The sequence below is a fragment of the Poromitra crassiceps genome (genome assembly GCF_964638095.1).
Source record: "Poromitra crassiceps genome assembly, chromosome: 30".
In the NCBI taxonomy this organism is placed as follows: domain Eukaryota; kingdom Metazoa; phylum Chordata; class Actinopteri; order Beryciformes; family Melamphaidae; genus Poromitra; species Poromitra crassiceps.
Window position 1 is genome coordinate 16,692,590 of NC_139652.1, and position 117,500 is coordinate 16,810,089.

At 43.5% G+C, this 117,500-nt stretch overlaps 8 protein-coding genes, 1 long non-coding RNA gene and 1 pseudogene across 13 annotated transcripts in view; 6 read left to right on the forward strand and 4 right to left on the reverse strand.

Moving 5' to 3' along the window:
• Positions 1 to 4,101: 4,101 nt before the first annotated feature.
• Positions 4,102 to 24,872, forward strand: hsd17b12a (hydroxysteroid (17-beta) dehydrogenase 12a; the record flags this gene model as incomplete). Its single annotated transcript, XM_083663032.1, has 11 exons — positions 4,102 to 4,129; positions 8,698 to 8,744; positions 11,393 to 11,468; positions 13,280 to 13,387; positions 15,097 to 15,161; positions 15,439 to 15,483; positions 16,928 to 16,962; positions 19,315 to 19,396; positions 20,095 to 20,160; positions 20,817 to 20,966; positions 23,701 to 24,872. 11 exons carry the CDS (start codon positions 4,102 to 4,104, stop codon positions 23,842 to 23,844), a joined length of 846 nt encoding a protein of 281 aa, XP_083519158.1. The 3' UTR covers positions 23,845 to 24,872.
• Positions 24,873 to 30,732: 5,860 nt separating this feature from the next.
• On the forward strand, positions 30,733 to 41,715 carry LOC310800438 (uncharacterized protein; the record flags this gene model as incomplete). The annotated part of the gene is made up of 9 exons (XM_083663033.1): positions 30,733 to 30,996; positions 31,338 to 31,510; positions 38,527 to 38,606; positions 38,843 to 38,899; positions 39,062 to 39,188; positions 39,611 to 39,700; positions 39,802 to 39,995; positions 40,091 to 40,133; positions 41,544 to 41,715. The coding sequence occupies 9 exons, from the start codon at positions 30,733 to 30,735 to the stop codon at positions 41,713 to 41,715; spliced, it is 1,200 nt and encodes a 399-aa protein (XP_083519159.1).
• A 39-nt stretch (positions 41,716 to 41,754) lies between these two features.
• LOC310800720 lies at positions 41,755 to 42,225 on the forward strand. Its single transcript, XR_014553891.1, has 3 exons — positions 41,755 to 41,794; positions 41,887 to 41,914; positions 41,999 to 42,225. It is a non-coding gene; the product is annotated as an uncharacterized lncRNA (long non-coding RNA).
• A 7,205-nt stretch (positions 42,226 to 49,430) lies between these two features.
• LOC310800319 (sorting and assembly machinery component 50 homolog A) lies at positions 49,431 to 62,129 on the reverse strand. The gene is made up of 15 exons (XM_083662909.1): positions 62,008 to 62,129; positions 61,216 to 61,326; positions 60,569 to 60,670; positions 59,798 to 59,885; positions 59,201 to 59,307; positions 56,421 to 56,551; positions 55,783 to 55,870; positions 54,949 to 55,077; positions 53,666 to 53,737; positions 53,473 to 53,559; positions 53,220 to 53,290; positions 52,951 to 53,018; positions 52,458 to 52,604; positions 51,233 to 51,374; positions 49,431 to 50,160 (listed from the first exon to the last, which is right to left on the reverse strand). Exons 1-15 carry the CDS (start codon positions 62,026 to 62,028, stop codon positions 50,115 to 50,117), a joined length of 1,410 nt encoding a protein of 469 aa, XP_083519035.1. The 5' UTR covers positions 62,029 to 62,129; the 3' UTR covers positions 49,431 to 50,114.
• A 1,506-nt stretch (positions 62,130 to 63,635) lies between these two features.
• efcab10 (EF-hand calcium binding domain 10) lies at positions 63,636 to 66,723 on the reverse strand (the record flags this gene model as incomplete). The annotated part of the gene is made up of 4 exons (XM_083663034.1): positions 63,636 to 63,681; positions 63,797 to 63,887; positions 65,484 to 65,648; positions 66,621 to 66,723. The coding sequence occupies 4 exons, from the start codon at positions 66,721 to 66,723 to the stop codon at positions 63,636 to 63,638; spliced, it is 405 nt and encodes a 134-aa protein (XP_083519160.1).
• An 893-nt stretch (positions 66,724 to 67,616) lies between these two features.
• Positions 67,617 to 79,964, reverse strand: LOC310800340 (G/T mismatch-specific thymine DNA glycosylase-like). The gene is made up of 10 exons (XM_083662933.1): positions 79,839 to 79,964; positions 78,492 to 78,790; positions 74,277 to 74,479; positions 74,021 to 74,090; positions 73,020 to 73,155; positions 72,572 to 72,654; positions 72,328 to 72,422; positions 71,635 to 71,806; positions 69,180 to 69,305; positions 67,617 to 67,903 (listed from the first exon to the last, which is right to left on the reverse strand). The coding sequence occupies exons 1-10, from the start codon at positions 79,931 to 79,933 to the stop codon at positions 67,770 to 67,772; spliced, it is 1,413 nt and encodes a 470-aa protein (XP_083519059.1). The 5' UTR covers positions 79,934 to 79,964; the 3' UTR covers positions 67,617 to 67,769.
• Positions 79,965 to 80,878: 914 nt separating this feature from the next.
• LOC310800440 (membrane-associated tyrosine- and threonine-specific cdc2-inhibitory kinase-like) lies at positions 80,879 to 87,924 on the forward strand (the record flags this gene model as incomplete). The annotated part of the gene is made up of 7 exons (XM_083663035.1): positions 80,879 to 81,019; positions 82,526 to 82,763; positions 83,654 to 83,924; positions 84,065 to 84,171; positions 84,281 to 84,456; positions 84,655 to 84,854; positions 87,750 to 87,924. The coding sequence occupies 7 exons, from the start codon at positions 80,879 to 80,881 to the stop codon at positions 87,922 to 87,924; spliced, it is 1,308 nt and encodes a 435-aa protein (XP_083519161.1).
• Positions 87,925 to 91,292: 3,368 nt separating this feature from the next.
• LOC310800289 (ubiquitin-conjugating enzyme E2 A pseudogene) lies at positions 91,293 to 92,490 on the forward strand (annotated as a pseudogene). Its single transcript has one exon. The product of its transcript is annotated as a ubiquitin-conjugating enzyme E2 A pseudogene (transcript).
• Positions 92,491 to 103,371: 10,881 nt separating this feature from the next.
• Positions 103,372 to 113,865, forward strand: tdg.1 (thymine DNA glycosylase, tandem duplicate 1). 4 transcript variants are annotated; one of them, XM_083662862.1, is made up of 11 exons: positions 103,373 to 103,501; positions 104,169 to 104,240; positions 105,875 to 106,056; positions 107,045 to 107,340; positions 107,772 to 107,841; positions 108,309 to 108,444; positions 109,562 to 109,644; positions 109,730 to 109,824; positions 109,906 to 110,077; positions 110,538 to 110,696; positions 113,074 to 113,865. In XM_083662862.1, the coding sequence occupies exons 2-11, from the start codon at positions 104,185 to 104,187 to the stop codon at positions 113,193 to 113,195; spliced, it is 1,371 nt and encodes a 456-aa protein (XP_083518988.1). In that variant the 5' UTR covers positions 103,373 to 103,501; positions 104,169 to 104,184; the 3' UTR covers positions 113,196 to 113,865. The 4 variants fall into 4 exon arrangements, with proteins under 4 accessions (XP_083518991.1, XP_083518988.1, XP_083518990.1 ...); XM_083662864.1 differs by lacking the exon at positions 113,074 to 113,865 and adding an exon at positions 112,525 to 113,038; XM_083662863.1 differs by having other exon boundaries at positions 103,436 to 103,501; positions 104,185 to 104,240.
• Positions 113,866 to 116,810: 2,945 nt separating this feature from the next.
• Positions 116,811 to 117,500, reverse strand: part of LOC310800441 (patatin-like phospholipase domain-containing protein 2) — a gene marked incomplete at both ends in the record, with an annotated part of 6,089 nt that continues 5,399 nt past the window's right edge. The window contains one exon of the mRNA XM_083663036.1: positions 116,811 to 116,956. Coding sequence (XP_083519162.1) covers positions 116,811 to 116,956 — 146 coding nt within the window. The remainder of the gene's footprint in view (positions 116,957 to 117,500) is intronic.

The following is a 117,500-nucleotide window of genomic DNA, read 5'->3' on the forward strand; positions in this document are numbered from 1 at the left end:
ACACATCCTCCACTTAACACACGTTAAACACGTCCCTCCACTTAACACCGTTTAAACACGTCCTCCACTTAACACACGTTAAACACATCCTCCACTTAACACACGTTAAACACATCCTCACTTAACACACGTTAAACACAGTCCTCCACGTTAACACATCTAACTGAGTTAAACACATCCTCCACTTAACACACGTTAAACACAGTCCTCCACTTAACACACTACGTTAAAACACTTCCTCCACTTAACACACGTTAAACACATCCTCCACTTAACACACGTTAAACACATCCTCCACTTAACACACGTTAAACACATCCTCCACTTAACACACGTTAAACACATCCTCCACTTAACACACGTTAAACACATCCTCCACTTAACACACGTTAAACACATTCTCCACTTAACACACGTTAAACACATCCTCCACTTAACACACGTTAAACACATTCTCCACTTAAACAACACGTTAAACACATCCTCCACTTAACACACGTTAAACACATCCTCCACTTAACACACGTTAAACACATCCTCCACTTAACACAACGTTAAACACATCCTCCACTTAACACACGTTAAACACATTCTCCACTTAACACACGTTAAACACATCCTCCACTTAACACACGTTAAACACATCCTCCACTTAACACACGTTAAACACATCCTCCACTTAACACACGTTAAACACATCCTCCACTTAACACACGTTAAACACATCCTCCACTAACACACGTTAAACCACTAATCTCCACTTAACACACGTTAAACACATCCTCCACTTAACACACGTTAAACACATCCTCCACTTAACACACGTTAAACACAGTCCTCCACTTAACACACGTTAAACACAGTCCTCCACTTAACACACGTTAAACACATCTCCACTTAACACACGTTAAACACATCCTCCACTTAACACACGTTAAACACATCCTCCACTTAACACACGTTAAACACATCCTCCACTTAACACACGTTAAACACATCCTCCACTTAACACACGTTAAACACATTCTCCACTTAACACACGTTAAACACATCCTCCACTTAACACACGTTAAACACATCCTCCACTTAACACACGTTAAACACATCCTCCACTTAACACACGTTAAACACATTCTCCACTTAACACACGTTAACACATCCTCACTTAACACACGTTAAACACATCCTCCACTTAACACACGTTAAACACATCCTCCACTTAACACACGTTAAACACATCCTCCACTTAACACACGTTAAACACATCCTCCACTTAACACACGTTAAACACATCCTCCACTTAACACACGTTAAACACATCTCCACTTAAACACACGTTAAACACATCCTCCACTTAACACACGTTAAACACATTCTCCACTTAACACACAGTTAAACACATCCTCCACTTAACACACGTTAAACACATCCTCCACTTAACACACGTTAAACACATCCTCCACTTAACACACGTTAAACACATCCTCCACTTAACAACACGTTAAACACTTCCTCCACTTAAACAACACGTTAAACACAGTCCCTCCACTTAACACACGTTAAACACATCCTCCACTTAACACACGTTAAACACATCCTCCACTTAACACACGTTAAACACATCCTCCACTTAACACACGTTAAACACATCTCCACTAACACACGTTAAACAACACGTTAACACATCCTCCACTTAACACACGTTAAACACATTCTCCACTTAACACACGTTAAACACATCCTCCACTTACACACGTTAAACACATCCTCCACTTAACACACGTTAAACACATCCTCCACTTAACACACGTTAAACACATCCTCCACTTAACACACGTTAAACACATCCTCCCACTTAACACACGTTAAACACATCCTCCACTTACACACGTTAAACACATTCTCCACTTAACACACGTTAAACACATCTCCACTTAACACACGTTAAACACATCCTCCACTTAACACACGTTAAAAACACATCCTCCACTTAACACACGTTAAACACATCCTCCACTTAACACACGTTAAACACATCCTCACTTAACACACGTTTAAACACATCCTCCACTTAACACACGTTAAACACATCTCCACTTAACACACGTTAAACACATCTCCACTTAACACACGTTAAACACATCCTCCACTTAACACACGTTAAACACTTCCTCCACTTAACACACGTTAAACACATCTCACTTAACACACGTAAACACATCCTCCACTTAACACACGGTTAAACACATCCTCCACTTAACACACGTTAAACACATTCTCCACTTAACACACGTTAAACACATCCTCCACTTAACACACGTTACATCTACACACTCCTCCACTTAACACACGTTAAACACATCCTCCACTTAACACACGTTAAACACATTCTCCACTTAACACACGTTAAACACATCCTCCACTTAACACACGTTAAACACATCCTCCACTTAACACACGTTAAACACATCCTCCACTTAACACACGTTAAACACATCCTCCACTTAACACACGTTAAACACATCCTCCACTTAACACACGTTAAACACATCCTCCACTTAACACACGTTAAACACATCCTCCACTTAACACACAACGTTAAACACATCCTCCACTTAACACACGTTAAACACATCCTCCACTTAACACACGTTAAACACATCCTCCACTTAACACACGTTAAACACATTCTCCACTTAACACACGTTAAACACATCCTCCACTTAACACACGTTAAACACATTCTCCACTTAACACACGTTAAACACATCCTCCACTTTAACACACGTTAAACACATTCTCCACTTAACACACGTTAAACACATCCTCCACTTAACACACGTTAAACACATTCTCCACTTAACACACGTTAAACACATCCTCCACTTAACACACGTTAAACACATTCTCCACTTAACACACGTTAAACACATCCTCCACTTAACACACGTTAAACACATCTCCACTTAACACACGTTAAACACATCCTCCACTTAACACACGTTAAACACATTCTCCACTTAACACACGTTAAACACATCCTCCACTTAACACACGTTAAACACATCCTCCACTTAACACACGTTAAACACATCCTCCACTTAACACACGTTAAACACATTCTCCACTTAACACACGTTAAACACATTCTCCACTTAACACACGTTAAACACATCCTCCACTTAACACACGTTAAACACATCCTCCACTTAACACACGTTTAAACACATCCTCCACTTAACACACGTTAAACACATCCTCCACTTAACACACGTTAAACACATCCTCCACTTAAACACACGTTAAACACATTCTCCACTTAACACACGTTAAACACATCCTCCACTTAACACACGTTAAACACATCCTCCACTTAACACACGTTAAACACATCCTCCACTTAACACACGTTAAACACATCCTCCACTTAACACACGTTAAACACATTCTCCACTTAACACACGTTAAACACGTCCTCCACTTAACACACGTTAAACACATCCTCCACTTAACACACGTTAAACACATCCTCCACTTAACACACGTTAAACACATCCTCCACTTAACACACGTTAAACACATCCTCCACTTAACACACGTTAAACACATCCTCCACTTAACACACGTTAAACACGTCCTCCACTTAACACACGTTAAACACGTCCTCCACTTAACACACGTTAAACACATCCTCCACTTAACACACGTTAAACACATCCTCCACTTAACACACGTTAAACACATTCTCCACTTAACACACGTTAAACACATCCTCCACTTAACACACGTTAAACACATCCTCCACTTAACACACGTTAAACACATCCTCCACTTAACACACATTAAACACATCCTCCACTTAACACACATTAAACACATCCTCCACTTAACACACGTTAAACACATCCTCCACTTGTCGGGGTAAAGTTCACGCGGTGATATGTACGTGCATATCTACGTGCAGATGAGCCGGAGAGGATTGAGTGCAAGAATGCGTTCTATAAAGGATTGAGTGCAACAATGCATTCTATAATCACTCAATGCACCTGACGTGCCAGGTGTTCCTCGAAGGATTATGTAGGCCTGCCAATAATTCAGAGAATGCCGTTACTGCACGTACAGAACGCAGGTACAGTAGGCCTCTCGTACTGTACGTGCAGAGACCAGGGTTAGGCTTATGTGGAGGGTGGGGTGAGACGAGCATATGGATCATCACACCTCACACTTTGCCATGACTACAAGGTGTGGTCATACACCTCTTTTTTTTTCAGTTTCTGTTAAAAGATGCGTCCTTTGAAGACTCCACTTTCATATTCAGTCGGGAGGATTTACGTGCCTCTGTGGGTTGAGAAATGACGAGACCGTTTCAAAACCCATTGGATGAACTCAAAATGCCATGCTGGTCAATCTGAAAAGGAAAATTCTGACTATTTCGACCATGCAAGGTTTCACCCGACAGCTGCGATATCCAATATTCTGGGTGTCATTTTTGGCATGTGTGCTTGAATTGATGCTTGAATCATGTTTAAATATGAACCTTTCTTGCTCATGATTCAAATGTATAACACGCCTCGTTCAATTGACTGTAAGCAGATATAGATCATTGGAGTAAAGTGAATTTTATGACGAGGCTGTCCCCCCCCCCCCCCCTCCCCCCCCTCAGCCATTTTACTTTGCAGTGAATGTAGCCTCACCCTGTCCCTCTTTGCCCCCACCTGCATCTGCAGTGAGAGCCTGATTTGGTACGGCCCGCGCCCATTGAGGCTTTTCTGCCACGGAGCGTTTCATTCTTAACACGGGGGGACGTTTTAAAAATAACCAGGGATTCTGATCTCTCTGTTCACTTTTGACTTTGTGCTACTCTCTCACTCTCTCTCTCACTCCCCTCTCTCACTTATCCACCCCCCCCGCCCACACACACACACACACACACACACACACACTCTGTCTCTTCCCCCTTCACTTGTTCGTTTGCTTCGCTCCAGTTCTATTTTTAGCCGCCCCTAGGATCCCTCCTCAACCCCCCTTCTTTCCCCCGCTCCATGTACGTCATCACTCCCTCCTCTCTGCACCCCCCACTCTCTCTCTCTCTCTCTCTCTGTCTCTCTCTCTGTCTCTCTTTCTCTCGTCTGTCTCTCTATCTTGTCTGTCTCTCTGTCTCTCTCTCTCTCTGTGTCTCTTGTCTCTCTCTCTCTGACTCTTTCGTCTGTCTCTCTATCTTGTCTGTCTCTCTCTCTCTCTCTCTCTCTGTGTCTCTTGTCTCTCTCTGTCTCTTGTCTCTCTCTGTCTCTCTCTCTCTCTCTTGTCTGTCTCTCTGTGTCTCTCTTTCTCTCGTCTGTCTCTCTATCTTGTCTGTCTCTCTCTCTGTCTCTCTCTCTCTGTGTCTCTCGTCTCTCTCTGTCTCTCTCTTGTCTCTGTCTCTCTGTGTCTCTCTTTCTCTCATCTGTCTCTCTATCTTGTCTGTCTCTCTGTCTCTCTCTCTCGTCTCTCTCTGTCTCTCTCTTGTCTCTGTCTCTCTGTGTCTCTCTTTCTCTCGTCTGTCTCTCTATCTTGTCTCTCTCTCTCTCTCTCTCTGTCTCTTGTCTCTCTCTGTCTCTCTCTCTCGTCTCTCTCTTGTCTCTGTCTCTCTGTGTCTCTCTTTCTCTCGTCTGTCTCTCTATCTTGTCTGTCTCTCTTTCTCTCATCTGTCTCTCTATCTTGTCTGTCTCTCTCTCTGTCTCTCTCTCTCTGTGTCTCTTGGCTCTCTCTTGTCTCTGTCTCTCTTTCTCTCGTCTGTCTCTCCATCTTGTCTGTCTCTCTCTCTGTCTCTTGTCTCTCTCTGTCTCTCTCTCTCATCTCTCTCTGTCTCTCTCTTGTCTCTGTCTCTCTCTTTTTCTGCTCACCAGCTCTCTGCCAGAGAATGTCCTCTATCTCTATTAATCTTTCATCAAGCCAGGCTGATGATAATATTCGTGTGTGTGTGTGTGTGTGTGTCCACAAATTCTACCCCCCCCCTTTGGTGTTAGTATTGTCTGTTGTCTCTGCCTCCCCATGTTTTTTTCTCTTTCTTTGGCCCCTCCCTCTTCCTGTCTATCCATTGTCCCTCTCCATCAGTCTTTCTGAGCAGTGAAGCTTTAAAAATAGCCCTGCTGGCCTGACAAGGTGAGGATGTCTCTGAACACGAGGAGCGGCCTGGTTACCATGTTCTGCCTGTGTGCCTGCCTCTGTCAAATCTGCTCTGCTCTGCTTTGACTCATCTGCTCTGCTCCTCTTGGACCAGCGCTGGTTGGTCCAAGACCACCAGGGGTCCTTGAGGAGGTTCCAGGGGGGTCCCCAGCAAATCGAATTGTTAAACTCCCCCATTATATAATTTACATAAGATTAGAAGATACAATGTTACACAATGTTAGAAGAATGACTGTTTTAATCATAGTTTAACTGTCTTTGCCGACAACAGATAGTCATACAATAGACTACTTGCACAACTCCACTACTTCCTGAAATGAGTAGGGCATCTTGGTTTCCTGTCCTACACTATTGGATGAACTGATTCATGTCAGGTGTGACTGACTGCTGCAGTCACAACAACAGTGATCAGGTACACCTGACATGAATCAGTTCATCCAATAGTGTAGGACAGGAAACCAAGATGCCCTACTCATTTCAGGAAGTAGTGGAGTTGTGCAAGTAGTCTATTCTGGACACAATCATATCTCACAATAAAATGTTGTGGTTCTGAGAGACAAATAGGGGTCCATAGAGAACGCCCACAAAATGTTAAACGGCTGGTGCGCGAGTGGGGTAAAACCGCCCATATATCTCATGGGCTGACTCACCAAAAGACGGTGCTGCGGCTCTAAACTACAGGTTTGGGGGTTCTAGAGCAGAACACAAGACGTCTGCTCAGATGTGCGTTTACTGCGGTGGTTAAATCCCCGATCGTGTCTGCCTGGGCTGGGCTATCAGCTAAATTCTAACTTTGCTGAATGGATAGAACGGGGGAATTTACCCCACCCTGACCCTGCCCCCAGGCTAACCCAGTGTCTATTGTGGGCGTTCCTAGAGCCTGGGCGTTCCCAGACATGCGGACTGTCTCTATACCCCCAATATGTAATCAATTAGGGGTCCTTGATATGAAAAGGGTTTGAGAATCACAGATCTATAAGCTCCAGATGGCAGACGCTGATGTAGAATCACAGATATATAAGCTACAGACACTGATGTAGAATCACAGATCTATAAGCTACAGACAGTGATGTAGAATCACAGATCTATAAGCTACAGACACTGATGTAGAATCACAGATCTATAAGCTACAGACACTGATGTAGCATCACAGATCTATAAGCTACAGTGATGTAGAATCACAGATCTAAGCTAGATGCTGATGTAGAATCACAGATCTATAAGCTACAGACAGTGATGTAGAATCACAGATCTATAAGCTACAGACAGTGATGTAGAATCACAGATCTAAGCTACAGACACTGATGTAGAATCACAGATCTATAAGCTACAGACAGTGATGTAGAATCACAGATCTATAAGCTACAGACAGTGATGTAGAATCACAGATCTAAGCTACAGACACTGATTTAGAATCACAGCTCTAAGCTAGATGCTGGTGTAAAATCACAGATCTATAAGCTCCAGACACTGATGTAAAATCACAGCTCTAAGCTACAGACACTGATGTAAAATCACAGCTCTATAAGTTACAGACACTGATGTAGAATCACAGCTCTAAAGCTACAGAAGAAAAGACATGAGATTTTTATATTTTTTACGTGTGCAGCATTTACTTTTTTTTCATATGACTACAAACGCACATGTTCTGTAAAATGGTTATTGTTTTACAGTCGTCATCTGGTTTCAGTGGGTGTTTAGGGCTTTGTGAGTCATGTAACTGTCTTGTTCTCTGTTCTACTTTATACCATCTTATCTCTGCATCTATACTGTACAATATATGTCCCATCTATTGTCTTTGTTCTAGCTTAATCGTATTCCTCTCTATGCTATGCTATCCTATGCTATCATTATTTCGTTTCTATACCATCTTGGCTTGTATTATTATATGCATCTCAGGTCCAGTCCAAATTGAAGCATACCCTTGGTAGCCTACAGGCAGAATGGAGCTACAGTTAGTTATTAGACTGATGGAGAGGCTATTGTCATTGACCGCGGTCGAGATTAAATGTTTTCTTATTGTAAACACGTTAAATGTTTTCTTACGGTGGTAAATACAGTAGTGTTGTCAGGTGTGTCCGCTGTTGGGTTTGTCTATTGCCTGTGTGTGTGTGTGTGTGTGTGACAGTCAGACATACTGTACATGGTGCAAAGATAACAGTAACTGTACATTATATAGAGTATGTGCCAGACTTCTGTCAAGCAGTTCAGTCATCTGTCAAATAATCAGTCTGTCTAGCATGACTGGCCGATGACATGATTGCTGACGCAGTGTGACTATTGGCCGTTTTAGCAGGCATAGGGTCAGTTTTCTGTCCATTCAAAATGTATTGTGAACTGCTGTTGGCTGTTAACAGAGTTAATTCTCAGTGAATATAAATGTGCTGCAGATTCTTGTTAGTTCTGGGGAATCCAACATCGCTGAACTGGTTGAAGAGAGGTCGACTTGACCCCAGCGTGGTGTGAGAGTGAACCGAGAGAGAAGAACCTATACTGACCTCTGACCTCTTCTCCTTCTTTTTGTCTCTCCAGTTGTGACGGGAGCCACAGACGGGATCGGGAAGTCCTATGCGGAGGAGGTGAGGCTCCTGGAACTCCTTGTTTATATGTCATTTCCTGTAGGGAAAAGCGGTGGCTCCTCCTACACACACGGTGTCGGCTCATAGGCCACTGTAGGCGAGAGCTCTTACAGGCCCATGAACATGACAAAGGGTGACCTCGCACACACGTGCACGCGCCACGTACACTTCACCACAGGCTTACTGAGGAGAGTTCATACCGAGCTAACGAGCACATGTTGGATAGGGAGCTAACGAGCACATGTTGGATAGGGGGCGGGGCTACCCTGCCACGTGCAGGTTTAGTTGCTTGTCAACATTTCTCACATCCCAAAGCCAAGTTAACCACTATCTAATACAGGGGTGGGCCACTATTTTTCATGGGGGGCCACATGAGAAACCCAGATTGTTGCCGGGGGCCGAACAAATATTGTCATGCCGTAACCCATGGATGGGCAACTTTGATGATAGAGAGGGCCACAAAAAAATCCTCGCTACCAGATTTTGCAGAGGGCTGAACGGCGCCAGTGCGAAAAATTTGGGGCATTTGAAGCCAGGTTTAGAGGAATAACTCATTTTTAATTAACAGTTGTGATGTCATTATTCAGTCTTAACCACCAATATTTGATCCTTTTCTCACTCACTCCTATGTCACCACTTGCTCTCCCTGCAGGGCTTGAAATTAACTTTTTTGACCACCTGCCAATATGGCTGCTAGATTTTAAAGTTACCAGCCAATTAGAATTTCCACTAGCTGAAATGTTTTTCTTGAAATAAACCAGAATATGAGTGGGTTAATTTAAGCATAAGTATCAGTAAGTGGCCCGGGATTCTCAAAGCCTGTGTTGAGGGTCACACAAGAACAAAAATGCACTCTTGAAGCTAAATAAATCCAAAACAACGAGTTAATTATTTAAATGTTTACTTCAATGTGGAACAGTCATTTCGATAAAAAAAAAAAAGCTGAAATACAGCCCTCTTACACATGGCGCCAAAAGCTCAACCAACCAAGTTCAACTTTTCTTCCATGCATTGCGATTAAATCATTGCATGTCCCATAGAAGTGACAAGGGAATTGTGTGTGTGTGTGTGTGTGTGTGTGTGTGTGTGTGTGTGTGCGCACACGCGCGCTTGTGTGTGTGTGCATTGCCATAGATCATGAAGAGTGTCCTGTTGGCACTAACTGAGACTGTATATTTGTTTGGCAAATTTAGCTAAATACAATTCTGATGTCAGGGAAGTAAGCAATCAAAAGTAAGCAATCAAAACTGGAGAGTGAAACACAAACTGTCTCGTAAACACCAGCTCCATCCAGAGCTTTGGCCTCTCTTCTCCCTTTGGTATGAAGTCAAGTTGGGAAACACGAGTGGTGCTGTGACACCATGTCACACCAGGTTTACTGACTTCACTTCTGGGTAATGAAGTCTTTTCCCCCAAAGAGTCGCCTCTTGCTGCCATTTAGGGGCACCAGTGTGTGTGTGTGATGCCTTGCACAGCTTTAGGCGGTGGGGTTAAACTTTGTGTGCGTTTCCCTCCAGCTGACCCGGGGTTAAACTTTGTGTGTTTCTCTCCAGCTGACCCGGGGTTAAACTTTGTGTGCGTTTCCCTCCAGCTGACCCGGAGTTAAACTTTGTGTGTTTCTCTCCAGCTGACCCGGAGTTAAACTTTGTGTGTTTCTCTCCAGCTGACCCGGAGTTAAACTTTGTGTGTTTCTCTCCAGCTGGCCGGGGGTTAAACTTTGTGTGCATTTCCCTCCAGCTGACCCGGGGTTAAACTTTGTGTGTTTCTCTCCAGCTGACCCGGGGTTAAACTTTGTGTGCATTTTCCTCCAGCTGACCCGGAGTTAAACTTTGTGTGTTTCTCTCCAGCTGGCCCGGAGTTAAACTTTGTGTGTTTCTCTCCAGCTGACCCGGAGTTAAACTTTGTGTGTTTCTCTCCAGCTGACCCGGAGTTAAACTTTGTGTGTTTCTCTCCAGCTGGCCTGGGGTTAAAACTTTGTGTGTTTCCCTCCAGCTGACCCGGAGTTAAACTTTGTGTGTTTCTCTCCAGCTGGCCTGGGGTTAAACTTTGTGTGCATTTCCCTCCAGCTGGCCGGGGGTTAAACTTTGTGTGTTTCTCTCTATCTGGCCCGGGGTTAAACTTTGTGTGTGTTTCCCTCCAGCTGACCCGGGGTTAAACTTTGTGTGTGTGTTTCTCTCCAGCTGACCTGGGGTTAAACTTTGTGTGTGTTTCCCTCCAGCTGGCCCGGGGTTAAACTTTGTGTGTGTGTTTCTCTCCAGCTGACCCGGGGTTAAACTTTGTGTGTGTGTTTCCCTCCAGCTGACCTGGGGTTAAACTTTGTGTGTGTGTTTCTCTCCAGCTGACCTGGGGTTAAACTTTGTGTGTGTGTTTCTCTCCAGCTGACCTGGGGTTAAACTTTGTGTGTGTGTTTCTCTCCAGCTGACCCGGGGTTAAACTTTGTGTGTGTTTCTCTCCAGCTGACCCGGGGTTAAACTTTGTGTGTGTGTTTCTCTCCAGCTGACCCGGGGTTAAACTTTGTGTGTTTCTCTCCAGCTGACCCGGGGTTAAACTTTGTGTGTTTCCCTCCAGCTGGCCCGGGGTTAAACTTTGTGTGTGTGTTTCTCTCCAGCTGACCCGGGGTTAAACTTTGTGTGTGTGTTTCCCTCCAGCTGGCCCGGCGAGGATTTGCCATGATGCTGATCAGTCGCTCGCAGGACAAGCTGGATGACGTGGCCAGGTCACTCGGTGAGTGTGTGTGTGTGTGTGTGTGTACGCACATGAGTGTGTGTGTGTGTGTGTGTGTGTGCACCATCATGGAAACCTATTTGGGGTTGAGTGCACAATGAGTGGGCTGATAAGGATGTGTGTATGGGCAGGCAGTGACGTGCGGCCTCCCACCCTCCGCTACAGGGTTTCCCAGGCCACCATGAGAGGGCAGATCCTCAACATAAGGAATTTGAACAGTTTACAAAACTAAGGACTTACTCGCCTTTTGTTAAAGTATACTGTTCTATTTTGAGCATCAGTCATTTTGTGACTGAAATCTCATTTTGAATGAGAACATCATTCATTCATTTCAGTTTTTGCCGATTCAAATTCATCCTCCCAATCCCTTCCTCCACTCTCCATTGTCTCCTGTTGTCTTCAGTGGGTCTGTGTGAATGCTGGCTGTCCTGGTTCACTTCCTCCAATCCAGTATACTTTACTGCCTGTCTGTACCTGGCATGTACGAGGAAACAAACGTGTGGATCTTTTTGTTCTTGTATCTAGTGGAAAAGGACTGGTACATGAACAAAGGATCGGGATTCAAGTTTCAAGTCTGGACAAAAAGTAGTCATCAATGAGACTTCACGTCCTTTCTGGCCCCTCTCCAGGTTTTGAACAGAGACTGAATGGCGAGTCCCTGTTCAAATAATAATGCCCTCTCTCTCTCCCCCCCGTCTGTCTCTGACGTCGTCTCCCGCAGCGCAATTTCCCCTGTCGTGCTTCAGGTCCACAGAGGGGGCTGATGGGTAGTCACGAGCGAGCGGGGTGCGGCGTGCCCAAACCCTGGCACTCCTCCCTCACGATTAGCCCCCCTCCTATTGCTGTTTGACCGGGCAAAGCCACTTAGCCCCCCAGCTATTCCCTTCACTACCACCTGCTTTGAGAGTCCACATTTTGCACCTCTCTCATTATGCAGCCGCCACATTTCAATGTTTCCTGATCGCACCGACCTGGCAACTTTGTTCCTTATTCTTTTGCCGTCATTATCTCTCTCATCGCCTTTTTATATATATTTTTTTTTATTTGAAATTGACTCTTGGGGTCGTGAGGGCTAAAAATAGCCTCACGAATTTGGATGTAGATTTCAGAGAGGTTTCGACACATAACCACCCCCCCCCCCACACACACACACTCACACACACTCAGGTTCCCCCCTTTCTTTTATCTAGCATATACTACACACATACTGACACGCAGCTAAGGCACATTTTCCTCTTATAAACTCCCTCTGCTCTGCCACCCATCAGCTAAACGAGTCTTTGGACAATAAATTCTAATTGCAGCAGGCGCGTCGAACATGACGCGAGCGAGCAGAGGGGCGGGGGGCAGATTTCTCCGCTTGTTTGTTGGTGCACAGCGCCCTCTGCAGCATGAGTTGGACAGTGAACGTGGGTTTCATGCTCCATTCACTCGGAGGTATCCAGTGTGTGGAAACAGGACTGCTCTGTCGTCGGGCCATGTGATGAGCTTTTCTGCACAGTGACACATGAATGCATGGTATGACTGCATGGTATGGCTGCATGGTATGACTGCATGGTATGGCTGCGTGCCGTGCAGGCATGATCGCTCGCTAACACGCCTGATCTTCAACGCACATCCTCCTTTGCCTTGATATTTTTTTGTCACAGTCTCAATGTATATTTTAATTTCTACAATTCAAAATAACACTTTTTGTTTACTGCCCTGTATAGAAATCTCTGTACTAGTACAGAGAAAATATATGAATATTCACTATTTTAGTGTATTCATTAAAGCACTCTCTCTCTCTCTCTCTCTCCCTCCCTCCACAGAGGCGCAGTATAACATCGAGACCAAGACCATTGCAGCGGACTTTGGCCGGGCGGACATCTACCCCAAGATTGAGGCGGGGCTGGCCGGGCTGGAGGTCGGCGTTCTTGGTAAGAGTCGCTTTCCTGTGGCTTACGCCTCCCAATGGCAGGACAGCATATGGGACATGCCAACCTATGGAACTTGTAGTCAGGAAGTAGCTCTCTACCCAGTTCAGTGACAACTCGCAGGCACAGTTTGCACTTGTGACATATTTTCACTTTTTGTCTCATGTGTAATAAACGTACGTGAATCTGTCTTAGTGGCATTGAGGCAGTGAAACGTATATCAACAACTTGCACAGAACATAGCGACACAAATGTCCTGCTATGTAAATGGGCAGTGACATGTGATGCAAGTTATGAGTGTTATAGGACTTAAACTAAATTCCTATTACTGTAGCGTACAAAATGCTTCTACGGACAGAGTAGTTTGTACAGACAGAGTAGTTGTAGAGACAGAGTAGTTTGTACAGACAGAGTAGTTGTAGGGACAGAGTAGTTTGTACAGACAGAGTAGTTGTAGGGACAGAGTAGTTTGTAGAGACAAAGTAGTTTGTGCAGACAGAGTAGTTTGTACAGAGTAGTTTGTAGGGACAGAGTTGTCTGTACAAACTGCTCTGTACAGGCAACTCTGTCCCTACAAACTACTCTGTACAAACTACTCTGTCTCTACAACTACTGTCTGTACAAACTACTCTGTCTCTACAACTACTGTCTGTACAAACTACTCTGTCCCTACAACTACTCTGTACAAACTACTCTGTCTGTACAAACTACTCTGTACAAACTACTCTGTCTCTACAACTACTGTCTGTACAAACTACTCTGTCTCTACAACTACTGTCTGTACAAACTACTCTGTCCCTACAACTACTCTGTCTCTACAAACTACTCTGTCTGTACAAACTACTCTGTCTCTACAAACTACTCTGTCTGTACAAACTACTCTGTCTCTACAAACTACTCTGTCTGTACAAACTACTCTGTCTCTACAAACTACTCTGTCTGTACAAACTACTCTGTCCCTACAACTACTCTGTCTCTACAAACTACTCTGTCTGTACAAACTACTCTGTCTGTACAAACTACTCTGTCCCTACAACTACTCTGTCTGTACAAGGAAAGAAAGTAGGAATGTGAGATGGTGTGAATATTCCCTCCATGAACAGGTCTATGCTTCAGCTGTTAGTGACTGTCCATTGGCCAGTTTTGTTTGTGTTGATCTGGAGGCTGATGCTTTGAGCTGAGTTCGTTTTGAGTTTGCGCTCAAGAACTGAAGTGAAACGTACGTCTCTGTGTTCTGTGTTTTACCTGGCTGCAAGGCAAATTCCCCCTCAGGGACAATAAAGTTGGAAGTTGAAAGGAATGCATTTTTCCTCTTCTTCAGGCTGACATTCTTTCTGGAAGTTTGCCTCCGAGGCTGATATTATCCAGACTGGACCGACTGGCTTTAAAAACGTGTCTGCTGTGTGTTCTTCACGGAGAAGTTAAAACTATCTTGTGTAAAATGTCAGTAGGCCTAACCCTAGAATCTGAGCTGAAGTGTTCTTCTGGTGGAGAGTCCACAGCACACTGTACTTTTTTAGTTGAACATTTCAGGAACTCTTTGTCCTTTTTTTATGATACCAAGATGTGCTTCCCTCGTCATACCGTGTCATAAATGCCTGTTTCTATCTTGCTGGCTTTTGCTGCCACCTAGTGGTAGAAGAAACATCACCCACTTTGACCCCCCAGCATCAGGTAATCTTAAAACAGTGCTTTTTCTTTGTCTTCAACAGTGAACAATGTTGGATGTTCTTACCCCTGGCCAGAGTACTATCTCAATATTCCTGATCTGGACAATGTGAGTTTGTTTTTCCTGTTTGCTGTTTTATCCACACATGGAAATTCTGTCTCAGAGGGAAAAAAATGGCTTTGGAAAAATGATGAGTTTACCATTTAAATGGGTGCTTTTCTCTGTTCAATGCTCTACAGTTAGTAGTCTTTATTGCAATTCTAGCAACCCAAACAACAGTTTGCTTGAATATCTTGGCTGTTAGAACTGCTAAGTATCCATGACCACAGAATCTTATGCATGGTCCATGTGAATGTTTCTCTTACTTACTTTCTATACGTTTCAGTTCATCACAAATATGATCAACGTCAACATGACCTCAGTAGCTCAGGTATGTTTGTCACGCTGAACAACTCTGCACTCTTCTTCTAATCAATATTCGTACAGGAGGAAATATGTACAGTATGTGCGTATATAGAATGTTTTTGTTCCCATCCTCCTCCTCCTCTTCTGCTGTTTCTGCCATGCTACCTGCTCCTCCTCCTCCTCTTCTGCTGTTTCTGCCATGCTACCTGCTCCTCCTCCTCCTCCTCCTTCTGCTGTTTCTGCCATGCTACCTGCTCCTCCTCCCCCTTCTGCTGTTTCTGCCATGCTACCTGCTCCTCCTCCTCCTTCTGCTGTTTCTGCCATGCTACCTGCTCCTCCTCCTCCTCTTCTGCTGTTTCTGCCATGCTACCTGCTCCTCCTCCTCCTCTTCTGCTGTTTCTGCCATGCTACCTGCTCCTCCTCCTCCTCCTCCTTCTGCTGTTTCTGCCATGCTACCTGCTCCTCCTCCTCCTCTTCTGCTGTTTCTGCCATGCTACCTGCTCCTCCTCCTCCTCTTCTGCTGTTTCTGCCATGCTACCTGCTCCTCCTCCTCCTCCTCCTTCTGCTGTTTCTGCCATGCTACCTGCTCCTCCTCCTCCTCCTCCTCTTCTGCTGTTTCTGCCATGCTACCTGCTCCTCCTTCTCCTCCTCTTCTGCTGTTTCTGCCATGCTACCTGCTCCTCCTCCTCCTCCTCCTCCTCCTCTTCTGCTGTTTCTGCCATGCTACCTGCTCCTCCTCCTCCTCCTCCTTCTGCTGTTTCTGCCATGCTACCTGCTCCTCCTCCTCCTCCTCCTCTTCTGCTGTTTCTGCCATGCTACCTGCTCCTCCTTCTCCTCCTCTTCTGCTGTTTCTGCCATGCTACCTGCTCCTCCTCCTCCTCCTCCTCTTCTGCTGTTTCTGCCATGCTACCTGCTCCTCCTCCTCCTCCTCTTCTGCTGTTTCTGCCATGCTACCTGCTCCTCCTCCTCCTCCTTCTGCTGTTTCTGCCATGCTACCTGCTCCTCCTCCTCCTCTTCTGCTGTTTTTGCCATGCTACCTGCTCCTCCTCCTCCTCCTCTTCTGCTGTTTCTGCCATGCTACCTGCTCCTCCTCTTCTGCTGTTTCTGCCATGCTACCTGCTCCTCCTCTTCTGCTGTTTCTGCCATGCTACCTGCTCCTCCTTCTCTTCTTCTGCCATGCTACCTGCTCCTCCTCTTCTGCTGTTTCTGCCATGCTACCTGCAATCTCTCAGTTGTTCCCAAAGCAACGGTGGACTACACCAACGCTGTCTGTATTCGCCACCCACACATCTCTCTCTCTTTCTCTCTCTCTCCTACTTTCAGTCTCTTTAAAAAAAATGTCACAGTCTCTTCTCACCCCGTGCATCCAGCGCCCTCTGTCTTTCATGACAGTGTAGTCTGTAGACTTGTGTCACCTTCCGTGTGACAGTTGTTGCATGTTAACTGAAGTTCTGTTGTTTCTCCTCCAGATGACCCGCCTGGTGCTGCCCAGAATGGTTGATAGGTGAGTTAAATGACTACAGGCAAATATTGGTGTTGTGAATGAGAGATTATGGCACAGCGGTTTGAGGGATACCAAAATGAAAACTGAGAGCCTTTGCTTATCCAAGACCATTATCTGGAAGGTTACACTTTGTAAAGAACATTATCTGGAAGGTTACACTTTGTAAAGGTGACTCTTATCTGGGATGTTACACTTAGTAAAGACCATTATCTGGGAGGTTACACTTTGTAAAGGTGACTCTTATCTGGGATGTTACACTTAGTAAAGAACATTATCTGGGAGGTTACACTTTGTAAAGGTGACTCTTATATGGGATGTTACACTTAGTAAAGAACATTATCTGGGAGGTTACACTTTGTAAAGGTGACTCTTATATGGGATGTTACACTTAGTAAAGGACATTATCTGGGAGGTTACACTTTGTAAAGGTGACTCTTATCTGGGATGTTACACTTTGTAAAGGACATTATCTGGGAGGTTACACTTTGTAAAGGTGACTCTTATCTGGGATGTTACACTTAGTAAAGAACATTATCTGGGAGGTTACACTTTGTAAAGGTGACTCTTATCTGGGATGTTACACTTTGTAAAGGACATTATCTGGGAGGTTACACATTGTAAAGAACATTATCTGGGAGGTTACACTTTGTAAAGAACATTATCTTGGAGGTTACACTTTGTAAAGAACATTATCTGGGAGGTTACACTTTGTAAAGAACATTATCTGGGAGGTTACACTTTGTAAAGGACATTATCTGGGAGGTTACACTTTGTAAAGGACATTATCTGGGAGGTTACACATTGTAAAGAACATTATCTTGGAGGTTACACTTTGTAAAGAACATTATCTGGGAGGTTACACATTGTAAAGAACATTATCTTGGAGGTTACACCTTGTACAGGACATTATCTGGGAGGTTACACTTTGTAAAGAACATTATCTGGGAGGTTACACTTTGTCAAGGTGGCTCTTATTTTGGGGGTAAAAAAAATAAGAAAGAAAACCTCAAGCCTTTTCATCACTGCATCCCTCTCTCCCTCTCCTCCTTTGTTCGCAATGCTGACAAGCTTTCAATTCACACAAAGTGCTCTGCCCTCCCGATTGGCTGCACTGTTCCCATGTGACTCTCGCTGGCCAATAGCAGCGCAGGCACATTTGGTGCCGTGTGAGGCTGGAGCGTCGCTCCACTACATCACTGCAGCAACAGGCTGCCATGGCAACGCACACGGCCAGCACCACTATCACACTGTGTGGGTGTGTGTGTGTGTGTGTGTTAGGGGGGGGGGGGCATTACTCTGTGTGTATTTGTCAGTGTAGTGAATGTGTATACACAGGTTTCACACTGTGTGTGTGTGTGTGTGTGTGTGTGTGTGTGTGTGTGTTAGGGGGGGGGGGGCATTACTCTGTGTGTATTTGTCAGTGTAGTGAATGTGTATACACAGGTTTCACACTGTGTGTGTGTGTGTGTTAGGGGGGGGGGGCATTACTCTGTGTGTATTTGTCAGTGTAGTGAATGTGTATACACAGGTTTCACACTGTGTGGGTGTGTGTGTGTGTGTGTGTGTGTTAGGGGGGGGGGGGGGGGGCATTACTCTGTGTGTATTTGTCAGTGTAGTGAATGTGTATACACAGGTTTGTGTGTGTGTTTGTGTGTGTTGGGGGGGGGGGCATTACTCTGTGTGTATTTGTCAGTGTAGTGAATGTGTATACACAGGTTTGTGTGTGTGTGTGTGTGTGTGTGTGTGTGTGTTGGGGGGGGGGGGGGCATAACTCTGTGTGTATTTGTCAGTGTAGTGAATGTGTATACACAGGTTTGTGTGTGTGTGTGTGTGTGTGTGTGTGTGTGTGTGTGTGTGTGTGTGTGTGTGTGTGTGTGTGTGTGTGTTGGGGGGGGGGTGCATTACTCTGTGTGTATTTGTCAGTGTAGTGAATGGGTATACACAGGTTTGTGTGTGTGTGTGTGTGTGTGTGTGTGTTGGGGGGGGGGGGGCATTACTCTGTGTGTATTTGTCAGTGTAGTGAATGGGTATACACAGGTTTCGTGGGCCTTGAAATTCTTGAAAGTTTGTGGATTTGAGAAAAATTTGGTCGGGACTTAAAAGTGATTGAAGATGTCTCAGTCTGAGCATCAGCACTTCACTGGGATTGCTTGGCTTGGTGTGGTGAAGATCACAATTAAACCACACGTCTAATTATTGTGTCCCAAAGCTTGGCAGTTTAAATTTCACTAACAAGTTGTAACAACACCTTGAATGTAATCAAAATCTTTGAATTTGACGTCCAAGCGAGTGCGGTAGGAATGCCCTCTTCTCCGAGTTCTTCTCCTAATTCTGTCCGTCTTGTGTTTTCAGGTCAAAAGGGATTGTCCTCAACATCTCCTCTGCCAGTGGCATGTACCCTGTCCCTCTGCTCACAATCTACTCTGCATCAAAGGTATGCATTTGTGTGCACCCATCTGTACATTGCAAATCACCGCAGCCATGTGTCAACTGTCAACATCGCAATAAAAGCACCCGCCTACCACTGCAGAGACTCGGGTTCGATTCCCTGTAGCGGTACTTCGGGTCATGGTCAGACATTCCTACAGACCGTGTCTGTGGGTGGGAAGCCGCTGGAGTATGAGTCCTGGTCGCTGCACTAGTGCCTCTCGAATTGCGTGATCCTCCCACGTGCTACATCCTGCCGGTGAAACGCCTCGCTGTCAGCTGAAAAGAAGCAGCTGGCGACTGCACATGTATCTGAGGAAGCATGGCGCTAGTCTACCACTCTCCTCAGATCAGCAGAGGGGGTGGAGCAACGACCGGAAGAATTGGCCAAATACAATTGGGGAGAAAATCTGGGGAGAAAAATAAATGTCAATATTGCAAGAATTCTTTCTAGTCCATAAGAACTCTATCATCTGGCATGATGTATCTTCAATCTTTCAATATTTGTTCTATTCTGTGCTGCTTGGTAAGCTGCACCTGCTTAATGTTTCATGAAGCCAACCCTACCTGTTTGGTTAGATTTTGGGCTGGGGTGACAACAGACGCATGTATTATGTATACATGTATGAACTTTATTATAACAACAGACACGTATTATGTCATGTATACATGTGCACATGTATTAACTGTATTGTTTGTGCGCAGGCCTTTGTGGACTTCTTCTCTCGTGGGCTTCATGAGGAGTACAGGCGTCAGGGTATCATCGTCCAGGTGAGTCTGTCTGGAGGGATGACCTCCTGTCCTTCCAACCTGTATGGGAAGATTACAATTTTTAGAGGAGAACTCACTAAAACATAAATGAAGGATGTGAACAAGCATACAGCTATCCACCACGTACAACTGGTTGGGTGAAAATCTTGAGTTCCTCACAATAAATCCAACTGCCAAAGAGAGTAAGCTTGACTTTTCCCCTAGATACTGATCTGTGTTCAGATCACTATCAGTTTCTAGCCTTTTCTCAGCAGAAGCATTTTTCCAAATATGTTATTCCACACAAGGCCTTTGTTCTGTTTGTGGCTCCCAGTGTAGGTTATAGTCATGTGCCATCTTGTGGCTTGACTGTGTACCACAGTTTCACCTCAGCAAACCTTCAGTACATTTCCACCTGCTGCGCTCAGCTGTCACAAACCAAGAGAAAAATACATTTTAAAATAGATTTTAGTTGAGTTTAATCTTGTCAGGCCATAAAAGGAGACGCATTATACTTACATGAAGTGCCCCAAAGGGATTTAAATACTTATATAGCTTTTATTTGACGGTTGTTACTTGATGGCCATGCGATAAAGCTGGAAGTCAGTTGAGTACACACTGCAGGTTTTATGCGTGCCCCTAAGCGTTTATCCGTTTATCCCCCCCTCTTCCTGCAGAGTGTGCTGCCCTTCTTCGTGGCCACCAAGATGACCCGCATTAGGAAGCCCACCCTAGATAAGCCCACCCCGGAGCGTTATGTGGCAGCTGAGCTGGCCACTGTGGGTCTGCAGAGCCAGACCAACGGCTACTTCCCCCATGCTGTCATGGTAAGGACTGGAAACCCCTTCAATGATTGAAATATGTGTGTGTGTAATTATATGAACATGAAGCGGTGTGGTACAGGAAAAAACACATCCGTTTAGGCTAATTTATTAAGTTACCAATCAGTTACCTTAAGGCTGCATTCAGCTATGTTTTTTGTCTTAAAATAAGTGTTAAATGGCTCTATAGTGTTTGGTCAGTGACTTGAAACCCCCAACCCCCCGCTGTCCTCTATCTCTCTCCTGTAGTCCTGCATGCTCATAGAGACTCACGGATGGTGGCGTTGGATTCAGGGTGAAAAAATACATATAGACTTTTATGGGCATCAAAATATGACCTTCCGTTTCCCAGAAAATGTAAACTTTTCTCTGATTGGATAGTTTGAGATGGCCGCCAATTTTTATCCAATCAGAGAAAAGTTGACATTTTCTGGGAAACGGAAGATCGGATGGCGATGCCTATAAAGGACTGTCTTTTTTCACCCCGAATCCAATGCCGGACTACAGGAGAGAGATAGAGGACAGCGGGGGGTTGGGGGTTTCAACTTAGGCCTTGGCCACATTGATCCGTGGTGTCTGTCCGTGTGCGTTCATTTCTCTGTTCACTTCCATTCATTTTCAATGACAACTGTCCGACTGTCTGTGGAGCACTCAGAAGCGTACGTATCCAGAAAATTTGCATACGTTTTGATGGACAGAAAGTTGAAGAGGAATTAACTTTTTCTGGACGGACGTATCGGATGGTCGGATAGTCACTGTCCGTTTAGCCAATCAGAGTCGAGGTCTCGAGAGGAGGCGTTCCGAGATTTGTTTCAACTTTTCAAAGAAGATGGCCGAGGCGGTGAACGAGGCTATAAGGGATTCCCCAGCAAAATGAGTAAAATTGTGTGATTTCACTAGGATTTCAGTGACTAGAAGTTAGTCCAAGGGGAGAATGTAGTAGGGATGGGCGCGAGTACTCGGGTACTCGAGCACTCGTTCGTAACGTCAATACTCGAGTAACGTTTCTGCTGTTCGGGTACTCGCCCCACTCCCCACCCCTTTAAAAATGGTCTAAGATCTCTACGCACGCATCGTCATGTGGATCTGGCAGCCTGAACTGCACGGGCGTCAAGTCAGCCAGAATGTACAAGTACGTCATCCGCTTTGTTGCTTTCAAAATAAAACGCTTATTGTAACGTAACCTTATTTATTTTGAGTAATGCGTTACAGCCACAGTTTCACGCCATATAACATCACAACGAGTATTTTGATACAAGGTTTGCTGCTTCATTCGTTGAAATACTTTTTCTCCTCCAACGTGCATCAATAAGCTATTTACTTTTGTTTAAGTAACATTATTTTGAAAGTTTTAACCGGAAGTTTTCCAGCTCATACCGAAAATGGTGGCTGGGAATATTCTCCCGAATGAGACGCACGCTTCTTCATAGCGCACGCCCGATAAAACTCATTCAAAACATATTGCACTAGTTTACTGACTACACTGTCGTTTCCCATAACGTTTGTTAGTCACAAGAAATGTGGAGAAAGAATCACTTTTTGGGAGACAATCGCTTCATGGTGATCACTATTCAGCTGCAGCTGTAACGTTAATCACACTGGTCAGTTTCCACTTTTTGGCAGAACACCGGACTGTAATCTGTGGATTTACGTTAATGTAACAGTGATCATAAAGTAAAATGGATGATACTGGACAATAACCTGACATTGCTGGACAATGGACATGGAAATGCCTTCGCTTGTTTCACAACGTGTCTGCTCCAAAGCGCTAATGCCATCCATCCAACCATCGGAGATAGGCTACTGTCTGAGGTAGGCTAGATGTTAGCTTAGCGTCACCCAATATCAGTCAGTTCCTCTCCTGACAAAAAATGCTCCAGGTAGCGCTTTTTCCATGCAAAAATGCAAACGTAATGTGTGAACAGCCCCCCACACAGCAGATTACTCCTGCTCAGTCATTACCATAGTAATCACACAGACCCCCCCCCCCCCCTGCGCGAGTGCTCGAGCACTCGTTCATAATAGAAGGAGAGTACTCGAGTATTTAAATTGCTTAAAATGCCCATCCCTAGAATGTAGTGCATATACTTCTCTCCAGTTATCTGCACATGATCTACATTATATTATACTCGCGCTGTTCATGTCATTTGCATCGAGTCACATTTCCAAGGAGCTGCACGCAGGCTGCGCAGGCAGGCTCGCCGGCCGCGGAGCAGCCCCGGCGCTTTGGGGGAGGGGTTTGACGTAGACTCAGTTCTCATGCATCGGACAGACATCTGTCCGTTCAATAATTCTGTCCATTTTCTGACGGATCAGTGTGGCCAAGGCCTTACTGACCAAACACTCTATTTCAGTGATTGCTGTCGGAATATAGAGCCATTTAACACTTATTTTAACACAAAAACATCGCTGAATGCAGCTTTAAACTAACTAGTTGCATTCTAAGTTTCTAAACTAACCCATTATGCCAGTCAATAATGAAAATAGGGAAAACTTTTGTATGCATGTATATTTTGTTTTTTTGATTAAATAGTTGCATAGTATACCTTTTAACATGCCCAATAGTGCCAGAATCCATTGAAAAAAAACATTTGTATCAATTTGTTCTCTGTTAGGTGTTTCTTCCCCCACAGATTTATTGGCCTAAGATTGAACCGGCGACCTCCAAGCTGGCTTCTCTAACCTTTAGGCCACCGCTGCCATATTGCTACTACTACTAACCCATGCATCTGTTTCCCAGGGTTGGTTGACCACCAAGCTGGTGCCCATCAGCCTGGTCATCTTCTTTGGTGCCAGGATGAACCGTCTGCAGCGCACCGGATACCTGCAGCGGAGGAAACTCCGGGAGCAGAAAAACAACGGAGCCGGCCTGAAGAACGATTAGGAAGCATGGCTAGCGATTGGTTCATGGAGCCTGAAGAGCCAATAGGAAGAACGGCTATAAGTTATAACGATTGTGAGCGGGGACGTTCTGCTCGGGCCCCCGCTGACGCCATCAGTGAAGAGAGAGAGAGAGTTTGTGTTTGTGTGATTGTTCCTCCAGGGTGACCTGGGACTTCAGCTTTGTGCCTTTAGTGAGTGTGCGTGTGCAAGGGAACATTTATGACTTCCTATTTAAAATAGTGACCTGATGACGTTTGCCTGTGATGAAGCTAGAACCCAAATGAATGTCACAGAATGCAGGAGCTGAGGTGATAATAAAATGCTCCTCTCTGCAAAGGACATTCATGTTTTTCCATGTCACTGATATAGATGACGGAAATCTTAAAAAATATGCAACCAAAAAAAGGGTGATTTATGTTAACTGCTGTTGTAAGCAGTGGAAAAATGGTGATGGATTTATCTTTTTGTTTTATATATATACATAGAATTATTTATTTTATATTTGTATTTACACTCAAGCCAAACTTGGACCTTGAAAAAATGAGCATACAACCTATAATGCTGTTTACAAATGAATGAACTGTGCTATAAATATGGCGGTTTCTCCCTTTCTCTGTTTGTTTTTGGTTCTTTATATGTTGTGTGATCTTATTTACTACAATACATGTGGTGGGATATGGTTGCACTGATGTAGAGCTTGTTCTAAACCAAAGTTTTACAAACTCGTTCACTCAGATGAAACACAAGTGCCTTTACACTGTGCCATCATTCATGCCAGTATTGGTCAACTTTAATGAGGATCATTCAATGTATAAGAATTTGATTGAACTGGTGCTGCAGCCACCTCCAGTTTGTCAGTCAGGTGAAAACCTTTCAGGAGCCAGAAGAAAAATAGCCTTGATTTTTAACTTGACAGTGCATTTATGAGTTTATCCAGTGTGTTTTTGAAAGGCAATGCAAAATGTTGTCAGTTTGTTTTGCTGCTGGCAATATATTTCTACTGTTTGTTAATTAAAGTTGTTTATAATACTTGTCCTTGTGTGTATTCTTTCAGGTGCCAAGAAAATGGCCACTTGGAATTGAAATATGAAATCTATACATCAAAACAATCAATCGCAGGGCAAACCCCATGGATCTCTATGCGAAGTGGTTTATTTTATGTTTTTCTTCCTGCTTCCTACAGCTACAGTGAAGATTTCAGCTAGAAACGATGTAAATAACATTTTCAAGTCAAATTGGCATCTTGGGGCTTCTGGAGACTTGCTAGACATGGAGGCTTTTTTTCTAGCTGTTTTTTTACATTAGGAAGTTGGTCGCCATCCACTTTATTCTTGATTTAATGGCAACGTTCTTATCAGATAAATGTGATGTTTGTAATGTTCCTGAAAATGTTGAGCACGTCATGAGGTGTAAGTATGATTCAGAGAGGAACATCTACATGATGAAATATGAGTTAGGACGGGATGGAACTTGGAATGGATTTTAGGGATGAGTGAGAAAAGGAAGGAGGGAATGCTGCAATTCCCTCTTTAGTTTTCTTAAAAATACAGGATTAGATCGTAAGATTATACTTTTTAGCGTTTAGTGTTGGTAACTAATTACAAAAGTAACATTACATGTAATATATTAATTTTAACAGTAACTCAGTAATATAACTTATTACCAATATAATTTCAGTAATATTATACCAGTTACTTTGTTAAGTAACACAAGTTACAAATCAAGTTACTTTTTTTTTTTTTTTTTTATCCAAGTAGGCTACATATTTAAACAAAGATACAATAATTTCCTAATCAAATTGTGTGTGGGTAACATTTACAATTTTGGAATGAAAGTAACTACTAATATGTAGTTAGCCTACATTTTGAAAGTAACTTGCCCAACACTGTAATAAGGAGTCGTAGTAGAATGGGAATTGGGTGGGATTTTATTTTAGTTCAATTCAGTTCAGTTCAGTTTGAATCCAGTAGTTGGCGGTAATGCAACATTTTGGATGCCAACCGCCGAAAATTCAAACAGAAGAAGAAAAATAAGATAAACCCTGATATTACACTCCGGTACAGTAGGTGGCGCTATGCACCTATACACATTGGTTGCGATCCATCATTAAAATTAGAGACGAAGAGCAAGACCACATTACAGACCAATGGATGCACCAGACCAGTCGCCAGAGAGCAAAGTATTCGTCAGAATGGCAGTAAGTAAAAAGTACCTAAACTGAACTGAACTTTGAGACGTGTGTAAAATCTGTTCATAGACATATCTCCCTATATCAACATGCATTCATTATTGATAAACACCATTCATAACTCATTAAATGTCCAGTAGCCTACAGTGTCTGGATGCGCTTACCTCATTGTTGCTACTTGCTAGCTCAGTTGTGATGCTACAGTAGCTAGCTCAGGATGCAACTAACCTTTTCGGTGACAGTCACCTTTTGATCCCAACATAGGGCACTTAAGTGAATTTAAGTGAGATTTTGAGTACCCCGGACCGGTAGTCCTGTACGCTGCCCTGCGGTATCTGTCACATTTTTCCACTCTCCATGAGTTTTGCATTCCTGCTAGCTAATGTAGTTTTTATGTATTTCCCTATCTGACGCCAATCATATCTCAATCGTCATTTTCTTTTTACAATGTATTTTTTTCTCTCAGTCAGATGTTTAAATGGTGTGTTGTGGTTGTGTTGTTGTGTTTGTGTGTGTTTAACCTGCACAGATGCATCAGACAATATTAAAGCGAGGACAGGATCCCCTTCTCTCTATTGGGAGATGCACAGTGTGCTGCGACAAGTACCACTGTGCCTACTGTAAAATGGTGTTTACCCATTTACATGCGGTACAAAATCATGTTAGAAATCACGTCCACATTGCAGTTCAGCACAAAGGTATGTGTGTGTGAATCTTTTCAGTTTCTTTATTCAGTCTGTGTGTGTGTTTACGTTTATGAACTGTGAGTGAAAATTATTGATTGATTGTTTATTGATTGATAGCTGATCATTATTGACTGTGTTCAGTGTCGATGAGAGGCCCTCTGCTGTGGGCCTCAGCATAGTCAGAACAGCACAGAACCCTAATATTTTTTCGGATAGTGCTTGACCACATTAACCTGATTACATTTACACCATGTGTCTCCCGTGTCCACATTGAGATCTGATTGCAATCCCATCAGGCAAGCTCCATAGCGTAGAGCAGCAGTAAAACAGTGGTGACTGCTGTTGTATGTGGATTGAGAGGACGCATTGCATTTACACTCGTGTTCAATGTGGTCACAATGAGTCCCTGACCACCTCGGGGTGGTTTGGCTGATCAGATCACAATCCGTCCTCAATGTGTCTTGGGGGCGTTTACACCTGTACTTTCAATTGGTCAAGCACTAACTGATTGCAATCTGATCACAGAAAACAGTTACCGACTTCCAACATCATTGCATTCACACACACACACACACACACACACACACACACACACACACACACACACACACACACACACACACACACACACACACACACACACATATATATACACACACACACACACACACACACACACACACACAGTTAATATTGCTACTAACTAGATACAGTAGCTAACGTTAGCTAACAAACACTGGCTTGCTAATTTCATTCGTAAAATAGCTAAATTCAACATATTGCTATGATCAGAGCAAAATATAAACACATATTGCATAATTACACATCAAATTAGGTCAGCAAACATTTTTATAATCCATTAATATGGCCGCCATGTTTGATGATGTCAACTTGGACAAACCAGAGCTCTGAAATACTACCAGAATTTCTGACCTGTAATTCCGACCTCGACAACCGTTAAATGAATTCCTTACAAGTCAGAGCTGATTATTTTCGAGTTCCGAGGTGTCTTGAATGCAGATTTACACCGGGGTAGGCAATCACCCTGCAAGGGTGATTAACACCCGACTAGTAACACCTGATTTGACTGATCAGCTAATAGTCTTTGATCAGGGCTTTAATTAGTAGATTTGTGTGTTACTGCTTGGACAAAACAAAACCTTACCCACACTGGTCCTAGTGATCGGTGGGTGTGTGGTAAAAAAAAATCCCACATGGATCTTTATGTTATTGATATGTTATTAATGTTATGAGCAAGGCACTACACACCCCAAAACCTCTACAGGGGCGCAGCACTGCACTGTATACGATACGATATGAAATACTTTATTAATCCCCCAGGGGGGAAACTGAGTGCCACCACACTGCACACACAGGACAGACAACCAACAGCACAACAGTAAATATATATTATATATATATATATATATATATATATATATATATATATATATATATATATATATATATATATATATATATATATATATATATATATATATATAAATAAATACAATGTCTCAAGCAGTACAACAAAGGGGAGAGCACAGCACGATGTGACAGCAATATCAGGCCTAACTAGGCTAATTCCTAGTATAAAACATTATAAAGAAGATAATTGATCAAACTTGTTCTTTCTACATTTTAGATTTTGTCATCATCAAGTGTGGTCTAGACTGCAGAAAAACTCCACATTTTCACTGCTGCTACTGCACGTCAACAATAATCAACAAGGGTGGTCTGATTCATCATTTAACACTTTGTCAAGAAGATATGTCATCCGGACGCCCTCCAGCCCCAGCACCACCACCACCAGCTCAGTGCACCGGTCCACCTCCACCAACCCAGGTGGTAGTGCTCCTGCTGGGGATAGCAGCACCACGTCCACACCTACCCCCAGTGGAAGTACCTCCATCTCTCCACCACCCATCCCTCCGTGTACGTCCGTCTCTCCCTGCTTCCTAACTCCACCTACACCTAGACCTCAACACTATAGATCAGGGGTGGGCAACATTTTTTTTCCAGAGGGTTGACATACATAAAGTAACTGAAAGGCCACACATTGGACTCATAACTGCCAACACTTGGTATCTCCTGTTAATCTCCTGATATCATAGTGATACAAATCAAATGGCTGTAGCGGATGAGATTTATTAACACAATGCTCTTTTATTGACTTTTTGGGGGTTGTTTTGTTTTCGTTTGAGGATGTTGGGGGCTGGATTGAGATGGTCCAGGGGCCACATTTTGGCCATGTCTGCTATAGATCCTCCGTCAAGACATGTCTTAACAGTTGCACACACTGAAATGTTTATCGTGCATTAATGCATCATGCGTTAGATAAATGAAACAATAAACCTGAATATCGATAATTTGTTTGGCAAAGCATATAAAGTTTTGTCTCAGCTAAGGTCATTGGCTATTATAACCAATGCATACTATTGATAACGACCTTTCGTAGCTCATTAAATGCTAGGGGTTGGCAAAAAATGGATTCACTTAAGTATCGCGATTTTTTTATTTGCAGAATATTTTTTAATCGTTTTTCATCCCAGAATCAATAATTGCTTTGTTTATGTGTGTTTTCCTGCACAGATGCATCAGACAATACTGAAGCAAGGACAGGATCCCCTTCTCTCTATTCAGAGATGCAGAGTCTCCCAAAATTACCACTGTGCCTACTGTAAAAGAGCCTTTAACCATCTACATGAGATACAAAATCATGTTGGAAATCATGTTCGCATTGCAGTTCAACACAAAGGTGTGTGTGTGTGTGTGTGTGTGTGTGTGTGTGTGTGTGTGTGTGTGTGTGTGTGTGTTTGTTTCTTTATTCGGTTCAATTAGTGTGTGTGTCACAATTATTTTTGAAAGTTTATGAATCCTGTCATCCCTCCATAGAAATGGAAAGTAATAACATACAATTCACTGATTTCCTCATATCGGGAAACCTTTAGGAAGTATGACTCCCAAAGGTTCACATATTTCTGCACACAAGGATATTTAATGAACAGTTTTAAGTATATAATCCACATATATTCAAACTATTTGTGTTTTCGGTTAATCGTGTCATGATTTATCAGATCAAATGTAGCATAAATGAAGATATTGTTATTAATTATGTCTAAAATATGTAAAACAGACTTCCAAAGGGGTTCACAAACTTTCAATCACTATATGTAATTTGACAATATCAATATGTGGATTGCTCAACGAATGATTAATATTCCCTAGAACCACAGTTGGAGGCTAATTATCTGAAGAACTCTTTTTTTCTTGTTCTCTCTTGTCTTGTTTTATGTCAGTTAGTTTTGATCAGTGTTAAATTGATAAACAAGGAAGACTATATAAATAATCTTTAGATCAGGATAGGCAATGCCCCTGCGAGGGCTGGTGTGGGGTGCGGGCATCTGTTCCAGCCGAGTAGTAACACACCTGATGTGACTGATCAGCTAATAGTTTATTGATCAGGGCTTTGATTAGGAGAAGGTGTATCATTACTGCGTGGACAGAACAAAACCTTCACCCACACTGGCCCTTGTGATTGGTGGGTGTCTGGTAAAAGGCTCAGGTGGATCTTAATGTTGTTGTGCTCTTGAGCAAGGCACTTCACCCCAAAACGTCTATGGGGCTGCTGCATTGCACTGTATAAACATGATTGTAAACAAGAAAATTTGTCAAACTTGTTCTTTCTATATTTTAGATTTTGTCATCATCAAGTGCGGTCTGGGCTGCAGACAAGCACCACATTTTCACTGCTGCTACTGCACGTCAACAATAATCAACAAAGGTGGTCTGATTCATCATTTAGCAATTTGTCAAAATACATCAACTGGGGGGTCCCACCCCACAGCCCCAGCAACAGCACCACCACCTCCATCCCCAGGAGGAACATCTCCACCCCAACCAGCAACAGCAGCACCACCTCCATCCCCAGGAGGAGCATCTCCACCCCCAGGAAGAGCACCTCCACCCCCAGCAGCAACAGCAGCACCACCTCCATCCCCAGGAGGAGTATATGCACCCCCAGGGAGAGCACCTCCAGCAGCAGCACCACCTCCATCCCCAGGAGGAGTATCTCCACCTCCACCCCCAGCAGCAGCACCACCTCCATCCCCAGGAGGAGTATCTCCACCCCCAGCAGCAGCAGCATCACCTCCATCCTCAGGAGGAGCATCTCCACCCCCAGGAAGAGCACCTCCACCCACAGCAGCAGCAGTACCACCTCCATCCTCAGGAGGAGCACCTCTACCCCCAGCAGCACCGTCGGCAGCAGAAAAACGTATCTGCCAGCAAGTCAGGGTGGCTTGCACACAGTGCGGCGTTCAAGTGAATAAAAAGAACCTGCTGGTTCATATGAACAGAAAGCACATGCAAAAAGTCACTGATAATTCAGCAAAACGTGTGCATCCATTCCGCCCGCCAGTCAGGGTGACTTGCACACAGTGCGGCGTTCAAGTGAATAAAAAAAACCTGCTGGTTCATATGAACAGAAAACACATGCAAAAAGTCACTGATAATTCAGCAAAACGGCGCCTATCATGCCAGTGCATTGATGCCAAAAATGGCATCTTTGCTGTTGATAAATCCTTCTTCAAGCCATGCTCTCCTATACATGTTCAGAAAAAGACATGGGGTGCAGCAAGCCACAGCATCATCTGTGAGGTGGACGAATGCAGCAAAATAGCAGGATTTGCGGCGGAGAGTGGACTTCCTTATGAGTGCATGCATGTCAAATCAGTGGTGTTCTGCCCCCGCGCGGACACCACACCCATGGCTTTGCAGGAGAATGTGCTGTCAGAAATGGTTGCTTCCAACATATTTGGGGACGCAAGGAAGCAGAGCTGCTTAAAGCACCAAAAAGCAGCTGCTGATGCAGGTGTTCCGCTCTCTGTTGAGGTGACCGTTGGGGGACCTCCTTCCAAAAAATCCTTTTCAATATATGAGCCAAAGGTCTCAGGAAACAGCAGACTGGGCAGGATCATCGCAGCATATGATTCGAAAAAGAAGTCCTGGCACTGCCCGTGTGTCAAAACAAAACAATCATGTCTCCATAAAACAATTGCAAAATGGCACGTTTTTCAAACTCGACTTTTGATCAGCACCGTGCTTTATGAAGGCGAAATGGAAGACGACGAAATCGAGGCTCGATCCCTTTTGACTTTCGAGGGATTTGAGTACATGGAGTAGGCATCCGTGTGTCACTGCACAACCTCCACCTGTGACATGCAAGGTCAGTTAGGGGGGTTAGATCTGTGTAAATATTAAGTTTGTACTTGAAATTTCTTTGTTTTAAAGCCATTACATTTTTTTGACATTTTCATATTTATCTTAGCTACATATTTTGAAAGAAATTAAATAAACCCAGCAACACTTGGAGGACAAGTCAAGTCAAGTTTATTTATATAGCCCTAATTCACAAGCATGTCTCAGAGGGCTTCACAGAAAGTATGTCTAGCTGATTCTAGCTAACACACAATAACAAGAATATACAGAATAAAGATAACATTTGAACATTTGAAGAAAACAGGAGAGTGGAGGAGGGAGGGAGAGGGAGGAGAGGGGGGAGGTGGGGAGAAAAAAGGAAATGTGGGGAGGTGGGAGGGCGCAGGGGAAGGAGAGCAGTGGGAATGTGAGAGAGGGGAGAGGACAGAGAGGAGGAGAGAACAGAGAAGGAGAGGTGGAAGGGTACAGGGGAGGTAGAGTAGAGGTAGGGTCTAGGGTGGAGGGAGGGAGGGAGGAGAGGGGGGAGGTGGGGAGAAAATAGGAAATGTGGAGGAGGAGAGAACAGGGGAGGAGAGATGAGGATGCAGGGGAGGGAGAACCAGGGTAGGGATAGGGTCTAGGGTTGAGGGAGGGGAGGGAGTAGGATACGGGCCCGGATTAGGGCGAGGGTGGGGAGAAATGGGAAATGTGGAGGAGGAGAGAACAGAGAAGGAGAGGGTGCAGGGGAGGGAGAGCAGGGGGAATGTGAGAGGGAGGAGAGGGCAGAGAGGAGGAGAGAACAGAGAAGGAGAGGTGGGGGGGCGCAGGGGAAGGAGAGCAGTGGGAATGTGAGGGTACAGGGGAGGTAGAGTAGAGGTAGGGTCTAGGGTGGAGGGAGGGAGTAGGATACGGGCCCGGATTAGGGCGAGGGTGGGGAGAAAATGGGAAATGTGGAGGAGGAAAGAACAGAGAAGGAGAGGTGGGAGGGTGCAGGGGAAGGAGAGCAGGGGGAATGTGAGAGAGGGGGGAGGACAGAGAGTAGAGGTGCAGGGGAAGGAGAGCAGGGGAAGAAGAGCAGGGGGAATGTGAGAGAGGGGGGAGGACAGAGAGTAGAGGTAGGGTCTAGGGTGGAGGGAGGGAGTAGGATACGGGCCCGGATTAGGGCGAGGGTGGGGGGAAAATGGGAAATGTGGAGGAGGAGAGGACAGAGAAGGAGAGGTGGGAGGGTGCAGGGGGAGGAGAGCAGGGGGAATGTGAGAGAGGGGGGAGGACAGAGAGGCAGAGAAGGAGGGGTGGGAGGGTGCAGGGGAAGGAGAGCAGGGGGAATGTGAGAGAAGGGAGAGCAGGAAGTGGCAGGGATTCAGGAAAATAGGGGAGAAGAGGAGGAAGAGGAAGGAGCAGAGGGGGGGAGAATGAGGAGAGAGCAGGAGAAGGGAGGGGGGGGCGGTGGGATGTGGGGGAGGAAAGAGCATGGAAAGAGAGGAGAACAAGAAGGGGGAAGAAGGGAAGAAGCGGGGAAAGGGGGAAAGAGAGGGGGGGGGGAGAAGATCAGACAACTGACTACTCTAAGCATTAACCAGAGCTAACTGGGACATAGTATCTAGCTAATCTACAGCCTAATCTGGCCTATCCTACCCTGCTCTAGTCTGATTTTAGCCTGAACACTAACAGGTCAGCCTTAGGCTGTAGCTAATCTATCGCCTACCTAAGCTGTTCTAAACCAACCGGCAGCCCTCGACCAGTGATGAAGAGCACCGATGCCCCCCGACCCGGCCCCCGCCCACATATGGCGTGGGAGGGAAGGCCAGGCCGGGACACAGCGGCACCCCCTCACCCCCAGTGAACGCAAGAAAACCTTTCCACCATATGGATCGCCGCATGGATTGCCCCAGTGACTTGGCTGAGGAGGAACCTTGTGAGGTCGTTGTGCTAGGGGCCAATTGCTGCGGCCCAGGCGGACCCAGCCCCCACGCGACCCGCCCCCCCAGCCCCCAGCCACCAGCATAGTGACTGAGAGCGTGAGAGCAGGCCACGCGGGGGACGGGCCCACCCACCAGGCCACAGCAGCGGACCCCCGTCTGGGGACTCCCCTCCGAGACAGGCCGAGAGATGCCGGGCTAAACCATGCACAGAGTTTCCGATAATGAAACTCTGTGAATGGTTTAATATGGAAATAAAATGTACAAGAGAACAGAAAATTGAAAATGTAAAAAGAGTCCAACAGAAGGGATATAAAAATGTAATTTTTAAATTATCCTAAGATCAGGGAAGGGAGTTGAAAATCTAAAAAGTAGAGTCCAAAAAGAAATAGAAAATGCAGTCTTTAAGTGTTCGTAGGTTTAGAGAATACTAGTTAATTAACTAGGTGACAAAAAGGGTAACAAGATTGGGAGTTCCATGAGGATGATCTGAGGAATCCATGAGTCCGCGTTGGTGACATGGATTAAGAGGAGGGGAGGGGAGGATAGGAGTCGGAGGTGATGATTAAGAGGAGGGGAGGATAGGAGTTGGAGGTGATGATGAGGCGGCGGGGGGGGGGGCTGGGGGGGCGCCCCCCCCTTCCCTTAGGCAGGCAGGTGACCAGGATGATGAGGATAGGGGTCGGTGGTGGTGAAGAGCCCGGGGTGTCAGACAGTAGAAGGAGTAGCGGCAGGTGGCTAGGGCGATGACGGCCGGACCTAGGGCTGCAGCGGCGGGGGTGTACGTCAGGCCAGTGAAGGACACCTGAGGGGGAGAGAGAGAAGAGAGCGGGGGAATCTGCGCAGAGGTGGAACTAACTCTATAGACAACAATAAAATTAGGTCAAAACAAAATTTATTAGGATTTTTATTTTTATTTTTTAGGATGACTAATACTATACTGCTAATTCAGGTCTAAGTACCACCTAACACCACTGTCAATGATTCAGCCCTGTTGATGCGGACCGTAAATCATGACCTACAACAAAATTTATTAGGATTTTTTTTTTATTTATTTTTTTATTTTTTTTAGGATGACTAATACTATACTGCTAATTCAGGTCTAAGTACCACCTAACACCACTGTCAATGATTCAGCCCTGTTGATGCGGACCGTAAATCATGACCTACAACAAAATTTATTAGGAAAAATATTTTATTTTTTTATTTTTTAGGATGACTAATACTATACTGCTAATTCAGGTCTAAGTACCACCTAACACCACTGTCAATGATTCAGCCCTGTTGATGCGGACCGTTAATCATGACCTACAACAAACAAAACTAAATTAGGTCAAGTCTAAGTTTATACTGATACTGCTGGCTTGTGATTGCCCGCTCAGCAATTCAGGACTAGGTTTATTCACCAGCTATTAGATTTTGTATCTAAGCTACTGGGTCGACTGATGCCATATTATTAAATTAGGTCAAGTATAAGTTTATAATGATATTGCTGGCTTGAGACAGCCCGCTCAGCAATTCAGGATTGTATGTACTCAAGAGCTAATAAATATTTCTGGAGAATGACATCATCAAACACAACTATCAAGCACAACCAAATGATTGGGAGAATAAATGGGTTTTGAGTCTAGTTTTGAAGATTTCAATGGAGCCAGCTTCCCTAACTGACAGAGGAAGCTGGTTCCAGAGATGTGGAGCACGGTAAGAAAATGCTCTGCTACCTGCTGATTTTTTCTTAATTTTAGGGACGGTAAGATAATTACCGTCCTGTGAGCGGAGAGTACGCGTGGGAACATAGGGAATAATTAGCTCAGATAAGTACGGAGGTGCGAGCCCATGCAAAGATTTATAGGTTAACAGAAGCACCTTAAAGTCTGATCTGGCCTGAATTGGGAGCCAGTGGAGGGAGATTAAGACCGGAGTTATATGATCAAACTTCTTAGTTCTAGTTAGAAAACACTGGAGGACACTGGAGGACACTGGATAGATTGTCAGTCTGACAATCTATCCAGTGTCCTCCAAGTGTTGCTGGATTTATTTAATTTCTCTCTGAAATGATATTAACATATTCCATCCTAATTATATTCACAACTAGCCTGTTGTGGATGCATTAATTCTTCTTGCTTGAGGTGGAAACATTTAAATTTTACTAAAGCAAAGGTGGAAAACAAATCCTCGAAAGTTTGAATTTGAGGGGGGAAAGGCCTTGAACTTATTTTTTAACTAGACCTGGTTCATTGAAAGTGCTGTTTGATATGTTGGATAATGGTGATATGAGACTAGATATTATGTTCTTAGATGTTGGATATGGTAATAGCTTTGTCTTTTCCTGGTTTTAAAGGCTGTCTTACAGTAAAGTGATGTCATTTTCTGAACTTACCAGACTGTGGAGCTGTTGTATTATTTGCCTTTACCCACTTAGTCATTATATCCACATTACTGATGATTATTTATCAAACATCTCATTGTGTAAATATTTTGTGAAAGCACCAATAGTCATGCCTACAATATTGTCACAATATCAATATCGAGGCATTTGGTCAAAAATATTGTGATATTTGATTTTGTCCATATTGCCCAGCCATACAGTTCACAAGTGGCTTTGACTTACAACTGAACATTTCGCACATTTGTAGAAAATACAGATACATATTGTGTATCACTTGTTCAGCCTAAAAATACAGAGAGTCAGTAATGGGGCACGGTGGCTCAGTGGTAGAGCTGTCGCCTCACAGTCAGAAGGTCCTGAGTTCGATTCTCGCCTGGGACACTGTGGGCGCTGTGGTTGTGTTCCCCCCATATCTTCAGTGCCTACTGCCCAGGTGGGGTATCTCGTCGTAAGGGCCTTTCTGTCTGTGTGGAGTTTGCACGTTCTCCCCCTGCTCCCCCAGGGGGTTCCTCCGTATATAACCCCCCCCCCCCCACTAAAAACATGCAGAAGATCAGATCAGATCGTCATCGTCATCCGACCAGTGACGACAACACCCGAAGTTGGTCCCCGGGCGCTGTACGAGAAAGCGACCACTGCTCCTGGCCTGCCCCTCGGAGGAAAGGACATGCCTGGATGGGTTAAATGCAGAGGACACTTTTCACCGGCCACCGTCAGCATGAGTGTGTTGTTGTGTTCGTGTGACAATAAAAGACGGGCTTGTCCCGTTACGAGAGGTTTTTTTTTACGAGAGAGAGAGATATGATTTTTCGGCCATAATATTGCCCAGCTCTATGCCAGAGTAAGTATGATGTAGCAGCTTACCCAGATAAACATGCAGGTGCAGAAGGTTGTTGGTTCAATTGCTGCATCAGATTCTGGCTTCAGAAATGTTCATGATAAGATGTCAGCAGAGATGCTGACATAAGATGATGAAGGAGACTGCACAGTCCCTGGCTCTAGCTCAGTGAGATAAACAGCTCCCTGGCATGTAGTTCACTGGTTCAAATCCCACCTGTCTCACTTTTTACACTTTCAAATCCGGTCCCAAAGCCCAGCTTAAGCTGGTATTAAATGCAGATACATCAAAGACCATGCTATTTTCAAATGGCAAGCAGCTTCCATCTCACCTTCCTAGGCTGTCAACTTTTCAAGGGGTTGAAATTGAAATGGTTACATCATATGAATACTTAGGCATTTTAATTGATGAGAACTTGTCTTTTAAATCTCATGTTGTTAAACTGGTTAGCCAGGCGACATGGAAGGGATTGTCGAATCAAATCACTGCCCACCCAACATCAAAGTTCCATAACAATTAACGTTATCAGACTTTCTTTGTTGTTTTTCTGTAATAATAAGCAAAGGAGGTGAGCTGCTTCTAGAATATGTTAGCCGTACCTGACACCACGACCAGCCGCGCGCGTGAAGTTTGACCAGTTTGACAGACAAACACACCTGACTGCCTGCCCCCTCCTGACAGACACACCTGACTGCCTGCCTCCTCCTGACTGCCTGCCCCTCCTGACAGACACACCTGCCTGCCTGCCTCCTCCTGACTGCCTGCCCCCTCCTGACAAACACACCTGACTGCCTGCCTGCCCCCTCCTGACAGACACACCTGACTGCCTGCCCCCTCCTGACAGACACACCTGACTGCCTGCCCCCTCCTGACAGACACACCTGACTGCCTGCCCCCTCCTGACAGACACACCTGACTGCCTGCCTCCTCCTGACTGCCTGCCCCCTCCTGACAGACACACCTGACTGCCTGCCTCCTCCTGACTGCCTGCCCCCTCCTGACAGACACACCTGCCTGCCTGCCTCCTCCTGACTGCCTGCCCCCTCCTGACAAACACACCTGACTGCCTGCCCCCTCCTGACTGCCTGCCCCCTCCTGACAGACACACCTGACTGCCTGCCTCCTCCTGACTGCCTGCCCCCTCCTGACAGACACACCTGCCTGCCTGCCTCCTCCTGACTGCCTGCCCCCTCCTGACAAACACACCTGACTGCCTGCCCCCTCCTGACAGACACACCTGACTGCCTGCCTCCTCCTGACTGCCTGCCCCCTCCTGACAGACACACCTGACTGCCTGCCCCCTCCTGACAGACACACCTGACTGCCTGCCCCCTCCTGACAGTGCTAACCTGACACGCCCCCTCCTGACAGTAGTGCTAACCTGACACGCCCCCTCCTGACAGTGCTAACCTGACACGCCCCCTCCTGACAGTGCTAACCTGACACGCCCCCTCCTGACAGTGCTAACCTGACACCTACACCTGACCGTGCTAAAATGAGCGACCAACTCAGTAATCTCGACAACCTCCTTTTTCAATTAGGTGAGTTTATTTGCTTTGTCGTTTTAATTGTTTTGTTACAATCTTTTGTAGCTGTGTAGTCGTTTAGCTTAATGGCGTTTAACGTAGCTAATTAGCTGCTTGGCCAAAGATTCACGTTAAAATAACATTAGCTATGCTGTTAATTTGAGCTAATCCAGGGAATTAACGTGACTTTTTATGAAGACTAGCTAGTTAGTTAATATAACGCTGCTTTTCTTGGTGGGATTACTTTACAGCTCTTCGAACTCGGGGACTTTCCCAAAAGAAGAATGCACTCAACCAGCAAATTAAAGGTAACAGTCCATATTAACGTTATTCTTATACTTCTAGCTAAGATAACGTTAGCTGCATTAACAATTAACCAAGAACACACAGCTGCCCTGCACTGTCAGCCAATAACATACAAATTGTGACTAGTAACTATAGTCTGATCTGATGTTTATTTTTGTCAACAGTTTACAGAGGTGACATTGCCGAGATGAAGTCTTACATTGAAACAACACAGAGAAATGAAAATAAACTTGAGGAAGAAATCACTGTCAATCAGAATACTATGAGACATCACAGAGCAAATGCAAAAAGGTATGGCAGTGTGATAGAAACATGGATTTCTGGCTGGTAGATCGTCAAAAACTATAGTGGCATGCATTTTTTTTTAACATAACATGACATATAACATGGGCAGTGGTGGCCCAACGGTTAGAGAAGTGAGCTTGAGCTCTCTCATTACCACCACTGAGGTGCCCTTGAGCAATCCCCTTAATCCCAACCGCTCCAGTGTTGCTGATCAGTGGCCAACAGATCAGACTGTGGTTGTACTGGTCAGCTTCCAGGTATGAATGTGTGTGTGAATGTGAACAGGGCAATCCTGAAAAAGAGAGCATTGCTCTCAGTGAGACTCCCCCTGTATAAATAAAAGGTTAAAAAATATATAGCCTACTGTAGACTAGAGTGCAATGTGCTAACTCTTGATAAGTCTGTATTCATCATTGCCATCCATCTAGCATGAAGGCGGCTAACAACCGACTTCTTGAGTATGAGAAGACAGTGGAAGCACAACTAGAGAGGAGAAAAGAGAGCTACAACCAAGACATGTAAGTTTAGTCAGCTCAGCTGCCACGTTTAATTTGGACACCAAAGACATTTGAGTGTATGATGTTAAAGCTGACATGCTGGTCATTTGTAACCCAACAAGGGAAGTCTATGAAGAGAGGATTGCATTTGCAAGCTACAGGAAATTGTTCCAGGAGCATAAAGATCACTACTTCACTTATCCTCTTGCTGAAAAGCTCCTCACACTGCAGGCTGAAAAGCAGGAGATGGAGTGTAGGATCAAGGCTTGTGAGGACCTAATAATGATTAAACAGAAAGAGCTGGACACTCTATTTGGTAATAAACGTTTGATATGTTCCAAATAACTTGTTCTTGTGTGGCTGGAAGGTTTGCAGCTATTTACACAGTTCATTTAATTTCTGTCCGACCAGGTGAAACAGACAATCCTTCTTCCATTGAGAAACCACCAGACAGGTATCCTTCACAGAAGGCTTACTGATATGAGGAACAAACAAAGCCTAGCCTCCAGCAGACCTACATTTTTCTCTGATTGTATCCATTACTCCCTTAGTATTTCTGATGAGCCGGCCATAACCGAACCAGAGGAACAGTCAGATCATCAGAGAGAGAAGGACATGAATCCTCCCATAGACATCTCCTCCCTTCACCTCACCCCAACAAAGGTACATAATATCTTCAGTACATTGTTTAATGATATTAATGCAATTGAAAGGTGCTGGAAGTCAGCAAATTGGTAAATGCAGGTGTAAGTCAAACTGTTTTACTGGCTAGTGTAAACATTGCTCATACCATTTATAAACCATGAGGAGACTCTTCATTTGAACTAGCATTGTGTTATACTACCTACATTGATAAACCTATACACATTTTGCAGGATGGTCATAAAACATTTGGAGTCGAGGCAAACACTGAAGAGATTCATGAGAAAAACAAGGCCCAGGATACTGTTTCCTATCCTCCAGCACCAGAAGAAGCAAGGCATGAACTGTGGTCATCTCAACAGTTATATGGTATGTGTAGGAGAGTTTGACATTATATTTCACTGAATGTGCTTATCTTGTCTTTATAGATGTTTTGACGTTTTACAATATTCCCAGACTCCTCATCCATAAAATAGTTCATTTATTCCTCCAGAACAAAGCCAACCATCGGACCAGGACCAGGAAAGTGGACCAGAGGAACAGGTTTTCTTATTTATGATTTTTTAACACGTGAGCGTAATTTCCCCTGAAGAGGGTTTGAGGGTGCAAAGAAATAACGTGATCTATCTAGTCACTTCACTAAATAAGTGACATATTAAACTTTAATAATTGACATGCTATTCTTATGTTTCAACTGGATCTCTTCCCTCCCAAAGGCACAAACCATAGAATAGGGTGGGGACTTGAATATGTGATTGCATCAGCCTGTTACAGTAAATGTTGTCTGACTGTGCTGTAATGGTATTCTATAAATAACGGTTTCGATGAAAGCAGTGTCACTATTCTGGAGGCTTCCATTCTTCCTGGTGGAAACACTCAATATATTTTCTAAACAGGAGGAACAGTCCACCATGTCAGGCATAGAGGACGCAATGGCAGAGGAGCTGGAGGACAAGGAAGATGTGGAGGAGGAGCAGACACCATTCATTACAGACGAGGAGGACAAGGGAGTCACTGCTTTTCCTCAGCTTACTCCTCTGAGGACCAAACCTCAGTCCTCCCCGGCAAAAATGAAAGTGGTGTCTTCCACCCCTACATTCTCAATCACGTAAGATTTTATTTGTGAAGTTGAACACAGCTTTCAATATGCTGTACAAAGAGATCACTGAACCACTGTCATGATAGTCAATAACAAGAACATGTTTGCTGGTATTCTGTTCAGCTGCAGCCCCAGCAAATCCTCATGTGAAGGAACCTCTGATGGCAAAGCTTTCCAGTTCTCCATGACCTCCGACAAAGGCAGCTCACCAAGTTTCTCTGGATTTGGATTTGACATGGGCTCTGCACAGGAGGTGAGGGCTGAAGAAACAAATGGCATCGACAGTCATCACTGATTCGTTGTGTTGGACTAATGTATGCGTTTCCTTGCAGGACTCACCTTTCGGATTCACCAGCTCCTACTTCAGTGACAAGGTACCACATTTTCACTGTGACCCTTACTTCATACTGTATATGAATAACAACAGTACAAAAATATACTAAACTGTGTTCATCCCTCTTTTCAGAAAACGTCTGAATCCAAATCCTCAAGTGGTAAATATCAAATGTCTTGAAATATAATTGAATGCAGTGTTGTGTATATGTTACCCACTTGGAGCTGTGAATATGTTTCTGCAGGCCCGGGGTTCCTGTTTGACCAAACAGAGCAGGGTGAAGAGTTTCACTTTTCCTTTGGCTCCAACAGTCCTCAGCGAGCCACAGCTGACCCAGATAAGACCACCAGGGATGAATGTCCTTTCTCATTCAAGTTTTAAGAAAAACATTTGACTGAAAAATGCTGAATTATTTTGTTTGTAACAGCAGTTCCTTTTGCTGTTGCTCGTCTTCAGTAACAGTCATATTAGTGGGGTAGTGACTAACCCTTAACGTAGGATTGCAGGGTTTAACACTGTTATCTTTAATCGTTTTTGAAGATGTTTAACAGTTTAATGTCAAAGTGAGATTTCTCAGAACCTGCTCACTAAGAATCATATTTATTTCTGGTTATGTTCAAAGCTTTTTCCACATTTTAGCTTGCATTTCCTTAGTATGTCACACAAACCATTTATACTTCTGCATGTTATACAATTAATCGCCAATTTCTAGGTACACCCATTCTTCTAGCCTGGGTAAACCCAGCCCCCACGTGACCTGCTCTCAGACCTGTTCGCAGTCACTACGTAGTGACTGGGAACTCTGAGAGCAGGTCACGTGGCCACGTGACCTGCTCTCAGACCTGTTCGCAGTCACTACGTAGTGACTGGGAACTCTGAGAGCAGGTCACGTGGGGGCTGGGTTTACCCAGGCTACCATTCTTCCTCATTCAATGAACAAACTACTTTTTGTACATTCTTTAAACAATTAAATATAGCTTCTACTACAGTGACTGTGATTTGTGACTGAGGTCAATGCGGAGGTCAAACGCATTTACAATGCTACTTTGACTTCGCATGGAGCTCCATATGTGCCGCGGACCTCGGCGTCACCCCTGGTTTACACTGACGACGTCTGAGCGAGTTCACTGGGCACCTTGCTCTGCAGGGTGCCAGACATGGTGTCCGAGTCAAGCAGCTCCACTATGCTGTCCTCCAGCTGCAGAAGCCCTTCTCCAGGTCCCGCACCTCCTGCCACCACTCACTGAAGGCCCAGGACACCTGCACCACCGCAGAGTACAGAGCCAGCGACAGCACCATGGGGATGATGAGGAAGGGGCATATGGTGATCTTGTGCCAAAATGTCCGCTCCTCATTGTACACCAGGAAGACGTACCAGGTGAGCGTGCCGAAGTAGAAAGAAGTGACGAAGGAGAGGAGGAAGACCACGGAGAGGCGCCACAGGACAACATGGGCCCCCTGTGTCACCATGCCCCCCACAACTTCAGGGACACAGACGAAGCAAAGATGGCCGCAGCGTGAGTGGACGTATCTCAAGCTAAGTCTGCTTGTCTCTGTTAATGTAGCTCTTTAAGCTCTCCTATTCATCTGGACCACATATTTTTGATGTGAATTGACTCTTGATAAGACGAGCATTGTGTATCTGATCTTTGTTATCATCTCTCAAAATGGATGGGGCTGAAATTTCGCTTCAAACTTTGTGGAACGCCATTCAACAAACAAAGACAGACATGGTGTCTCATTTTGACTCAAAAGTGGATCCGATGCAACGTAGTCTCAGCACCATTGAGATCTCCTTGGCTACTTTGGGAGAACAAGTTAATTTGTTGGAGCAACGAGTTGGCGCTAACGAGGATAATGTACAAGAGATGACCGTTAAGATGCAACAGCTTGAGAAGGACAACTCCTACCTGATGGACAAAGTTGATGATCTGGAAAATCGAAGCCGACGCTCTAATCTCCGCTTCGTTGGGATCCGTGAGTCCGTGGAAGGCGATGATATTGCTGGATTCATGTCCCGGCTGATCCCTCAGCTACTGGGCCAAGAAAACTTCCACACCCCGCCGATCATTGAGAGGGCACATCGCTCCCCCACAGTCCGTCAAATCGACAGAACCAACCCCAGGTCTATCATGATCACGCTCCTTAACTTCCAGGACAAGGTGAAAATTCTTCGCTTTGCCAGGGAGAAAAAGCAGCTGGAATTCAACGGATCCCGCATCTCCATTTATCCAGATTTCAGTGTCGAACTGACGAGGAGGCGCCGGTGCTATGATCCCGTGAAACGCAAGCTTCGTGAACTTAAACTGAAGTATTTTCTCCGTTATCCTTGTACGCTGTGTGTGATTGTTGCTGGCAAGCAGCAGAGTTTCACCTCCCACAAGCTCGCTGAAGCTACCTTCATGTCTCCCTCGTCTTCTCCGGGACTTTGATCCTTCTTGATGTGATTGCTGGGGCTAACGTTAGCATGATAACCTCCATCAAACTGGCTCTCTAATTTTGTGACTTTCTGCTCTCGATATACTTTCTTCGATGAATGGCGTTAAGTGTGATTATTTGTTGGCAATTCATGATGGGTTTATTATTACTCTTCTTATGTTATAATGTTGGCCAAATTGTTGTTGATGGATATGAGAAACAACAGGTTGACTTGCAGCCGAGTGTTTACTTTCTACCGTCGCAAAACTGATGACGTCACTTCTTCTTCGTCACGTCAGAGGCTGCCAATTGTATTCGTAATTACTCACTGCTGCCCCTAGCTGGTGGTGTTCTTCTTCTTCTTTGGTGTTTTGTGGCGGTTGGCAACCAACTTGGAGGTGCATTACCGCCACCAACTGGACTGAGCTGGTAGTGTTTAATGCTGCGAGTGATTATATTATTATTGAGCTACAGCTTATCACTACTATTTTTTCTTTAATGCAGACTTTGTTTTGAGTTTAATGAATTGTCTTCTGACCTTTGCCTGCGTGGCTCTGTTTACTCATGGATATGCTCTGGGATGTGCTGTCCTGGGTTGCTGGGTCATTCTTGTGTGTGTGTTTTTTTTTTGTTTTGTTTTTTTGTGTTTTTCGTGTTTATGTGTCTTGTGTGTTTGCTGTATTTAATGAACTTTGCAATCTGTACAACCTCTTTCTATTCTGGATCCAACTATTTCTGAATCTTTGTTTGATCAGGATCTGTACCATTTGTTGGTTTAGATATCGGAATGGATGATGTTAAAGGATTAAAAATTATTCATGTGAATATAAGGAGTCTTGTGCCTAAAATCGACTTACTTCGTGCTTGGGTAGTCCTACACAAGCCGAATATTATTACACTTTCGGAAACATGGCTCAATAATAGCATCACTGATAATGAAATAAATCTGACAAACTATGTTCTTTATAGATCTGATAGGAGTACCAGGGGAGGAGGAGTGGCCATATATATTTCTTCTGATCTGGTATCTGAGTTAAGTATACCCACAGTTGAGCCTCTACACTTTGAAAGCATTTTTGTTAAGGTCATTTTTAATGCAAATAAATGTATAACTATTGGTAGCATCTATAGACCACCCTCCTCACCTGCAGAGTCCTTCAACTGCTTTATTTCCACCATCAACTCAATTTCATCTAGAAATGAAATTATTTTACTGGGTGATTTTAATAAAAACTGGTTGGATAAGTCATCTGACAAAGAAAAAAACTTACTCAGCAGTCTAAATATTACTCAAATTATTAATGAGCCTACTCGTATCACCCCTAGAACCCATTCCTTGCTTGACTGGATACTTGTTTCACATCCAAACCGAATTTTAATTTCTGGTGTTATGTCTGATTGTTTTAGTGATCACTCTATCATTTACTGTGTTTGGAAAATTAAATTGCCTAAATTACCTCCAAAATTTATCAAAATTAGACAATACAAAAAATTGAATTCCGATCTGTTTATAAATGACTTGATTGGTATTAATTGGGAAAGATTCCAGTTAATACCTAATGTACAAGATTCTTGGGATTTTTTTTACACCGAGTTCATGGCTGTTGTGGACAAACATGCTCCTTGGAAATCTGTTAAAGTCAAAGGTAAACATCTCCCTTGGATCAGCTCAGAACTTATTAGTCTTTTCAAGCAGAGGGACAAAGCTTGGTCTAGATTCCGTCTGACTAAGGATAATGCTGATTGGGAGGTATACAGGCAGTTGAGAAATGTAAGCAAGACAAAAACTCGTAATGCAAAATCTAATTATTATAAGGATTCCCTCACTAATGATTTTAAGAACCCTAAACAATTTTGGAATAAAATCAAAACTATTATGAATACCTCTGATAAACAACCTATTAATAAAATAAGAGTCTCCAATAATATATTGCATGACTCATTGTCTATTGCTCAAGCTTTCAATCAACATTTCTCATCTGTCTGTTCTACTCTGCTACCTGACTCCTACCTGAATACTGGCTCTCATAATAGCTCTCCTTGTACTAGTTCTTTTTCTTTTAGCAAAATTTCTCCAACTGATGTTCTGAAGGCCATTAATGAGTTAAATGTTAGCAGTAGTGCTGGGCTTGATGGGTTAGAAAATAGATTTATTAAACTAGCTGTCAATGTCATTATTTATCCACTTGCCGATTTATTTAACCTCTCCTTGTCTACCTGTGAGTTACCATTTATTTGGAAATGTGCACGCATTACTCCACTGCATAAAGGAGGAGATATACTTGATTGTAACAACTACAGACCTATATCCATTATATGTTCTATTGCTAAGATATTCGAAAAATTAATTTATAATCAACTCTCTAAATATCTTAGTAATAATAATTTATTATCACCTTGTCAATCTGGTTTTAGGTCTAATCACTCCACAACCACTGCACTCCTTAAATTTACGAATGATGTGTATTCTGCTGCTGATAATGGTGACCTCACAGGTGCTATATTTATTGATTTAACCAAAGCCTTTGATTTTGTAGATCGCTATTTGCTTTTGGATAAACTCCATGCCCTTGGCCTTTCTGATAATGCAGTTTTGTGGTTCAGTGCATACCTCCATAACAGAAGACAATGTGTAGTCTTAAATGGTAAAAAATCTGATTTGTTGATTCAACAACAAGGTGTGCCCCAGGGTTCAACACTGGGACCACTTCTTTTTTCTATTTTTGTTAATGATCTCCCACTAATATTCAATAATTGTTTTGCCCAACTTTATGCAGATGACACGGTCATATACACTTCTAAACCAGATTTACTTCAAATTCAAACTTATCTTCAGTCTGATTTCATTATTTTACAAAATTGGCTTTCATGTAACAAACTTTTGCTCAATAAAACTAAGTCCTATATTATGGTCTTTGGTACTACACAGAAACTCAATTCCAACCCCGGTTCCTGTGTAGTAAGATGTAATGACGGCACTCTTTTGCATGAAGTTGAAAAAATCAAATATCTTGGTGTATGGCTTGATGCCAAACTCTCATTCAAATCTCACATTGGTCATGTCTGTCAGAAAGTCAACTTTGGGATCAATGTCTTGTATCGTTCTCGCAATTGTTTTTCATTCAGTGTTCGTAAGAAACTTGTTTCTCAACTTTTATTACCACTGCTCGACTATTGTGATGTTGTTTATCAAAACGCATCAAAATCTGACCTTATTCCACTTAACACAGCTTATAATAGAATTTGTAGATTTGTCCTTGGTTGCCCTTTTCTTACTCACCACTGTACAATGTATCAGACACTTAATTTTCCATCCCTAAACACAAGAAGACACATTCACTGGCTTCAACTTATTTTTAAATGTATTCACCTCAGTTATCCTCTTTACTTAAAACAGTATCTTGTACCTTTCTCATCCAGATATCAAATGAGGCACTCTGCTCAGCTATATTTCTCTGTTCCTCATGCAAAGAAAACTATTGGCAAAAGAGCTTTTAGGCATAAAGCACCAACAGACTGGGACAATCTACCTGCTGATATTCGTTCTATCTCATCATTTGGTTTGTTTAAGCATGCTCTGTCCTCTTTGTTTGTGATTCATTGCTCTTGTTATCACTGATGACATTTATATCATGTATATATATATCATTTATATCATATATTATATTATATCATATAACAGATCTGATCGTAGTTGGCGATCCATTTTTGTTTTGATTGTTCATCTACAGGCCTTTGGCCACCTTGTGGTTGTACTGCTTCATTGTTTTCATTGATTTGTGTGTGTGTGTGTGTGTGTGTGTGTGTGTGTGTGTGTGTGTGTGTGTGTGTGTGTGTGTGTGTGTGTGTGTGTGTGTGTGTGTGTGTGTGTGTGTGTGTGTGTGTGTGTGTGTGTGTGTGTGTGTGTGTGTGTGTGTGTGTGTTTTTTCTTTCTTTCTTTGCTGTCTGCATGTTAAATATGTTTTTCTCTGTTTGCTATGTAATGATTGTTCTGCATGTTGGGACCCCCTCGAAAACGAGATGATTCATCTCAAGGGGTTTATCCTAATAAATACAATTTCAAACAAGAGGGGGGGGCATGGTGGCACAGGGCCTTTCCGTGTGGAGTTTGCATGTTCTCCCAAAGCAAACATTCACCATGACGTGTACATAGGGGTTGGCTATAATGTAAGTGATGACAGACCAATGGGCAAATAAAAAAATCCAGTTGGGAATCCACTCTTAAGGTGAGGAGTGACCATTTTTGTTGTTGTGCCGTTTTTCTCCAGGCAGGCTGAGATGCTGAATTTGCCCCTCTAAACAGCTCGATTTAACTTATTATTTCTGTATTTTTTTTTTCATCTTGTAGTAATGGTGCATATTTATCGATACAAGCAGTGTTTTTATTCCAACATGACACAATTGTATGTTTAATACTAGATTGAAATGAGCCCAGAATGCAGAAATCTCCCATTGTGATTACATTAGAGCGTGTTTAGAGCAGTGGGTTCATCCTGCCTTCATATATATACACACGATACAATACACTTTGTCAGTTCACACTGAAATTTGTCTTGCAAGACAGCAGCAGTCCCACACACAAACACATGACAAAGAGAACAAAACCAAAAATACAAAGATACAGATACATACACACATACAGCACACAGAGAGCACTGGTCACTGCTCCACTGACACTCGGCCATGTTCTTGATTAAGCCTCAGGATCGACTGATGTATAAAGGACTTTCTTAGTCTGACCTTGAAAGTTGGAATTAAGTATCTCCTGCCAGAGGGCAGGAGTTCATATTCTTCACATGATTAGTGTTTGAGGCAATATTTCTAGCTAACCTCAATACACTGTTGACATATGTAGACTCATATAGACTATGCAGTGGTTTACCTACAATTTTTGAACAAATATTCATCTGTAAGTAGTTGTGATTTTAAGGTAACAGACAGGCATCCATACCAGGTGGTACTGCAGTACTGTAAAACACTCATAATCACTGAGGTAAAAAATAATAGAAGAATCTGTTTACTAGCACCAAAAGATCTTAATCGGCGAAGAAAGTATAGTCTAGACAGACACACACACAATATACTGTATGTCACTAATGATGTCACAAGATGATTTTGGTCAATAATGTCACAATGTCTACATTGACATTGTGACATGACCAAAATCATCTTATGACATCACTAATGTCATAGGCATTGTGACATCAGTGGGACAAAAATGCAAACAGACAGCAGACAGATATTGCCCACTTTTTTATAAAGGATAGTATATATAAACTTACATTCTGTAGATTGAGAAATCTTCACACATTCAAGCCTCTATTTTTAATTGTCTGAGCTTCTCTAAAGGTCGTTCTCATTCTAAAAACCCTTAGTGTTGTAACAGTAATTAACCTTGTTCCATGTGTCAAACTATGTTGTGATGGGTCCTTGAATTTGAGGGAATTGGGCATTGAAAGTCCTTGAATTTGATGTTTAAGTTTGGGAACCCAGAGAGCTGCAGTTGGACATTTGCTCAGCAGTGAGCAGCCTCTCACTATCATGTGTATGCCATGATAAGAGAGATGTAGGGCAATAAAATGAGCAGACAACATATGCCTGCCATCATCAAAATTTTGGATGGCAATTTTTCGATTCTAAAAATTCACAGAAACTATAGACGGGTACATAATTTATTTGTGTACATTGTAGTCCAGACCACATTTACATTTGACTCATAACGGCACTCGTGGTTTTGTCTCCCCTTCTCGGTGTCCATATATCTCAGTGTCTTGCATTCTTTGTACACGCACACACATCAACAGTAATCTTTTCCACGTAATAGTTTGGTTGGCTGTCCCAATTCGCAGCGGCTTCAATTCTGTACAGGCGATTCATCCAATCAAATGTCCCTTGTGTGAACTCAAGTGCGAAACAAGGATCCAGATCAAAGGAACGTGATCTCACAGGAATCTGATTCCTGCTCCAAACTGGACCCCGTCACATATCCTGTGGGGAGAGTAGTCAAATAGCTCAAATCAAAGTGAGAAGCTGAAAATATTCAATGCATGGGAAAACAGCTTTTTAAAAATAGTAAATACATTTTCTAGAGGACGCTCTGGAAAATGGGGATAACATTAATGGGTGGAACCCACTTTTTTGGTCTCTTTGGAAATCCAAATTCATTAAACTATGTGTCCTTAATATCCTTAATATTGTTGGGTGAGTTTAATGCTTATCCAGGTCTTGATCATGCTTGGACTCAGTCCCCAAAGCTGGAGTGAGCTGTCCGTCAGGGAAGACAGGTGTGTTTCTCCCCATCTTCCATCACAACCTGAAAACTAATTTCTTGAAGAAAAAGGTTTCCTTCCCCTCTAAATCTCCATCCTCTCTAGGTTACATGACCATTGTAGGTTCACGGGAACATTTGCTAGACCTGTTGTCTGGGCACTGATTTAGATCCTTACAGTTATTTACTATGCTGTAAATGCTGTATGTGTTTTCTGTGCTGTCTGGACGCAGGTTTTATCCGTTTTGATTTAGATTCATCTTTGCACCTGCAGGGGGTGTTAAGTTAAGTTCCTTCTATATACAGGGTATATGCATGAATCCTGAAGTTAAATTCAATACCATTGAAGATCTTTTTAAGACCCTTTCAATCAAATTTAAGACTCAACACCACTTTCATCACATCAGCGATAGATGTGTGAATCACAAGTTTCATCACGATACGATATTATATAGATTATTTGGACAACGATACAATATTTGCTGATATCACAAAGTATGCCACGATATGATTCTGATTCAATTCAGGTGTCTGCGATCGATATGAGACAATATCATATGCCCATTTAACACAATCAGCACAATAGCTACCAAATTTAATGCCTCATCAAATGGCAAATAAGACTTTTTATGGGCCTTAATTTTCCCTAAATCGATTTATCAACTTTCAATACTTTTCAAGACCAAGCGGATACCCTGATATAGTATACCTTTAATGCATAAAAAGTGAATGTAACTGATGAGATTTAAAATCACTGTGGCTACTACAACCAGATAACTCAACTGTCTCTACCTGTCTCCACTCTGGACTCCCATGGGAATGCAGTAGTTGAGTTCCAGTCTGGCAATATTTCCCAAACGCAGCACGAGACCCGCACCATACGACCAGCGGAGACACTCCGCCAGTTTCTTCAAGTGTGCTTGTGGACCCTCACCTGAGAAAAAACACAAATGTTGAACCTCAGTCAGACAGACAGACAGACAGACGGCACTAGAAATTTTGCACCAGTCTGTATTAGAACTTGGTTGTCATCAAAGTTTGATCCGAGGCTCACCCAAACAAGGAAAACATTAAATAATAATAAATACAATTAAACAATAAAATAACAGCTCAGTTCCATATACATAGTATTTGTGTACATGGTCCAGGATACTACACACAGCATTCATCGCGTCATCAGATCACAGTAGTATTAAACAATGGTGTTGTACATGAACAGGAAAAATAGATACAGCCTTTTATGAGCCATAAACTTGCTAAAGATGGACTGCTGTATTGGCACTCCTCATATATTCACATATCTAAAGATGGACTGCTAAACTGCATTGGCACTCCTCATAGACTCACATATCTAAAGATGGACTGCTAAACTGTATTGGCACTCCTCATAGATTCACATATCTAAAGATGGACTGCTAAACTGTATTGGCACTACTCATAGATTCACATATCTAAAGATGGACTGCTAAACTGTATTGGCACTCCTCATAGACTCACATACCTAAAGATGGACTGCTAAACTGTATTGGCACTCCTCATAGACTCACATATCTAAAGATGGACTGCTAAACTGTATTGGCACTACTCATATATTCACATACCTAAAGATGGACTGCTAAACTGTATTGGCACTCCTCATAACTGTAATGGCAATTAGCGCGCTATCTTTGATTTTTTATGAACTACTCAGATTCACATACTGTATCTAGCAGGATTGGATCCTAGGCCAATGGGGGCACATGTGGTTCCAGAAGTGGGAGACTCAACTGCAAAACCATCTCTGTGTAAACAGTATTTTTAGACCCGCATTTTTAGAACCACAGTGTTAGACCTGAGCTCAACCTGAACCACAGTGTTAGACCTGAGCTCAACCTGAACCACAGTTAAAAATTCAGCCCATCGGGTGCTACTGGGTCCCATCAAGTTCAAACGAGTGTCAAGCTCATGTCAGGTCAAGCATAAAAGGACCAACAGATTCTCATTGCACTGGTGCTCACTCGGTTTCTAAAATACTCACCATAGTTGAGGTTGCACAGGTTCCCGGCGTTGAGGAAGAAGTGTGTTCTGAAGAGGTCACCAAAGCCACCCTTGCCCGGTCTGAAGGGTAGAGGGGTGTAGAGGTGGAGCCCTCCGGCCCAGTAGGCCTCTCCTCCCAGGTAGTCACCTGCCATGCCAGTAATACAGTACCAGCAAAGAAGGTTTCAATCCACCATCAAACGTTGCATTGTTTCATTCTGACCAGCAGGGGGCCATGGTTTATCAGACCATGGAGGAAAAGGGTTCAAAGTGATTTCACTTTAGTTTGCATAATGCAAAAGAAGTCATGAGCAGTCGACCAACGATTACTGGATATACAGTTCGTTTAACACACAAACTATGACAATGTCACTTAAAATGATCTATTTATCTGTGTTCCATTTCACAATTAATGATTTTCCCTCTTCTGATGATTTTAAATGTTTTTTTTTTTTGGGGGGGGGGGGGGGGGGGGGGCAAGGTTAATGTCTCACCTTCACTCTGTGGGCCCATACTGTACATACTGAATCCTCTGATACTGGTGGGGCCACCAAGATAGAACCTACAAGGTGGACATAAACAAAATACCATTTGACACTGTATGATATAGAGTCATTAGCCTTAGAGGAGTACAGAAAGAAGCCTACGTTTCATCAAGACTATAGTTTGCAAATGGCTCTGGGCAGATTAACAGCACAAGTGAGATCTATTTAATCAGTGTTTAGTATCATAACAGGTAGGTATGCTGATTGTATTTTTGTACCTGTCTGCTATGCATGTTGGCTTGTCACCAAAGGGCAGGAGCAACCCGCCCCACATAGAGGCAGAAAGGACCTGGAAGAGGGAGAAAGACATTTGAGTGTTTTTTTTATTGTTATTATGTGTATGTTTTATTAGCATGCATGTGGCTTTGCTTGTCCTTTGTCCCAGTAAAACAGCATCAAGTTAAACTGTGTTCATTCCCTCTGGATGAGAGCGTCACATAAACGGCTAACATTTAAAATGTGGAATCTCACAGAGTCCCAGAAGAGCGTTCTGTTCAGCTGGATCTCAAAGTCTTCCTTCAGGAAACTGGCGTCTCCTCCGGTGTAACCAGCCAGCTCCTACGCAACATAAACACATCAGCCTGGTGGACGAGATCTGTCATACTGTGTTTGTACACACACACCAGGGTTCAGAAAGGCTGTGGCTTGGTGGTGAACCACAAACCTGATGGATCTTCAACAGCCCGCCTTTCCTGGGAAGGATGGAGGAGTTTCTGGTGTCGATGACCATGGCATGCTGAGAGAAGAGAAGGTCAGTACTGTATGAGACCACAAACACCTACTACTGGACAATATCTCCGGATTACTATGTCTTATTTAAACCAAGTCATGGAATTTCAACTGCAGGTCAAATTCTGAACAAGCTCAGCTGCATGTAGGGATGTGAATCGAGAGCCAGAACCGTTTACGATTCCAAATTGTCCAATTACTCAGAATCATATGCCTCTGAGGTTATCAAATCCTTTTATCGATGCCGGCATTTTTTCTTATTTTAACATCTTCAAATATTATTAGTCTGACATTCTACACTATGAGGCCATTTACACCTGGCATTAACATGTGTTTTCTGCCATCAGATTGCAATAATACTGTGCTTGACCACATTAACCTGATTCCATTTACACCTGGTGTTAACATGCGTTTTTCCTGATCCAGATAACATCCAGATAACTTATTAACACCCAAAATGGTTGTCCTCTCAATCCGCATACTGTTGCTGTATACAGATTGAGAGGACACATTGCATTTACACTTGTGTTAAATGTGTACAAAATGCATCCCTGACCACCTCCGGAGGTGGTTTGGCCGATCATATTCCAATCCGTCTTCAATGTGTCTTGGGGGCGTTTACACCTGGCATTTCAAGTGGTCAAGTACAATCAGATTGCAATCTGATGGCAGAAAACGCATGTTAACACCAGGTGTAAATGACCTCTACGTTCAGACTCAAGAGATGATAAAACAGCTGTGTGGACATGGAAAACGTGTGTAGGCCTACTTTTTCCCCAACCAGAAAATTGATCAGGAATCAATAAGGGAATCGTTAAAGAATCGGACCGATAAGCAAAATCAATAATGGCATTGTGTCAATAAAATCTGATCAATTCCCATCTCTAACTGCAGGTACTGTAGATCGAGTTATGCTTGAAAGAGTAAAAACCTACATACAAACAAACAAAAAGGTTGTGCAAGTGCCAGATGATAACCTAAGTTCTAACCCAGAAGACATGGAATGTTTAAATCCACTATTCAACATGAAAAGGTAACCTATGAATGTAGACTAAAAAATATTTATTTGGGAAATGTCACGATAGCTCATGAATGTTCAGCAAAATATGAAGGAACCCCTACAGCTAATTTAATTAATTAATTAATTAATTAATTAATTAAATTTAATTCAGAGTTTGCAGTCAAATCTCCAGTGTGAAATAGGGGGCAGTTAGATACCGAAAGAGAGGACTTGAGGGAATGTCCGCTCTCCTCCCTGACAGCAAAGGAGGCAGTGCGAGCCAGACAGCCCAGCTCTCTCCACACTCCCTCCCACTTCAGGGTCTGGTTGGTCTTCCACACAGGGAACTGTTGGTGGGCAAGAGAAGCAGATCACTGTTAACAAAGTACAGTTCAATACGTAGAGTCACTTGAAGTATAGTTGTTGGGGATTGAACATTTTAGGGTTTAAGGTTAATGCTCTTTAAAAGTGAAAAACCCTCCCTCAGATACTCGTACACTGCTGCATATGGTAACATCATCACAGATACATTGCAATATACATCGAACACATTCCAAGAGTTATTTTATGAGTGTTGTAATTTTAGGGCCATATGAAATCTGTCCGTTATATATATATATATATATATATATATATATATATCTCAAAACACCCCAATCCAAAACGGAATCATTCCTCTAGGCCTATTTTACAATTATGAAATAATTTACAGTAGCTTACTACAATAATTAAGTCTACTTTTGATTTTGATCATTAGGCCTACTTTGATCAATTTCTGCCAAATTATCGAAAATTCTGCAATATTCCATGTTTTATAGTTAGTACCATTTTTATTACCAAATTCCATGATTCCATCTGTTTTTTCCCCATTTTGCAGAAATCATATGGCCCTATAATTTTGATTTTGAAAGTAATAAAGGAAAAACATGAAGCGAATATGTTCATGTAATTCATCCAAGTGGAAGGAGGCGAGAGAATGAAAACAACAAATTAGGTATTGAGTAACAGATGAATAAATAGCCATGGCACGTAAATAGAAAAAAAGTATTTACACTAATTTCTGCGGAGACACCTCGGTCTGTCTCCCTCAGTGAACTCCATGGAAACTGGCCTGTTACTTTGTACAAGTTGATTGAGACGCTGAAAGTGGAAATAGAAGAAAAAAAGAAAAAGAGAGAACACATCAATCCCTTACTTCAAAAGAACATAATAATACATTAATATATAAACCCAAAAACATGTGTGTATGTGACATAGCAGCCAAGGATTAACCTCCTATTTGTCCCAGCTCTACAGTTCCAAATATCAGAAGAGGCCCTTGAGCTGCCCGATGTCCCGCCGTAACCACCATGATGTAACATAACCAGTTATGGTAATGAAGTCATTAACTAAGCTAATTAATGCACTCATTTCCAATTATATCTATGTCAGCATACTTGTCTCCACATAACACATGGGTGGTATTAATATGAAGTCTGTATCTTTATTATGTAGAGTTAAGGAATTATAGTAGTTTCGAGAAAATCTGTTCATCTTTAATTTGTAGATTTATGTCGGATGAAATTTCTATCATGTATTGTTCTTGAGTTTCTGTTAGCAAAATGTGTCTACACACAGAAAGACATCATGTACCACCATGTTGCCGGGAACTAAAAGAGAAACTAACAGTAATGATGCAGTCCCGTCTTACTTGCGCTCAAAGTTCCCTGGCTGAGGTTTGAAAAAAGACAGGCCGTAGGACGTCTCTTTGGTGCCGTAGGAGAACTGGAAGGTCAGCTTCTCTGCCCGACCAAACACGTTGGGCACCTTCAGGCCCAGAACCTGTAATGTGACAGTGAGAGCTAGTCAGCGTTTCCTTAACATTCATTCTCCAACCGCAAGAAAAGGCATTGAAATTAAGAAAACATTTACAATCAATTTGACTCAAAAAACAAACACATTATAGGTTTGAGTCAAATGTATGTTAGCCAGCACTGTGGCACCACTACATTGCTGGCTTGCTGGGGTAAGCTAAGCAGGTCTGGCTGTGATCAGTCCTTGGATGGGAGACCATCTGGTGCTGGAAGTGGTGTTGGAGGACCAGTAGGAGGTGCTCTTTCCTCTGGTCTCATGAATAATCTCCCCAATGCCCCAGAGAGAGGGCCTCTGTCTGTCCTGTGAGTGAGGTGAGCACCGTCCAGTCCTTTGGATGAGATGTTAAACCGAGGTCCTGACTCTCTGTGGTCATGGAAGATACCATCGGAACATATCGCAAGAGTAGGGGTGTGACCCCGGTGCCCTGGCTAAATTCTCACACAGGCCTTCCTTCAATCATGGCCACCTAAATCATCTCTTGTTATCTACTGTAATTGGTACATTCAATCCTCTACTCTCCATCGTGATAGCTGATGTGTGGTGCCATGCATCACCCAGGTGGGTGCTACACATCGGTGGTGGATGAGTTGAGTTGTGAGTCGCTGTGCAAAAAGGGTCAGCAGCGCCTTTTGTGTCTCCGGAAACTTGCCAAATTCCAGGTAGACAAGACCTTGATGAAATTGTTCTACAGCGCCTTCATTGAATCAGTGATCACCTTCTCTATTGCTTGCTGGTATGGCAGCCTCGACATCAAGAATAGGAACTCCCTAGGGAGAATCGTGAAAACGGCTTCTAAAATAGCCGGAATCCATTTTAGGAGCCTAGACCACATTTTCAACCTGCAGTTGCTGAAAAAAGCAAGGGCTATCTGCTCAGACAATGCCCATCCGCTGTGCTCTGAATATGAGCTGCTTCCATCTGGCCTTCGTCTTCGTGCTCCCTTGGCCAAGAAAAATAGATATAGGAATTCCTTTGTGCCTGCTTCGATTCGAGCTTTAAATGCTACTTAAGAGAATATACAGTAATGTAACATCTATTTGATGTTTTTATTTATTTTATGTTCTCCTATACAATAGTTATATTGTAGCATTTTCTTTCTGTAATATGTAGCGCTGTGTGGCTAAGTCTCCTTCTCAGACTGCCTTGCATTTTGCACTTATCGTATTTGCACTTATCGGCCTCTAATGCACTTTAAACTACACTGGCACTTTTGAACTGAACTTACTTTGCACTATGTCGTGGTCTATTGTGTCTCCATTTTGTTTTTATGGTTTTATGGTCTTTTATGGTTTTTATGGTCTATTTGTGTCTGCACTTTGTTTTCATGTTTTTATTTCGAGTCTTTTTTGACTGTTTTGTTTTTTGCTCTGCTGCAACCCAAAGTGCCCTTCTGGGACATATGAATAAACTTGAACTTGAACTTGAACTTGAGTCCCCCCCCTCCCTCCCCATGATGCACTTTGAGTACTTAGAAAAGTGCTATATAAATGCAATCAATTAATATGTGTATTATTATTACTACCTTTATCCTAATCAAGTTTCCCAATCAAGATGACCTAAGTTAGTGCTGCAGCAGGAAGTAGAAGTAACACTGGGAATGATGTGGAACCAAAGAACAGCAAACTAGTCAACCTCTTTGGGCCACAGAAAATGGGAATAGCTGCTGCCTCATAGTGCACTCGAGTTAAGTGTAACCCAACACCATCTGAACATGATGTATAGACGGTTTTCACCAGCTGCAACCCCACGGCATTTCCTTTTTCTCAGCTTCTTCTTCTGTGTTTTATGGCGGTTGGCATCCTTAAATGTTGCATTACCACCACCTGAATTGTATCAGCTTCACAGTGCTAACTATTGACAGTGTCCACTTTCTCAGCTATTCAGGGGGAAACACTGACATAGCCTACTTCTATTTCTATTTTTTTTAATGTAAAGATAGGCCTATGCATGCAATAACGTACTGATAGTCTGCTTACTCTGTAACATGTCGTTTTTATTAGCCTCTCAGGCTAGCTCCAGACCGGACAACAACGCTTCCTACTACCCAGCGTGCACGTCTTTCCGACAGGGGTGGTTGTTATGGCAACTATCATCAACAACAACAACAACTACTAATTACTACAAGACATAAAGACCGAAATAGGCTACCTTGTTAATGTGTCTGTCGGAGACACGGCCTAACATTAACATTTTAATATGAGCCGAATATCAGCCTGCGCTCAGCTATGTATACAGGAAGTAAACCGGATATCCAGGTGGGTTGTGATGGTTGTTATTGTTGTCAAGTTAAAACCGTCTATATGCAGAGTGGTTCCTGTTCATTCATTTACCAGTAGTGGGCCACCACAGCAAATATGTTACAACCAGTATTAGTTTACCCGTAAAACAGAAACATGCATAATCCCAATGTTATGAATTCAGGCCTGCCCATGTGTCTTGTAAGTTTGTTACTCTACCATCCACTTCTGCAGATAATCAACCATTATCTGGAGGTTGACACAAACTGGCAACCCACAGACAACAAAGGAAAAGTGCAATGAGGCAAATGTGACACTTTGTGAATGAATCAACAATATGAAGCCCATCACAAAGGAGGCATGAGAGGGCGCGGCTCACCATGCTTCCTTCATTGTTGCCGACCATGGTGTTGTAGCTGCCCGTCATCCGCCTCAGCTCAGTCACCTCAAAGGTCACGTCCAGGCCGTTAGGGAGAGCGTCCACGCCTGGAGAGAGGAACACAGATACATTTGGCTTGTGTTTTAATCCGGACACGCAGTGAGAGAGCAAGTCCTACATGAACACTAACATCTAGCAGCTTCAGAACCGCCGCTTGCAGAAAAAAATAATCCATTTTGGTTGCTCTCCAATGCAAACACAATTCTCAAACAGGGAAATATGGAACATTCCATTAGAATGATTTGAAACAACAGATGTGTCCAGTGATGGCAGGTGTCTAGAAGAAGTGTTCAGAGACATGGAGGTGATGTAGCGACTTTCACTGTTTCAGCATAGCAGTCAATTCTAGGTCTTCATTAATTACATCACTGAGTACATTTCATTGACCCTTCCTGGGGTTTACAATGTGGTCAACCATTACAACAGCAAGTACATTCTTCAACACAGGGGGGGGAAACAATGTTATTAGCACATATAGTATTTATTGACAAAGCAGCCATGTATGACAGATGTTGAAGGCCATGCAGTTGACATTACCTTGTGATGTGTCAATAACAACTTCCACTTTTCTGAAGATGCCGAGACGCAGCAGCTTCTGTCTGGCTTCATGAGACCTTTTCATCACCTAAAACAACACAGTGGACCATACTTTATTGCAGATGTAGGGACAAGAATACGTATACAGTAGCATAGAGGAGTATATACAGTAGCATAGAGGAGTATATACAGTAGCATAGAGGAGTATATACAGTAGCATAGAGGAGTATATACAGTAGCACAGAGGAGTATATACAGTAGCATAGAGGAGTATATACTGTAGCATAGAGGAGTATATACAGTAGCATAGAGGAGTATATACAGTAGCATAGAGGAGTATATACAGTAGCATAGAGGAGTATATACAGTAGCATAGAGGAGTATATACAGTAGCATAGAGGAGTATATACAGTAGCACAGAGGAGTATATACAGTAGCATAGAGGAGTATATACTGTAGCATAGAGGAGTATATACAGTAGCATAGAGGAGTATATACAGTAGCATAGAGGAGTATATGGCTGTGGCTCAGGTGGTAGAGCGGGTTGTCCCCTAATCGTTCTGGATAAAAGAGTTTGGTGGTTTGATCCCCGGGTCCGCATGTCGAAGTGTCCTTGTGCGAGATACTGAACCCCACCCGATGGTTGCGCCAGCAGCACCCTGCGTGGTAGTTTGCCGCCATCCGTGTGAGGATTGGGTGAATGTAGGCATATTGTAAAGCGCTATATGAATGCAGTCCATTGACCATTTATCTGTGGGAACATGTACTCACATCAATTAAATTCCTTGCCCGGAAAACTTCAGCGATTTCATAACTCAACAGGTCCTCCTTGGTCCGTCCCAGTCCGTCTATGTGAACTCGCTGTACTACAACCTGAGGAACAGAAAAGAAAGACACTATGTGAAGAAATCTCAAATCACTAACTCAGTTATTTCAAATGATATTAGATTAGAATTCTTCACATCAAATATAATAATAGATAATAATAATCATTGGATTTATATAGCGCCTTTCCAAGGCTCAAAGCGCTGACACAGGATGATTATTCGTTCACACCATTCATACCGGTGGTTCAGAAGCGTGGCAGCCACACATTGGCGCTCAACGGCCCCTCCGAACCACCATCATTCATGTCTACATTCATACCAATCATACCAATCATACCATTCATGTCTACATTCATACCAATCATACCAATCATACGAGGCAAGGAGGGTTAAGTGTCTTGCCCAGGGACACAACGATTAACAGCTGGGAGGGAGCGGGGATCGAACCGCCAACCCTTGCGTCATTGGCCGACCCGCTCTACCTCCTGAGCTAAAGCCGCCCTCGTAAATATGTGAGATACATACAGTATCCTATAGGCAAAGCCAGTTAGAGTCTTGTCGAATTACTATGTGGAACAACCCCAATCTTACATTCTTGTTTTCCAGAACTTCTTGCTTCTGCTCCTGCTCAATGTCTGGAGCTTCGATGTCGTCGGCGTGAACGCCAAGCTCGGGCCCCTGCATGGGCAGAGGGTCCAGGCTCTGCAATGCAACATATTATACAAATACATTAGAAATACAGTGTTGACAAAGTGCTTTGGCAATCAAAGTACACATCATAGTTGAAATGAATTGGGACAAGCAAATAAGAGATGGAGGTTGCTTTTAAGAAGGGCTTTAACACCACAGGCTATTATTGATCATCACAATAAACCATATGTGTATAACACTTTATGTATTCAACACCCTGATTCATGTTAATTTGATTTTGATAGTATGTATCAACACCCAGATTCATGTTCATTTGATTTTGATAGCATGTATCAACACCCAGATTCATGTTAATTTGATTTTGATAGTATGTATCAACACCCAGATTCATGTTCATGAAATGTGTTCTTGAAGAGAGTCCTGCAGAGGCCTGGCAGAGCATCTCTGAGGAACGCCTGGAAAAACTGACTGTTCACATGAAGAAAGTGGTTGGAGCAGTTCCAGTCTTCCAGATGCTAAATATTGGCATGTATGATTTTTCTCAAATTAAACCTAGCTTTTAGTCTTCTTTCACAGCAGGGAAGAAATAAAGTCGTTGCCTCTCTGCAGACATGTCAGTACAGTGTGAGCACAGTGAGTGATCCATGTTGCTGCAGGGCGCAGGCCTGCTGACAGACAGCCCACAGACAGAGGTCAAGCTGCAGCTAAAACATGCAGGTGAATTGTTCTTACCCGGGCATGGACGGTCCCCATGCTCAGCTCTACTGCGTGCTGTCTTGGCTAAATGTACGAAATCCTTTTTGTTGGAAAAAGAAACGCTAATTTTATCATTGGTCGGACAAAAGCGAAATCCTGTATGAGGAGGACGCCATGACACTTCCTGGCCACGCCTTCTTCTGCCGGGGTGCGTTCAACATCTGCCGCTGCGCAACGCTGCATACAAAACGATACAAAAGCCTACTTCAGTTTGTTTAATCTTTTTGTTGTGTTATTTCTTCTTCTTCGTGTTTTCTTGCATCCACGAGATTTCAAAATCACTTCATACTTTCAAAAGTCTTTGCTTGATTGGTTGAATGTATTGAACTTAATTGTGCGTAGGCTATTGATTTCAATTTCTTTAAAAATTAGAATTAGCCACAGACACAAAATAATTTATTTTACAGAACTACACAGTTTAAAAACAAAAAACAGTTACACTTTAGCATGCAGTTCCAGGCCTTGATGGAAGATGTCCTGTTACATCTCAACAATCCCACTTGTTATGTTCTGAAAGCTAATACATTCCAGGCCAATAGGTGGCACTGTAGAACTGTTAAGAAAGAGACAAGTAGAAGAAGAAGCAGGAAGTGTTGTACTGTAAGATGGAGAGTATTAGCCGAGTTATTACTACAGAGAAGATTCTGGTTTAAAACATTTTGCTGTTACCCCACTTCGCTTTAGGGTAGAAGTAACACTTTTTAAGAAAGGGGGAAATGTTATGTTCTGAAAGCTAATACATTCCAGGCCAATAGGTGGCACTGTAGAACTGTTAAGAAAGAGACAAGTAGAAGAAGAAGCAGGAAGTGTTGTACTGTAAGATGGAGAACACACAGTAAAGAGACCTCTGAAAAGCTACTCCCGTCTTGTGCTTACTTAATGCAAATACACAACACCACTGATGGTTAAATTTACAAATGTTTCCACACAGAAACCAAATGTATGCAGACTTTAATGTTAACGTGAATATCTAAATACACATCTTAACATATAAATAACTTGAAATCTGAGACAGTGTTGCAGCTGTTTCATCTTAAAAAAGGAATATGTTCACCTAAAGATTAAAACAAAAAAAATCTGCTTTCTCTCCAAATCAATCAATGGAACTGTGGATGGTACTTGGCTTGTGGCGTTCAATGCACCAATCTGTGCAGGTCTGACCTTTCAACCTTTCATCCAGTAGATGGTGACAATTTACACCAGTAAAGGGGTTTTGAGGTAGCCTGGGTAAACCCATCCCCCACGTGACCTGCTCTCAGTCCTGTTCTCAGTCACTAGTGACTGGGAACTGAGAGAGCAGGTCACGTGGGGGCTGGGTTTACCTAGGCTAGTTTTGAGGTTCCACACACACACACATGCATGCACGCACGCGCGCGCACACACACACACACACACACACACACACACACACACACACACACACGCACACACCAGGGTCCCTCATCGGATAAGATTATTTACTTTTAGATGTTTTATTACAGAAATTGTATGAAACCCATGGCCAAAATAGTCATACATCCTGTCATTGTGTTACTTACGGATGGAATTAGTACAAATAAATGATTTCCCTTTTTGCTGGGGTCCCCACGGTAATAATACCATGTTTAAGATTGTTTGTATGTTGCTGAGCTTCTCCGCAGGCCTTCCCTCCTGTAACAAAGAAAAACGACATAAACATTACTTTCCTCGAACAGTGAAAAGCTAAAATGCCTAAAGTGAATGTTGCCTTCCTTCATGCTGATAAGATGACAGAAGCTGCTCTTACGCCTCTCTTTTGAACGTCTCTCGGGAAATCCTGTCTTCATCTGCACCTTCACAACACTCGTTTATGTCTCTTATCCCCAGAGTGGTCAGTGCTGTGAGTGAAGAAATGACTTTGATTTAGTGCAGGGTGTCCTCAGGCTGGAAAACCTACATTGTCATATTATTATACCCGTATCCAGAAGAGCTGAAATGATTAGCTGATTAGTCGACCGACAGAAAACTAATCAGTGATCATTTTGATAATCCATTAATCATTTTGGTCTTTGATCCAAGTAAAAATACCAAACATTTGCTGGTTATAGCTTCACAAATGCAAAGATTTTCTGCTTTTCAACTAGTCAGAGACTGTTCTTAATTAGGAAACTGAAGGGGTTCGGGGTCAGTCCCGACATTTTGGAAAAAGTGTATGTCAGCCTGGTAGAGAGCATCCTACACGGGCACCTGACTTTAGCCAATAGAAACAAGCTAAACAGGATTGTCAAGACCTGCAGGGAAGATAGTTGGCCGCCAACAAAAGCCATTGGATGACCTCTACACCTCAGCTGTACAGAGGAAAGCCCTGCTGATCATCAATGATTCCACCCTGAGGAAAAAGATCTACAAGGGTTCTTTTATCCCGAATGCATCAATGTAGTCAATAATCGACAGTAATGCAAACAGGCTGTGTAGGCTGTGCAGGCTGTGTAGGCTGTGCAGGCTGTGCAGGCTGTGTAGGCTGTGTAGGCTGTGCAGGCTGTGTAGGCTGTGTAGGCTGTGTAGGCTGTGTAGGCTGTGCAGGCTGTGTAGGCTGTGTAGGCTGTGCAGGCTGTGTAGGCTGTGTAGGCTGTGCAGGCTGTGTAGGCTGTGTAGGCTGTGCAGGCTGTGTAGGCTGTGTAGGCTGTGTAGGCTGTGCAGGTTGTGCAGGCTGTGTAGGCTGTGTAGGCTGTGCAGGTTGTGTAGGCTGTGTAGGCTGTGCAGGTTGTGCAGGCTGTGTAGGCTGTGTAGGCTGTGCAGGCTGTGTAGGCTGTGTAGGCTGTGCAGGTTGTGCAGGCTGTGTAGGCTGTGTAGGCTGTGTAGGCTGTGTAGGCTGTGCAGGCTGTGCAGGTTGTGCAGGTTGTGCAGGCTGTGTAGGCTGTGCAGGCTGTGTAGGCTGTGCAGGCTGTGCAGGCTGTGCAGGCTGTGTAGGCTGTGTAGGCTGTGTAGGCTGTGCAGGCTGTGTAGGCTGTGCAGGCTGTGCACTATTGACTCATTTGTGATGTGATGTGTTGTCATGTTTGTGCTTTTATGTAATTCTTTGTAGACATGTTTGTGTTTTTATGTAATTGAGTGAAACCAATGACACACTTCCTGCCTTGGCTGGACAATAAAGTGTATTCTATTCTATTCACCATCAAATTAACTTTTTTTCCCTGCTGGTCAGACTAAGTAAGCAATTTTAAGAATCACTTTGGGCTCCGGTAACTTCTGATGGGCATTTGTCATTATTTTTTACATTTCATAGACTAAATGATTAAATGAAAATATGATAGATTAATGGATAATGAAAACAATCAGTAATTGCAACCCTATTATGCAGTGATGTATTGGTAAATTAAATACACAACTATGAACTGCATATAGATAGGACTATGCATACCCAGAGACATGTAAAAGACAGATTAATCATATATATATAATGATATTTTGTGTCCATGTCCTGTGCTGCTCACCCTCCTTGTACTGGGCATAAGTGATGTATTGTTGATTGGTGGGGTCTAGGATCCCAAACACAGCATCCAGGTTGGACTCTGAGAAGAGGCTTGGTCCTTCCACACTCCTCTGCTGACAAGCCTTCAGCTGCTCCAGCTGTTTAATCAGAAACTCTCTAGGATTCTCTGCAACAACAACAACTGCTGTAAGCTTTCACACATTTGTCTTTCTGCTATAGGATAAAACTTTATTGACCCTTTATTGAGTGGGAAAATTAGGTTGTTGCAGCAGCAGAAGTCCAACAGGATTCAGCCGGGCAGGGAAAAAGACAATACAAGCACAATAAATATAATTTTAAAAAGTATGTGATGAAAAACTAGAAATAATAAGAAAGCCAGGTATAAAAATAAAAAGTAATAAACAATAGAGGCCGGGATTATGTAAATGTATGTTGCCTAGAATGTACTTTTACCAATCAGTGCAGTGTATTTGAGTGCATATCAATAGCTAATCACACTGTCTGTGAATTCTGCAGGTCTTTTGTTTGGTAATCCTGAATTCATACTTTGCACATAGGCCAATTCATTACACATTTCTACTCCATGTGTAAGAGTTGCAGCAGTGTGTGTGTGTGTGTGTGTGTGTGTGCTTATAACAGCTCTATTTGTGTTCTGTTGTTGCTGCATGCTGCAATGGCCCAGCAGTTTCCCCATGAGCACCATAAGTTATTTGTGGCACTATTTTTGTATTATCCTGTTATTATCCATTATCCTATTTTGTAAACTGTGTTTTAGAAAAGTAGGCTACTATATACAGTTTATAGGTTTTCTAATATAGCGTACTGCCAACCCAATATAATTTAATATGATTCCAATCTAATCTAGATAAAGTAAGAGAATAAGTGTCATTTCCTGAATTCTGTCATTTAAAAGACAGATTTTGTGTTGGTCTTTTCATTCGCTGTAGGCCTGTGTTAAATTGGCAACTTGTGCTAATAGCCGCGATAACTGTAAAACAAGCTAAAGTTTAGCTTGTTTTGGCTACGCTTTAGCTTGTTTTGGTAAATGGCCTGCATTTTTTGCACACAAAAAACACCGTTATCGCGGCACACGCACGGAGGGTGATTGATGTGTAACACGAGGAGAATGAAGTCTAACCTGGTCTGTAAAAGAAGAGCATGCTCGTTAGATCCTCCAGAAGTTCAACAATTTTGTGTTTTTGGAGATAATCAGCTGCTTCTTGCTCTCTTGGTGTCGCCATTATCCCCAGATATTGGGTTGCTAGGATACGCCAAACAAACTCGCCTTCTACGCGATATTTGCTAATCCCAGAGTGCAACCATAAGGGCAACAGAGATATTCCATCATCTCACTTGTGGTAGCATCATGCCATGAACGTCGATTATGATGACCTCAGGAAAAGTTCAGCATATTTCTAAAAACTATTTACTTAGAAAATTCTGTTTGAACACTTTCATTCAAAGTTATATATTCATTCAAATATATATATACACACACACACACACACACACACACACACACACATATACATACATATACATATATATATATATATTGTTGTGTTTTCTCATGGTTACACCACTTTCCATTTCCAGGCACTCTACTCCCTCAACACCATCGCCCGCCACAGAATGGACAGGATCCAGCTCTCAAGATGTCGCCCTCGCCCTTAAAGCCGAATCTTCGCTGCTGCAAGCGCAAGCTGAACAGAGACCAGGACTAGGACTCTAGGATGCTCGAGAAGAAAACATTTTTCTCAAAAACATTTTTGAAAAACTATTTCAAAGTTCAATTTCAATTTTTTTGTTCTTAAGTAAATACATTTTGTTCCTTTTCAACAACTAAATTCAACCCCAGACAGTTTGATATGTTGACATTAAAAGTTTGCATTGCATTTTGATGCACCCTAGTAAGCATGCAAGCCAGTTTAACAAAGGCTTTAATAGCTCTGTAATCACAAATTAGAAATTCCAGAGTACAATTACACATTTACAAGTCATAAATCATTCTTTCCAAATACAAAAATAAGTCACTGGACACACATGCTGTATGAAATACAATAAATAATTGTAAAAACAAAAAAACAAAAAACGTCGGAGAGAGTTTGAAAATGTGAGTCCAGGCATGGGGAGGGGGGGGGGGGGGGGGGGCTTTTCTCCCATGTGAAACTGCATGACCCGATGACCTTTCTTCCATGTCCTCTTCTTCTGTGGTGTCTTCGGAGGGTTTCTTCTTCTGTGGTGTCTTCGGAGGGTTTCTTCTTCTGTGGTGTCTTCCGAGGGTTCCTTATCCCAGCTCAGGGTGAGGTATGTTGCTGCTGTGACAGCTGATATCTGGTATCTGCTCAGCAAAACACTCCGGCGTCCACTGGTTCCACGTCATGATGCCGGCTGCTGGGCCTTTAATGTCCATTTCTGAAGCTACCACAGGAAAAAAAAACATGCTGTCTGTAAAGGGCATTTCAAAGGAATTAACACTGGTTCTAATACTGTTAGCAGTTGAGCAAATGATTTAATTGCAGGCCACCATCAGAAAGGCATTTTAAAGAGAAATTGTCTCATTGCAGCCATAGCATCAAAGTTCAAGGTATGCTGCAGTTTTTTCCAAGTATAGCTAGAGGTCAACAGTGACCACCCACTTTTTCGCAGCTCCAGTTCTGGAAGTAAATTGCCCATTCATTTCTCCACAGACGTTTTGGACAATCCTTATAAAGTTTTAAGGCTGGAACCAAGACAACCAGCTACGAGATAATCGTGAGTGACCATAAAACATTTGACTCGGAGCAGAAAAAAAATAAACAGACTTTTTTCTTTTTATGGTCACTCGCGATTCATCTTGTAGCTGATCAGCTTGATTCCAGACTTAAAACTCTTTACATAAGGATTTTCTGAAACGTCTATGGAGAAATGAAAGGGGAATTTACTTCCTGAACTAGAGCTCTGTAAAAGTGGGCGGTCACTGATGAGCTCTATATGGAGCACAACGGAGCATCATCCCTCCTAGCTTGATCAAAAACAGACCAGTGACTAGTGGTGAAGTGGTTCTAGACTTTCTAAGCTCAAAATTCTGACCATTAATTATACTGCCGATCTATTTTTTTTTAAAGGGACAGTTCACTCGGCTTGTTGTGCTCAAAGCGAAAAAAGAAAAGAAAAAAGGAAAATTTTAAAAACTCGACAGAAATGTCTCTTTCCAGAAATCACGACCCTGTTACTCAAGATAATCCACAGACCTTGTGAGCAGTTTCATGTAGGAACTATTTTCTTTCGAACCGAACTACACCCATTAGCTGCTATAGCTGCTGTGGGTGTAGTTTGGTCAGAAGAAAATAGTTCCTACATGCTGCATGCTGCTGCTAGCTAGATCCTACATGAAACTGCTCACAACAAGGTCGGTGGATTATTTTGAGTAACCGTGTCATGATTTCTGAGGTTGAGTTTTTGGAAATGTATCATTCCTCCAAGTTCAAAATACAACCAGTGATTTCTGAGATATTCTGTTTTTGTTTAACATTTTGACCTTTAATTACACCACCCATTAAGCCCCTCAGTGTAATTTTACAAATTCTGGAACAGAAAAATATGTCCCTCCTAGTTTCCTCAGTCAGTCAGTTGTGCTTAACATAACACCTTGAATATCATGTTTGAGGGATGGACAGCAGCGGGACAGTAACCATCATACAGCATGAATTGTCACCTGTGTCTTTAGTGGGGGGGATGCTGCAGTAGCTGCTGCTCTGTCTCACATCCTCATGCGCTCCACCACAGCTCTCATACTCTGGGTCCACTCGCTCCTCTTTGATGGCCATCCTCTTAGCATCCTCTGCACAACACAAAGCAACAGCAACAAATTAACTACGTTTACATGCACACAATATTCTGGTTTTTGCCCATATTCAAAAAATGACAATATTCCGACTAAATGAATAATCCACTAATATTCCCGTTTACATGCAGCCGTAGCTCGCCCACCCCGACACGTGAGGGAGGGGGGGTGAAGAGAGATGCAGGTAGGCGGAGTTTTTCTGTTGAGAATAAACAGAGCAGCACTATTCTTACCAGCATCACTTGGTCCATTTCAGGAGCTTGTTGCTGGAAAGTTTTGCATTGCGATATTTGCACATCCAAGTCTTTCATAAAAAGTAGTCTAGTAGCCTACGTTATAACTCGCAGGCTCGCAAGCATTTTGGACTTCTGTGGGCACCACTCTCTCTTTAAATATCTCTCTCTTTAAATCGATGTTTCTCATCTCCTCCTGATCGGAAATGCCAAAGATGATGGATTATATCCTCCTAAAACCCGAATAATACTGGAATAACCCACGTCTTAATCGGAAAAAGCTAAATTCGGAAAAAGGCCAAATTCGGAAAATGCAACTGGAATATGCTGTTTACATAACCCTTATCAAATTCAGAATATTGTCATTTTCCGAATAATAGTGGAATATTGTGTGCATGTAAACGTAGTCATTGTCACACATCACAGAGTTACACAGAGCGAACAGTAACGTATGTGTCTTGAGTGTCATAATGCACAAACATGCAAGCACACTCGCAGGACCCTCATAACCACATTCACTTCCCATATTATTATATTTACTAATACTGCATAAGAGGCGAGCTAATTACATTTATTTCTGGTTTTTATTCCCTCGTCATTTGATTGATTTTAAGGTTCTGTCATTTTCCAACACGTTGTTTACTTTCCGGTGGGAGAGATGGCTCTCATGTTTACATGGCAGCTGGGGCTGCTGTTTTGTTTGTATTTTGATGTGGTTCAGGCAACGTATTTTCTGTTTAGTGAGGGACTGTTTTTATCTGACAGGGTGGGAGAACCGTTATCTTTCACATGATGACGTGATTGATGCTATTTCCATGTCCTTATGGTGTCAATAAGTAGTTTGAATACAGCAGTACATCATTCATATTAAAAGTATTATTATTATTACCAGTGCTGGCTTCTGTGTTTTCTCTGTGCTAATCACTGATGACTGGAAGTCACTTGTTTAATCCATTCACTCTGCAGGTTGTTCTGTTGGCCTTCACTCTCCTCATGACTCATTTGGTATACGATAGGGAGGGGTTTTCAACATCTGAGACTGTGGGCCTCCCCGGGCCCTCACACAAAGCCACCCCCCCCCCCCCCCAAAAAAAAAAAACTTAAAAATAAAAATAAAAGAAGCACTCTATCACAGGACTCCTGGGAAATTGATTGATGTCTTTTTTTTATGCATCAAGGAGAAATATAAACCCATGGGTTCCCAACCTGACCGAGTCTATTATTTGGTGGCAATAATAATTATTAATTAAGGCAAAACAATGCAATTTTAATGTTAGAAATGAAAATTGTATCCTATAGTGCCGTTAGGGTTTATATGGTTAATTAATTCACCACTAGCCACAGACTAAATTTAATTTAGTCTGTTGCTAGTGGTGAATTAATTAACCATATAAACCCTAACGGCACTATAGGATACAATTTTCAGACTAAATTTCACAAACACATTCTAAACACATTCACAGACTAAATTTAATTTAGTTTGTTAGCTTTAGTCTAAAGCTTAATTTATGCTTTGCCGCGCGACACTTTTGAAACTGTCTCTTGACACTTTTTTCTGTCTCTTTCTGACATATCTGTTGAGAGACCGCTTCAAAAGTGTCGCGCGACAAAGCATAAATTAAGCTTAAGAGTGGATTGGAGTATGAATAAATCCTGTAGTAGGCTAACCATTTTCTTAGAGAGTTGTGGAAACTGCCGTGGAAGGAATGCAGCCGTAAACGCGTCCTTGAATCAACCCGTTTTCGCACAATATGCTGTCATACCTCTTCCAGCCATGCACCAGCCGTAAGGGCATCTCCATACGGGAGCATGGCATTCATCAGCCCATCTCCACCCCCCTGTGCACGGACATCGCCTACAACCAGACCGTCATGAACCAGGAGGACGTGGGGCTGGATTCTGGAATGATTGTCGTTTTAGACGCTGGTGAAGTTTACAGGCACGGTTGTGGAGCAGGCCGCCATGCTGTACTGCATTAACGGTCATGGCACAATCCCCCCAAACAGGTCAGAAGTGTATCGTAGAAAAGAAAAGGAAAAATCGTGTGCGGATCTTTCCGCTCTAGCTACAGGGGATCTGAATGGACTGTTTACCCTTAGCCAGCTGCAGATCGAAGGAGTACTGGGTCTCCTCCACGTCGGGCTTGGGTGGCACGCCCTTGATCTGGTCTCGCAGCTCCTTCAGCTTGATGTAGAAATGCACTTTGTCCTGCGCGCGGGGAAACTGGGCGCAGCGCGGGCTCGACGACGGCATCAAGTAGCACACCTGGACGCAAGGAAACATGCTGTGAAGCTGGATGGTGTCATCATATTGTCGAGTTTATCTCAATGAAATTCAACCTGTAGGCATTACCAGTGACTTTTTATTTGATCAAATCCACGGGTATTCAGGGTATTTTGACACCAATATTATATTTGTCGGATAGTTATATTTGGTTACAAGGCTTTATATACTAGGCTGTGTTTTATGTTGCCAGGCAACCAAATAAACAAGTTTAAAGGGATATGATCTCAAACTAGATGTGGGGGATCACATCACATTGCTTATGATTATGTCAGATGTGGAATGAAGCAAAACAAATACCCTGAAATGTTTGTTGGTGTGATTGTCAACTACCAAAAGAGAGCTAATCCACTATATTACTTCATTTAAGATGAGGAAAGTCTGTGCAGTTTTTGGCTGCTATAATAGGAATGAAAAGGTATTCGCTTATGAAGACCATTTTCCTCCATATGCTTCCTCTCCCTCTCCTGTTCGCCATCCCTGCTGCTGCTTAGGGAACTTACTGTTTCAGTTTCTGGGATTTTGTAGGGTTGTAAACCAAACACAAGATTCTTTGCCTTCACACCAAAGACTTCTTTGCAGAAGATTTCGTAAATACCTGCCAAACACAACAGTGATTACAATTTAAATGATTTGACTGTTTCGACAAGATAAATCAAAGAAATACCCGTCATTAGCCATTTAAGCATTTCTAATTGAAATAAGCAAAATGAGAGAGTAAAATAGGATCAGTGATATAATTCTTACATTTCCCATTAAAAGCTGCTATTAATGGCTTGTATTTCTGCAGCTTCTCAAGTAACTGCCGGCCTCCTTCACGGATCTCCTTACTGGGACAACAGAATAGAAGCAGCGTGAATAACAGAAGATTATCTAACAAGGTAGAGTCATTTTTCTTTTCATTGTGACTGTTGCACTCATCCTGCATCACTCATCCTGCATCACTCATCCTGCATCACTCTGGATAAAACACTCATCCTGCATCACTCATCCTGCATCACTCATCCTGCATCACTCATCCTGCATCACTCTGGATAAAAGCAGCTCAAATGTGAGTGCGCATGCCAATAGAGCCGGCGAGGCCACGCAGCAGCCGAGCTGCATGCAGCGAGCCCGCGAGGTGGGCGAGCCTATGGTTAGGGGGCCAATACCCTAGTTAATTTAAACTTGAGATGGACGACAGTCTCCTGTTCACCTGGAGAGGTCCTTGCTGCCAGGTGTGGTCCTCTCCACCATGTTGGTGAAGCCAATGCCGTAGTTCTCCGGCAGGCTCTGGTCATGCATGTAGTTCAGCTGCTCCTCAGTCAGACCAGCCAGGAACAGACATTTCCCTGGACAAAGAAGAGGAGAACGAGGACAAAATTGCAAAATTAAAACGAGTATAAATTCATTTGAAAGCTAAAAATATGCTTTTATGAGGATGGATCCAGACTAGTTTTCCACTTCATGTAATGTGGAAGTAATGTGCTGTACCTACAGGACTATATGAGCACACCATCAGACTTTGTGTAGGTTTGGACTTGCTTACACCTTTTAAAAGTGGGCCAGTAACAAATTTGCATGGGAATCTCTCCCTCTTGGTCTTCGCAGTCTAAAGTTTCCATTGCTGTGTTGATACTGGACCTACTGTGAGTCACAAACAGTATCCGCACCCTCACCTAATCTCTCAAGACAGATTTTTTTTTTTACCGATGGGTTCCCAGATTGGCACCAAATATGTTTGGCTGCTTTACCAGCAGGCTTTAAGCAGCCAAATCAAATCTATGTACTGTATGTACTGTATGTATGTATGTACTGTATGTATGTATGTATGTATGTATGTATGTATGTATGTATAAAACATAGAAAATACACAAGAGCAAACAAACATGATAAACGCGATAGGATGCTTTCAGGATGACTAAAATCATTTAGAAACATAGTGATATGACAAACATTCCTGAGCAGCTGCTATACATGTACATAGATAAATCAAAATCAACAACGTGTATAACTTCTACATCTACACCAAGACTATTTCCGTGTATGGACAAACAAACAAACATACTATGGCCGAATAAAATAATTCTGATTCTCTGATAACTAATTTTGGCAGAAACCTGCAAAATTAGGAAATTGCTTCATTCATAATTTTTCCATATATGAATAATATAATGTATTATCTTTTAACCATATTCAAATTGAATTACAACATACAGAAATGGTTTCCTGGGTTTGGGTAGTGGCGTCCTTTGAAGGCTGACAGCAGGCCAGGGTTAATTCCAACCTGAAGAGAAACATGAAGGTGTTACCATAGCAACAGACCTGGTAATTGTTATTTCTTTCTTCTGTGACTGAGACCATAATAACACAGAGGTGTATGTGCGCGTGCAAAGATTTGCTCGCAGAATTGTGCAAATTCCCTCGTGCAGTTTTGGCGCAAACCATCAATCTACCTCAATGGATAACTCACTATCAAAATGTCAAGATTGAAGGTAATAACGTCTGGCAGGGTTTTGGCCATAACCTCAGCCACTGACATGCCGTTGAAGCGGTTGAGAGCCCTCTTGGCTTTCTTGGCGGCCTCGTTCTCGTCGTGCACCTCCTGTGCCTTGCTGCCCTCCTCTGCCTGCTGTTTGGGCGGCCTTCCTCTCTTCCTCTTCACCGGTGTCACAGCTGGAGAGAGAGGAGGAAACCAACAGGTTCAGTCTCAAAGCAACCACTCAGCCAAGTGACACATGTATATGTATATATATATCTATATATATATATATAGATATATATATATATATCTATATATATATATATATATATACACTCACAGCTGGAGAGAGAGGAGGAAACCAACAGGTTCAGTCTCAAAGCAAAGCAACCACTCAGCCAAGTGACACGTAAACAAATGGCCACTTTCTGTTGGCTAAACATTTCAAATTAGTCTCTCGACTGCCTTTGAGTTGTGGTTACAATAATTGGTGCAAACTCATGTATGTATGGATGTATGTGTGTGTGTTTATATATATATATATAAGTATATACTTATATATATATATATATATATATATAAGTATATACTTATATATATATATATGTTGTTGATGATGATAAAGAGATGATACCAGAGAGACAATACAGTGATGCACACCAGAGAGGGTTTACAACTCCCCACCCTACAGCAGGACTAACACAACTCTCCACCCTACAACAGGACTAACACAACTCTCCACCCTACAACAGGACTAACACAACTCCTCACCCTACAGCAGGACTAACACAACTCCCCACCCCTACAACAGGACTAACACAACTCTCCACCCTACAGCAGGACTAACACAACTCTCCACCCTACAACAGGACTAACACAACTCTCCACCCTACAACAGGACTAACACAACTCTCCACCCTACAGCAGGACTAACACAACTCCCCACCCTACAGCAGGACTAACACAACTCTCCACCCTACAGCAGGACTAACACAACTCTCCACCCTACAGCAGGACTAACACAACTCTCCACCCTACAGCAGGACTAACACAACTCTCCACCCTACAACAGGACTAACACAACTCTCCACCCTACAGCAGGACTAACACAACTCCCCACCCTACAACAGGACTAACACAACTCTCCACCCTACAGCAGGACTAACACAACTCCCCACCCTACAACAGGACTAACACAACTCTCCACCCTACAGCAGGACTAACACAACTCTCCACCCTACAACAGGACTAACACAACTCTCCACCCTACAGCAGGACTAACACAACTCCCCACCCTACAGCAGGACTAACACAACTCTCCACCCTACAACAGGACTAACACAACTCTCCACCCTACAGCAGGACTAACACAACTCTCCGCCCTACAACAGGACTAACACAACTCTCCACCCTACAGCAGGACTAACACAACTCTCCACCCTACAGCAGGACTAACACAACTCTCCACCCTACAGCAGGACTAACACAACTCCCCACCCTACAACAGGACTAACACAACTCTCCACCCTACAACAGGACTAACACAACTCTCCACCCTACAGCAGGACTAACACAACTCCCCACCCTACAACAGGACTAACACAACTCTCCACCCTACAGCAGGACTAACACAACTCTCCACCCTACAGCAGGACTAACACAACTCTCCACCCTACAGCAGGACTAACACAACTCTCCACCCTACAACAGGACTAACACAACTCTCCACCCTACAACAGGACTAACACAACTCCCCACCCTACAGCAGGACTAACACAACTCCCCACCCTACAACAGGACTAACACAACTCTCCACCCTACAACAGGACTAACACAACTCCCCACCCTACAGCAGGACTAACACAACTCCTCACCCTACAGCAGGACTAACACAACTCTCCACCCTACAACAGGACTAACACAACTCTCCACCCTACAACAGGACTAACACAACTCCTCACCCTACAGCAGGACTAACACAACTCTCCACCCTACAACAGGACTAACACAACTCCCCACCCTACAACAGGACTAACACAACTCCCCACCCTACAGCAGGACTAACACAACTCCCCCACCCCTACAGCAGGACTAACACAACTCCCCACCCTACAGCAGGACTAACACAACTCCCCACCCTACAGCAGGACTAACACAACTCCCCACCCTACAGCAGGACTAACACAACTCCCCACCCTACAGCAGGACTAACACAACTCCCCACCCTACAGCAGGACTAACACAACTCTCCACCCTACAACAGGACTAACACAACTCCCCACCCTACAGCAGGACTAACACAACTCTCCACCCTACAACAGGACTAACACAACTCCCCACCCTACAACAGGACTAACACAACTCCCCACCCTACAGCAGGACTAACACAACTCCCCCACCCCTACAGCAGGACTAACACAACTCCCCACCCTACAGCAGGACTAACACAACTCCCCACCCTACAGCAGGACTAACACAACTCCCCACCCTACAACAGGACTAACACAACTCCCCACCCTACAACAGGACTAACACAACTCCCCACCCTACAGCAGGACTAACACAACTCCCCACCCTACAGCAGGACTAACACAACTCCCCACCCTACAACAGGACTAACACAACTCCCCACCCTACAACAGGACTAACACAACTCCCCACCCTACAACAGGACTAACACAACTCCCCACCCTACAGCAGGACTAACACAACTCCCCACCCTACAACAGGACTAACACAACTCCCCACCCTACAACAGGACTAACACAACTCCCCACCCTACAACAGGACTAACACAACTCCCCACCCTACAACAGGACTAACACAACTCCCAACCCTACAACAGGACTAACACAACTCCCCACCCTACAACAGGACTAACACAACTCCCCACCCTACAACAGGACTAACACAACTCCCCACCCTACAACAGGACTAACACAACTCCCCACCCTACAACAGGACTAACACAACTCCCCACCCTACAACAGGACTAACACAACTCCCCACCCTACAGCAGGACTAACACAGCACCAAACACCGTCCGCTGACTTCCACCAGACTGCTGTAGGGTTCACACACTACCAGGCATGTGACTATTTGTCATGTTTGAGAACAAAGCATCGTCATTAAAGGGATAGTTGTGATTTTTTTGATGTGGGGTTGTATGGGGTACTCGACAGTCAGTGTACTACACGCAGTAGAATGCAGCCAGCGCGGCTAGTTTGGAGAAAGGCAAGTAGAGCTGTCTGCTGAGTGTGAAGACGGTCACGAGCACAAAAGGTAGCTTTGTCCATATTTATTTATGGTTGAAAATCTGGACTCCCAGGCTGTAGCGTCTTCTTTTCCTAAGCTCCAGCTCATCAAAAGCAACCGGAGGCGGCTGCGAGGTGCACAAAAGGTGGACCCTCCAGAAAAGCGTTTGTTTTCGTCAGAGCGGAGCGCTTTCAAAGGTTCAGAAATGTTCAACTTTTCAGAAAAGCGCCGGGTAGTCTGACTGGGTTGAAGCAGCATGGTGGACTTAGCTCTCTCATTGGTGCCGACCATTTCAGTCGGTGCCGGTCGGATGGAAATCCCATTCCGCTCCCTGCAAGCTCTGCATTGGCTCCGACCTAGCCTGGGTAAACCCAGCCTCCACGTGACCTGCTCTCAGTCACTACAGTAGTGACTGAGAGCAGGTCACGTGGAGGCTGGGTTTACCCAGGCTAGCTCCAACCCACTCTGACTGCGGCTGCAACCATATTTGGATTTCCTTTCCAAGGCCCCGTGTCTAATCTGTATGCCTCTGCTGCTGTACGTGTCGAATCTGCCGAGCTCAAAGCTCGCTAGCTCGTTGCTACATGCTGAAAACAATTGATGTGGATTATGCAATGAAGCAGCCTGCATGGTACGTTGGGTGGATGGCTGTAAACAGCCTTTTTCCCCTCTAGTCCACAATAGAAAGTGTCCCTAGCCAGACTCTCCCAGCCCCTTTGCTGGGAGAGAGTGGCAAGCGAGACTAAGCGCCGGGTGATGTGAACAGCTTTTTCCTGCAAACCAATTCCAATGACGGAGACGCTGGCCGTTAGTGAGCTAGCAGCAGGTGACATTATCATCCAATTCTCTTTTCACAAAAAGCTGTCTAGGAAGCGCTTTTTACACTGCAAATAAATGGAGAACGCTATTGTGGACACACGTCCTCAGACAGTTCAGTGACGGCTTCAGTACCTTGACCTGGATTCGCAGGCTGGGACTGAAGCTGGACGCTGGACTCCTGCTGCCTGGTGAACTGGTGGAGCGAGCGCTGTTGCACCGCGGCCTGCGGCAGCTCCCTGAAGCTCTGCAGCTCCTGGTGGGGGACCGGCCCATAGCTTTGGTGTGGAGGGAAGTCCTGGTGAAGAGGTAGCTCCTGGTGGACGGACAGCTCGGCCATGACAGGCTCCTCTCGGGAACCTTCTGTGTACTGGCCCATGTTGTGATATGACATCACATGCTGGGCCTCAGGGTGCTGCTGGCTGGACTGGTACCTGGGGAGGGAGGGTGCAAGATGAGAGAGAGAGACAGAGAGAGAGAGAGCGGGAGAGAGAGAGAGAAGAAGGAAGAGGCTTTGGTGTTGAATGGAGCATGTGAATACTAGGTGGGTGAAGGTGACACAGAAGACAGGATACTTCCATACACACATGCACTGAACAAGCCCTGTTTGTATTCCCTGCATTTCATTTCAATCAGTATCTGAGTCAAGTTTGATGTGGACAAAAGTGGTTTCATGAGGGCTTTTTGATCCGTTTTGAAAACATATCCTGCAACAACTCGCCCATGATAGCCATGACTAGCTCTTCCAACCCAAAATAAGTTGTTAGCGTGTAATGTTGTCTAGAATGGAATAAGGGCATAGATACATACATACATACGTGCCTACATGCACACATATATAGTACATAACGCTATACATACATACATACATACATACATACTCGATAAGATTAGCAAGCAAAGTTCCAAACACATCATGATTCCTATGAAGTCGGCTCTAGGTTTGAGGTCCATGCTTTTCTGTACCTATTTTCCAGTTGGGAAATAGGCAGGCCTGTCTAGGAAGCCTTGTAACAACTGATATTGTAATATTGCCACAGATGTAATGTAACAACTGGTCAAAATGTAATAAAATGTCCCTCTAAACAGGTCAAACATGTAAATACACAGACAGACACACAATTGTCAATGTAACAAATTGCCAGATAATGTAATAACGTCACATTATTACATTAGCCAGTGTTTATTATATCAGAATGAATTATTAGTTTCTTTTCCGATCATTCTATAATTATTACACCCTATTATTACACAAGTTAGTCACATTTTCGACCATTTAGAGGGGCATTTTGTTAGCCTACCTTTTCACAAGTTATTACATTATTATCAGGCAGTGATGACATTATCAGTTACTACTATCCTACATAATAACTCATAGATGTGCTGTGTGGCGATTATTTTACTCCATTCCATGCATGAGGATGAAAGACATAATAGGGAAGTTTCCCAGGAATGCACGACCTGCACCCAACACCAACTCACCACTGCTGGAAATAATCCGAAGGAACCGTCAGTGAACTATACTGCTTTTCCTCCATCTTAACCGTTGACTTAATTGAATAACGTTCAATTAACATTCATTCTGCTGACAAACGCATCGCTATAACGTTAGGCACAGACAATAGCAGCTCTCTGGAGAAGATGGTTATAGCAGCGGCACATTCAGAAGGCACAAAGACGGCAGATGGAAGCAGCCTACAGGAAGACTACAACACTACACAGTCCCACTCGGTCCCGCTGCTGTCTGGAAACTAAAACTGCTGTTTAGATTAGCGAGACAGGAATAAATGGAAGGAATCTAACGTAACGTTACCTGTCATACATTTTATATTCTTTTGTTGTCAAAAAAAAGCGACAGGGAGGGTTGAGAATCGACCCAAAACAAAGACCATTTAAACCTTTAACATTTCGTTTTGTTTGCTGAATGGTTTTAGAGAAAGAAAATTAATGATCGCCGCCTACTGGGTGGAGTGTGGACTGCTCAGACTGATTGAAATTAGACTCGTACGTGTTAACATAATAAACAACCGCCATACAAATACGAATTAATTTATTTAAAATATGTAGTCTATTGTCTAATCGAGTATAAACACTAGTTTTGGCTGTTTTGGTTCTAACTGCCTGCTGTAAATGCTCTGACAAGATTGGCCAGTAGGGGAACCTAGACAGCTGGAAAATAGCTATCAACATCTTCAGCCTCAGAGCTGCAGTGCAAACTCTTCAGGTAAAACTGTGTGTGTGTGTGTGTGTGTGTGTGTGTGTGTGTGTGTGTGTGTGTGTGTGTGTGTGTGTGTGTGTGTGTGTGTGTGTGTGTGTGTGTGTGTGTGTGTGTGTGTGTGTGTGTGTGTGTGTGTGTGTGTGTGTGTGTGTGCGTGCGTGCGTGCGTGCGTGCGTGCGTGCGTGCGTGCGTGCGTGCGTGCGTGCGTGCGTGCGTGCGTGTGTGTGTGCAGCTTACGGAGGTACAGTAGACAATGAAAGAACTGTATGGTAAATCATTGGTGATGATGATGGTTAGAAGAACGATGAAGACAAATGTGTGTGTGGTAACAGGGGCCAAATGTATAAACCCTGTGTACACACCCAGCAAGCAACAGCCCTACTTCAGTCAGTGCTTCACTACTTTGGGCCTCATTGGGAGGGGCTCCTTCGGAGAGGTCTACAAGGTGAGGGGGGGGGAAAAAATCCAAACAATAATATCATCACAGAGTTTTGAACAGTCCCTTTCGCGCATCAAGTTTAACTGCATTTCTCTCTCTAAAAGGTGTCCCATTAGTTTACAGATTTTAATGATTTCACTCACCCCATGTTATATCATGGGCTGAGCAGGAAGTTATAGAGTACCGCAGGGATGACATTTTTGTATGATTACCCAGAAGTCCCTGCGCTGCTGGTTCATAGAGGGAAAAGGCAATGGGATTTTTGGTAATTTCAGTTAAATGCATGAAATAAAGTCTGTGGGTAACAAACGTTTATGTTCAGCAAGATAATCTTCACAAATGAGGAACACTGAACCACAGACCTTATTTCACCAAAATTCCCATACAAAAATCCTATTGTCTTTTACACCTACAAAGTGTTAGCAGCCATGTTTTCCTGACTCATTCCTGTGGTACTCTATATCAGACCTGGATATGTGGGGTAGTTGAAATGGGGCCATGTCATAGAGATGTATTCATATTTGAACATCTGTGCTGTGCAGGGGCGGTTTTAGCATCAGAGCTTTGGGTGGGCGGAAGAAAATTTTGTACAGTTTCAAGTAAAAATGGATCAAACGGGCGCACTTTGAGATCAAAATGAAGAGACTAGATCTATGAAGAACTACACACATCAATATCTTCTTTACCATTCTGTGGTTTTACAGCGATGAAAAAATAATTGTTTCCCTATATATACTATATATATTCTGCATACAGGTTACTATATGGTAGAATTATGCTTGCATAAATAATACCAAAATCACTTCAGGGGAGTTTCAAGTAAAGTAACATTTTGCTTTGTAGGCAAAACAAAAGTAAAATTAAATCAAAAGGGAACTTCCTAACTTATTGGCTGGAATAATATTCCGACAAGATAATAATATACTGTAAGCAATAAAGCAGGAGTTTGCAGTCAACTAGTTGAAATTAATATGTGGCAGTATTTGTGGGGGTCAAAATCTATGTAGGGTGTACCACCACAAATAGATCAGTGTATGGGAAACACTGACTATTAAATTGTGTGACTAGAAAGACACCAATAAATCTGAGAAAATGTACTTTAATTTTTAACAACAGCACTACAACGGTGGCATTACAAATGGTATTATGAAATTATTGTGGGAAAAAACAAGAATGCCACTTTTTTTCATGAACTTTAAGCAGAAAATTTAAAAATAGTTTTAAAGCAAAAGTAAATAATAAATAAAGATCATTTTAACAGAAACTGCTACTAATGACCACCATGGATTTGGAGAGAGATAATTTTTTTTTTTTTTTTTTTTTTTGGGTGGGCTGAGACTATTTTTTAAAAAGGCCTAGAACCGCCCCTGGTGCTGTGGTTTTGTGATGGGAAACCTAAAAGATGAATTTGGGTGTCTTTGTAGACCTATATGTTGTCAGAGTGACCAAGATTATTGCTATAGAGATCCTGGAATAGTAAGAGGAGACTCTACATGTTTTGTATTTTCATAGGTGCTGAGCCACGAGGATGGCCGGGAGTACGCAGTCAAGCGCTCTGTTCATCGCTTCAGGGGCAGTCGTGAGCGGGACCGGTGCGTGAGGGAGGCCAGGAACCACGAGCGCCTGTGTCCCCACCCTCACATCCTGAGCTTTGTGGCCGCCTGGGAGGAGCGTGACCGCCTTTACATCCAGACAGAGCTGTGCTGCACTAGCTTGCTGCTCCACGCTGAGAACCAGCCCCCTACCCCAGGTATATCAGAAATGTACAACGGAATGATTAAGATTACGATTAGGGATGTTAATTATTAATCGATTGATCGATTAAGCTCAACCTACGCTGAACCCACAAGTTTCATTTAGGCGTCCTTGTTAACAGGCGAGCCCGTTCACACCAGCCGCACGCGTGTCACGTTCACACCTTGCTCAAAAGATCGTGCAGGATTCAGTCATATTTTCCAAGCGTGAAGCTTGAAGCTGCCAGGCATGAATTCAATGGGAGTTGTGGGCAGGTTCAAGGCACGCCGAGTGAGGCGCTGAGGAAAAGAGACTGCTCCTGGTGTGACCGGTTAAGCATCAGTTCAGCTTGAGCCTGCCTCAAGCTTCAGTTCTGCCTATGGTGTGTGATCAAAGGCTAACTTGTTGAGTAGGCCTAAAGACGGGTGTAAAAGCATTTTGTATTTTCTATGTCAAAAAGATGTTTTTTAATCGATTGATAGGTCATTTAACGTGACCATTCCTGCCTCGAGCTCTGCACCTGCCCTATACAGGTTTGGATTGTGCATCTCGCCTTTTTTCAAACATTTAACGTGACCACCCATTGATTAATTTCAACTTGAGCGAATAATTCAAGCGTTCCTTTTGCGTTGGTGTGAACTAGGGATGTGCCGGTTTCCGGTTCCAAGGTATACCACGGTTTGAAAAAGTTGCCGTTCCGAAACCAGAATTTTTTTCTGTCATACCATTCCGACAGTATCAGCTTTAAGGAAATTTCAGAAAATGTGCATCCCTAAATAAGATGCACTTTATTTATTGAATGCATTATGTTGTTGCATTGTGTTTTTCTACACTTAAATCTCATACTCTCAGGCAGGATGTCTAGTTGTTATTGACTTTGCTGTCTTTTGAAACTTTCCAATCCAGATGAGCCTGCAGCTTGGGCACACCTGTGCGACCTTCTCTCAGCGCTGCAGCACTTGCACTCCCGCGGTTTTGCACATTTGGATATCAAGCCCGCCAACGTCTTCCTCACTAACTCTGGACGTCTCAAGCTGGGGGACTTTGGGCTGCTGCTTGAGCTCCCACAGAAAGGGACAGACCTTAAGGGGAAGGATGATCTCCAGGAGGGAGATGCCAGATACATGGCCCCCGAGCTGCTCAGGGATGAGTACGGCGCTGCTGCTGATGTTTTCAGGTAGGAATCCTTCTTAGACAGTGTGAGGGAGAAATGTAAACAATATGACCATCATAAATTCATCATTTTATGTCCTTGTGATGTCAGCAGTTTGACTCAATTTGACTTTGGCTAAATATTGTCTAATCATTTTCACTTAGTTTGGGTGTTTCTATTCTGGAGCTCGCATGCAATATTGAGGTTCCCAACGGTGGAGAGGGCTGGCAGCAGCTCAGACAAGGCCGCCTCCCCTCAGAGTTTACCAATGGTAAGATCAAGCTCCGTTTGTAAAGAGTCTTGATAAATCTGCTGAACTTATCAAGTTTTCTGTATATTCACATGACTTATGTTATTGCTATTATGGTCTGTATCTGCAGCCCTGTCGCCTGAGCTGCAGACAGTGCTGCGGATGATGCTGGCCCCAGAACCGGCTAAGAGAGCCACTGTCACCGAGCTCCTGTCTCTCCCCTCTGTTCGGAGTCACAGGTGGAGGAGGCGCATCTCCCTTCTCCTCAGTGAAGCCGTTCTCATGCTGACCTCTCTCTGCTGCCAGGTAAATTGAGACTAATACACTTTCTGGAACGCCCTTTTGAACAAGAACTTTTGCAGATTATATTTTCTTGAAAGAGACATGTATGGAATATAAGGTAAACATGAGTATTACAATAATTTTCTCAACCTTGAAGGTTTGGTTGCAGTGAAAACAAATGTTTAAAGTTCCTTTTCTTATTTCTTTTGTACTCATCCATAGTTTGTAGTGTGTGTTCGGCAGAGGCTCCTCTCTTCCTTTCTCTTGCCGTTCCTCCCTCATTGGACTGACCCGGCACCCTGCACCCCTCCTAAGGACAGTTGGGAGAGGGACTTGTTTCTGCTTACTGACCAAAGCAGCCTGGACGATGACGACGTGTTTCCGCTGGACCCAATGGACCCAGAGCTCTCCCCCACCTTACGGTAGGTAGAGAACAGAACATGTCCCAATCCAGGGTGAAAAGAGAATTTCCAAAATCAAAATCAGTTACAGCTTGATTTTATGCAGCTCTCTCTCATGTTCATATAGATAGCCTATCTATGTTTTATGTTTCTTCAGAGAGACAAATAAAGAAGGGGCTGCTGGACCAGACATTTCCTTTGTTTCAACTTCAACCTTCTATTAAATTCCCTACTTGAATGTATAGTGCTCTCCTTCCCCTGCACCCTCCCACCTCTCCTTCTCTGTTCTCTCCTCCTCCACATTTCCCATTTTCTCCCCACCCTCGCCCTAATCCGGGCCCGTATCCTACTCCCTCCCTCCACCCTAGACCCTACCTCTACCCTGGCTCTCCCTCCCCTGCACCCTCCCACCTCTCCTTCTCTGTTCCCTCCTCCTCCACATTTCCCATTTTCTCCCCACCTCCTCCCTCTCACATTCCCCCTGCTCTCCCTCCCCTGCACCCTCCCACCTCTCCTTCTCTGTTCTCTCCTCCTCTCTGTCCTCTCCCCTCTCTTACATTCCCCTTGCTCTCCTTCCCCTGCACCCTCCCACCTCTCCTTCTCTGTTCTCTCCTCCTCTCTGTCCTCTCCCCTCTCTCACATTCCCCCTGCTCTCCTTCCCCTGCACCCTCCCACCTCTCCTTCTCTGTTCTCTCCTCCTCCACATTTCCCATTTTCTCCCCACCCTCGCCCTAATTCGGGCCCGTATCCTACCCCCTCCCCTCCCCCAACCCTAGACCCTACCTCTACCCTGGCTCTCCCTCCCCTGCACCCTCCCATCTCTCCTTCTCTGTTCCCTCCTCCTCCACATTTCCCATTTCCTCCCCACCTCCTCCCTCTCACATTCCCCCTGCTCTGCCTCCCCTGTACCCTTCCACCTCTCCTTCTCTGCCTCTCTCCTCCTCTCTGTCCTCTCCCCTCTCTCACATTCCCCCTGCTCTCCTTCCCCTGCACCCTCCCACCTCTCCTTCTCTGTTCTCTCCTCCTCCACCTTTCCCATTTTCTCCCCACCCTCGCCCTAATCCGGGCCCGTATCCTACTCCCTCCCTCCACCCTAGACCTACCCTACCTCTACCCTGGCTCTCCCTCCCCTGCACCCTCCCACCTCTCCTTCTCTGTTCCCTCCTCCTCCACATTTCCCATTTTCTCCCCACCTCCTCCCTCTCACATTCCCCCTGCTCTCCCTCCCCTGCACCCTCCCACCTCTCCTTCTCTGTTCTCTCCTCCTCTCTGTCCTCTCCCCTCTCTTACATTCCCCCTGCTCTCCTTCCCCTGCACCCTCCCACCTCTCCTTCTCTGTTCTCTCCTCCTCTCTGTCCTCTCCCCTCTCTCACATTCCCCCTGCTCTCCTTCCCCTGCACCCTCCCACCTCTCCTTCTCTGTTCTCTCCTCCTCCACATTTCCCATTTTCTCCCCACCCTCGCCCTAATTCGGGCCCGTATCCTACCCCCTCCCCTCCCCCAACCCTAGACCCTACCTCTACCCTGGCTCTCCCTCCCCTGCACCCTCCCATCTCTCCTTCTCTGTTCCCTCCTCCACATTTCCCATTTCCTCCCCACCTCCTCCCTCTCACATTCCCCCTGCTCTGCCTCCCCTGTACCCTTCCACCTCTTCTTCTCTGTTCTCTCCTCCTCTCTGTCCTCTCCCCTCTCTCACATTCCCCCTGCTCTCCTTCCCCTGCACCCTCCCACCTCTCCTTCTCTGTTCTCTCCTCCTCTCTGTCCTCTCCTCCCTCTCACATTCCCCCTGCTCTCCCTCCCCTGCACCCTCCACCTCTCCTTCTCTGTTCTCTCCTCCTCCACATTTCCCATTTCTCCCCACCCTCGCCCTAATTCGGGCCCGTATCCTACTCCCTCCCCTCCCCCAACCCTAGACCCTACCTCTACCCTGGCTCTCCCTCCCCTGCACCCTCATCTCTCCTCCTCTGTTCTCTCCTCCACATTTCCTATTTTCTCCCCACCTCCCCCCTCTCCTCCCTCACATCCCCCCGCTCTCCCTCCCTCCTCCACTCTCCTGCTTTCTCCTCTTCCCGGTGTTCTTCCTCTTCCCCCCTTCCCCCACTACTCTAAAGCATAGTACACATTTTACTCCAAAGCATGGCACCCACTCTATCCCCTCCAATATTCCGCCACTATTTAAAGCATGGCATAGCATGGCAATATTCCGCCACTGTTTAAAGCATGGCACCCATGCTCTTAGTATTTCGCCACTATTCAAAGCATGGCACCCACTCTTCCCTAAAGCAAGGCACCCATAAGCTCTATATGTGAACATGTGCTTATTTGGCAAAAGGACTCACTACTAAAGGCTTGCAGCCAATTAAATTAGGCATAGTTTGGTTGCTTAGAAATTGACATATGTCCGTTTGCAAGATGTGCGTCTATATTTCTCATTCTCTCCCCACCTCCTCCCTCCCCCTGCTCTCTTCTCCCCCACACCCCTCCCCCTTCCCCTCTCCTGCTCTCTCCTCTTGCTCCTTCCCCACCTCCTATACCCTCCAACATCTCCCATTCCCTCCCCACCCCATCACTCTCTCACATTCCTCCTGCTCTTCCCCCTTCTCCTGCTCTCTCCTCTGCTCTCTCTTCATTTCTATATTTTCTATATTATCAATTGCTCAAATGTTATCTTTATTCTGTATATTCTTGTTACTGTTGTGTTAGCTAGAATCAGCTAGACATACTTTCTGTGAAGCCCTCTGAGACATGCTTGTGAATTAGGGCTATATAAATAAACTTGACTTGACTTGACTTGTATATTTCCCATATTCAACAGGATGAAATCCAGGCAGTCTGTGGAAAGCACCTCCACTCCTCTCCCAGGTTCAGCCACACACAGTCGCCTCAGTCCCCCCCACACACCCACTCACCCCTTCAGCATCCACAACGATTCCTTCCACACTCAGATGCCCAATCTGAGTCCCATCCGTACAAGGTCCAGCAAGTCGCAGCGACGGGGCCTCAACCGGGTCCAAACGGAGGAGGCCTTCCCCCGACGCAACTATGAACCAAAGAAGAATCTCCTCAGTTTGTTCCTTGAGCAGCCATGCTGATGAGACTGTCAGTTTAGCCGAGAACAATGTATTCCCATTTTAAGGTGACGGGTAACGAGGAATGCATGTACAGTATGTAAAATCCATGGCTTAACCTATATGTTCAGTATTCAAAAGTGTTTTGTGTGTTGTTGTTTTACAACAACTTCTTTAACTTGTTTGTTTTTTGGGGGCGTGGGGGGGGGAAGCACTTTGTTTGCATGAATGCAGTTTGCAATCTGACAAGTCATGGTTTTGTTGTTGAAATATTGTTAAAATAAGTTATCACCTCACCTGTTTTGTGTACTCTTGAGTTGTGTGCCTCATGATTCAAAATGCAAAATAAACTGATTAACAGAGCTTCAATCATGAGAGACTAGTATAAAGGTTCAAAATAATATAATTTGATACAACAAACAAGATTAAAGTTTGGTGTATGGCTCCATGATGACGCTCCTGCGATTATGAGAGGAGGGTGTCAGGAATGTGTAGTCACTACTACACTGTAGTGGCATAGAATCTGGAGCCATGACGTTGGGGCGAAACAACTGGTACAGGGGAATGATGGCAACTGCAGAGTGACAACATATCAGTGAGTAGCGAAACTACATCCTAAGAGACGGGAACTTGAAATACTCTGAACTGCTTAGGTGATGAGTTCATCGGCAAAGCAAGGGGCAGTGATGGCTTGCACCGACTGGCTATTGGTAGCATGGGAAAGTGTGGATAACCGTGATTGGATAGAGAAGCTAGCTTGTGACCAGAAGGTTGTTGGTTCAATCTCTGTGACCAGCAAGATAAATCTGGGTGGGGAAAGTGAAAAGGCAGCGCTTGCCCCTCCCTCATTACCACCACTGAGGTTCCCTTGAGCAGGCATGTCCAAAGTCCGCCCCTCCACATAGTATTGGTTAATCAAGCAAGTTCAATTTGCATCCCCTCACATTATCGAATCTGGCCCAAATCAAAAAATTTGGACACCCCTGCCCTTGAGCAAGGCTTTGACCCCAACCGCTCCAGTAGAGCTGCTCAGTGGCCAGCAGGTCAGACTGGTTGTACTGGGCAGTGTCCAGGTATGAATGTGAACAGGGCACTCCCGAAAAAGAAAGGGTTGCACTCAGTGAGACTCCCTTGAATAAAGGTTAGAAAAAGTAGTCGTCTTTCTGATTGAAATTACATCAAGACTTCACAAGTATCATCTAAAAATCTATGGGTCTTTTGGAACATGCTTTGAGCACTGACCTAAATAATACAGGCTTTGAGTAGACACACACCTCCCCAGCACACTAGATGGCGGCAAAGTATTAAAACCCTGTTGTATGTATTTGTAAGGAAGATGTGTGGTGGTGGTGTGTACTACTACTCGTTTTGATGGGTGACCTGAGTCAGATCAGCAGTGATAAGTTTGTGCAAATGATTAGTCAGAACAAGCATAGGGCAACCCCAAAGCAGGAAGATAACTGAATAGCAGAGAGAGGAGGTCATAAGCATCCGAGGCAAAGTTTAGGTGTAGTCTAGGCCATTAATAGGCTATTGGGAAACTAAAATATATTGGGGAAATATGTGGAATATTGCCGAGGAGGAATCAGTTGAACTGTCACGTTTCACTGTAAGATAGAAACAGAAAGAGGAAGAAAGAGAATGGTGTATTCACAAAATACAGGTAGCCTATGCCAGAGGTTCTCAATTGTTCTTCAGCAAAAGGAGCCCTTACAAGATAGAAAATACAGTACAGTATATACCGGGGACCCCCTCTGATTTGTGATTTTGGGCTAAGCTTAATTGTTTCCACAGTAACGTGCTTGACTTTTAAATTGATAGGTTTGTTAGATTAGAATGTAATCCATGAACCATTTTAGATTTAAATCATAACATATTTTCGTTGAACTATGAAGCTTTTGCAAAAAGAAAAGAAAAATCCGTTTTTATTTTTATTTTCCGAAAAATTTATCGCGGATTCCCTGGCAAAGTGCCACGGACCCCTGGGGGTCCCCGGACCGCCATTTGAGAACCACTGGCCTCTGCAGCATAATGCGTATAATTTTTCAGAATTTGGCGCGAGCTGGGCTAGTTACACATTGGAGGCTGTGTACTGTGTAGACTAGGTAGACTGCTTGGTTTGGATTCAGTACACAGGCGCTGTACAGGAATTGTCATATTTCCGAAAACAACGTTTATGGGCGGCGTGCGTGAAACTTTTTCTGCCAAAGTTATAGTCTACAGTAGGCTACGTTATAATTGCATTGTATGGGGTATGACAGCGAAGTGTGCTGCACCACTTTCATACAGGTTTCCCAATGTTTACAAATCCACAGGCCATGAGAATGTGCGTACCCGCGCACTAGCCTGGGTAAACCCAGCCTCCACGTAGTACATAGAGGTCCTATGTACTATCAGCCATGAAGAAAGTGACGTTACAGGCATAGCCTGTGACGTCACGTTGAAGGCTGAGTTCACCCAGGCTAATCCAGGCATGTCCTTCCTCCGGGGGCAGGCCAGGCGCAGTGGGCAGCTTTCTTGTGTACAACACCCGGGGACACACTTCAGACGTTGTTGCCACTGGTCAGATGACAATCTTCTGCATGTTTTAGTGGGGTTCCATACAGATGTATGGAGGAACCCCAGGGGAGCACATGCAGACTCCACACAGATGGGCCCTTTTGATGAGATAGCCCATCTGGGGGGCGGGGGCGCACCCTCTTAGCGCCCCAGGTGGGAATCAAACCCAGGACCTTCTAGCTGTGCCCCCTCCTCCCTGTTCATTCACAGCACTTTCTGCACCATGACATCATCATGGTCATCATGGTGCACCATGACATCATCATGGTGCAGGAAGTACTGTGGATGAAGGTACAGAGAGAGCAGTAATGTTAGTGATGATACTAAAAGTAAACATTTAGTGGTGGAGGGGCTGTCAAGGAGTGCATGAAAAGTGACTTGAACAAAAACAAAGAGAAGAGCTTTGTGGGGGGAAGAAAGCAAATACCTCTGTCAGCATCATAAGCCACAAAGAAAACTGAAATAATAACCCAGGATACTTGACTTAAAATGAGAAAAGAACATTTATTTACTCACATCTAACAAACCACACACACACACACACACACACACACACACACACACCCAGTACACCAATTAACTAATCAAGACACACTAAAGCTAAAGTACAATACATTTAATAAAAAACATCATTATAAAAAAGACAAGTATAATTATAATATTATAATAGTATAAAGGATAAATCTATAAGAACATGTAATAACGATCATGTAAATGAGAAGTGCTTCGAAACAACTAGCAACCGCATTGGCTAGCTAGCTAGCTAGGTTTTAAAAATAAGACAACCATAAAAAATACATTTACTCAATCCTAACCCACGTACGTTTAAGACGACGTTTAATGAGAGATTTTAAACGGCTGCAAGAAGACCCCCCTGCTGGAGTTAGTGGGGCCCCATCAGAAAACAATATCATGGTATGGAATGCTGTCATTTTTGGACCAGAGGGAACGCCTTTTGAAGATGGAACCTTCAAACTCACCATTGAATTCACAGAGGAATATCCAAATAAACCTCCAACAGTGCTTTTTGTCTCTAAAATGTTTCATCCAAATGTTTATGCAGATGGCAGCATATGCTTAGATATTCTTCAGAATCGTTGGAGTCCGACTTATGATGTCTCTTCAATCTTAACTTCAATACAGTCTTTACTGGATGAGCCAAACCCCAACAGTCCAGCAATACAGTCTTTACTGGATGAGCCAAACCCCAACAGTCCAGCCAACAGACAAGCAGCCCAACTGTACCAGGAGAACAAGTGCGAGTATGAGAAGAGGGTTTCTGCTATTGTTGAACAGAGCTGGCGTGACTGTTGACACCTGTGACTGTTCACAAAGTATGAACAGTTTCCAACCCGAAATCAAAAGAAACCACCAGATCAAGAAAACAAACCATATCGCAGAAATAAAATGACACATCTTTAAATCCTCCTCCGTATATTTGTCTGTCCCATAGCTGTTGCGAAGTTTGTATGCTGTTGTGTTGTGGCAGGATGCTGTTGTTGGGCAAAGTGTATGTTTAAGTAAATGTACCTTGTTATATCTGGGTTACTTGCTACATGCCCCGCCTTTTTTCTCTTTTTAACAAAAGGTTAGCCAATCTCTATCAGTTGTCACTTTTGTACCAGTCTATTGATTGTAGTTGTTCTCCACCACCAAGTGAATTAATTGGTTGCTATGGTGGTGCTTAACAATTAGATATGTTTGCTGTGTGGTTTGCAGTGTAGATCCAAACTGTTCATATTTTTTAAATCATAGCGGTCATCATGAGTGTTTTTGCTTGTTTCTATGGGCTCACCCTTTCCCAGCTTTTTTCTTCTTCTGCCTTTTGAGAGGGAATGCTAAGACAATGGGTAAGACTAATTAAGCGGGCATGGGCATGCATCCCTAATAAGTAGACTCAATGCCTTTGGGGTATGTCAGACTAGAGTATTGGTCATTCTCTTGTCTGCACTTACAAGTTATCATGCCTTTGAGTTAGTGTTTTAGAAATGAGGCAACATATATGCCTCTCACAAACATACTGGTTCAAGTGTTTGAGAGACATTTTGTGCCCTCTTCTTCTTCTGGCACAAACCTTTTGTTTCATCATGCACACAATTTCACCATGTCGACACACTGCGGTGAGAGAGAAATTGTGACCAATTTTCAAATCTTTACATATCAGCTGTCATATGTAACATAAGCTGATTATACCGTTTGAACAAGGATGGTGTCTTGCTTTCAGAGTATAAAACTTTGCACTGGTAACCCGTGTAACAAACTGTACATTTTCTTATGGTAAATAAAAGAAATATACATCCCCAAAAAAAAAAAAAGAAGAGAGAAGTGCTTCAGGTGATGAATGGCACAAACAGTGATAAGAGAAGCAGACATGGCAAGTGGAGCTACAGTAGGTGATAAGTGGAGGGATGGGGGTGTTATATAAGGTTCAAGAGTTCTATAAGCTCAGCAATGGAGATGGAGTCGTAGCACTTGATGCTGCTCAGTTGGCTCTGGCCATCATAGCCACCCACAGCGTAGACCTTGCCCAGCAGGACGGCCATCTTGTGTCTCCAGCGGGGCTTGTTGAGGGAGGCCACTCTGATCCACAGGTTTACATCCGACTCAAACACCACCTCCTCCATCCCGATGGCCAGCTCAATGCTGCAAATGTACTGTTCCAGCTCGTCCCTGCGCAGGTCGAAGGAACTCCTCGTGCTGAGCCACCTCAGAGAAGTTGGACAGGGCCTACCTGCTGCACAGGGCCTACCTGCAGCACAGGGCCTACCTGCAGCACAGGGCCTACCTGCTGCACCAGCTGGCTAGCAGAGGAAGGAGGCAGCATTTCATCTGGTCTAAGCGTGAATATTTGTCTGTGACGGCCTGGAGGGAAACACAAAGGATGTCATTAGGTCATGTTAAAAACACATGTCATCTTATTGAGACTGCACTGTTGGCAACCAACTCACCGTGAACTCTGTTTTGCCCTCAATCACAGCCAGCACATTTTTTACAATGTGCTGCATGATGGGCTGCAGGTGCACCTGGTCATAAGACGAGTAATGCTGCTGTAGAGGAGTCTGCAACACAAGGGAGGACAGATCAATTCACTCACATGTTCTTCTCATGTTTACTTGCTTCAGTCAACCTTTGACACCATTTGTAGCCCTGTAGACTTCAGTAAACTCACCCATGGCTTTTCATGCAGCACCAGCTGGGAGAGGCAGAGGGAAGCTGCACCAACCTCGGAAGGGTTGTAATGAACCATGCCGTAGTCCATCAGTGTTAGCTCCATCAGGTACTGGGCCAGTATGTTTGTATTTACGTCAGTCTAGACAGGCAGAAGACAATCACTTTGAGAACCCCTATGACATAAACTACACACACATCTATCTATCTATAATAAACCAATTCAAACTCTCCAACTTAATATATATATATATATATATATATATATATATATATATATATATATATATATATATATATATATATATATATATTAGTATTCATCATTCATTAGTATTCATCTCCAAGATTTTGGGAACTATTCAGTAGACAAACTCACGCTTGCAGCCTTTGCAGCCCTCTTGAGGAAGTGCAGTGGCAGAGGGTGTCCCAGCTCAAAATTGAGGCCCTTGAGGATCACCTGCTCCATCTTCTTGATCTGGGCCACTGTGACCAGATTGGTTGTGATGCGGGCAAACCTGGCAACTGGTGGAGGGTAGACCTCCTCATACTTTGTAGCCACAAACATGGCCGCCACACCAACAAGCATGAGATTGGCACGAGTCACTGGCACTGGCTGGACCTGCAGCACAATAAGAAGAGTGTTAGCTACTGTAGTTCACAGAAAGCTAAACAAGTCAAAAGTCTAAAACAGTTTGTACCTGGAGAAGAAGAGTGTTAGCTACTGTAGTTCACAGAAAGCTAAACAAGTCAAAAGTCTAAAACAGTTTGTACCTGGAGAAAACGGTCCAATATGCCAATTGTCAGGTACAGTGTCTCCTGTTGCAGCACAAAGCAGGAGTGGACCGAGATCAGCCAGTCAACCAGTTTCGCTCTCATGTGCTCAGTGATGTCGTAGCCCTCCATGTAGTTGGGCCGGACAACCTGTTGGAGCTGCGGAGACAGAACAACTTGTCATATAAAAATACACACTCCAATGACAATGAAATAGCATAGCAGCTCAAAGTAAAACAGGCTGGCATTAGAAAAACAAAGACGGATGGTTGAACAGGTTTGAGGTAGGACTTTAGAATGTATATTTTTATTGAATGTTTGTATGTATATATAATATTTGATGCCTGTTCTTTGTTGTATTGCTTCGTCTGTCTGAGACAAAGGAGCACAATGGAAACAAGTCCATGACTTTATTGTGTCTATCCTTGTTGTTTTATTGAGGTGCATGTCTTTTTCTGTCATGGGTTTTTAACCTAACATCAAATCAAGCAATCAATCAATCAATGAATCAAAAGCATAGTGAGGAGAAATAAAGAGCATAATTACCTCAAGGAGGCGCAGGTAGGCATATATGTCCTTGACGTATTCAGAGCAGAGCTCTGGCATCCCTCCATCCAGCTCATCGATGTCGTCGATGTCGGACAGGAGTGACTCAGAGAAAGACCTTTCCTCTTGCTCCACCTTTGTTTTCCCTGCCCTGGATGGACAGTTGGTCAGGTCCCCAAGGGCCGCTCTCCTTTGACCAGCTGCTGAGGCTGTTTCCATCTGCATTGGGTGCTCTGTGCCCCTAAGCTGTTAGGAACCACCAATCAAAAGAAAGCAAAGAAAAAATACTGTAAGGCTGTGGCAGCTGTTCTCCACACACACAGGATGACCAGACGTCCAGGTTTGACTGGGCACACTATGGGAGGAAGGGATTGCCTCCATCTCTTGGTCTGCTGGTGACCTCCCTGCACTGTGGTTCTCTACCTGGCTTTGAATAGAGAGCTGCAGGAATGAGTCTGGAAGTAGACTTCCGGGTTCTTCAGTGGAAAAGTCTATGGGATTTAACATGGGGGTTTCGCTTAAATGCATAAAATAAGGTCTGTGGTTAACAAAAGTGAATAACTTTTATGACGTTTGGAATGTAAATGCGTTTTTTTAAACACGATTTTTCATAAAAGTTAAAAGTTATTCACGTTTGTGAAGAGTATCATGCTGAACCCAAATTCGCATTCCCATAAACTTTTGTCAACCACAGACCTTATTTTATGCATTTAAGTGAAATCCCCATTCTAAAACCCCACAGACTTTTCCACTGAAGAACCAAATGGCGGCAATTTCTGGATAAAGCCTACAAAAATAAGTTATCCCTGCGGTACTCTTTAATTTTGTGTGTGTGTGTGTGTGTGTGTGTGTGTGTGTGTGTGTGTGTGTGTGTGTGTGTGTGTGTGTGTGTGTGTGTGTGTGTAGCAAAGTATGAATGAACAACGTTTGTTTGTTTTTTACTTTCGTGATGCATTTGGAACTTTAGCACATAATGCCATGTTGAAATCTCTTGAGGAAATACATCTACCTCAGGTTTATCTTGACATTGTTCAAGATGTTTATTCTGGTTTATACAGGTGATTTTTGGGAAACAGCTCACAGATCCAATCGCTCTCCAAGTAGGTATTAAGACTGGCTGTCCATGGAGTGCAGTTAACTTTGTGTTGGCAATTAATCAATGGTTAAAAATGCTTTGTAACTGTGCCCCCCCAACTGTTATTTCCCCTAACCCCGCTCGGGGGTATGCAGATGTGTGCATGTGTGCGTGTGTGTGTGCTCTACCTGGCTTTTGCACTTCCTCTGGTGCAGGAGCAAGCCTCTGTCACTAGTTGGCTTGCTCCATCCACAGGGACACTTCTGCACAGTGAATGGCCCATTTCGCCTGCTGGCCCGTTTCTGATGAAGAAAAACACAGCACAAACAATGACAAACAAGTCCACTGCATTTCCGCTTTTTTACATTCAGTTACCATGCAGGATATCTTCCTCACAATTTCCACGTTATATCCATAGTAGTCTATACACAGAGAAGCTATATACAAAGTTAATTTAGCTCAAATAAATTAAAATCACTCAAAATAAAGTAGCTAATGAAAATACAATAAAGACATGGCCTGCAAGAGAGGTGGAGTGCAGTTGTCTGTCAGTGATTCTCAACCTTTTTTATATCAAGGACCCCTAATTTCTTAAAGCCACGGACCCACATTTGATACGATTGTGTCTCTCTGACCCAAATCTGAGTCTATTTGTTTATTCTTAGATTTGCAGAAAACTATCTCTATTTAGGTAGAGATAACACAATAGCTATAGTCTTCTACATTCTCTAATGTGTGTTAACTTCTTGTAAATAAAACAATAATAATAATAATAATTGATTGGATTTATATAGCGCCTTTCTAGACACTCAAAGCGCTTCACATATCAGGGGAGGGAGGGGGAGGGAACTCAGCTCATCCACCACCACCGATGTGTAGCACCCACCTGGGTGATACAAGGCAGCCAATGGTGAAGTAAGTTTAACAATTAATCAATTTGCTGGGGACCCCCTGGAACTGCCTCCAGCCTCGATGACCCCAGGTTGAGAACCACTGTTGTATATGACATTATGTTTGACTACATCATGTTGTGTTGTGACAGTAATAAAGAGTTTAGCTCACCTCTGCCCTCAGTGTCCTGCCAGTGGCCCGTGCTGTCACTCTGGTGCTGTCTCCCAGCTGTCTGCTACTCTGCTGTAATAACACCCCCACACACACACGCACACACGTTAACAACGTTAGCTAGCAAATTAACTGAACTAACGTTAAATTTCTGCTAAGGATACTGCGCTAACAATCTTAACAAACAAACCCCGGGCCGGTTTGTGTCTGGTTCTCAAGTGTCGTTAACGTTAAACTACAGCTGGCAAGATGGTTAACGTTCAGCATGCTAACACGACGTTACCTGGTTGACGTAATATAACTGTAAGCACGAACACTATTTTTGACACTGGCTGACTAGACTAAAGTTAATTAACCGTGGTTAGGTTAGCTAATTTAAATACATCAGCCACTGTTCATCTCAGACTCGGCCGTTTGTGTCTTTTTGTCGGTTACATTTTAAAACAAGAATTTTCTTTAGCCACCCGCAATTTGCATTGAATTAACGCTACCTACCTGCATCACGACGGTCTCTTGAAAGCCAATGCTACCGATGCTCCCCGCCGCCGGGCCCATTTCTCAACGATCGTTAGCTAAACTACAGCTACAATATTGTCGTTAGCTAAACTACAGCTAGCAAGATGGCTAATGTTAGCATGCTATCACACGACGTTACCTGGCTGACATAATATAACTGTAAAGCACGGACAATATTTTTTGGACACTGGCTCACTAGAGAGCTAATTCACCGTGGTTAGCTAATTTAAATAGGCTACACCAGCCACTGTTCATCTAATTTTTAAACAAAAATTGTTTTAGCCACCCCGCAATTTGCACTGAAATACCTTACCTGCATCATGATGACGGTCGTGGAAATTTGTTTTTGCAATCCGTCTCAAAAGTGCTCTCTCAAAGCCGATGCTCCGGTCTCAAAAGTGCTCTCTCAAAAGTGCTCTCAACAGTCTCAAGAAGAGTCGTCGAAGAGTGCGCCGGTTTCGAACGTCTTCGCTTCTTTTATACTGTCAGATTTGAATCAACTCACATCTCGTCTGAACTCACGGGCGCGTGCGCGTGAGTTGACGAATGGAAAATATGAAAATATGAAAGGAAAATAGCCTAGCTATTTTTAGGCTACTAATCTAGGCCTACTTAATTTTCTTATAACAATATCAATTCAATTCAATGATAAGCTCTGTTAATTAATTAGCTATAAACGTGAAGATGCATTGAAAAATAGGCTAAAAAGTGAATCAATCAATATCTCATTAAATTACCGGTAATGTAGCCTATGTAGTTCTTACGGAATTGTGTTGCTAGGGAACCGTTTGTGTCACACACACACACGCACGCACACGCACACGCGCACACGCACACGCACACACACACACACACACACACACACACACACACACACACACACACACACACACACACACACACACACACACACACACACACACACACACACACACACACACACACACACACACACACACACACACACACACACACACATTTGTAACCACGTTTGTGGTATCCGGAAGTTGGGCAGAGTGAGAGCTTACTGCTTTTTCCTGCTCTCTGTGTTAGCGAAACAGAAAGTGACCCTGGTCCCAATGACAGGCAGTATGGGACATGGGTAGACATGGGATAATGCTGGTGTCGGCGAGGAACTACTGGTTATTTACTGAGCTGGTCTCTTCTGTGTCAGGACCAAACAAGGTAATTTGCTGCTGAGTACCGTCTCGGTTACATGTATGTGTGTAACTAAACTTAGTCGGTTTAGCAATCTAGCTAACGCTAGCAGCTAGCGTCTGTCGGTGTCTGTCTGTCTGCCTGCCTGCCAGTCAGACAGACAGACAGACAGACAGACAGACAGACAGACAGACAGACTGACTGACACACACACACACACACACACACACACACACACACACACACACACACACACACACACACACACACACACACACACACACACAAAGAGAGGATCAGAATCAGAAAGACTTTAATCAGAAAGAGAGAGAGAGAGAGAGAGAGAGAGTGAGTGAGTAGACTGGACATCCCACCCAAGCATGCCTGGGAAGCTGAGAATGGAGCTGCTGGGCTACAGAGCCAGAGAGGAGGCTGCAGCAGCAGTGTTACAGCAGCAGAAACGTTTCTGATGCACTCTGCTCTGTGATTAATGAGAATAGCAGAGCAACAGTTAGAAGTGGAATTTAATGGAATGCAATGACGTGTCCTGTTGTGTTTCCTAATTCTCAATTCAATTCATGGATGGCATCTTCACCCTGCTGAGAATAGACAAACGTTTGAGCCTCAGTGACTACATGTTGTACTTGTACATTTGATCTACTTGAATGTTGTTGTTTTGATTGGGTCTTTTATCATGCCCTCTCCCCTCCAAGGTTTTGATTGGTTATTTGATCATGACCTCTCCCCTCCCAGGTTTTGATTGGTTATTTGATCATGCCCTCTCCCCTCCCAGGTTGAGTGAAAGGCTGTTGTCTGTGGAGATGCCAGCCGGTGTGTCCTGGCCTCGTTACCTGAGGATGTTTGGGGCCAGTGTTCTGTCCATGTTTGCAGGAGCACAGGCTGTCCACCAGTACTACCTGCCTGATCTGGTGAGGGACACAATTCACCCCTTTTGTTGCTTTTGTAAACTATACACTAGTACAATAATACACCTGATAGATGCACCTGGCAAGGGGGAGGCCAGGCTTCACTGCAATATGCCCTAACCCGACATATTGCACACTACATCTTCTAAATGCAACTGGGATACATCGTCAGTGATGTAACAACATCATACACACTCGCCCAGGCGACCCAGCCGAGGCTAATTACACCTTGGCTTGTATCCCAGCAGCAGCCACTCACGGATCTGACCACTTAATCTTCCTCTACAATGTTGCTAGCGGACTACAGATGCAAATTAGCTCTTAGCTATCTCTGGTGCAATATGTTTATTGTGTACTGTCCCTGTTCAAATAAACAATAAAGATAAAGATAAAGACGGGTCCAAGAAACCCCAATCCGCTGCTGTGGAACTACTCCGCAGGGACCGGAACATCAGTGCATGGAGAGTGGAGGCACTGTGGTTCTCCCGGCCGGGCTTCTCCTTTGTCTCACCACACTACCAGTTGACTACCAGTCAAAAGTTTCGACTCAAGTGATTGAATGTACGGTACTGTTTTTCATTCTTACCATCTTACCATTTAGATCTAAAACTAAAAGCTTTTTTGACAATTGTTTTAGACAAATATAAATAAAGTTTATGCACATGTGTGTGTGTGTGTGTGTGTGTGTGTGTGTGTGTGTGTGTGTGTGTGTGTGTGTGTGTGTGTGTGTGAATTTCTTTCTGAAGCCTTTGCCATCAAGGCAAAGGATGGCTACTTTAAATAATCTAAATAAAATACAAGATACTTCTGATTTGTTTAACACCTTTTTTGGTCCCTGCATAATTCCATTTGGGTTATTTCATAGTTTTGATGCCTTAAAGTCGATCGATGTGAACCCGTTCGTCACGTGCATCTGAGTCCATTTCAGACTGAAAACAAATTGAGAGGCGGACCATATACGGTGTCGATGATTTGATTTGACAATTCTGTCGACTGGCTTTGGCATCAGCCAATCCTGGCGTGTTCCACCCCCAAATCGGGTGGGATTCAGCATGTTGTTGTGCTACGCCAGTGGGATCCACGGAGCACCAGGCAGCCACCGGCTTCGTGCGGAGCGAGCGGACAATCCGATGCATAGGTGCTTCCTGCCCACCTGGAATCTCAGAGAGACGACCCCTGACAACCAGGGAGGCTCTCAGGCTCTGAGGCGCGCACCATTATCGTTATAAATGTAAATAATATTCCTGGAATGCGCGTTTTAACGAGCCAGTTACATTTCTTTGCATTCTTAGAGATTATAGTATTTGTTTTTTTGTTCGTTTCTAACAATTGGCCAAGTTAGTAGTTAGTTTATGGGATAGGAATTCTGCCAGATGGCAGGCAGGCACTAGGCGCCATTTTCTACTTCATTTGGAAGAGAAAATTATCCTGAAGATTTGATTGACAGCTGCATGTTGTGATATGATTGGTTGAAATGGGGTAGAAATTTGATAGTACTAGGTGACGTCAGCAAACTGTACATTACTGTTATCAATGAAATCTTGAAAAATGAACTTTTGATGTGAAAAAGTGTGAAAAAGTAAAGAAATTAGATTTTTGTGATTTGTTTAGCATACATTATTAAATAGGTGCACTGCATACCCAGGTATTTGAACTAAAAGAAAAGAAAAAACATTTTTGGGTTCAGCTCGACTACTATCCTGAAATGTTGAAAATAGTAAAAAAAATAAAGAGAATGTGTTGTGTCCAAACTTTTGACTGGTAGTGTGCACCTGAGTCAAGTTAATGCATGTCTGGAAAGTCAGGGAACATTTACAAAAGTAATATGATAATTCCTATGTTTTTCACTGATTTGTGTGTTTATGTCTGTCTGCCTGCCTGCCTGCCTGTCTGTCTGTCTGTCTGTCTGTCTGTCTGTGTCTGTCTGTGTCTGCATGCCTGTCTGTCTGCATGCCTGCCTGTCTGTCTGTCAGAGTATACCGGACATCCCACCCAAGCCTGGGGAGCTGAGGACGGAGCTGCTGGGCTACAGAGCCAGAGAGGAGGCTGCAGCAGCGGTGGTGTTACAGCAGCAGAAACTGGACTGATGCACAACTGATGTCTGCTCTGTGATGAACACTCAGTCAAATGGACTTTATATTCAGCCCCTGACTGTTGCATGCTGCAACTTTCCTCAGAAGAAAGTCATTTTGATATGTTCTGTATTTGGTGACCTCCTTCTCTAATGGAACACAGTGGCCTGCAGCACTGTAGACATGTGACTGCTCAGGAGGATGTGGACTTCATCTGGGACAAGATCATTTGGTTTATACAACCTTTATCCAAGTGTTTATCAGTCTGTCGTTAATGCACCTTGTCATTCTGTTTGAATATGTTTGCAGTATTCATACCCAGTAAGGCAATGCATTAGGAAGGCATTGTAACCGTACTAAGATGATCTGGACTATGGTGACTTAATTTGTTGTTGCCTACCACCCCCCAGCCTGGGTGAACCCAGCCTTCAACGTGACGTCACAGGCTATGCCTGTCTTCGTGATTGATAGTACGTGGAGGCTGGCTACCCCAGCACGCCCATAGACAAACTTTCATCAAAAACGAAAATTTCAAACAAAACTTCTGTGTACAGTTGAACATTTTCCAGTTTGTTGTGAATGGCAGTGTTTCATGTAGACATATTTAGGAATTTGATAGATGAAGAATAAATGTTTTGTGTTTGACCATATCTTACTGGAAATGTTTTGTAATGTCTTAAGCCATTAAGTCCACAGCTATTTACACACAGTGGAATTTTGTAACTTCATTTGCAGCTCTACCATCCATATGCCCATACTATATTTATAGGCTACTTATTGGGCTCCTATTATTTGTAGCTAGTAAGAGTGGAACAGTAGCTTGGTTCACGCACGCACGCACACGCACACACACACAAAACACCCGTTTGCCACGATGACTGCGCCAACCCCCAAACATGTCATGTCAACATCACAGACTGTGAGCCAATAGAAACCAGTCTCGCGGAGTTTAAAAGTCGTGCAGCACTAGTCTGGGCACCTTTCATCCCGCTTTTTGTCATGGGGCGTAAACCACGGAACCAGAATGAACACCGGAAGGCAGTGCGCCAAAATACGTCTTTGTTGCCGTTAGCTTGACGTCTCTTGCCTCGATTAATTGTCTGATGCAAAGCTTCTGTATTGGCTTAAAATATGTGAGATTGTGAATCCGCAATGCTTCTAAAATAACTTCTTCAAAGACTTCGTTCGGTACGTCCATCTTTTGTTTTGTTGCCGTTCTGATACTTGGGTCAAATTGTCAAGTTAACGTAACAGTTGACGAGCTAGAAACGCTGCCCATCCGGTCTAGGGCGGGCTCTAGGCCGGAACCAGGTAGGGTGACAAAATCAATTGTGAGCGGAAGCCAGGCTCTTTCTCGCCGAGAAGAGCCTGGTGACGCGAGGTTATGCAGCACATACCAATGCTACAATAGGGGTGTGTGCTTTCCGCTGTTTGCGATATTATTTTATAAATTACGAGGTATACGTTCTATTAAGACACAGCTATGTGTTTCAATTGTTTTAGTGTCACATAGTTTTAAATATTGTTTCTGTTTCATTGATTTGCTCGATATAGCTGAGGGTGTTTCTCTTGAGATCCCTTCATCTCTCATTTGGAATCTTCCGGTGTCAAAGTTGAGCACTGGCTGCTGTCATGTCTTTGTTGCCTGCTGCACCTTTACAAATGATGTGACTAGAAGCGCGGAATAAATGAAAAAATAACGATTTTCTTTGCAGAAGAGCCACGTTTATCGATAACTATAACAGGTATGTTTGCATTTATAAATATATGTCGATTTGGTACGTTATTTGTGGCGAGGAATCTCAGTCGAAGCGTAACCATTCATCCATGTTAAATTAGCCGACTAGCTATTGGCTAACATTAGCTGTGTGCGATAGCATCCGCTACCTAAACTCGCAAACAAGCCAGCTATTTTATAACGTTACTTACTTAGCATCAACATTATTATTAACAATCCCCCATAATTGGATTAAAAGTTAGATCCATAGTTGTAGATGTAGGTAACGTTATGCAAGCCCTGATGTAAAATGCCAGATTGCTAACTGGTTTTCATTGGCTTTAGCTTGCTAGCTTAGCCATGAACTAAACTATTTCGATTGGAGAGATATGTGTCGTTACAGGGCTTTGTGTGCATTTCCTACGTGCGATATAAGTTGTGGTGTTAATTTAGTTCAGTTTCACTCTTCATAAAGTATATCGGCACAGTGTTATAACTTCGTTATCATTCATCATCATTGCTACTATCTTTTGTTTTTATTGTTTACACATGTTCTATTTGAATGTGGCTCCGGTTTTCTTACTTTGCCCTGGCACATGCATTCAGTTTCATACACTGCCAGACTGATATGATAAACCACATGTATATCACCCAATTATGTGTCCTCAACATGAATATTGATTTATTTAACAAAGTTAAACCACCCTAAAGATGGAAGAAAAGCTGTATGGATCACTGCCTGTCCCCTCGGAATACCTTCAACAGTGGTGAGTCCCCTTCCCAACAGACTGTGGCCCTGCAGGACTCAGATTTTGTACACAATTCCTCTGAATGGCAAAGTGTGATGAAAATGAAATGAAAGCATGTGCACGTAATCACCCCTTTGACTTTTGTTTCACCATTGTTTTGAATGTGCCATCTGGGTCGTGCACTGGTGATTAAAGTCATTGTGTCTCTAATTTGCTTGATGCTATCTGGCAATTCTCTCTGTTAATACTGGGAAGTGTTAATAGTGTGTTAATACTGTGAGAAGTGGGTGGGATGTTGCTCATCTTCCCCCCATTATGATGTGAATCTTTACTGGAGTTTCTTTGATATTGACGTTACTAACCCCTGATAGACTGAGAAAAAAGGTTGGGTCTTTGGATGTATCAAGGTTACCTTTTGAATAACGTATAGGCAAATGCACACTTTGCACAGTGAATTAACATAATGTTGAAGGGTGGAATTAAACTTAACTTTAAATACTAACCAGCATAAAAACACATGCACTTAGTGCTCTGTGCTGCTTCTTGAACGATGAGGTGCACTGATATAAATATTTCAAAACTGATATGAGTAGCGAGTAATTTATTAAGTAGATCGGCTGATATCAATTAAATGATAACCCAAGTGCTCAATTTATAGTCATTCATACCACCAAGTACAGTATCGGCCTATTTTAGCAATTACAGGAGGAAATGCTTCATTTGTGTTTAGTTACACTGGTCAGTCAAACCTAGCTTATTGGTGGATTCTCAAACACTTATATTCAGAATAGGTTAACAGATAAGGAACAGTGTGGATCATTGCACCTAATAGGCATTTTTGCCTGCATAGCCAAGACTCCTCTGCTATACAGTAGGTGTTGTTAAAGGATGGCTTTACCGATAATCAACCCACTTTGTATCATTAATAATCTCAGCAATATAAGCACATGGGCAGTGTTTACCTTCTCTCTCTGATCTGCTCACGGAGAGCTCCCATTTCCTCCTCTGGCAAAGTGCTCCGTAGTGACGTGTTTTACATCACAACGGAGCTGCGGAAGTTATGCTCGAGAGGCAGAATCTGCTCCGAGGGCGGTTATTGTTTATTTAAAAATTTTAAGTATGCCGCACATCCACAGAGAATCATGGAGAGCCTTAACAAGCCTTAATGACTGGCAAAGTGGGTTGATTATCAGTAAACCCAACCTTTTAAGCCTGTAAACCTCGCGTAGCAGTATTTCAGCATTTTCACTTAAAGACACCTTTTTGCTGTTTTATATATTATTAGTTTTATATTGAACCATAGTGAAAAACACAGGTTCATTTGCTGATCCTGGTATCAGTGCTTATTCTATTACTACAGAAACTACCACTGCACCTATTGACTCACATACTCTGTAAGTATACTGCATCTGGTTATAAGCTTAGCTTGCTTGCATAAGGGATGGTACAAGGTCATTTTAGTGGTACGTTGGCGACACCCATCAGTGATAATTTGGATGAAGACCTACTATAGTATGCCAAACTACACAGATTTTTGTACGAAGACAATGAACATTAGTGTGGATTCCCCAAGCACATCCTACTGCAATGTTGGTGTTTGTAGTTAGTTTTAATACTTATTGCCTGTATTTCTTTTATTCCCTCCACCACAGGATTCAGTCAGCCCAGCAGTTTCAGGCTCTCCAGGCCCACTACTCAGGCTTCAGCCCCCACCATCAGTCTCACTACCCGGAGGGACAGACTGTGGAGAGGGCCATGCCACACATGGCTGCTATTAAGCCTGCTAACCTAGAACCCACGATGGAGCAGCAGGAGCTGGCCAACCTAACAAAACGTACTATGAGGATCCCTTATTGGATATATTTTTCATTCTGTATTTTAGACCATAGTCTCAACCCCTTCTGGATCTAGTCCCAAATGTTGCCGTGAAATGATGGCCCACCATATCAAAACACTAGGGCTGCAAATGATGGTCTTGATGATTTGAGGAACAAAATTGTTTAATATCACAGATATGGCAATATCCTGTGATTTCATTCACAATTAATTATGCAGTCCTCATTAACAAAATGTGCACCTACCGAAGTTATCAGAACTGTTCATATCAGAAACATGCATTTGTTTTTTTCCATAATTCAGAGCCAGAGCAATGTAAACCATTAGACTTCAGCCAGGATTATTTTGACAGCATTTTCATTCTGCAGTATTTGACTTGCATGCTGGCTAACTAGCATGTGTATGTTGAAAAGCTGTGTGAGTTACAACAGTCAAATGTATTCGGCTTTCTGGTTTCAGAATTAGTTTAGATTACTATTGTGTACATACATAGCGGAAAATCAGAAGTAAGACAGAAGTATAAGGCCATATCATTTCTGCAGAATGGAAAAAACTGAGGAAATCATGGAAGTTTCTAATAAAAATGGAATCAACTGTAAAACATGCAATATTGCAGAATTTTCCATAATTTGGCTGAAATTGCTAAAAGTGGGCCTAATTATCAAAATAAAAACTAGACCTAATTATTCTAGTAACCTAAATGATGTCATCATTGTAAAATAGGCCTAGAGAAATGGTTCAGTTTTCTATTGGGATGTTTTGAGAGGGGGGTTGGTCTTGCATGGGACCCTTACGTCACCTCAAAATTGGTTTTCGCTTTGATAAACATGTGGAAGAGGCTGTCTGAGAGCGCTAAGCCATCAAGCGTTTTTATATGGCCCTACATAAATGGACAACAGTTCAACAAACTGGAAGGGTAGCCTTGCTCTTAATAGTGGAGGTTCAGACAGTCCTTTGATACTGACAGCAATTCATTCTTCTTCTAGCCCCAGCCAAAAAGAGAGGCAGAGCGGCACAACCCAAGGAACCCAAGGCTCCCAAACCACCAAAAATCCCCAAAGCACCCAAGCCACCGAAGCCGCCTAAGGAGCCCAAAGCACCCAAGGCCAAACCAGGCCCAAAGCCCAAGAAAGGCAAGGAGGTAGATGGCAAGCAGGAGAAGATAGATGAGAGCTTCAAGAAGGTGAAGAGGAAATTTGACCGCTTCAAGGGAATGTCTGAGGAGGAAGTCATGACAAAAACCCTTCCAGACCTGCTGGACTACAACCTGGACTATGTCATTGTAAGATTACCTATGCATATATTGACCTGCTAGACTACAACCTGGACTATGTCATTGTACGATTACCTATCCACAACCTGGACTATGTCATTGTAAGATTACCTATCCACAACCTGGACTATGTCATTGTAAGATTACCTAACCTGGACTATGTCATTGTAAGATTACCTGCTAGACTACAACCTGGACTATGTCATTGTAAGATTACCTATGCAGACCTGCTAGACTACAACCTGGACTATGTCATTGTAAGATTACCTATGCATATATTGACCATGTCCATAGGGCCAAGCACTGTGCTGTTAGGGATGGGTTTGGGGAATTTTGCCTGTAAAGTAAAAGTAGTTACCTGTAAGTAAATGTAGTTTCGACTGCAGATGGCAAATTAACTGACTGACTCTGACTCTGAACACCCATTGTCTTTCTTTCAGATTGGTATCAACCCAGGTCTGATGGCAGCTTTCATTGGGCGATGGTTCCCAGGTCCTGGAAATCATTTTTGTAAGTTTCATGGTACCATTTGTGTTATTCATGCAATCTTAATATCCTAATAATAAGGTTTCTGTGCTGGTCTGCAAAATCAACCATAGTAAGCGGTCCAGATTCTGACTGGTTTGGGAAACGTATAAAAGAAAGGGGGGGGATCTGCTGATCACACCCAGGACACATGACTTGTCAGTGGAAGGTTGCTAGTTTGGCTATTTCTACCTGGGCAGCTCGCAGGTGGAAATGGGTGTATCTGTGTACATGTGAAGCAGGGCGTTGCAGGGAAAGGGTGTTTACTCAGACCAACCTTCCCTGGATAAATGTATATGGAAAAGGACCATGTGACCTGCTAAATATTAATCTTTCCATGACATGGATTTGACTTCAGCCTACTATGCTCACACCAGTCACAGCAGAGACATTATTTCAATAGTTATTTGCCAGAGAAAGGAAATGATTGGCTGCTTGTCTTTTGTTTTTAGGGAAGTGCCTGTTCCTGTCTGGATTTACTGAGGAGCTACTCAACCACATGCACGACACCACTCTGCCTGTCAAATACAAGATCGGCTTCACCAACATGGTGGAAAGGGCTACACCAGGAAGCAAAGACCTGTCAACGTAGGCAAATCAGGCTCTCCCCTTTTTATTTATTTTATTATCATTATTATTGTTGTAATTAGCTCCCACACAGGGGGACCACAGTTTGTATGTACTGTAAGGCCCAATTCCAATTCGCCCCCTTACTGACTCACCCCCTTAGAGGCGCGTTCACGTGAAGGGAGTGAGGGTTTAGGGATGTCCCACGCTGAAATCACAAAGTGAATGAGGGCTCGGAGTGAGCCCTTTCTGCCCCCCTTACCGTAAGGGAGCAGCTGTGGCCACTTACGGAAAGGGAATTGCCCACAATGCATAGCGTTGTGATGTATAAAACGGGGAAGGCTGCAAATATCTGTCAAAAAAATAAAAGAACACGCGCGGAACGAACGCGGTGTTTGCGAGTGCGCTGGAATGCCTTAATTGACAATGAAACATTACATTAATAGGGATTTCCGATTAGACAAAAATATTATATCAGAGGAATGCAAGTAGTTATTTTACACAATCCTAGAATAATCATCGATCATTTCTATTAGGCTACAATTGCAATCCACAACGTTTTTGATAAATGAGAAATAGTTTTACCGAATCTGTATTGTACAGTATTGACATTGTGTATAATGTTGGGTGACGTGTCATTATTATGCTTATTTTAATTATAATTACACATGTTGCAGATTGCAGATTTTGCAGTAGGCTAGAGCCAGAGCCTGGATGAGAACAGACTCATCAGGGATTATATCCCTCAAAGCGTCTTGACAATAAACAATATATAGCGAGCCCCAAACCTGCCAGAGTCAACATCATCTTGTCAAGTGCAAAGGGCTCTGCTGTCCCAATCCTCCTATTTATCCAATGTGGATCCCTTCCACACTTGATGACTCAACCACTTTCAGATGGCGGCCATTAGAGGGTTCAGGGCTTGAGTCTTTAGGGGGCGGATTGGAATTGGGCCTAGATGTCGGCTCCACTGCCATGTTATAGTATTTATTGTCGTTAAGAATGATGTTCAGCTATTGAGCGATATAGTCAGATGGACATCTTATTCACCAACCGCTATCATCAGTCGTTTTGAAATAATAATGTATATGAACCCTATAACCTTTTCTCCATCCCCCCCACCCCCCTGTCACAACAGTAAAGAGCTACGCGAAGGAGGCAAAATTCTCACAGAGAAGTTGATGAAGTACAAGCCCCTCATTGCAGTTTTCAATGGAAAATGTATGTAATGATCTACCACAGAGCAAGAATTGGTACAATAGAATTATTCAGCCATGAGAATTTATGTAATGTTTCTTTTCCCCAGGCATCTATGAGATGTTCTGCAGAGAGATGTTTGGTAAAAAACCAAAGACCCTTCAATTCGGTCTACAGCCGCACAAGATCCCAGACTGTGACGTGGTGAGCACTCGACCGTATCATAAAACCCTGAATATGATCTTAAAAGAGTTGAATTGACGGTGTGTTGTCTCCCCTCCGCAGGCTCTGTATCTGATGCCCTCCTCCAGCGCCCGCTGTGCCCAGTTCCCTCGAGCTCAGGACAAAGTCCACTTCTACATCAAACTGAGAGAGCTGAGGGATCAGCTGAAGGGCGTCCAAAAACCCACTGAGATCGAGGAGATCAATTACAGCTTCGACCTGGGACTGGCCAAGGGTAGGAACCACTGGCCCCTACACTCGATGCATGAATTGATGTAGTTTGTCTTTCCCTTGCAGTAGGCCTAATTGTCATTATTAATTTATCAAACCTATAACTAGGTATTCCCAGACATTTTGTTCACAAGAGAGACAATCATAGAAGTTGCAGATGAACAACATACAACAGTGTATATCATTTTCAATATTTGGTTGTCCCTACGATCAACTTCAACATAAAGTAAAATAATGAAGAATGTTTTTTAGTTTTTTTTATGTTAATGGAAATAAAACCTGGTACCAACACTAGTTTGCTGGCTGTACCCAGATAGATCGGTACATCTAGAAAATCCTTCCTTCTGCCAGGCCCAGCCCGTAGAAAATGATTAGGTTTTGTCTGTGGAGCCAGATCAGACTGATCAGATCAGATCAGTGCAGGTTTGGCTTTTAGTTCACGCTTCCCTTCTTCACGTCAACAGAGGACGCCAAGAGGATGGCGATCAAGGAGGAGCAGTACGACCCTGGTTATGAAGATGCCTATGGAGGAGCGTATGTGGCGGGAGGAACTGAAGGGGGCCAGGCCCCGGCCCCGGCCCAGAACAACGGCCACTGTACATTCTCATCAGCCGAAAACACAGGTAACCGTGACAACATGAACGCTGCTGAACCTGAGGCTAAGGTTGGCTACATACAAGATACACATAGAAGTCAGAACCAGATATCGTTGTGCTCGTTGTAGACGACCCGAGGCAAATTACATTTGGAAAAATACAGAGAAACCTCAGGTTATGATCAGTGTGCTTCAAGGCAGATACACTGTTTAAGTTGAAATTCATTTTATTGCCAAAATTGAAAAAGAATTGGTAAAATGAAAATGAAAGTGCCCAATACTGTATGTATATTATCTAGCCAAGTTCACAGAATCACATTCTAGATTTGCTCTCTCTGTCTTGCCTCCTATACTAAGTTGTACGTACACAATCTAACACTGTACACACAATAAGTGTACTAATTATCCAGAGGATTTTATTTATAAAGGCATTTTGCCCCCAGACAAAGAAAATGTCTGACTGGTGAGTGAGTAGTGTGATGGACTCCTTGTAAGTAGGGTTGGGTACCGAAACCCGGTACCTTTACAACCAGTACCTTACTGGACCGAATTGCAACGCAAATTTAGCTACCTAGGAGATTTATGTTCCTCATTTCAGTGCCACGCCTGAGCTGCTGAGTGAAATATCCACCCTCTGGTGCTCCGAACCCGGCACTGCGAGTACCTTCATTAACGTTATCTTTTGGACTGCACCGCTTGAAATCCTTTTAAATAAATAAAAATCCAGGTTGAATCCCCTTTAAATAAAGGAAAGTATCCACCTTATTTTTGAATGCCCCACTGTAAAAAATCATTGTGGGTACAAGGTCCGGTTTAACATGACTTATTGTTGCAGCTTGCCATTTCCTTTGTTATACTCGGCTGCAGACACGAATTATAAACCGGAAACTGGAGTACATTATAAAAGTTATAAATATAGTCACGTTATAAACAACTAACCAACGCTGGGGGTCCGTATGAAAACAGTGTTACTCGAAATGGTTAAAAGTTAAATCAATTTGGTCATTCAGTGGCGTTTTACTGCCATGTAAAGTAACTGGGGCACGGTGGCTCAGTGGTAGAGCTGTCGCCTCACAGTCAGAAGGTCCTGATTTCGATTCTCGCCTGGGACACTGTGGGCGCTGTGGTTGTGTTCCCCCCATATCTTCAGTGCCTACTGCCCAGGTGGGGTATCTCGTCGTAAGGGCCTTTCTGTCTGTGTGGAGTTTGCATGTTCTCCCCGTGCTCCCCCAGGGGGTTCCTCCGTATATAACCCCCCCACTAAAAACATGCAGAAGATCAGATCGTCATCGTCATCCGACCAGTGACGACAACATCAGAAGTTGGTCCCCGGGCGCTGTACGAGAAAGCGACCACTGCTCCTGGCCTGCCCCCCGGAGGAAAGGACATGCCTGGATGGGTTAAATGCAGAGGACACTTTTCACCGGCCACCGTCAGCATGAGTGTGTTGTGGTGTTCGTGTGACAATAAAAGACGGGGCTTGTCCCGTTACGAGAGAGTTTTTTTTTTTATTGCGCTAGCCGCTAGCATTAGCCGACTACCCACAATGCATTACGTTATCCCAGCACCCGAACGACACGGCTGTAGAGCAGAATGGCTCTGCTGTAAAATCCTCATAGACATTTTTTTTGTCAAGTTAAAACAGTGTAAAAAATACACCGGAAGCGGAAGAAGCACCCATCAGGCATCATGGCAGCTAGAAATAAGGCGGATAGGTTCCAGCACCGTTTAGGCACCAGTACAGTTTTCAAAGTATTGTTTTGCAGTCAATGTAGCCCATCTAGCAGGAGATGTTAGAGCACTTCATGCTTCCGTCTGCTGACGAGCTTTATGGAGATGCTGATTTCCATTTCCAGCAGGACATGGCACCTGCCCACAGTGCCAACACTACTAGTAACCGGCTTGCTGACTATGGTATTACTGTGCTTGATTGGCCAGCCAACTTGCACGGGCTATTATCAAGAGGAAGATGAGACACCAGACCCAACAATACAGACGAGCTGAAGGCCGCTATAAAAGCAACCTTGGCTTCCATAACACCTCAGCAGTGCCACAGGCTGATCGCCTCCATGCCATGCCACATTGATGCAGTCAAGTATTGAGTGCATAAATGAACATACTTTTCAGAAGTTTGACAATTCTGTATTCTAAATCCTTTTGATTTCTTTTATGTAATATTATAATATTTTGAGATACTGGATTTTTGATTTTCATCAGCTGTAAGTCGTAATCATCAAAATTCAAACAAATATTTCACTTTGTGTAATGAATCTATAATATATGAAAGTTTCACTTTTTGAATTAAATTATTGGGGGGGGGGGATTAACTTTTCCACGATATTCAATTTTTGTAAATGCACCTGCATATATCCTTAGCTGAGTGCTTCTGTGTTGTCCCTCTACAGAAGCAGCAGAAGAGGCGAGCACTCGTCAAAGCGCAGAGGGCCAGCTCCCAGACGGACAGTGGATGAGCCAGTCTTTTGCAGATCAGATCCCGGACATCGGACCTAAAGAAGGCAGCGTATGAGGAAAGGGCCTTCAAAACGGCCCCAATGTGAACATGCAGAGACTTTCCACCGGCTCGGTCCTTTTTCTCAAGTTATAGATTTCCCCCCCCCCCCCCCCCATTAGTATCTTAGTGGAATATATACACATAGATTGAATTGTTCAAACTTTTAGAGATTTTGCAGGATATTTTCCGTGGTTTTTATTCTGTTTTTGGTCTTGTATACATGTCAGATTTCCTTCATGGCAGTCATTTTAAATATGTGAAATCAGGGACTTGACAATGACGCTCGACTGACCTCGGAGAAGATCATGTATTTAAACTTGTTTTTTGCTTTTTGTACTGTACTGCACTGTGATGCAGTAGGTGTAAACATTCGTGTCTACTGTTGTGACAGTAGGTGGCGCTACAGATGGATATTTTATTAAGTCAGTGATTGGAAACAGTCCGATGTGAGCCTGTATGCACACTATGGTGAGGTTAGGACTTTTACATTCATTGTGCGTTGAACTGGGCGATCACTTGACTAAATCACACTCATCTTGGATGTTGGTGATTCCACTGAAGGAATTTCTGGCCTTTCATCGTTGAGTTACAAAACTCAAATGGGTGCTATTTTCTTTTAGGAATGTTAGAATTATGTTTTTGGAAAATGTCACTCACAAGGTTTCTTAAACATTTGTCCATTAAATTGTCCTCATGATGCTTTTCTATATTATTTGACTAATTAAGATTGCCTCATTACCATTTCTGTTGTATGGGCTTCTGTTGTGATCCTGGTGATATTTTAAAGACTAAAAGGTAGACTGGGATTTGACAGATGGTGTTAATGCAGGGTTGAAATAAGTTATGCTTTATACTGTAATCGTGCATCTGAAGTGTCAAAGTGAGGTTTATTCACATAACCCTTCATCACAAAAGCCTAGCAATTAACCGAGAACAAGCCTACCTCGCGATCTAAACAATTGACAATCATTCATAAATCAATTGTACTACTATACACAAAATAATACACGGCACTTATAGGTATACAGATATGTGTATAGGTATACACACAGTCGTATGTATACATAATCTGACATTTTCACATAAACCTGTTTTGCAACTCATCTCTTATTGATAATCTAATTCAACCTATAGCCAGTTGATGAAAGCAGCTGCTGTGAACAACCGGTGCCTGGCTGGTGCAGTAGGTCTCCCATACTTTCAATACTCTGGAAAGAAGCGATGTCTTTGATGTTGACTGTACTGTCCATGCAGTTCATGTTACAGTGCTTGGTCCCAATGAGGCCTCAGGTTCCTTCTGTGGTTCAGCATCGCCTTTTGACATTGAGGCATATTGGTGGGAGCTGCATGGGTCAAGGTGAGGGACATGTGATCCAGGTTACCATTGGTGTCCCTGAGTTTTTTTTTTGCGGAGTTGGGGTGATTGTTGAGGTCAAAGATCAAATGTTATTCCCCCTTCTCTGGTCCCTGCACTCCAGGTGGCACTGCTCTGGAGATGCACTAGAAATCATGAAGAAGAATGAGCACCAAATAGAAGAAGTTCTGTAGCCTAATGATATTCTCCATTCAAAGGTGTGTGTTTAATTAACCATTCCACACATTTCATGTTAACGAAATATAGTTTGGTAAGTTGGATAGGACAGTGGTTCTCAAATGTTTTCACATCAAGGATCCCTAAACTGACACAAATTAGACAACAGACACTCATTTGATAAGATTTTGTCCCAGGGACCATATCTCGATAATATTTTAGCTTCTGTGACACCCCCCCCCCTTCCCCCACTCTCCTGGTCCTACAGGAAAGAGCACAAAATGTCCTTTCAAAAGTTTAATGTATCATCAACAGACGTTTCGGCCAATGCGAAGGCGGCCTTTTGGCTGAAACGTCCGTTGACACAAATGATTTTTCCAACAATAGTTTACAGATTATTTCCGTTATAATTCACTATATCACAATTCCAGTGGGTCAGAAGCAGTGTTGGGCAAGTTACTTTTAAAATGTAATACACTACATGTTACTAGTTACTTTACAATATTACTGTGTAGAGTAACTCGTTACTTATTACACTACTTTTGCATTACTTTCACCAAAATAATAGCAGTAGCAGAATGACATTGCCGCCACTGAACCATCCCGAAAAATGATTTCAACTCTCTTGAAGTCAGTGTAAACCGCCCAAAATTCTAAATGTTATCCTTTTCCTTTGTTATTGTCATCTATAGTGGTTATTTGCTTAAAAATACACAATTTGATTAGGAAATGATTGTATCTTTATTTAAATGTGCTTTGATAATAATAATACAAAAAAAAAAGTAGCTCAATTTGTAACTTGTTACTTGACAAAGTAACTGGTATAATATTACTGAAATCCCATTGGTAATAAGTTATATTACTGAGTTACTGCTAAAAGTATATATGTAATATGTTACTTTTGTAATGAGTTACCCCCAACACTGGTCAGAAGTTTAAATACACTAAGTTGACTGTGCCTTTAAACAGCTTGGAAGATTCCAGCTTTAGTAGCTTCTGATGGGCCGATTGACATAATGTGAGTCATTATTTGTGTTGTGGACGTCACACACCTGTCAGCATCATCACTTCCAGCCCTCTGTGTCTGTCTGCAGATGTCCCAGGTGGACGTCATCAGTCTGCACATCGCTGTAGAGCCGGACAGCATCACACTGCCACAATAATAATAATAATAATAATACATCAGATTTATATAGCGCTTTTCCAAATGCTCAAAGACGCTATAAAATAAGAGGCCTTCATCACATCAGAAGGTAATAATCATAATGACATTAAACTTTTAACACTTCAAAACAGCTGCAAATGATTTAGAGGCAATAAAAACTCCCCCTAAATAAATAGATCAATAATATAAAAACTACAGCCATATTTATTAAAAACACAGGGTTAAAAAAGAAGAATTACAATTAGAGTAAAATAACAGCCTGTCTGCAAAAGAGTGTTTTGAGGTGTGATTTAAAACAGTGGCTCTCAACCTTTTTGAGCCACGACCCCCCCCCCAAAAAAACTTTAGGCTGGGGTTCGCGACCCCCGCCTCCCGCCGCTACCCAACCCAACGACAGTGCGCACGCATTCACAAACTGATTTCACTCATTCACTGAAATATTGTTTTATAGTTTATATAGCTTTATAATACATTAAACCATTGGTATGGGAGATTTATTTTCCTTTATTTTTGGACAATCATCCCGCGACCCCCCAAAATAATCTCACAACCCCCCTGGAGAGTCCCGACCCGACCCCAGGTTGAGAACCACTGATTTAAAAGATGCTGCTCATTTTGACATATTCTGAACAGTATATGGACCTAATGATCAACTCAAGTCCATGTTGGACTGTAGTCCCCTGCAGCTGGGAATCGAACTCGCAACCTCCAGCACGGGAGGTGGATGCTCTAGCAAGGAGGCCAAAACACATGGGCTCTAGTGTCAGTCGCTAGAGCATCTACTGAGGACAGGCAGCCCGAGAAGAGTTTCAGAAACATTACTGTGGTGACAGGATGACATGTTGCCCCATGCCCCCTCTGTCCTTTACCTTTTAGCCAGTAAGAAGGTGAGCTGTGCAGACAGAGTGCAGGGGAGCAGCAGACCCCCTGTCCTTTACCTTTTAGCCAGTAAGAAGGTGAGCTGTGCAGGCAGAGTGCAGGGGAGCAGCAGGCAGCAAAACACTTTGACTGGAAGGAGTTCAGTGACCCGAGACCACAGAGCACCACCGGCCTGTCTGTCTCTGCACGCCTCACACAGCACTAACACACACACACACACACACACACACAAAACATGGACAACAAGCCATCTGTAGCCATCTGTTAATATTGGTTGATAGTCTCATTGCCGGCACTGAAGGAGCTGTATCTTTTACACAATTATTACATGTTGTAGATTTCCATTTTCCTATTTCAACAACCCAAATACATGAACCCTGGCTGATTCTTTCAGTTAAATAAACCCAATACAACTCCATTAAAACAAGAAATCCTCTTTTCTCAAATTAACCCCCCCCCCCTCAGAGGTGAGATGATTTGATAAACACCTCTCCACACAGTTTGTATTAATTCTTGGTTGGCTTTTCTTGTTTATTTTTGTTTTATCATTTGCATACAGGATGTGCAATATTGCCTTTTTTTTTTATCCAGGTAGAGTCGACTGAACATCCCTAGCCTGGGTAAACCCAGCCTCCACGTGACCTGCTCTCAGTCGGAGAGTAGGGTAAGCCTGAGAGCAGGTCACGTGGGGGATGGGTTTACCCAGGCTAGAACATCCCCCCCCCCCCAGCAATGGCCTGCTTCA

Excerpts from the sequence above, each read along its gene's own strand:
- tdg.1 (XM_083662862.1), top strand. The coding sequence starts at position 104,185 with ATGGAAGAAAAGCTGTATGGATCACTGCCTGTCCCCTCGGAATACCTT. Across the intron at positions 107,842-108,308 it reads AGGTCCTGGAAATCATTTTT|GGAAGTGCCTGTTCCTGTCT; the intron begins GTAAGTTTCATG and ends TTTTGTTTTTAG. Across the intron at positions 110,078-110,537 it reads CGACCTGGGACTGGCCAAGG|AGGACGCCAAGAGGATGGCG; the intron begins GTAGGAACCACT and ends TCACGTCAACAG.
- LOC310800340 (XM_083662933.1), bottom strand. The coding sequence starts at position 79,933 with ATGTTAATTGAACGTTATTCAATTAAGTCAACGGTTAAGATGGAGGAA. Across the intron at positions 72,423-72,571 it reads AGCAGCTTTTAATGGGAAAT|GTATTTACGAAATCTTCTGC; the intron begins GTAAGAATTATA and ends TGTGTTTGGCAG. Across the intron at positions 67,904-69,179 it reads CCCCCCCACTAAAGACACAG|CTTCAGAAATGGACATTAAA; the intron begins GTGACAATTCAT and ends TTCCTGTGGTAG.
- LOC310800319 (XM_083662909.1), bottom strand. The coding sequence starts at position 62,028 with ATGGGGACCGTCCATGCCCGG. Across the intron at positions 53,738-54,948 it reads CCCTCAAGTCCTCTCTTTCG|CATGCCATGGTCATCGACAC; the intron begins GTATCTAACTGC and ends CTCTTCTCTCAG. Across the intron at positions 53,019-53,219 it reads CCAACATGCATAGCAGACAG|GTTCTATCTTGGTGGCCCCA; the intron begins GTACAAAAATAC and ends TCCACCTTGTAG.